Source organism: Myotis myotis, unplaced genomic scaffold (genome assembly GCF_014108235.1).
Source record: "Myotis myotis isolate mMyoMyo1 unplaced genomic scaffold, mMyoMyo1.p scaffold_m19_p_58, whole genome shotgun sequence".
Classification (NCBI taxonomy): domain Eukaryota; kingdom Metazoa; phylum Chordata; class Mammalia; order Chiroptera; family Vespertilionidae; genus Myotis; species Myotis myotis.
The window spans coordinates 442,264-583,861 of NW_023416366.1; the positions used below are offsets into that span (position 1 = coordinate 442,264).

The 141,598-nt window shown below is 51.5% G+C and overlaps 2 protein-coding genes and 1 long non-coding RNA gene across 5 annotated transcripts; 2 read left to right on the forward strand and 1 right to left on the reverse strand.

The window, feature by feature from the left end:
* Positions 1-33,386: 33,386 nt before the first annotated feature.
* RSPO4 (R-spondin 4) lies at positions 33,387-62,083 on the forward strand. 2 transcript variants are annotated; one of them, XM_036311600.1, is made up of 5 exons: positions 33,387-33,560; positions 56,079-56,267; positions 56,947-57,087; positions 59,668-59,853; positions 61,884-62,083. In XM_036311600.1, exons 1-5 carry the CDS (start codon positions 33,482-33,484, stop codon positions 61,985-61,987), a joined length of 699 nt encoding a protein of 232 aa, XP_036167493.1. In that variant the 5' UTR covers positions 33,387-33,481; the 3' UTR covers positions 61,988-62,083. The 2 variants fall into 2 exon arrangements, with proteins under 2 accessions (XP_036167493.1, XP_036167494.1); XM_036311601.1 differs by lacking the exon at positions 59,668-59,853.
* Positions 62,084-85,810: 23,727 nt separating this feature from the next.
* ANGPT4 (angiopoietin 4) lies at positions 85,811-114,574 on the forward strand. The gene is made up of 9 exons (XM_036311628.1): positions 85,811-86,135; positions 97,779-97,934; positions 99,335-99,456; positions 102,298-102,539; positions 104,737-104,843; positions 106,847-106,948; positions 108,400-108,566; positions 111,816-111,946; positions 112,618-114,574. Exons 1-9 carry the CDS (start codon positions 85,836-85,838, stop codon positions 112,776-112,778), a joined length of 1,488 nt encoding a protein of 495 aa, XP_036167521.1. The 5' UTR covers positions 85,811-85,835; the 3' UTR covers positions 112,779-114,574.
* Positions 114,575-121,188: 6,614 nt separating this feature from the next.
* On the reverse strand, positions 121,189-128,059 carry LOC118657534. 2 transcript variants are annotated; one of them, XR_004968034.1, is made up of 3 exons: positions 127,804-128,056; positions 126,488-126,660; positions 121,189-121,668 (listed from the first exon to the last, which is right to left on the reverse strand). It is a non-coding gene; the product is annotated as an uncharacterized LOC118657534 (long non-coding RNA). The 2 variants fall into 2 exon arrangements; XR_004968035.1 differs by lacking the exon at positions 121,189-121,668 and adding an exon at positions 123,139-124,048 and having other exon boundaries at positions 127,804-128,059.
* Positions 128,060-141,598: the final 13,539 nt, after the last annotated feature.

Below are 141,598 nucleotides of genomic sequence, written 5' to 3' on the forward strand. Positions count from 1 at the left end.
AGCTGGGAGGAGGTAGCCAGGAGGCCAGAGACACTCGCCTGTGCTTCTGTCAACAGCTTCCTGTCTGTCCTCCCATCTACTCTTCCACGTATCCATTCACTTAACCATCCCAGTATTCAAGCATCTAAGCATCTGCCCACCTATCCATACACCCATTTTTCTACCTAACCTCCCACCAATGTACCCTTTCACCCAGCCAATAATCCGTCATCCACCCGACAACCTTCCATCTATCCATCCATCTAGTCACCATCCATTCACTCCCCTGCCCATTCACCCCTTTATTCATCCTTTCATTCACCAGACACACACACACACACACACACACACACACACACACACACACACACACACACACTATCTGTCCTTCCTATACAGGGTTATCCAAGATCTATCTGGCACCAATTTTGAACCTTTAGGCTAAAATAAAGAGGAATAAATCATTCATTTCATTCCCTTCAGCCTTTGTTTTGTCATATAATGAAAAGTAACAGTGAAAAGTATTACTTTGCTGACTGTGAGATTTGGGGTTAATCTGAGCTCTGCCTTCATTAACTTTGTGACCTTGTGTTTAAGCACAGGATGCCCCCTTTCCGAACTCTGGCCTTTGTTTCTTTGAGGGGAGTCAGGGAAGAAAAGAAGAAAGAGAACAGAATGTGCTGGTTTCATGATGTGCTAGAAATTGAGTCTTTGAGGGATGGTAAGAGCTGTGAGTGGGGAAATTGAGTCCTGGAGAGACCCACAGAATCCAAGGCTTTAAGATCCTCTGATGGTAATGATGATAAACAGCAGGATGGACTCAGAGCACTTCCTCTGAGCTCAGGCCACATGGTGCCCCAGTTTGCACAACCCAGCAATGGGGATTAATAACAGCTCAAACCTCACAGCGATGCTGAAAAGATTAAAGAAGTTAAGACACGCAAAGGACCTATCACTATGCCCGCCATGAAGACAGTGCTCACTACATGTTACCATTATTCAGAATAAGCCCATGAAGCCCTGTGAGCGTGGAGCCTTTTCTTTCTCTAGGCTAGTCTGAGGTCAGACAAGCAGGCCATGGCTGCTGCCTCCCAGCTCTTGTGTCTCTCCAGATAGTCCCAGTCGAGTTTGCTCCGAGTGTGGTTTTACTTAAAGCCAGTGCTGCCAAGTGTCGCTGTCAGGCTGTCTGAGAGGGTGCCCAGGAAGGCCTCCTGGGAATGCCATCCTCGTCCTAATTACGCAGCAGCGAGCCCGAGTTCTAGCAGATGTTGCCTGGAAAGCGGGATGCCGGAGCACAGTCAGGGTTTGGGCTCTGCTGCCAGACAGAGATGGGTTCGAAGCCTGCCTTTGCCCCTTCAAAACTGTGAGCATGACCTTGCCCCGCTGAGGCCACTTCCTCGTCTGTAAATCAGCAACGTGGACAACAGCCCCCTAGTGCACAGTAGGCGCTTACAGTAAAAGTTGGATGCTTACCTCTCTGGAATCCATTCCCCCTTCTTCCAAAATTTCCCTTTGTCCCATTTCCTTCCTGCTCTTTGGTCAGTGTTATCACGCCTCCGCCAATCAAGGTGTGGCACTCCTCGGCCACAGTGACTGGTCCAGACAGATGCTGCTGCTGCCGCTACCATGCTGCTTCCACAGAGATCCCAGAGGCGAAGCCAACGCGGCGGGATGCTGAGTGGAAAAACGGAGAGAAACCCACTCCCATGACTACATTTGAGCCCTGGACCATGCCACACCTGAAGCTCCATCCTGAGCTTTTCAGTCCAGTAAATCCCCTTTGCTCATGAGCTGTTTTCCTGAAACCAAGAGTCAACTGATGCAGACACAGTGAATGTGGAGTAGAGGCAGGGGGCTCTGCCTGGAAACCCCACCAGCGACCCATTCCAGGTGATGGGAATACCAGCTGCTGACGGTTCCCAGTGGGGAATTGCCCTTGGAAGCAGGGAACTGCCCTGCCCAGGGATCATCCTTTCCTGGGCCCAGCCCTGACCTGATGTGCAATCAGTTGGGGACTTTTTGAAGGGCCATCTCAGCTCCAGAGCTCCTCGTGGGATCAGCTGAGAGCTGTGCTGCAGCTCCACGGTGTGTCAGCTTTTCTGTCATCCCAGGCCTGTCTTCCGCACTCCCTCACAGGTGTCACCCTGAGAGCCCTCCCTGGCAAACCCCTGAGCACCGATCTCCCCATGAGGAACCAATGGCAGATAACAGGCGTGGCAAGAATTCTAGTACTCCTACAGGGAAAAGGGCGCAGGAATCTGGGAGGGTGGGAGATGGAAAGAAAGCCCAGAGCAGAAAGGGTTAGACACTGGCCTGGGCAAAGGTGGGCAGTCCAGTCCTGGGTCTCTGGAATATTCCAGCCTAGCCTCGTTCCTTAGTGATGGGTGTTGGCTGTGGGGTCTGCCCTTGAGTTTGAATCCCAACCCTGTTTCTGACCCACTGTGGGGCTTTGGGCAAGTCCCTTCACCACTGGGGGGCCTCAGTGGTGCCAACTGTATAATGGGGCTGGGAAAAGTCAACAAGGGTGCCGCAGAGCTCCTACCGTAGAGCCCGAGGTCTCTGGGGTGCTCATAAATGCTCCCTCTTATGCAACCCCTCCTCAGGGATGAGGAAGGCAGTTTACAAATCATCCTGCAGGGACACCATTTTTACATTTTACTCCTAAGGCCCCCTTCTCTGCAACCTTGAAGTTTCCCAAGACTTTTCAGAAATCAGAGGAGGTTTGTCCACTTGGAAAGTTTTATTTCATGATGCCCTTTTATTTCATGATGGCTGACAGAGACCAAACAAGAATGAGCCACCTGAATTGAGAGGTTAATGTGTGCCGGGCAGAGCTCTTCCTAAGAGCTCGGTAGAAATGGAACTCTTGTAACCCTGTAACAGGAGTACTATTTTTAAAGAAGATAAACTGAGGCCCCGAGAGGTTAGGCAACCTGTGAACAATGACATCTAGGCTGTTGGGACATTCCTATAAGCTAATGTCTTCAAATTAGGTAATAGACAAGGGTTGTTGTCCTAATAAAAAGGACACAGAGCAAGAAATGACGCATTCTGACCCAAGGAGAGTCCAGGAAGAGCTCTAGAGCAGTGGTTCTCAACCTTCTGGCCCTTTAAATACAGTTCCTCATGTTGTGACCCAACCATAAAATTATTTTCGTTGCTACTTCATAACTGTAATGTTGCTACTGTGATGAATCGTAATGTAAATATCTGATATGCAGGATGGTCTTAGGCGACCCCTGTGAAAGGGTCGTTCGAACGCCAAAGGGGTCGCGACCCACAGGTTGAGAACCGCTGCTCTAGAGGCAGGGCTATGTGAGCTGAGCCTTGATAGTGAATAAAATATGAATCATCAGAGAAAGAATGGAAGGCATTCCAGGCAGTAGCAACTGCTTTAGCAAAGGCCTAGAGCAGTGGTTCTCAACCTTGGCTGCACATTAGAATCACCTGGGAATCTTTAAAATCATGATTTCTGGGCCTCATCCTCCGGAAATTCTGTTTCTTTGTTACTAATGTTGTGGCCCCACCCCATAACAAAGAAACAGAATTTCCGGAGGATGAGGCCCAGAAATCAGGATTTTAAAAAGATTCCCAGATGATTCTAATGTGCAGCCAAGGTTGAGAACCACTGGCCTAGAGGTTCGTAATCAAGCCCCCAACTCATCCAAGTTGCAGCTGATTTCTTTGGCCAGACCCATCTCTCTCTTCTCCCGCTTGATTAATGCTGATGGGTAGTGGGGCGAACACTTAACGCTTAATACATCCTCACATACCATCCCCCTTTGGTTACTGACATTGCCAGCACTCTGTGTTGCCTTGGGCTTCCTGATGAGTGCCTGAGCATCCGTGCACAGCAGGTTTAATCATTTATTCACTTACCTATTCAGTCATTCATAATGAATTTGTCTCTTTGCTGAACAAACATTTCTCCAGGGCCTCCTCCATGCCAGGTGCTATGTCAGCATCAAGACAGACAGGCTCCCTGCGCTGGAGGAGCTCATGGTCTCCTGGGGAGCAAGGATGAGAACTATCTCAGCCAAAAAAAAAATAAAGATAAAATAGCTGGTGATGAAGTCTGTGAAGGAAGCAAGCAAGAGGTTGAGAGATGGTGTCAGAGATATCCTGCTCTCTATAGGGTGGTCAGGGAAGGCCCCAGAAGAGATAACAATCAAGCAGAGGAAGGTAAAGGAACAGCCATGAGAAGAGCGAAGAGAAGGCCATTCCAGGCCACGGGAACATCGTGTGTGACAGCCCTGGTGTAGGAAAGGATGTGGCCTGTGGAGGACCTGGAACGAGGTCAGTGTGGTAAGACTGAAGCAAGGCAGAGGCTGTGAGTAAGAGGCGGGGCCAGGCCTTCAGGGCCTTGTAAGCCGTGGAGAAGAGCTGGGTTTTGTTCAGTGTGTTAGGAAGCCATTGGGAGGTTTCAAGTGGGAAAATGAGTAGATCTCTCAGTTGAAAAGATGGGGTAACAGGAGGTCCGAGGGGTAGATGCTGTAGGCATGTGGGCAAGAGGTGCTGGATGTTTGTCCCCTTTCCCTATTCATGATTTTTTTTTTCATCCCTCTGTTTGCACACCTTGGATTCTGTACCTTGGAATGTGATTCTTCCATAGTTGGGTAGTTTGAGCTGAAGGAACTTGGTCCCTTTGGTCAGTGATTCCTAAACATTTTAGTCTCAGGACCCCTTTACACCCTTAAAAATTATTGAGGAACCCAAAGAGTTTTTGTTCATGTGGATTATATCCAGAGCCAGGACTGGGGTGAGTTAAAAGAGCATAAAATTTAAGGGGTGCCCCAAATCTCAGTAATCAAGATAAACATTTTAATGATATTTTGAAAATGCATATTGGAGATTGAGGCAAAAATCAGTAATATAGGTCTTGTCTTTATTTAACATTTTTTATATTTTGTTCAACATAAAATTTTAAAAAATATTTTTAATTGATTTTAGAGAGAGAGAGGAAGGGAGAGGGACAGAGAGATAGTAACATTGATGAGAGAGGACCATTGATTGGCTGCCTCCTATACATTACCAACTGGATTTCAAACCCAAAACCAGGCATGTGCCCTGACTGGGAACCTAACAAGTAACCTCTTGGATTCTGGGTTGATGCTCAACCACTGAGCCACATTGGCTGGACATTAATTTTTTTTACATGACTTTTTTTCATTGATTTCAGAGTGATGGTGCTACCATATATATCAACTATGGACAATTCCACGGAGAGTGAAAGGGGCAAATGATGTCTTAGTGTTATTATGAAAGTAGTTTTGGCCTTGAGGACCCACATTCCCAGGGATTTCAGATTGTACCTTAAGAACCATTGCTTTTATTCATTTAAAAAAATTTAATGTTAACATCATTGCAGGAGTCCCCCTTCCCCACCCCCTTTGCCCACCTCCACCCTCCCCATCTACCCCTTCCTTGGCATTTGCCAAATTATTGCCCATGTCCATGGGGTATGCATATATGTCCTTTAGTTATTTCCTTCGCCTTCTTTAGAATCTCAAGACACAAATCAGAAAGAATATATGCACCCCTAGTTTCATAGCAGCATTATTTACAATAGCTAAGACCTGCAAACAGTCCAAGTGCCCATCAGCAGATGAGTGGATAAAAAAACCTGTAGTACACGGGGGAAGGTCAATGGGGGGAAAAGGGAGACATATGTACTACTATTTGTAATACTTTAAATAATACAATACAATACAATAAAAAACCCTGTGGTACATCTACACAGTGGAATACTACACAGCTATAATAAAGAAGGGAGTCTTACCCTATGGGACAGCATGGATGGACCTGAAGAATATGCCAAGTGAAATAACTCAGTCAGAGAAAGACAAATGTCATATGATCTCATTAATATGTGAAATCTAATGAACAAGAACCATTGCTTTTAATGCAATCGTTTTAAATTATTTAATTTTCATTGAATTTACTGAGGTGACATTGGTTAATAAAAGTATATAAGATTCAGGTGTATTATTCTATAATACATCATCTGTATATTGTATTGTGTGTTCACCACCCCAGGTCAAGTCTCTTTCCATCACCATTTATCCCCGCTATACCCTCTTCTACCTCCCCCCAGCCCTTCCCCTCTAGTCATCATCACCATGCTGTTGTCTGTGTCTATGACAGAACCATTGCTTTTAATGGAACCAAAACCTTTTCCAGGGAGTTTCCACCCTTTGGTCTTAGATCTGGCCCCAAGGACTCCCCCTGTCTTTCCACTGCCTTCAAGACGCTCAGCGCCTGAGAGGCTAAGCTTCAGAATTCATGCTGCTTTCCCATATGCTCCAGGCTCAGTCCTCACAGCGCTCAGGGTTCCCATCCACCTCTCCCCTGTCTCTCCTCTGGACAAGCCCCACTTGGTTGGTGTCTCTGAAAGGCTGAGAGCCCCCAAATAGGACCTGCAAGTCCAGGTGGCCTGAGTGGCATGGAGCCCCTGAGCTTATCATCTCACCCTTTAGATGCCCATCTCTGTTCCTGCCCCTGGGTCCGTCCATCCCCCCACCACATGTCCCACGGTTCCTGTCCTCCTCCCTCCTAGGCTGGTGATTGGAGTGTTCAGAACCTCTCTGGGCTTCCTCTGGGATCCTGGGGAGCAGGCACCGAAAACCTCCACCGTATTAAGCTGGCTGCTACGAGGCCAACTCCTGAAAATTCAATTTGTCAGTAATATAAACAGGATCTCAAGCCTGGCGAGGGCAGGCGTGGAGGACAGCAACTGAGGGGGAAGAAAGGAGGCAGCCACCTGCAGGGGTACCGGTAACGTGGCCACATTCCTAAGCGGCATTAAACCCCACCACTAATAACTAAAGGACATATATGCATACCCCATGGACATGGGCAATAATTTGGTAAATGCCAAAGAAGGGGTAGATGGGGAGGGTGGAGGTGGGCAAAGGGGGTGGGGAAGGGGGACTCCTGCAATGATGTTAACATTAAAATTTTTAAAATGAATGAAAGCAATGGTTCTTAAGGTACAATCCCGGCACGCCTAGGGTCTGCCTTTCTTTGTTCAGTAGAATCTCTCTCTCCAATCCCGCCGCCAAGTCCGCCAGGCTCTGCCTGTCTGTGGGCCTCGGTTTCCTTGTCTGCCGTGTGAGAGCTGCACTTGGGTCTAATATCCCAGAGCCCAAACTTCTCTTGTTTGAAGGCCCCCAAGAGTGTGGAATTCCAGGATTGTAAAATGCCTGGGTTTTATGATGCAGAATTTGACAGGTCAGTGACGGTGTGGGTGCTAACGTGCTTGATTTTAAGATTCAGTGGTTCTCAGAGTCTGAAACTTTCTATGACTCTGACATTCTGAGTCTCAGTGATTTTTAAGTGTCTGAGGCAGTGCAGTGTGCCCTCAAGCCAGACAGCCTCGGTTTGTCTACTGCCAGCCCCACCCCCACTAACTGGGTGACCTTAGGCAAATTACACATGACCTTCGGGTGCCTCGATTTCCACTTCTGTAAATTAAGGGCATAGCAGTAACTGTGTCATGAGTGGTTGTGAGGACCATCTGAGTTGATGTTTGTAAACAGTGTCTAGAGCAGTGGTAAGCAAACTGCGGCTCTCGAGCCACATGCGGCTCTTTGGCCCCTTGAGTGTGGCTCTTTCACAAAATACCACGTGCGGGCGCGCACGTACAGTGCAATTGAAACTTCGTGGCCCATGTGCAGAAGTCGGTATCTTGACCTTACCCCCACTCCATACCCCACCCCGTTAATATCATTGATGTTTCTATCTCTCTCTCCCTCTTCCTTCCTCTCTGAAAGCAAATAAAACTATATTAATTTATGTCCACTTCAAAAGTTGAGGTTATCTGCAATGGGGAAGGGGGAATTGGGATAGTTCCTTTGGAAGTTACTTCTAGGTCCATGTACCTTTGTTTAACCATTTCTTTACTCCACAGATACTTATTAAACATCTACTATATGCTAAGCTCTGTCCTAGGCTCTAGGGAGTGAATGAGGCAGCCCACACACTCATTTCAGGTCTCACTCACTGTCGAGCATGTGCTCAGAGGGTGAGAGCACAGGCCATTTCCTGACCGTGGAACTCTGGACCAGTGCTCTGAGCCTCATTTGTAAAATGGGCCAATAACACCACCTACTGCATGGGGTTGCTGTGAAGATTAGAAGAGAGAGTGAGGGTGAACACCTCAGCACAGCGTCTGGCACACGCACATCTGCAATCCGTGGAAGCTGCTACTGGTGGTGGTGCTGCTGTTGTAACTTGATTTCTACCCCAGCTCCCTCCAAAGCACTTAGTGTGCAGGTTAAAAGCCAGACAGACCTGAGCTCAAGTCCTGGGATGTAAAATGGGTATAATCATAGTGCCTGCTTCCCAGGGCTAGCTGCCTGGCATGTTGGGCACACCCAGCTGGAGCTCAGGATGTAACAAAACATATTCTCACTTCCCACTAGCTCTGTCTGAGAACTCATCCCAACCAACCCCACTGTCCATATCAGTTCTCACACAGTTCACAACCTGACACTTTCCTTTCCCCTCTGGGTCCCAGTGTCCACCACACAGGGCCGGGGGGAAATCAGCTCTAAGACATAGGCTGAGACCTTTAGGCATGATACAGAAGGCAGTAGGGAGCCAAGGCTGGCTCTGGAGAGAGGGGCTCTCCAGATGAAGAGCATCCTCTGTCTTCCAGTGGCTCCTCTGTACCCTCTGCATCTTGTCCTCATAGCTGCCAGGGCCTCCCGCCAACTGTTGGCCATGAGCCCCTGCTGTGTCTTGGGGTTAGGTTATTTTTTCATTAAGTTTGCAATTATTTTAAAAAATGTGACATGCTGAGCTGAGGGTAAAGCTTTTTCCCTGCCTGCGGCCCGCTGGATCCCCACCCTATTCTGAGTGAAGGGGAACATTTTCGGGGAAATGAACAAGGAGGCCTTGATCATTTGGGGACTTTATGAACTTGACCTTACCCCCACTCCATACCCACCCCGTTAACAGGCTTGGTCGCTCTCCCTGTTAATTAAAGGGGAGACTAGTTTCCAGGACATTTTCAGCCCCAGCCTGGCCTGTGCCCACATCCTTTAGAGGGAGGCCATGGTGATTGGGTGGCTGGTGGCCTCAAAGGTAACAATTTGTCCTGAGATGGAATCCACTCCCCCAAATAAAGGGACTTTGTATTCTTTTCCTTTCTCATAGACCCCTGGCCTCCAGGGAGGTAGTTATTAGAGGGGAAGCAGCTGTGGTTCCTCGAGAGAAGGGGCTGCCATAGGAGGCAGTGCAAGACCCACTACCTGGACCAGCCAGACTCTCTGACTGCCCCTGGGCCTCTGTCTGCGTCCTCAGAGCTCCTGCCTTCTCATGAAACCTGTGCGTCCATGCCGTCCCTCACTCCTGCACTCATTCACTTGACACCTCTTTATTGAGCATCTAATATACTAGGCACCGTGCTAGGCACGGGGCATAGAGCAGTGAAAAAGAAAGACTCCCTCCATCACATTCCAGTGGGCAGACAGACACTAAAGATGAGTAAGTCAGTATGGGACCCATTGCCAGGCAGTCAGGTGAGAGCAGAGGTAGGAGGGAGGACGTGGTGGGAGGGCAGGAGTCCTCTCTGAGGAGGTGATATCTGAGCACTGGCTACGGGGACAGTCGCTTCTGCTGTAGCAAAGTCAGACAGGCCACCCCCCTCTTACCCACTCTGTGCTCTGCCACGGCTTCCAGGGGGGCCTTCCCTCTGCTCTGCCTGGCAAGCAATGACTTGTCTGGATTTTCCGTAATATATAATTTGCTATGTTATCGACAGTGTCCAATGCATTTGTAAAAGCAGAACACAAGGCTGTCTGGGTTACATAATACGTGCTGTCCAGTGAGTTTCACGAAGCCCACATGGCTGATACACTTCTCCCACTATAACGGTGCTTTTACCATGGGAAATGCTAACAGAATGGTAATTCTAAGATGGCAGACTACAGGCATTTCCACCCCCTTCTTTATTAAAAATTCTCCACAAAACAAGAAGCCGGAACACAAACTCTGTCTTTGAGAAAACTTGGGAGACATTGTAACCCTGAATCATAATATACAAGGCAGAGAAGTGAGTCAAAAATAGCCAGTGACTTAACAGAGAGGAACAGAGTCACACCTAAATGCCTGGAGTGGGTGGTCCCCGAGTGAGTGGACTGCTGCAAAGAGAAATAAACTGATTTGCCTGAAAGGCACAAAAAATGGAGATGAGCTCCTCAGCTCCATTCATTTGTCTAGGTGCAGAATGTCGTTGGGTGGACTTATGCCCTCCCCTCACCCCCAGGCAGAAAATTATCTAGAGAACCATTTCTAAGACAAAGACCTACAGTTATGACAATTTGGGGGAGAATTTGGATGGTGAAGCAGGTGAGCAGGGGTGCCAGACCAAGGTGGGGCACCGGTTGCTGTCATCAGGGTGAGCCTCTGATGGTTACTGAAAATTCTTTGCTCCCACACACTTCAGTCTCACCCGGTGCTCACACCACTGCCAGCACCGGCCCCACTCGCACCCGCAGCTGTCGCCAGAGCCACCTCTTGCACCCGTTGCCAGTGCCTGGCTCCAGTCCTGATCACAGCGGTGGCTGCTGGCCCTGATTGCCCCTGAGGGCTTCTCCACCTCCCCTTGTTCCTGAGGAACGATTGGGGCAGCAGCTGCTGCTCACACCCGCTGATGGCGCCGGCCCCAATCACTGCATGCGGCCAGTGGGTGCGAGAGGGGCCGGCGCCATTAGCACATGGGAGCAGAAGCAGCGGGAGTGGGGCTGCTAGCAGACAGGGGATGGGGGCTGTGATGGGAGGGGCCAGGTGGGGGCGTGGAGGATGGGCCAAGACCCGCCCCTGTGCCTACCGCAGCCTAGAGGCCCACAGTCCCTTTCAAGGTGCATGAATTTGTGCACTGGGCCCCTAGCAGAGAATAAGAAAGTAGAATTGTAGATATATGTGGTAGATTGCACAAATGGCCGAAGTTCCTTCCATCCCAGAGTGCCTGCCCCTTTGCCCCTCAGGTGGAGTCTGGTTGTCTACTGCTGTGTAAGGAACTATCCCCAAAGTTAGTAGGTTAATTTCGTGGGTTAGAAACGCAGGGAGGGTTAGGCTGGGTGATTATTCTGATTGATGGAGATCACTCAGTGGTTTTCAGCTGGTGGATGGGCTGGGCTGGGGGTGTCCAAGATGGTGGTACTGTGGTCTGGTGCCTTTGGCAGGGAGGGCTGGAGGGCTGAGCTCATCTGGCACTGTGATCTGGTTACATGTGGCCTTTCCAGCATGGCCGTCTGAGGTGGTCAGACCTCCTGTGGTGGCTGCTTCCCCCAGAGTGAGCATCCCAAGAGAGCCAGGTGGAGGCCACATGCCCTGTTCTGACCTTGCTTCAGAGGTTATAGAGCATCACTTGGGTGGCATTTCTAAGGCTGGTCCAGACTCACGTGGGGGAGGGGTATATCCCAAACCCCACATCCTGATGGGACACATATCAAAGAATTTGTGGGCATGTTTTAAAACTGCCAGGCTCCCAGAGAATATACTCCATCAAAAAAAGGGACTAAACCAAGGAAGAGAAAAACATGTATCACTTAGCTCTCCGTGTAACAAACTCCCTAAAAACTTAGTGGCTTAGCCCGGCTAGCATGGCTCAGTAGTTGAGTGTCTACCTATGAACCAGGAGGTCACAGTTCGATTCCTGGCTGGGATATATGCCTGGGTTTCGGGCTCGATCCCCAGTGTGGGGCATGCAGGAGAGCCGATCAATGATTCTCCCTCATCATTGATGTTTCTATCTCTCCCTTCCCCTCTAATCAATAAAAAAAATATTTTAAAACAAACAAAAACACCACCAAAAAAAACCCTTAGTGGCTTAAAACAACCACTGTTGACTTGCTCATGAATGTATGGTTCCTCTCATGTGTCTGGTGGTCACTGGTGTCCCGTGGTTGATATCAGCTGACATCTGCTGGGTAATGAAGATGATTTGTCCACAGGTCTCTCACCTCCAGCAAACCAGCCTGGGTTCACCGCCAGCTGGTGCTGCTTGCAGGGTTCCCCAGAGCTGCAGAGGGCAAAGCCCCCAAGTGCACAAGCACTTTTCAGTCCTCTGCTTGTGTCATGTTTGCTATTATCTTATTGGTTAACGCAAGTCATGTGATTGTGCCCAGCATCTGAGGGCTTTGAAAAGGACTCGGAACAGGAGGAAACTGGGGGCTTTGGTATTTAGTAAATCTCCTACACCAGCGGTTCTCAACCTTCCTCATGCCGCGACCCTTTAATACAGTTCCTCATGTTGTGGTGACCCTCAACCATAAAATCATTTTCGTTGCTACTTCATAACTGTAATTTTGCTACTGTTATGAGTCATAATGGAAATATCTGATATGCAGGATGTATTTTCATTGTTACAAATTGAACATAATTAAAGCATAGTGAGTAATCACAAAAACAATATGTAATCATATATGTGTTTTCCGATAGTCTTAGGCGACCCCTCGGAAAGGGTCGTTCGACCCCCAAAGGGGTCGCGACCCATAGGTTGAGAACCGCTGTCCTACACAGTATGAGGTCCAGGAGCTGGTGGAGGGAGGCAAAAGAATTCCTCGTGGGTAGCTGCACCCTACGCCCAGAACCAAACAAGTCCAGGTGGACACTGAAGGCCAGAGAGCCCAGAGAAAAAGATGGCAGCATCACGTTAATTAAGAGATTCGTCTGCAGAAATCACAGGAGAGGTGTTTTACAGAGCTGTGCTCTGGGCGTGGGAAGCTTGAGTCAAATGTTCAAAGAAAACTAAGCAGTTAAAAATAGCCAATTACTAATTCAAGGAGAAAGTGCTGGGCGTCTAAGAGAAAGCAAATGTCATTACAGTACAGTACTTATGCAGCAAGAAACAATACTTGCATAGGCGCAAGCATGAAAACACTGAAAAGAAATGCACAAAAAATGGATATGATATTGGAAAGAGGAGAGAGGAGAAAAGGGTTTAATTGAGCTAAAATCCCTTCTCTTTCATAACAAGCAGTTATAACCCAGTGCAGTGGGAAGGACGCAGCATGGCTTCCAAGGCGAATATTCCCCCAAAAAAGGCATCGCCAGGGTCTAATCGTGGGGGAACATCACACACACCCGAACTGAAGGGCATGACATTTTATAAAACAACATAGTTACATTCTTCAAAAATAACAATGTCCTGAAAGACAAAGGAAGGGCAGGACTGCTCCAGATTAAAGGACACTGAAGAGGCGCAACGCCTAAAGCAATGCGATCCTGGGCTGCATCCTGCCCTGGAAGGAATTCTATGAAGGACATTATTGGAGCAGTTGAAAAATTGGCTTACAGACTGCGATAGATGAGAAGCAGTGAGCGGCTGGCCCGTGGGGGACCGGCCTCCTGCTGTGCTGCTGGGAGAGCCAGGCCATTGGCGACATCCACTGGTTACAAACACATCCCCTTTGCCCGCTGGTCCCACTCCCAGGAGTCTGTTCTGCACATACGCATATTTGCAAAATGGCATCTGCATAAGGACAGGCATTGCAGCCTCGCGGTGATAGCACAAGGCAGGGGACAACGTAAACATCCACCGATGGGGCACCCATTAGACAGATGATGGCGCAGCTACACCATGGGGCTCTGCAGCTGCGAAAGAGAAGGGGCAGCTCTCCAAACACTGGTGAAGACTCATGTCCACGTTGCGTTGCAGAAGTGAAGTGCGGAAGCTGTGCTGAGCTGTCATTTGGTAAAGAAGACAGGAAAGAGAGGCTGTGTGTGCAAAGGCTTATAAATGCATAAGCCACTTCTGAGTGAAAACACGGGCAAGAAACCAAACACAGTGGCTGCTTCCAGGAAGGGGCATTCGGTGGCTGGGGGACAGGTGGGAGGGAGAATTGCTGTCCCCGGTACACACGGTTGTACTGTTTGTGTTTGCACAACATGTATCTATTACCTATTCCAAAAAGAAGAAAGAAAGAATGAGAAAGAGGAGGAGGAAGAAGTAAGAAAGGGAGGAAGAGGACAAGGAGAACGAAGGAGAGAAAGGAGAAGGAGAAAAAGGAGGAAGAAAGAAGATGGGGGGAGAAAATGGAAAAGGAAGGGAGGGAGGGAAAGAAAAATGGAGGGTGGATGAAAGGAAGGAAGAAAGGTAGGAAGGAAGGAAGGAAGGAAGGAAGGAAGGAAGGAAGGAAGGAAGGAAGGAAGAAAGAAAGGGAATTCTATAAAAAAAATTTAAAATTATTATCAGCTTATACCTGTGGTCCTGGCGCACTGTTGGAAATGTATAAAAAGAATCATAGACAGCAGATAAAAGGGGCCGTTTAATCTGTCTTCCCAGGACCAGAGGCAGAGACCGAGCCCCTTCACCCCCAGAGGACTTTGGAAGTTTTGAGAGGAACATCCAGGCCTCCTGACGCCCCACTGCCCACCGAGCCACCACCACCTCGCTGTCCTATTCCCTCCCACACCATTCCTGTGCAGCCTCATGTGTCTTGGTTAGCACGTTTTCATCATTTTCTTGGCTTCCCATTTCACCACCAAACTGTAAAAGACGAGTCCAGATTCCGAAGCCAGACAGACCTGAGTGCAACCCCCGCTGCACCAAACCACCAAGAGGAGCCGATGCCTGCACAGGCTTGGCCAGGGACTCACACCATGGAAGCTGCATTATCATGGAAAACGGGCCCCATCTGCCAAACCCTCAACTCCCATAAAAGGCTCAGCCAAGGAGAGCAAAACCCCATCAAGCAGGTCCCAGGCCTCCAGCCGCCTGCTCGGGATGAGGGGGTGAAACAGCAGCCCGCGACCTGCTCAGCGATCCTCCTTCTCTCCTCTGACCTTGTGAAGCTCCCTGGTGTCCTAGGTGAAGGCAAGTTGCTGATCCACACACACTGTCTGTGAGCATTTAGCAAATGGTAAGCATCCAAGTCACATATGTAGAACAGAAGCAATACGTTCTCTTTGAAAATAATTGAAATGTGCAGAAATCTATCGATTAAAAAGTAAAAATAACGAAACATAAACAGCAGAACGATGCACAAAAACGGCCAAGCACAAGATTTGTATCCATCTTAGGATCCATTTATGTAAAGTTTGAAAATTGGGACGAGAGTCTTGGGCGATGAAGGTGACGGAGAATCGTGATAAGTGCCTTCGGGAGCATGATAAGCAGGGCTCTGGGGAGCCGGTATCCTCTTTCTCTTCATCTGAGTCCCAGGTTCAGAGGTGCATACAGTTTGTAAAAAAGAACCAATTTTTATACCTATCTGTGTGCATGTTAAACGTGCATTGCTGTTCTGTGACTGGCTATTTTCTTTTATAATGTGTTTTGGAGACCAAACACATCCGTGTCATAGATCTGTTCTTGTTCTTTTCCCAGAAGTGTACGTAGCATCCCACAGTGACGCGAGCCCACCACTTCCTCAGTGCAGAGCTGTTGGGCTTTTAGGTGATTTCCCACCGTTGCCATCGACACAATGCAGCAAGGAACAGTCTTCCACCCATTTCCTTGAGAGTTTGTTTCCATTGAGCAGATGGCTAAAGGAGGAATCTCTGAATCAGTGAATGTGCATTTAAACCGCTAATGGATGCTGCCAAATCGCCTACCAAAAAAATGTTACACCAATTTGCATGCTGTCTATCCATTCATTCCCTCACTCACGCACTTGGTAGATATTTATCCAGCACCTTATCTGTGCTGAGCATACTGTTCTAGGTGCTGGGGACTCAGCAGTGAGCAGGAGACAGTCCTTATCGTCATGGAACTCAGTCTGGTCATGAGAACAGCCCCAAGCAAATAAGCACATGAATATATCCTGTCGGGTGATGAGAGGTGCTAGAGGAGATTAAGGTGTCTGAGTGCGCTTAGTTGTCTATACCCTCACCAACATTGGCATTACCCATCCTTTTTATTTATTTATTTATTTATTTATTTATTTATTTATTTATTTATTTATTTATTTATGTTTACTGATATGACAGCTATTTCTTCTGAATGTGAATTGTGTCTTTATTCCCCGTTGCCCATTTTCTCATGACGTGGTTTTTTTCTTCTCATTGACTTGTATGAGCTCTCGATTTATTATGGATTTTAATCCTCTGATGTACATATGCTGCAACTATTTTCCGCAGCCTATTGTCTATTGTCTGCTCATGGTGTTCCATGGTGTCCTCTGATGGGGAACCACAGGAAATTTATTTCAGACTTTTATTCAAGAAGAAGTTGGGCTTCTTCTCAGAAACTGGTTTGGGGGTTCTCCCCACTATGAACCCATGTAATTGATTCTCTTTTCTTGTTTGGGCCACAAGGAAGCTCAGAACAAACTTTTCTATTCACCGCTAGCATTGGTCCAGAGCCCCCAGCAGGCATCCAGGAACTCGAGCCTCATCCTGGAGTTCACATTCTTTTCCTCTTGTACAATTTCATTGTCCATTTCTTTTTCTATTCTCTGGTTTTATAACATCTGTAAGTTACCTACAACCATTTTTGCAACAATGTGGGCATACATAAGTGATTTTATTTCCTGCTCATAACAGCCCATTTCACAGAGGATGAAACCGAGGCCCACAGAGGGGCAGTACCTTGGGCCAGGGCTGCAGTGAGTGAGTCAACAGAGAAGAGCAGACTCAGCCTGTTCATGTCTGCTGTGCTCCTTCCCTGCCCTGTTTCCAAAGAGGGAAGCCTGTCTGGTTTGCTGGCTGGATTAATCATAATTCTCTCAGTTGACTGTGACAAAATCCCGTTAAACAAGCAAAGGGAGGTTTTTTTTTACTCACATAAAGGGCACATCCAATGGGCTACAGGTATGGCTGGATCCAGGTACAGAGGCAGTATTGGCAGACCTCCCTCCATATTCAGCTTTATTTGTTTTTGTCTCTCTACTTGGTAGCATCATTTTTTCCTGCTTTTAGACAACTTCTCTCCCCCTGGCCTAAATATGGCACCAGTGCCCAAGACTGCATCCTGATAGCCTGAGAGAAACCCTCCTCTACAGCCCCAACAGGAAAAAAAGAGGGACCCCACCTGGAAAGCCTTCCGCTTGTAGCCAGGGTGACAGGCATCTTGATTGACAGCTCCATCCAGGCTCCTGGAGTCAGGGTGGAGTTCCCCAGAGACAGAGGGAAGGGGAAAAGCTAGTGTGGTGGGCAAACAAACTCTGTGCGGACCAATGGTAATTCCCCAGGAAAGCCAGTGGGGGAGGACCAGGGACAAATCAGCCAATGGATTGCTTTGGTCTTTCCTTAACGGAAACTCATCTCCTCCCCTCCTGCTCTTGAGCTCCTGGGGCTCTGGGGGCTGTTCTGCCATCATCACCTCCGACCACAGCATCTCTCAGGCCAGTCCTGACTGCACACACTGGCTCTTGCTATTCCTTCTGAATGCCCCCTCCTTATCACCTAACCAGTTCCTAGCCCTTCTTCTTTGAAGACCCTCACCCGGGGGATGTCTCCCTCCTCTGAACTCCCCAGCCCATCCAAAGACATCGTTTTTTACAGCAATGACTATGTACTTAGCTCAATGGGGAGAGAAAAAGGTGCCAGGGTAAGAAGGTGTCTCAGCTCTGACCTAAAATGCCATTTCAGGAGGTGGTTGAATGGCTCGTACACACTCTTTCCATGGTCCCCAAGGTTGCTTAGGAGACTAAGTTAGAAGAGAAATGGGAGGAGAGGGCAGTGAATGTGTGCTGTAGCTGGTATGTACGTGATCTAGTTGAGGTCCCCCACATATCTGCCAGGTCCGTGTGAATTTACAGACAAGGAAACTGGAGCTCAGAGGTCAAGTGCCTCACCCGAGATCACGCAGCCAGTAAATGACTGTGGAACTCAGATCTGAATTGTCCAACTGTCCTGCCCCATTCTCTCTACCAGTTCCCTAATAAACACCCCTCCCCCGTTATTAAATGATGATTCACACCACAAAAAAATGTCTCCTAATTAAATGTGAAAATAAGAAATGTATTTGGAATGAACTCTGAGGAGGCTAGCCTTAGGAGAATTACTTCCATACCAAGAATTTGTCCCCAGCTATGTAGCAGCTGGGTAATTTTTTTTTTTCCTTTCATTTCTTGATGTTCTCAATGAGTGGAATGTAAGAAGTGAAGATGACCGGTTTTCACCCCTCACTTCCTTCAGAAGCTGCCTCAGACCCTTCGTGCCGGGAGCCGGTCCATCCTTGCTGTTTCAAAGGACCTGGCATATATGGCATACTGTTCTTAATATGTTTGCTCACCTTCTTGGCACTATGTGTTTTAACCAAGGTCTCTGAGAAAGGTTGTTTCCCCAGGTAGGGATTTTCCCCTGAAGTTAGGGAGGGAATAAAACCCCTCAACTAAGTGCCAGGCCGGTAATTAATCACTTTAACTACGAACAATCATGCTTAAGCTACATAATCTTTACTCCCTGGAATGGAGATAAGAAACGCCCTAACCTTTGTAATAGAGATTGATAGGATTGAATCAACTGGTATAAATACAGATGTAACAAGACAGCAAGACTCAGAACTTAGAATACAGAGCTTAGAACACAGAACTAAGAAGACAGAACCTACACAGAACCTACAGACAGAAGAACTTCGCTGGAGAGAACATGGCAAAAGATCCTGGACTGAACCTGACTACAGAAATTGGCAAAAGAACCTGACTAGAACCTGGTGACTGAACCTGGCTGGAGAACCTGGACAGAACCTGGCTGGAGAACCTGGAGAACCTAGCAAGAGAACATGGACACAGAACCTGGCTGGAGATCCTAAGCAGAACTTCGCTGGAGATCCTGGCTGGAGATCCTGGCTAGGCTGCTGATCAACTGAACACTGTCTCCGTGTCCTTCCTTCTTCGCCGACTCCGTCCACGCCTTTGGGAACCCCTGGACCTGCTGGGGTTGGACCCCGGCACCTTCGTACAATACAGATATAGAACTCAATCGATCAATCAAGGAAGAAAACTATTCATGAATTAATACATTCCCACTTTTACCAGATATGTTTATTTGGGGCAGTTATTGACCCAAAATGGACCCAGTGGAGTCCTAGGCACCATCCCTCAAAACACAATGACAATCAGTGGAGAAGGTTGGTTTGTTTTATAGCCAACGGTCTGAGAACACATCTGTTGTCAAGCTTCATATCAAGCCACTGAAACTGTGACGTGAAATATGGGCTGTTTCCCTTCCCTACCAGGCAGAGTTGGCGTAAAATAAGCTGGGTTTGAATGTGCCAGCTCGCTACCCTCTAAGCAGTGTGACCTGGAGACTAACCTTCTCAGAGCCTCTGTGTACCCACCAGTAGAATGGTGGGTCGTGTCAGGTGGTTTCGAAGGTCATCTCCAGAACTGGCCATGAGTCTACAAGTGTCTCTCATTCTGAGTCCAGCACCCAACAGGAGGAACTCAAACAATTTTTTGGAAGATTTGAGTAGAGTGACAAAATAGAATACAGGCAAAATTGATGCCACCTCCTGACCTCTCTGAGCCCCCACTTCATCCTTTGTAAGATGGAGCTAATGATGCCAGCGCTAGGAAGTGGTGAAGATGGAAGGCGCTAAGTAAAGCGTGTGAACAGTGCTGGGTAGTGGCTGCGCCCTCCCATGCTTTACCCAACAAATGACAGACGTGTCTCTCATGGAAGCCAGTGCGCAGATCTCAGCCTCCTAAGCCCCATCCCTGGTACCAGCTTCCATTGCGGTTGTGAAAGCCACTGGCTGGGTGGCTGGAAAAGGATAGATCAGGCAGTTCTGATGCTCAGAGCTTGGCGGCTCCTTCCCTGGCAAATGAGAAATCACTCTACTTTTGGGAGAATGTTGACCAACTCACTTGAAGTAAAATTCCATTTAGCCCTGAATCAGTGGTTCTCAACCTTCTGGCCCTTTAAATACAGTTCCTCATGTTGTGACCCAACCATAAAATTATTTTCGTTGCTACTTCATAACTGTAATGTTGCTACTGTGATGAATCGTAATGTAAATATCTGATATGCAGGATGGCCTTAGGCGACCCCTGTGAAAGGGTCGTTCGACCGCCAAAGGGGTCGCGACCCACAGGTTGAAAACCGCTGCCCTAAATGGACTCTTCATCTTCTGTTGCTCCTTCTCTCTTTCTGCTTCAGCCACACCAGCCTCCTTGCTGCTCCTTGGAGCTTTTGCACAGCTGTTCCCTCTACCTGGAAGGCTCTTCTCCCACATTGTCCCAGGACGTGCTCCATTCCTTCAGGGTTCTGCTCACATGGCACCTGGCCAGAGAGGACTTCCCTATCACCTTGCCTCAGCTGCTCCTGGCATTGCTCCTCTGCTTTATTTTTCTTGTAGCATTTACGCCTCATGTAAATGCGTATTTATTTGTTTGTTGTCTGCCTCCCACAGCCAGAATGTGAACTCTATGAGGCAGGACTGTGTCTAGCTTAAAGTCACATCTCAGTCTCCTGGAATAGTAATTGGTAGATGGTAGGCTCTCAACTACTGAATATATGGGTAGGTGAGTGCTTGGGTGGACAGATGGGTGGGAGGATAGGAGCATAGATGGATCAGAACGGATGAACCGGAGTGTGGGAGGTTGGGTGATTATACTTGGTGGATGGAATGATGGGTCATTGGGTCAACAGGTTGATGGGTGGATGGTGGATAGAAGGATGACGGATGGGAAGATGATGGGTGGGTTGATGGGACAATAGATGGATGGGAGGATGGGTTCATGGGCTGATGAGCCAATGGGTTGATAGGTCAATGGGTAGAGTAGAAAGAGCACTGGATTTGGAATCAGACAGACCTAGGCTTTTGCTGGATGGACCTGAAGTCGAGCCCTAGTTCTGTCCCTGACTTGGGCAAGTTGCTTCCTTCTCTCTGAGATCTGGTTTCCTCAGTTGAGAAATGTAGATAATCATTTCTGTCCCTTAAGGGTGTTGTAAGGATTACACAAAGCTTTATATAAAGGGATTATCATGGTGCTCTCACGGAGGTGCCATGTTGTGAGGAGACTCAAGCAGCCCAGTGGAGAGGCACATGTGGAAAGGAACTGAGATCCCCAGCCAACAGCCAGCTCGAGCCTGCTGGCCGTGTGAGTGGAGACATATCTTCCAGTCCCAGACAAATCTTCGGATGTGTACAGTCCCTGACAGCTGACATCTGCATTGCCATGTTCAGAGAGACCCCAAGCCAGAAACACCCAGCTTCCTGGCCCTTAGAAACTGTGTGAACTAATAACTAATTAGTGGTGTTTTTAGTCTGAGGCCAGTGAACTTTTTCTGTAAAAGTTCAGAGAGTGAACACTGCTCTCTTTGCAAGTCATGTGGTCTCTGTCACAACTGCTCTGCCACTGTTGTGCAAACCAGCCAAAGACAGTGCATACGTAAAGGTGGCTGTGTTTCAGTAAAACTTTTTTTTAAAAAACAAATGGCAGGCCTGACTTGGTCTCTGGTCCGAAGTTTGCCAACCCAGTTTTAAGCCACTAGAATAAACGATTCATGCATGTCTCCCAGTGTATAAAAATGGCCCCTTTCTCCATGGACTCGATGGTCTTGCCTGGAATGCTAACTCCATCTCCTGTGCATCTCCCCCATTGAACTGCTTGGACCTCAGGGCAGGGTCTTTGTTGAGGCACCTCCATGTTTTAGCTCTCCCAGCTCTCAGAGCCATGCACAGAGAGAACGCTCACCTGACTGACTACGTGCTGGAGGAACAAACCAAGGAAAGCTCAAGATATTATTTGTGCCCCAAGTGGGGAGCAGATCCTTAGGGCTGTGGGGAAAACCGTCAAGGGTTAATATGATCTGGAAGGCTTCCTGGAGGCAATGAACTTGAGCTGAGTCTTGAAAGGTAAGTGCACTCAGGTGAGCATTCAGCAAAGGGACAATCATTCCAGACCAGAGGCAGCAACATGAGCAAAACGTGGAAGGGCAGATGCATGGTGATGGAGTCAGCGTGCTGAGAGCCTCAATGTCAGTCGAGGGGCTTGGACAGCTGGGCTTCTCAAACAGAGGCCAAGGGGCTTCCCAGGTGAGCTCTTGGGAATGCGGCTGTGACCGAGAGATAGTGAAGGCACTGGGGTAAGCAGGGCTGAATATCAAAGTCCATGGGCCTTCCAATGCCGCTCTCTGATGCTTCTAGTAACTGATGTTTGCTTTAGCCTCCGGCAGTGAGCCACTGATGCCACTCAAATTCGTGCTTTATTTTAAACAGAAGAAGAAAGTGTCTTGGTTCAGGTTCGCCACAAAGTAGACACTGAGATGAGGAATCAAGCAAATGGTTAATGTAGGAGGTGATTCCAGGAAAGAGGGGGAAGTGGGGTGTGGGAGGAAAGGCTGTCAGGTGATGTGTAATCAAGCTCTGGCCGTATTGCTCAGCAGTTAGAGTGTGGGCTGCACACTGAAGGGTCGCAAGTTCCATTTCCAATCAAGGACATGCACCTGGGTTATAGGTTTGATCCCAGGCCCCGGTTGGGGTGGGGGTGATGGTGCAGGAAGCAACCAATTGAGATGTGTCTCTCTCACATTGATGTCTCTCTCTCTCTTTTCTCCCTCCTCTCTCCCTCCCTCTGATCTCTCTAAGGATTAATGAAAAAAATATCCTCAGGTGAGGACTGAAAATAAAGGTGTGTAGTCAAGCAAACTGCTGAGGTGGAGAGAAGAGCTCCGTCCCAACTGGATCTCAACGGGCAACTTCTAGGTGACAGTGGAGACCACACCACAGAGGCCTCCCAGCTGCGGGCAAGGAGCTGGGACTCATCCACCAACTCCCATCAGTCATTGCAAAGGGCTGTTTACTTTGTAGTTCTCCAGCACCTCTGGCCTCAGGCAGAGAGTTGCAGGTGTTTGGGGGGAAGATGAGTGCAGAGGGGACTTAGGACAGTGACCATGTGTGCTACAGGTGGGGTGACACGTATAAGAGAGTAAGTTAGGAAGAGTAATTGATCAGCTGTGGGGCAGGATGGGCGTGGGCAGGAAGGTGAGAAGTCAGAGTCTAAGACCCAGGGAAGTGGCTGCTGCAGATCCTGAGGCCAGGCCGGCTGGGGCCAGGGCATAAAGAAGGGGTCCTGAGGGACAGCCTGGCTCCACAGACCCAGGGAGTCGGGGGCTGGGTCCTTCCCAAGGTCGGAAGCCAGGAGGAGAAGAGGCGGAGTTCAGTTCCAGTCACCCTGGGTTTGAGATGCCCGGCAGATGTCAAGCGGAGCTATGCAGCCCGGTAGATAGAGGATGAGTCAGGGCAGAGCTGGGAAATGGTCTGGAGAGCTGCAGAGATGAGGAGAAGAGAGCTGGGCTGAAACTGGCTCAGGAACGCAGCGAGGACTGAGACGGAGGAGCGAGAGGCGTTGGCGAAGGAGGAAAGAAGGCAGTGGAAGGGGCAGCATTTCTGAGCTGATGTGTGTGAAGAGCTTAGCACACTTGGTGGCAGTATTATTGGCTTGGTTATCAGCCTTTCAAACGCATTTATACGGGTTTATTTAAATGTTGGATATATCATGACTGCAAATAAAAATTTGTTTAATGAGTTCATGGATGCTCTTAAGCCCATTTTATAGATGAGGCCACTGAGGCTCAGAGAGGTGAAGCAACCTTGCTCCTGGTCTGCCTGACTGCAAAGCCCATGCTCTTGGTTTCCAGTGGGTGGGGAAGGGTCACAGCGGGCGTCAGGAAGGGTGTCCAGCAGGACAGAGGGCCACAGGGAGGCGGCAGAGGAAAAGTAGATCTCATGACAAGGCCTGTGCGCCCCATCCACACAACCCTGTTACTGCTCTGCTCCCCTTCTCACAACCCTCCCCGCTTCCTCCACTCTAGCCCCTCGACCTTGCCACGACCCCAAGTTCATTACTACCTCCAGGCCTTTGCATTTGCTGTGCCCTCTGCCTGACATGCTCGCCCCCGATCTCCACTCCACTTGCTCCCTCGGGTCTCTGTTCAGCGTCACCTTTCATAGAAGCCTTCCCTGACCACCCTCTTCATTCTCTGTCCCCTCACCCAACCCTCGTTCTCCTCATAGAACTCCCCATCACCAGTGTCATGGTCTACGGGCACGTGTCTCTCTTTGTTCCTTGTCTCCCCTGCTGGACCATACGCCCCAGGAGGACCAGACCGGAACCTGCTGTGTTGCTGGTTGAGGCCTCAGTGTGTAAACCAGAGCTTCATAAATATTTGTTGAATGAATGAATGAATGAATGAATGAATGTTTAGCTCCCATGAGCCCTTCAGGACTCAGCTCAGACATCAGCTCCTGTGGGCTTCTCTCCAGCACCTCCCCTCAGCTCCTACAAACCTCGCTAAAAGCCTGGATTTCATCATTTATCCGATTACGTTGTGATCTCCTGCTTTCCTTCTGTCTCCTCCAGGTCGTTAACTCTCACCACTCCCTGCCACGCAGCTGGTGATTGGTAATGAATGAATCAAAGGGACCAAGCAGTTAGTCAACTGCTAGTAGCCAGAATTGGGGAGGGCGGGCGGGGGGCAAGAAAATTTGGGGGCCTAGGGATCCTTACTGCACCTCAGGTGAAGTACTTTTTCTCTCCTGCAACCTGCACATAGTAGAGATGCATGAAATAGTTTTTTGAACAAATAAGAATAGCTAACACTTATTAGGGCCTACTATGAGCCAGGCACAGTTCTAAGTGCTTTGCATGTATTAACTCATTCAATCTTCACAATAACCTGATTCCCATTCCCATTTTACAGATGAGGAAATTGAGGCTCAGAGGGGTTCAGCAACTTGCCTGAGGTCACATAGTTAGTTAGTAAGTGGAAAAACCAGGGTAGTAGGTGGTAGAACCGGGGCTTGTACCCAGGCAGTCTGGCTCTGGCCTCCATGTACCAGCAAACTCTGCTGCCTCTCAGATGACAAACATGGATACAAAGAACAACAGTGGCAGCAACTACTAGTACTTGCACCTGCTCAGTGTCAGGCCTTGTGCTGGGTGCTTTGCAGCCCCTTTGTCTTTTGATCACCAGAGTCCTCCTTAGGCAGGTGCTGTTGTCTCCATTTGACAGATGAGAAAAGTGAGGCTCCGAGTTAAAGGCACACAGCAAGTAAGAGGCTCCAGGTCTCAGCTCCTTCCCGAGCAGAAACCTTTAGAGATCTTAACCTTGGCTTTTCTCCTCCACCTTCCGGCACTCAATTCTCCTCCATCTCCCCAATTCCATTGCCACCCAGAGCCCAGGCTGGTCCCCACCCCCACACCCCCAGCCACCTGGCGTCCTCTCACTATGGTAACCTCTTTTGGTCCTTCCCTTCTCTCCCCCCGGCCAATTACCGAGAGATCAACGCGATGGTGAACATATTTTGGAAATATTTTTACTGCTGTTTTTAAAATTTTCCCTTTGTTTGAAAGAATGTTACAAGTTCAGTCACATAGGGGGAAAAACCCTACACCAGTCAGTCGGGGCTGCGAATGTAAAACCAGAAACGACTCTATTACATTATCAAGGTCACGTTTCAGTGTGATGAAGGAGCAGGGCTCCATCTATGATGAGTTAGGGCTCAGTGTGTTACCAGGCTCAGGACTCATTCTGGATCTTCACAGGACTAAAAGGGAGTCGACCATTTCCTGAGAGAGACCCGTTCACCTTCGGGGCCTCAGTTTCTCTTCTGGGAGCTGGGGATGATCATAGTCCTTGTCCTGAGTCCTTCCATGGTTAAATGTCAGGCCAGAGAAATAACGATGTCAGCAAGCTTTGCAAACTGTAAAGCGTTAGACAGATGTTTATATAAACACTCCACGGAAAGCCCAAAGAAGGCTCACTGTGGAGAAGTCCAAATGTCACCAAGCTCCCACTCCATCTTCTACCCTAGTTTCTCCTCCGCTGTAAAGCTAGTAACAGCTGACAGTTACACAGCATGGCCTTGGGCCAGGCACTGTCTAAGAGCTTCATGTAAATTTAATTTAATCCCCAAACAACCTCATGAAGTAAGTGCTAATATTATCCCTGTTTTCAGAGGGGGAAACTGAGGCACAGGTTGGTTAGTAATTTGTTTCCAGTCACACTCGATGAGTAGGAAATCTCTGATTCAAATCCAGGCAGTTTGGCTCCCAAGTCTATGCTGAGTGTAGGACCTGGGCTGGGGGATTCTTCATGGAGCAGACAAATGGGGTGAGAGGAGCAAGCCAGCGATGGGCCCAGCAGCCTGCCTTGCCCAGGAGGCTGAGTCTCTCAGTGGACCCCACTCCCACCCGGGGATGGGCATAAAAGGCTGCGGGAGGAGTTGGCGGGTGGCATTAAGGCATCTCTTTAAGCTTGTTTGTTTATGGAAAGAAATCTCAGGCCAGCTGCTGAAAACCTGTATTTTATGGGTAATCTTTCAATTTATTTCACACTGGTATTAAAAACAATAATCCAACCCACCATGGAGGCTGTGATTCCACTGTGGTTGGCAAGGGAGGGGTGGCTGGCTTGAAGCAGCTTCTTTGTTTGCCTGAGCACCCCAGGGACAAGGCTGCTGGCCTTCCCTTGGGAAAAACCAGACCAAGCAAAGAGCAGCGAGGGTGGCAGAGGCTGTGATTTAAGAGGAGAGTAAGATGAAGCCCAGTGGAGAACGGTGGGGAGTTCAATTCCTCCCTTTTATAGATGCTGAAAATGTAGCACAGATGATGAAAACTACTCGTGAGAACTCACTCTGGCTTAAGCATTGTTTCTACCTGCCCAACCTCATAGGGGGTTATGAGAACTAACAAAATACTCCCTTTGTTTGAGGCTGCCAAGAAGCAGACTCTGAGACAAAGATTTAATTTCAAGAAGGTTATTTGAGAATTGATCCTGGGGGACATGGGGCTGAGAATATGGAGTGAAACGGGATGCGAAGGCAGCCATCGAGGGTGGGTCTTTGGGACAGTTACCACTGGGGACACTGAAGCTCACCCCTGCCGGGGAGGCCTGGGAGACAGAGTAGAACCTGCCTCCGACTCGCCCACTGGTTGAAGGAGGGAGTCGGGCTATTTGTCCATCACTGAATATCTTCACTCTACTGCTGAGTCCATCAGTAAGCTGTTTTCTTAATGATTGTATTATTCAGTTTTATAATTCTATTTGGGATTTTATAACTTGTATTTCTTTGCTGAGATGTTCTGTTTTCATTTGTTTTAAGAGAATTTATAATTTCTTGTCAAAGCATTTTTATGATGGCTGCTTTAAAAGCCTTGTCAGATCATTTCAACATCTGAATCACCTTGCTATTAACAGCAGCATTGGTTGAGTGTCTCTTCTCATCAAAATTATGGTTTTATGGTTCTTGGTATGACAGGTGATTTTCTATATATTCTCTACATTTGGGCCATTTTATTAGGAAACTCCAGATCCTATTTAAAGCTTTGTTTTAGCAGTAGTTTAGGTGTAGCATGTAGGTTCTCACCTACTTTGGGTGGCTATAGTTGCAATGACAGTTTAGTTTTCAGAGCCCTTACAATGCTAATTTGGTCTCCTTTGTTCTTCTAGTGCTATTAGGGGTCTTTTTATCATTATACCTAAACCAGACAAAGGCAGTACAAAAAACATAGGGAGCCCAATATATTTCATGAATTTAGATGCAAAACACTTAACAGAATATTAGCAAGTAAAATTCAAAATATACAAAAAGAATTATACACCATGGCAAAATGGCACTTATTCCATGGAGGGAACTCTAGCTCAATATTTGAAAATCAATCAATGGAATGCATTATATAAATAGGCTAAAGAAGAAAAATTGGCATGATTATATCAATAGATGTAGGTTGGGGGGGAGATATGACAAAACTCAACACTTGTTCATGATTTTAAAAAACCAACTCAGAAAAATCCAATAGAGAGGAACTTCTTCCACTTGATCAAGGGCAAGACACCGTCAGTTAACATTCTTCTTAATGACAAAAGAATGGATGCTTTCCCACTAAAACTGAGAACAAGGTAAGGGTATCTGCTTTCATCATCCTTATCCAGCAAAGTGCTGCAAGTTCTAACCAATGTAAAAGGGCAGGAAAAGGAAACAAAACACATACAAATCAGGAGAAAGAAACAAAACTGTCCCTATCTTCAGACATATGATTGGCTATATTGAAAAACCCTAGAAATCTATAAAAATACTCCTTGAACAAATAAGTTGATTCAGCAAGATGGCAGGATATAAAATCAATACAGAAAGTTAGTTATATCCCTACATATTAGGAATAAACATATGGACAGCAAAATTAAAAATACAATACAATTTACAATTGCTTAAGAAAATAATACTAGGTGTAAATATAGTAAGACATACACAGAACTTACATGCTGAAAATAACAAAACACTGATTTTAAAAAAAACAAACAAGATCTAAATAAATAGAGAGGCATACCATGTTTATGGATTGGAAGCTTTCAATATAGAGGGTACCCCCCAAAAAATGTATACACACTTTAACAGCTGATAGCTCAATTTTGAAAATGAAAAGTATTTTAATATGCACTGACTTTATAATTATTCAAAGTATGTGTATACATTTTTTAGGACATCCTATAGTTAATATGTAATTTTTCCCCAAATTGATAAGCACATTTAATGTAATTCTGATCAATTTCCCAGCACGATTTGTTTAGATATAGACAAAAGTATTATAAAATTTATATTAAAAGGCAAAGAAACTAGAATAGCTAAAACAATTCTGAAAAGAATAAATGAGTAGGATCACTCTACCCAATTTCAAGATTGATTATAAAGCTACAGTAATTAAGACCATGTGGTATTAGCAGACAGAACAGCACATAGTCTATGGAGCAGAATAGATAACCCAGAAATAGATGCACACAAATATGACCAATTAATATTTGACAAAAGAGCAAAATCTATTTCACAGAGGTAGGACAGCTTTTTCAACAAATCATAGGACATCCATAAGCAAAAAACAAACCTTGACCTAAACCAGGGCCTTTATATAAAATTAATACAAAAATAGATTATGGACTTGAATATAAAGCCATATTACTTCCAGAAAAAAAAATAAAAGAAAATCTTTGATACTTAGGTCTAGGCAAATGTTCTCAAACTTGACACCCAAAACATTATCCATAAAGGGAAAACGTATAAAGTGGACACCATGAAAATTAAAAACATTTGCTCTGTGAAAGATGCTGATAAGAGGCTGAAAGGACAAATTATGGACTAGGAGACAATATTAGAAAATAGCATATGCAATAAAAGACTTCTGTATAGAATAAACAACTCCTAAAATGCAACAATAAGACAAAAATATCCAATTAACAATGTGCAAAAGACATGGCAGACACTTTGCCAACCAGGATATATAGAATTTGTACACAAATGTCCATAGTAGTTTTATTCTTAATGGCTGAAAGCTAGAAGTTATCCAAATGTCTTTCAATGGATGAATGGCTAGACAAATTATTGTACATCCATACCATGGAATATTATTCAGCAGTAGAAAGCAACTGTTAATACATACAACAACTTGGACGAATCTTGAGGAAATTGTGCTGAGTAAAGAAAGATAATTTCAAAAGTATACATACTGCACGATTCCATTATATAATGTTTGTGTAACAACATAATTATGGATATGGAGAACAGATTAGCGCTTGCAGGGGTTAGGGTGGAGGAGAAGGTGTGGGTGAAATCATAAAGGGGCAGTATGAGGGAGTCTTGCGATGGTTCCGTTAGGTGTTTTCATGTAGCGTTGGTTACACAAAGTTATACATGAGATAAAAATTGCATCCCAGCCTGGCTGGTGTGGCTCAGTGGTTGAGCGTTGACCTACGCACCAGATGGTCACTGATTCAATTCCTGGTCAGGGCCAGTTGGGGCTTGATCCCCAGTAGGGGGCGTACAGGAGGCAGCCGATCAATGATTCACTCTCATCACTGATGTTTCTATCTCCTCCTTCCTCTCTCAAATCAATAAAAATATATATTTAAAAAACACTGCATCCCAGAAAACCCTTTAGTCCTTGGCAAATCAGGACAGTTGGTCACTCTAGCAGGGACCACCTTGCAACACTTAAAACTCTGAGGAGTTTGGGCTTCACCTAGAAAAGATGTAGGTCCTCAGCTGAGATTTTGTGTTCTCCCAGCGCCCTTAGGAAGAGCTGCTTAGAAAGAAGAGCTTGCAGGTGCCAGAGCCAACACAGGTAGGAGCTACTGCAAGAGAGCCCAATGTGGCAGGCTGGCCAGATGTTCACGAAACTCGTTGGTTTTCCTCTGGAGCACATGGCTAGACGATATTTCTCAGCAGCCCCTTTAGATGGGTGAGCCACGTGTCTGCGTTCTGACCAATGGGATGTGGAGGAACATGCTTCGCCCTTCTATTTGTAGGTGGTCCTCCATGCCCTGACCCATCCACAGTGAGCTTTTTTTTTTTTTAAGTTCAGAGAGGAAGGGAGAGGGAAAGGGAGATAGAAACATCAATGATGAGAGAGAATCATTAATCAGCTGCCTCCTGCATGCCCCCTACTGGGGATCGAGCCCACAACCTGGGCATGTATCCTTGACCAGGATTGAACCCAGGACCCTTCAGCCCACAGGCTGATGCTCTATCCACTGAGCCAAACTGGCTAGAGCCACAGTGAGCTTTAATCCATGTACTGAAGAACTCAGAGTATCCGCTGCAAGGGACCCAAGTCCCCCCTATCCCATTGAGAAGGATTTGCTGTCAGGAACACGAACTGTAACCATAATGTGTTTCAGCCATTATACCCATTTTCAACTATTTATAACCGTTTCCGATGGTTCCTTAACTGATGCCTCTGGTGTGTTCACACCCCCTGGGGATGTCAATAGCACCACTGGCCTCAATGTCTTTCCTTGGCGCCTATATTCAGGGAGGATGATCGGAACAAACTGGGATTCTCAGACAGTCCCCTAAAAGCTAGAGAACCCAAGATCCTCTGAGTAGCTCAGGGTGACTTGGGCCCTGAGTTTTGGGTATTAGAATCCTAGAAATATCAAGTTCTGAAAAGTCTGGAAAAGCTTTGAGAGAACACAAAATCTCAGCTGAGCTATTGAACACGTGGAGAAATTGAGCTCACGAAAGCAGGAGGTAGTTGAAGTGCCACAAAGAATTGAGGAATGAGTGAATGCTCATTTATTCATTCCACAAATATTTAAGCACTTTGTGTGTTGGCACAGGATAAAATAGAAGATTTCTGCAGTCGATCCCCAGTAGGGGGTGTGCAGGAGGCAGCCGATCATTTTATTTTATTTGGAGTGGTTTATTCTATTTTATCTGGAGTGGTCAGAGAGCCCTCTGAGAAGGTAGCCTTGAGCGAAGACAGGCCCTGAGGGTATCTGAAGAAGACTTTTCCAGATGGAGGGGTAAGAGGCTATAGCCTGCAGTCATGCTGAAGGGTATGACTCCTGTGCACACTGACCTCTGCTTACCTGGGGGCTGTTCTGTTCTGGACTTTGGAGACTTCAGGACTGGGAGTGGCTGGGTAGAAACTGACTTTCCAACTTTCTAACGCTTGATCTTCTAGGGTCACTTCATTTCTCCAGGTACCTGAATTTCATATATAAGCATGGAGACTTCTGCATCTGAAGAACTCATCCATTCATTCGTTCATTCTACAAACATGCCAAGCCCCTATGTCTGGCATGTGCTGGGCCCCAGGGACCCAGATATGACCTCATCTCTGATCTGAGGGAGTTGAGAATTTAGAGAACGGGATCCCACCTGGTGTGATCAAAGCTGTGATAAAGAGGCGCTGAGCCTGAACTGAGAATCAGGGAAGGCTTCCTGGATTAGGGCACGTCCAGGGCTGGGTCCCGAATGAGTCAGTGGAGCAGGGGGAGGGGATGCAGGCTAGCATTCCATGGAGAGGCCACACATGAAAGGCTCAGAGGTATGAGAGGCCTGGAGACGTCTGTGAAATACTAGAGTTGGGTTCTCTAGGATTAAAGGGGTGAGGGGTGGAGGTAGTGGGGAAAACTGAGATCAGAAAGGTCAGAACATGAGGGCCTTGGTGGGCATGGTGGAGGGGGACCTGCTGGGACACCTGGTTGCACGTCCCAGCTTTGTTCTAGCGTCACTGAGCTACTTAAGATAGGCCGCCCAGTCCAGAGGCCTCAGTGGCCCCATCTGTGAAATGGAGCCGTTTGGGTGGGATGACTTTGACAGTCCACCAAGATCCTTAGAATGTTGTCTGCCAGTGTTCATGGAATCCCACAGAAGGATGGTCAGGCCAGAGCTGCCTCACTCCCTGTGTGTTTCCCTTCCCCTGACATGTCTTCAAATGCCCTCACTGCCCTGGGGGACCCCCTAAGGAGGGGGAAAGGGGACTACAGAGGAGACATCAGCGTTTACCTTCCTTTTCTTTCAGATCAAACCACATACATAAGAAAAAGGAAGGACAATTGTTCAGCAAGAACATGTCAAAGGCAAGTGTCCCAAGTAGTTGCTAAGAAGACAGGCGCTGAGCTGTGTGGCTTTAGGCAACTCACTAGGCCTCTCTGAACTTCCCTTTCCTCCCTGTAACATGGGGCTAATCAGAATAGAGCCTTGCTGGTTTGTTTGGAAGATTATATTATGTGTAAAGTCCTTAGCACAACGACCTCAAAAATGATAGTTAGCATTATTATTGTTGTTATTGTTTTTAGTGGGTAAGGCAACAGGGGGCAAAAGTGTGCTGTTTGTTTGGGTAGGAGAAGGGATTTGGCCCTGAGAGGGTTAAAATTCAAACCAGCTGCTCCCAGTCCCACAGATAAGGGTGGAGAAACACAGTCCAGGTCCCCAGCCCCTTCACTGCAGAATTTATGAGGTGCTGGTTGCTTTGAGTCAAAGATTAGGGGCTTCCTCCAAGCGGGGCAGGAGAAATTCAGGGTCAGTGGCCAGAAAGGACTTAGGGCTCTTGTAAGAAACAGAGCAGGGAGAAACAGAGGCAGGCGGCAGGGCGTAGGCACGCACCCCACCTGCAGGCGGAGAGCAGAGAGGTGAGCGCCAAGAAAGAGAGAAAAGGCAGGGCCAGGGGCCAGCCAGGCGGGGACACAGAGACAGGGGCCCAGTGCGAAGGAGAAGATGGGCTGGCGAGAAATTAAGAAGCTGCAGTGGGGGTTGGGGGAAGAGACAGCAGAGGAGGACCACAGACAGACAGAGAGAATCAGAGGCAGGAGGCGGTAGCGGGAGGTGCTGGGAACCGCGGGATGGGGTCACTGGCGCGCGCGCGCGCGTGTGTGTGTGTGTGTGTGTGTGTGTGTGTGTGTGTGTGTACCTGCCCTGCGTCTGGCTGACAGTAGATATGCGAGTAGGACACTGTAGGGGGCGGAAACGACGCCAGACCCCGGGGAAGGCGGGGCCGTCGGGCCACTTGGTCCCTGGCCGGGCGACCCCCTCGCCCCACCTCCGACCTCGCGCACCGCCCAGAGTGGGTAACGCGCCGCCCCGCCGGCAGGCCGGCTCCTCCCCGCCGCGGGCAGTGTCCCCGCTCCGCCGACGCCCTCACTCGACCCTGTGGCGGGTCCTCTGGCGGACGGACGGCGGGTCCGGAGAGCCCGGAGCAACCCCCGCGCCCGCTGCGCCGCCCCGCCGTCGGGTTGCCGCCGGGCTATTGGGCCTCCCCGGAGTCCCCGCTGGCGCCGCCTGGGTGCCAGGAGACCGCACACCCGCCCGGACCAGGCTGCCCAGATGCGGGTGCCACTCTGCCTGTTGCTGCTCGTTGCCCACGCCACGGACATGCTCCCCCTGAACCGAAGGAGAAAGCAAGGTATGAGGGGCAACCGGGCAGGGTGGCCAGGCGGGCACAGCAGGGCCAACGGGGGTGGCCCCCGGGGGCATCTGCCCGGTGCCCTGGGCTATTGACTCCTCCAGGTAGGTGTCAATCCCACTTTACAGATGGAGAGACTGAAGCCCATGGAACCCGCTTCGCAAGCTGGACCCAGAAGGCTCTGGGAGGAGAGGAAGGGAAGGACAGGGCTCAGTGCCCCCGCTCCCTAGGGTAACATCAGCGCCAGGAGGAAGGAAGGTGGCTCTGCGCAGACAGGAAGCCTCGGGTGCAAGGCTGCAGGGCCCTGGGGCTAGGGCACGGAGTTGGTGGCCTAGAAGGCATCCTAAACATCCGTGATAGGCCAGGAGGTGACACAAGGAGCTGTGGGCTGCCCAATCCCGTCACCTACCTGACTTAAGGTGTCACTCCAAGAAGTCATCGATCTTCAGTGCCCCCCCCCCCCCCTTAGGGTGAGGGCATGAGCTGCAGGAGCTCAGGGAGACCTGAGACCTGCGTTTGGGTCTGTTTTTTCTGGGAATGACCTGGAATGTCCAGCCCGTCCAAGAGTCTCTGTTTTTTTCATCTTGACCTCCTGGGACCACTAGGAAGATGACCCAGGGTTCAGACTATAACCCGGGGCACCAAACCAGGGGCCCTTGCACCCTCACCTCAGAGTCCTATGCCACTGCCCCTGGCTGGGGGAGTCAGCATCCTCAAGAAGGGGGCGTGAGGCGGTCCCCACAGAACTGGAGTTGGCAGAGCCCGTGGGCGCAGGAGGAACAAGTTTCCACCTACGCCAGGCAGCCCTTCAACCTTTGGGTGCCAAGCTGGGAATCGACAGTCGAATGCCCGCCACTGTACCAAGGGGTTTTCACATACGGAGGGAATCCCCACTACATCCTCACGACATAGCCGGATGCCAAGTCTCAGACAGGTTAAGTGACTTTGCAAGTGGTCCAGCAGGTGCACGGAAGACTGGTTGGTGGCTTCTTTCTTCCCAGGTGTGGTGCCAGGGCTGAGCAAGGCTACATGGGAATGAGAACCAGAGTCTGCCTTCTGGGGACTTCTAGTTCATTTGAATGAACAGCCCTACATATGGGCACAGGAGTGGAGCAGGAAGCAGAAAGGGGCTGTGGGAGAGCCGGGAGGTAGGATCGGGTGGGGCAGGGAAAATGTGGCTCAAGGGCTCCAAGCCCTGGTGGGATGGGATAGAAGGACCCAGGGAATAGAGGTGGGTGGGCTTTCAGTAAGCCGGGGGGAGGGAGGGGGCACTCCTCGGTGAATGGCCCTGACATAGTGGTTAAGTGCGTAGGCTCTGGAATCAGCCTGCCTGGGCTCAAGCCCTCTCTTCCTCAGTTACTAGCTGAGTGACCTCGGGGAAGTCACTTTGCCTCTACGAGCCTTAGTTTACCCTTCTGGGGACCTTTTAGAGGATCTCTAAACTCTATCCGTTCTAGAAAAGAGCAAAAAAGCTTTCTCCTCATTGACTCCTCTATAAAATAAGAATAATCGTCTTAAGTGTGAATAAGTCTGAATGAGTTCATGGGTATGTCAAGTGAGTAGCCGAGAGCACCCGCTCCTAGTGGGCACTTGTATTAGTCACTCGTGTTTCCTGTCCATGGTGTTCTTGGCTGCTCTCAACAGCCGAGCCGGGCTGCTCATTATCCGCATGAGGAACCGGAATCTCAGGGAGGGGAACTGGTTGTCCAAGGTTGCACAGCCGGTAAGCAGCAAAGCAGGCTGGCATCCCCAGGCCTCCGACAGGACACAGGTGCCTCCCTCCATGCTGGGTTGGTCTTCCCTCTCAGAGCTTCCGTTTCCCCATCGGAAGAAGAGCTGTTTTAGAAGATGTTTAGGATGTTTGTTTCTAAGTTCTAAAAAGGCACACACAGAGACACACACACACACACAGACAGAAGAAAGCAGAAAAATCCCATTCCCAGTTGCTCAGTGAGGAGGCCAGGCATGGCTGCCCGGTTTGGTGGGGGCTCTCGGCACCCCTCGCCGTGGTAGTTGACCCGTTGCATTTGGACGCATGCATGTCCACCCAGCCAACATCTTCAGAGAAAGGTGTGGCTCCACTCATCAGCCAGGTGTGATAGAGACAGCTTTGGGCTTCGTCCCACTCCCGACACCTTTGTACGGGGTGACCTTGAGTAAGTGGATTGTCCCCTCTTCCCACCCACAGCCTTGGTTTCCCCATTGGTACTGGGGTGGGTGGGTGTTGGAGGTGGTGTAGGAAAACTCTTCCTACAGCATCTTCTGCAACGTAGTCATAGGATCCCTGGCCACATAGGTTTGGGAAATGCTGGGTTTAGTAGGTTTATTGACTGCATGACTTACCAGAGCATTCGTGGTGAAGAGGTGAGGATGGAGAGTGGGGCCTTTCCCAAACTAATTACACCTCAGAGACCATTTTTTCATAAGACAGCTGCTTGGAAAATTCCATGAGATTTCTGAAGGTCTTACTAGCTTTGACATTCTGGTCTAACTTTGGCAGGAGAATGTGTCCTGAAGGCACCTGGGTATTGGCAGTGCTTCATTCACTCATTCATTCATTCATTCATCCATCCATCCATCCATCCATCCATCCATTCATTCATTTGGGTGTTCATTCAGCAAATGTTACAGGGAAGTGTCTGTGCCAGGCTCTGTGTTTGGAACCTCGAGGATGCCAAGGTGAACAGACCTGGGGCCTGCCCTTGAGGAGCTGCCAGTATGGAGGCATGCCCCTCCTCTGACCTGCCCCAGCCTCCCCTCCATGCCCAGTCCTTGGCCCCAGCCTTCGGCCTACTCTGCGAGATTAGGAGGAATGACTCTGACCAGCAGCCGCCCCATCTGACCCATCACCCCCGGGGCCTGGCTCCCACAGACCTGGGCTTCCTCGGGCTTCAGCGTCACTGCTTCTTGATTAAACTTAATTTTTCTGTTTCTAAGACAAGAAAGAATGAAAGAACAAGCTTGAGAAAGGTTTTTGGATCTCGTGTCTATTACAAAACAGCATTTTGATTAATTAAATATAAATGAATCAGAACCAGATGGGGACATTTCTCTTAAAACACGCTGGGGCGTCCTGGCAGTGGGGCACTTGGACAAAGTGAGGGGGCTCTGGTCTGCACCCCCCACCCTGACACAGAGATTCATTAGGCAGCGAGGAGAAGACAGGCTGGGACCGACTCTCCCTGCTGTCCAAGGACGCTGGGGAGGGGGGACTCGGTGGAGGCCAGAGTCCCCCACATTCTTATGGTGCTTTTCCATCCTTCTAGACCTGAGGCAGTAAGGGGCCGAGGAAGGAGCTCTGGAATTCTGACAGCCCTGGGTTCAAACCCTAAGGCTTCTCCTGCTCTAATGTGACATCTTGGACAGGCCAGTGCCTTCTCTGATCCAGGGCTTCACATCTGTGAAATGGGAACAATTGTACCCACCACGTCCCAGAGGGAAGGTGCCCAAAGGCATACAGCAGGATGAATTCAACCACTTCCGCCTCCCACTTGACAGCAGAGTGGAATACTCCGGGATTGGGGGAGGTGAGACTCACATGGGTTGAATCTCACCTTTGCCTCCGCCCCTATGAGCCTCTTTTCCTTTGTTTGTAAAAGGACTGTGCCAGCGCCCCCTCCAAAGGCTTGTTAGGTGGACTGAATATAATAATAATTCTCTGTAAACAGGAAAGCCCTGTGGGCAGCCGGCAGGCAGCACTGCCCCTGTGCACAGACAGAGAAGCTGAGACCCACAAGCAGGTGCCCAAGGCCTGATGGGAGAGGACCCGGATTTCTCTTCTCCAGTTCAGGGCCTTGACTAGGCACAGAACAAGGTGCAGCCCCCTAAACGCTAGCGTCCAGGTGAAAGCAGGTGAAGATGCATGTCAGGGGCAGTGCTGAAGGGGAAACAGGACTCCTGAAGGGCAGAGCAGGGGCGGGGGGGGGGAGGGGGCCGGATGATACCTACATGGGGAGCCTTCGGGGAGTGGCCCTGTGGGTCAGTAGAATGTTATCTTGAGCAAGTCCTTCTGCCCCTCCAGATCATGGTTTTCCTCATAACACAGGGGCTGGTTGAGAAAAGGGAAGCAGGATCCTCAGCGTGGAGTAGGTGCTCAATAAAACAGGCCCTGCTCACCCGCCCTCCTCCTCTGAAGCCAGTTTTGAAGCCAAACTTGGGGCTCAAATGAGATGCTGTTTTCACCTCACATGGCTCTCATTCCCCAGGAAACCCACTTCCTCTTCAGTGGATGGGAGCCACCCAACCTCCACCCAGACTCAGAAGGAGGCCCTTGAGACTAAGTGAGGGCTGGCCACGTGCAGGAGCTGTGCATACGGGCCGTGAGTCCTCACTATGGCTCTGCCATCTCCTAGACAAGGGAGCTGAGGCTCAGAAAGGGACAGTGACCTGTCTAGGACCTTCCAACAGCTGAGCTGGGATGCGGAGCTTTGGAGGCTCCAAAGCCTGTGCATAGAAATAGAAGTGAATCCTGTTCGTGACTTGCCAAGGACTGCCCGGCAGAGGCACCTGAGAGGAGCCTCGTCAGAGGGGTAGGTTTAGGATTTTGTCAGGCGGGCATGGCAGCGGGGTAGGGGCTAGGGACTTTGGCAGGAGGAGAGAAGGTTGTATCTAGGTGGAAAGGGTCCGAGGAAGTGAAGGTCAGATTGCAGACAGGGCCAGACTCAGTCATGGATGGCCTCGGATGCCACTCGCCTGTCACCATAGTCACAAAGAAATGTTGATTGAGCCCTTCCTCGGGGCCAGGCCCTGGACTAGGTGTTGACAAGGACAGCAGAGATGCGCTCTACTGTCTCTGCTGTCAGAGGCCCAGCATCTCCTTGAGATGCTAGGAACAGGTCCCTCGGAAGGATGACATAGACAGGATCCCGCTGCTCCTCACCCCGCCTTGGGAGGGGAGGCAGGTCGGTGGTGGTCCCACACTCAGCTGAGGGGTCTGAGACTCTAAGATGGGACTTTGCTTGCTTTAGATGTCACATGGATTAGGTGACCCTGTTCATTGTATTCCCCTCCCTGTTCTTGTCTCTCAGTCCACTGTTTGTTCATCCATCTTTTTGTCCTTCCATCTAGTGAAAAAAAACTGAAGCTCACATTAATTAAAAGTTTTTCACACTGAGGTTTGCAACCCAACAGCAGGTCAGGCAAATGCATTTAGTAAAGCACAGCCAGCATTTTTAATGAAATGGAGTGGAACGGAATAGAATAAAATAAAATATGTGGGGTCGGCAAGTATGTCTGTAGAGGGCCAGATACTTAATATTGTCAGCTTTGCAGCCATATGTGATCTGCCGCATTCTCTCCTTTGTTGTTGCGGTGGGGTTTCCTTACATTGCTTTAAAAATATGAAACCATTCTTAGCTTACAGGCCCTACAGAAAACAAGCTGTAGGCCAGATTTGGCCCATGGGCTAGAGTTTGCCAACCTCCTTTTTAGAAAATATTGGAGTGCATTGTATGTGTTAACATGAATTATTATTTTGGAAATGTGTTAGAATTCTCATATACATGTGAATGTATGTGCAAGTGGTGAGTGTGCATGCACATGTATGGCAAGTGTGGGTGTGTGTGCGTGCACATGGGTGTTGGCATGTGTGAATGAATGTGTGTGTGTATTCTGTGCAGTGTGTGAATTTACATAAAAGTGCAATTTCACCATTGTCAAAAAGCATGGGTCAGCCCGGCTGGTGTGGCTTAGTGGTTGAGTGTCGACCCATGAACCAGGAGGTCACTGGTTCAGTTCCTGGTCAGGGCACATGCCTGGGCTTGATCCCCAGTAGGGGGCATGCAGGAGGCAGCTGATCAATGATTCTCTCTCATCATTGAGGCTTCTATCCCTCTCTCCTTCTCCCTTCCTCTCTGAAATCAATAAAAACATATTTATTAAACACACACACACACACACACACACACACACACACACACACAGGGGAACTGGCTTGTCCACTGTCATCTAGCACATGTGAGTGTGACCTGGGCTTTCCTGATTCCAGATCCACAGGAGCCAAGCCTGCCTTTTCCAGAAAACCCATTTAATGCTGCTGTTCACCACCCTCTCATTTAGACAGCACTTTACATTTAGCAGAACGGTTCAACCTTCATTTCCTCTCCGGAGTTCGGAGAAGGGTTATGAATAATGGAATGTTAGGGCTGAGAAGGCCAATTGAGACCTTTGAGACCAACACTTGGAAAAATGGAACCTCCAGTCAAGGTCCCCAAGACGGGGGTGAAAGTGGGGGTTCAGGAGAGATCGGGTGAGGGTGGCTTTGGTTAGGTAGAGGAAGGCAGCTTGTCCCAGAGTTGGAAAGTCTGACTTAGAGCTTCTCAGAGCCTCAGCTTCCCTCCGTGTGACTTGGGTGTGCCCTCTCTACTCTGCCTTTCTCCCTGGTCTAAGGATAAAGGTCAGATGAGCAGATGGACCCACGAGGCCGTTCACAGCTTGAGGGCTGCCTGCAGAGGTTTCTTAATAACCAGAGGCCAGTCTGGGGTCAGGAGCCGCATAAGGGCCTCTAGAGTTACCGAGTGCCGCATCGGGTCTGTGGCCGGAAAGGGACCTGGCGGAGGCCTGGGCCAGACGCAGAGCCACCGTGGCCTCAGAGCCTCGGGCTGTGGACATTGTCAGGGCACAGAGTGGCCCTGGGCTTGTTGGACACCCAGAAGCATGCTCCTCACCTGTAGATCTACACCCATATATGTTCCTTGAAACATATATTTTTTCTTTGAGAATACTTAATTTCCAGTGGCATGGAAGGTTTAGGAAAGTCTCTTTTGGATCTGGTTTTCTGGTTGAGCATTTACCAGATGTTACCCGTATGGTTTTATTCAACAACGTCAGGCACTGTTCTAAGTCCTTTATACATATGAACCGATTACATTCTCCTAATAAACCTTTGAGGTGGGTACTGTTATCCTTATTTTACAGATGACACTCAGAGGTTAAGGAACTTGCCCAACATCACACAGTCAAGTCCTGCCTGGTCCCAGACCCCAAGCTCCAACTCCTGAGCTCTGTAGCCTCCCAGCCTTAATTCATCCTCACAGCAACCTGTAAGAGGACTGTTATCCACATCTTACACAGAAGGAAACTGCCTTAAGAGAGAGGAGCATTACTTGGAGTCTATGAAATGGCCATTTTTTGTTGGTAGAATACAGCCACATATTAGCAATTTCATATGGTTGAGTCCAACAGCTTGGCAAGTACATTTGGCAAAGCCAGAATGTAAACCTAGATAATTGATTCCAAAGTTTGGGTGCCTAGCCACCCTGCCAGGCCTTCTCCCAGTTCATCCACATCATAGCCCATGAGTTCGTTTGATCTTGTTCTTCTACAGACGAGGCCCTCCACGCTCAGAGAGGGCAATCAACTGGCCAAGGGCACACCGCCAGGGTGGGGAGAGGTTGGGATGTGCCCTCAGCTCTCCACGGCCAGAGCCTCCTTTCTTAACCCCGTGCAACAGTCAGCACCACCTAGGACACACATGCCCTGGGCCCCATCCTGGGAGACTCCTCCAGATCCCACAGGGAAGGGTCCGATTGCCATGGATGGGCGAAGCTAACGCCTCTTGGGCACTGCTGCCTCAGGCGGGCCGCCACCGCCTGCAATGGAATGATTTCTTGCAGCAATGCCCCATGATTCATAGGGCCCGCTCTGTGGCCCGTGGTGGGGGCTCCATTGTGCCACTGTGGGTGGGGGGTTCTGTTTCACCAGCTCAAAAGAAAGGCATTCCCCAGCCTGGGGGACCCGACCGCATGGAGAAACCACTCCCTTTCGCCAGAAGCCTCCACTTTCCCTGAGTCCTGACAGCCGTGCCCACATCCGCAGGGTGGAGACCACGGAGGAGGAATGTCACAACTGCCCTTCCGGAGCCCGCGCCGGGTTTGGCACATGGGCACAGCTGTCTCCAGCAAGTCGCAGAGTGGAGGCTGGCAGGCTGGCACGAAGGCCGTGGGCTCTGCCGCTCAGACTGAGTGGCCTCGGGCAGGTCATCTCTCTCCTCTGTTCCTCTGTTGGCTACCATGACCATGGGGCATGAAGTGCATTCCTTGCACGTAAGGAGTGCTCAGTTAGTGACCACGACGAGTGTCCAGAGCAGTCGCGGGGGGTGGGATGTGGGCGTGGCAGGCCTGGGCTCCGCTCCCAGCTCTGCTACTGCCACGCTTGGGTGAAATACTTCCCTCCTGAGTCTCAGTGTCTCTACCAGTATAATGGAAACAATCGACATCACATGGTTGTCTCAAAGACCACGATTCCGCATGTAACCCCCCTGGCAGCCAGCAGGTGCGCAATAAATGGTGGAAACAGTCATGATTCCCGGGAGCTTGGCTCTTTCCAGTATTCAGAATGCTCCAGCCTGAGGTCAGATATGCCTCTGCCTCCATTTGAAAGTTCTCGGCAGACCCATTCATTGCAGGAAGGTTACTTTGAGGAGGCCAGATCCAGAGGACGGGGTGGTCCTCAGTGCTGTGTGTCTGCGGCAGAGTGACTCACCCTCCCTGAGTTTCTGTTCACTCCACTATGAAATCTGCCTCAGAGGACAGCAGCAAGGATGGAAGTGTGCGTGGGAGTGTGCGTGTGTGCATGTGTGTGTGTGTGCGCGCGTGTGTGTGTGCATTTGCGTGTGTGTGTGGTGCTGGCCCATTGCGAATGTTTGAGTAATGTGATGGCTATTTGTGGAGGAAGCATGGTGGGGCCTGTCAGCCTACCCCCTGCCCATGGCGGGCTGGAAAAACCCAGTCAGATGCTGCCTTGCAGACATGTTTTCTTCCTCCCCCTTCTTGCCCCGCTCTGGCAGGCATTGGAGTCCATCAGACTCCTTAATTCACAGCACATTATCAGCACCAGTCATGCAAGACCCTGCTTGCTTGCGTTTTCCTTTTTCTTTTTCAATTCTTACAAATTGCTGGTTTTCTATTTTACATTTAACATTTGTTTCATTTTTTAAAATGTTTTATTTTTATTTTAACATTCTAATTTTATTTTTAACGTTTTTAATTTTAATGTAATTTATTTAAATTTACACTTTTAACTTTTTCTCAGTTTATTTGTTTTTCATTTTCTATTTTATCATTTGTTTTAAAATGCTATTTTATTTTAAAATTTTTAATAATTTTATTCCGTTTTATTCCCCTTGTATTACATTTTTTTTTATTTTACTTTTTAGTATTTTTCATTTTAAAATCATTTTTGTATTTTTATTTTTCTCACTTTTTTATTGGGTTTCCTGGATTTTTTAAAATATGTTTCTTATTGTTGATAGCATTACAGATATCTCCCATTTTCCTCTCCTTTACCCTCTCCTCCCAGCCCCTACCTAATTTATAGGACTTCCTTTTATTACCTACATTAATGCCCGCAGTTGACTTGAACACGGGAGATATCTTTCTTCAGTCTGACACTGACCTCTTAACTGTGCGTGTCCTCTGGAGAATAGAAGTCACGTAGGATGATACTGTTTATGTGGTCACATCTCTTGAAGGAGGAGGGGTTTCTTCCGCCTCATGGTCTGGCCGTTTTGAGTTTACAAAACGTCCTATAGTATAGGACCTATGCGAAGGGCTCATAAGAGGAGCATGAGCCCTCAGTTCTCTATCCCGGAGCAGACACCTGACCCCACGTTCAGGGACCACCTTCCCGGGAGCGAGTCTTCGGTCACACGTGTGGATGGTCCTGATGCCGTAGCACTCGGCCTTCCCGAGGACACTGCTGGAAGTCCCGAGTGCAGTGACACTTCCCTGTTCACCGTCGCCCGGGATGTCCTGAGCCTCTGCATCGTGGTCAGCACACACCTGTCGAGCACTTGCTGTCAGCCGGACCCTGTCCTCGGGGCCCAGACTGGTGAGGAGGCAGTCCCAACCGTGGGAGTCTCAATGTAGAGAAGGAGAGCGGTCAGCGGGAGTCCTGCCCCCGGACAGGGGTGGTTGGCTTGAAGTCCTCCCCAGAGCTGGGCATCCCTGGCCAACGGCAGACATTTCCCAGGGCTGCTTTGGCTCAAGGGCTTCACTTTGTGGATCATCTTATTCTCCTGCATCAACAACACCCAAGAGAAAGAAAGAGGACGCTCAGGACGTTTGTGCATAAAGCAGACTTGACTGCAGGTCTGGGGAGAGCTGCTAAGGGCTCATCCCACAGGGTGGACGGTTCCAGATGGACAGGGACTGTGCTGGTCCTACAGCCTCCTCTCTCCTCCTGTCTTGGGTAACTCCTCTGCTTCTGTCTGTCCCCACAAATGGCTCAGGGCTCCTCTCTGACGGGCCTTGGGCCCTGAGAGATGTATGGCTTTCAATGGCATTTCCCTGCTTTTGGAGGGACACTGGGCAGGAGTCAGCAGGGAGGGGCTGACAGTGCACAAGGGGGTAGCTAGGAGCTTGGGCTCAGGTTTGCCTCCCCCCTGACTCCTCGCTGTGAGTTCTTAGGTCAACGCTTCACCTTTCAGCCTCAGTTTTCTCACCCATGAAATTGGGGGTCGGTGTACCCCAGCTTCGTAGGGTTGTGCTGGGTATGAGATGATTCCACACAAGGACCTGAGTAGCATAGAGTCCTGCAGGTGGCAGCTGCTCAGCCAGCATCCGCCTGGTGTTGCCCGTTTGCAGTCCTGGTCCCTTTGAGGATCTGCCAGAACTCAGAGACCCGTATGTCCAGCCGCAGCAGCCCATCTCGGCTCCAGCTCTCAGTCTTGGTTTTAACTGGGCCAGAAGGACATGGCTCCCATTTTGCAGATGAGACCCACTGACGCCTCTACGCTCTACATCTCGCTGCTGAGCGGGGCTGATTGGGAGCCTCGTCTGTGGTGGGGAAGGGATGACAACAGGAGAGTGTCACCTAGAACAGCAAGGCCCCAGCCACCCTGAGCCCCAGAGCAGATGCAGCAACAGTATCATGGGCCTCAGCTCCCCAGCAGGGGCCAAGGGCCAGGCTGTACACAAGGCCAGGTGGGAAGGACCAAAGGCACCCATTCCGAGACCAGGGTTCCGGTCTGCCCTCCAGTGGCCCACTGTGTGGCTCTAAACAAGTGCTGGCCCCTCTCTGAGCCTCAGGCAGGGCACCATCTCTCAAGTGGTATTACTGCCGATTTTAAACTTTAATAGACACTGCCCAAATTCCTTTCTCAACAGGGGCACTAGATGCTGTCTGTCTTCTATATTTGCCTGTCTTATAGGTCATAAGTAATAATTCATCTTTGTTTTAATCATCATTTTGAAAATTATTAGTGAGGTGGGACAGCTCTTCATGTGGTTACTGGCCCATTTGTCTTTTTTTCTTTGAATTAATATCGTTTCCCATTTTACCACCTTGGATTGTTCTTATTATTCTTATTTATTTCTGGGAGCTCTTTGTGTATGGAGGATGGTCATTCTTGGCCTAGTTTGTGTGTTATTGGCTTAATGATTAGATTGAGCACATAATAGACGATTATAAACATGACATGTGTACTTTTTTTTCTCAAATTCTCTATTACGTCTCTAAAACTCAATCCTTAATAAGTTTGGGCAGATCCCAGAGCTTCCTGGTACTAAAAAGCCCAGTCAAGTGCTACATTTTAAAATCATGTGTCTCATTCAAAGCCCTCTCCTTCCCCACCACTGACTCCAGGTATCTGCTCTGTGGGGAGATGTGTCCTGCTCCCTCTCTCTCTCCCTCCCTTGTGTGTTGGGAGCAGAAGAAAGGATGGGACAGGGACTGCTGTTTCTTACTTCTCCAATACTCCTGTGACCTCACAGCTCTGAGCACAGAGAAAACTCAGGGAGCATCAGGGGCAGGTCTAACTGTCCCTCTGCCTCCCCCCATGCCCTCCACGTGTGGCAGGTGCCCTACTGTGGCCTGGGGGTGACATGGGCAGGAGCATGGGCTTGACCTCTTCTGACCTTCCTAGCTCCCTCACTGTGGTCTCCCCCCCTTCTTTTGGGTTGGGGATCTTCAGTTTGTTCAAGCTCAACTGCCTCCTTCAGTGTCCACTTGACCCGGACAGAGAATTGACCAAATGGTGGCTGTGCAGGGTTCCCAGGACTGCCCCTGCCCCTCTGCATCTCTCATTATATTCTCCCCTCTCCCCCCATAGCCATGGGCAGGGTCAGCAGGTGTGTGTCCAGTCAGAGGATGAAATACCCACCTCCATGGCCATCAGGTCCCCTCCAAACTATGAGGATTCTCTTGCCACCGCATCAGGGTTTAGGGAGGCAGGGAAGTACTCTGTCTGCCCCAGCCCCTGGGGGTGGGGGCAGTCCTTGGATTTTCTTCAGACATCTGCTTACGTGGGCTGGGAGGCAGTGGTGGGCAGTGGAGGGCGCATAGACAGTTGGCCCCACTCACTAAGTCCCAGAGGGGGTGTCTGGCTCCAGTTCCACCCTCATGAGTCAGCTCTCTTAGAACATGGTGATTGGGGGTGGGGAGGACACAGGCTTTGTTCCACCCTTACTCACAAGTTTTGGAGCATTAAGAGAAGGCCTGTCCATTCAGTCAGTCAATAAACGTCTGCAGAGCACCCAGTGCACCTGGCGCTGGGCATGGCGCAAAGGCCTGGGGAACTGACCTTCACAATCCACTATCATTTTGCACGTATTTCTGAAATGTTTTCACCCTTATATTCCTGGAGTTTAGAAAAGGGCCTGGTATGTTGTAGGCATTCAAGAAATACCTGCCAGATGGATGGATGGGTGGATGGATGGATGGGTGGATGGATGGATGGATGGATGGGTGGGTGGATGGATGGGTGGATGGATGGATGGATGGGTGGATGGACTGCGGGCACCACCCCTGCCCCCGGGTGTGGCAGTGGGTCTCCAGATCGGCTGGATGTGTCCCTCCCTGGTCCTAACTGCGGCAGATGCCCTCCCACTCAGCCAAAGCTGAGGCATGTACAGCCTCCCAGAGAGCCACGAGAGGCAATGCAACCCTGATGAGGAATTATAACCTCCCTCCCCAGGGGAAGGAGGGACTAGCAGCCAGCGTTTATTGCCGCCCGGCCTTGCCAGGCACTTTATACACAGCTCTCAGGGCACTTTACAGCAACTACGGGAGGCTCAGAGATGACTGCCCGAGGTCACACAGTCAGACCATCCCACTGTGGAAAGAGCCGGAACTGGAAGGGTCAAGAACCTGAGTCCCTTCCCCAGCCCACAGGATCTCCCTGAGAACCTCCTACTGTGTACCAGACACTCACTTTACTCTACCAGGTACTGGGGGCGTAGCCACGAGCAAACAGAAACAGGCTGCCTCAGGGAGATTCCATTTTGGGGGGACGTAGGTAGCGAGTTCTCTTGAGCACCTACCATGCTCCCGGCACTGTTTTGAGCATGCTGCATTGATCCTCAGAACAGCCCTCTGAGCCAGGTACAGAAGAAGAAACTGAGGCACAGAGTATTTTAAGGCCACACACACACACACACACACACACACACTCACTCTCACACACACACTCACACACACACTCACACACACACACACACTCACTCTCACACACACACTCACACACACACTCACACACACACACTCACTCTCACACACACTCACACACACACTCACACACACACACACTCTCACACACACACACTCACACACTCACACACACACTCACACACACACTCACACACACACACTCACTCTCACACACACACTCACACACACACACACACACACACACTCTCACACACACACTCACACACACACTCACACACACACACACACACACACACACACAGCAAACGTATCCCTATCACATGAAAAGAAAAAACTGTCCTCTCACTATTTTTTCAAAAGAATGGCAACCTCACACACCCCACAGTTTCATGACAGTTTCACATACAGGGCAACTTTAAGGCAGTTTCTTATACAATTTCACACACTTGACAACCTTCTGACACTTTCACACACAAGACAGCTTTGTGACAATTTCCAAGACAGACTGACCTTTTTGACAGCTTCACACTCAGGGCAGCTTCATGACAATTCTGTGTTCACGGATAACAGGCGCTGAGCTCTGGGGAAATGGGTCCCGGGGAGGAAGTCCGCTGTGGGTATGACTGCCTGCCCTGGTCCTGGCCTCGGCCAGCTGCCCTGCCCCCAGCGTTAGCCTGCCCAAGGGCGGGGGATCCAGCAGCAATCCTTTCTAAAAAAATTACGATTTTCTGAAGGTCACTGGTGGCTGTTCTGGGCTGCTCAGGGCCCCAGAGCTCCCACCAGGAACACAGATGTGACTGCTCTTTAATGAGTGACTAATGGGGGGGGGGGGCAGAATGCATCTTGTGGGTCCAGGGTGGGGTGTTAAGAGACAACGGGGGAGCAAAGTGAAGTGGTCAGATCCTGGACGTATTTCGGAGGTAGAACTGACTGGTTTCTGATAGACTGCATGTAGGATATGAGGACGAGAAGAGGCGCGATGACGCGAAGGTTTTTGGCTGCGTGGAGTAGCCATTGACTAGGACAGATGGGAGATACAAGTGTGGAGGGCATTGTTGTTATATTCTGAGGGCCTTGGACCTTCACCCCTTGGGGTCATGTATTGACCCCTTAGCAGGCATTTGCTGTCTGCTCCTTGGCCAAGCTCTTTCCCTGCCACCACCTCACATACCATCCTGTGCTCACCTCTCTTAAAATCCTTTCCTCCTCCTACACAAACTAGTCCTGCTTCTGTCTCCACACCTGCCCCTCCAGAAACCATCCCTCCGGGCTGCAGTCTCTGAGCCCAGCCCTCGCTCGGCTCTGAGCTCCTGGGCGGGCAGCATCAGCTTTCTTTGCACTCTCTGACCCTGGTCCTCCCAACCAGACTGCAGGCTCCCTGAGAACAGTTTTTGAGAACATTTATTACGCCATCATTCATTCTTTCATTTAAGCAATAGTTAGTAGGTACTTACAATGTGCACGGCTATGGATATTGGAAGGACAGCACGCCAAGCTGGGCCCCAGCCCTCAAGGGAGCACCTTCGGATGCCTCCCATTTACCCCCATGAATCAAGCAATAAAACAGTGCTTATGCATCTGCCATGAGCTGCGCAGAGCACTCCGCATGGATGAGTTCACATCATCTTCACAAGAGCCTGGGAGGTGATTGCTACTACTGTTCCCATTTTGCAGAAGAGAAGACTGAGGTTCAGAGTAGTGAAGGCACTTGCCTTAGGTCTCCCAGCCTGGAAGTGGTGGTTTTCAGGCCCCAAAGTCAAGACCACCTAAACATGCTGCTGAACATGAGACCCTCTAGGTTCCTTCCTGAGGACTCAGAAGCGTCCGGGGGCTGGACACCTCTGGCCCCAGATGCCCTGGGAGTCTCAAAGCCAGGAGTAACTCCAGGACCATCCCTTACTGGGGATGATGCAATCTGCCCCCCAGGCAGGAAAGCCCCATTCTCCAGTGGTAGTGACTGCCTCCCATATGTGGCGGCTGAGGAGGCAGGAGGGAGCCCAGATGTTACTTATTTCCTCTGGTCATTGGTGACAGCATCCCCCAATGCCAGGCAGGGCTTAGGGAGTGCCCAGCACTCCCTGCATGTGGCCCCCCTACATGGTTCTGGATTCTTCCCAAGGACAGAGCAGGACCTGTCCCTTTGCAGGTTGCACAGCCTCGGGGCTGGGGGGCAGTGGTCTCTCTTTTCTCATCCTTCTCACTCCCAGGGGGTCCTTCAGGACAGCTGTGTTAAATCCTCAGTCCACCATGACACATGATGTTCTCATGCAAGACACACTTCTCTGGGCACACCCCAATTATGAAGAAACTCTATCCCCAAAAATGTTGACATCAAAATGAAGCGTTCTGCCCTGACTGCCAAAGCAAGTCCAGGATTGCAAACACCCACGGAGGCATGGCAGGTGGGGATGGTCATATCACGGAGACCTCGTGAGTGTCAGGCTCGCTCAGGTCCCCACAGCATTATCTGTTAGGTCAGCCAATGCGGTTCCTGTTTTACAAATGAGAACACTGAAGCACAAAGAGGTTAAGTTCAAGGTTACATGGGCCAGGAGAAGGGGCAGAGCTGGGATGTAAACCCAAGCAGTCTGGCTCTTAACCCGACTCCGCTCTGAAAGTGTGGCCCCAGGACCAGCAGCAGCAGCAGCATCTGGGAACCTGTTGGCAACAGACATCCTCACACGCTGCCCAGACTTACTGAGCCAGCAGCTCTCAGGGGAGGCCCAGCCTCTCTGTGCGAACAAGCCCTCCAGGTGAGTCTGCTGTGCGCCCTGGTGTGAGAACCCCTGCTCTACAGGGCCTTCTAATGTGAGGGAGTGAAGTGGGTGTAAGAGAAGCAGCAGCTCCAGGATGATAAACATAGCAGCTGACCTTTGCCCTCAGTGCCAGGTATAGTAGGGAGTGGTGGGGACTGCAGCAAACTGGAGTGCATACGCCCCATCTACGTAACTCCCATCAGTTATTGCCTTGCAACACTGGAGGCCCAGCATGGGCAGATATTTTGACTTTTTATAGAGAAGCCCAAATTCCAGGTGGTATTTTTTTTTATGTGAAATTTGATTTTTCAAGTGTTGGTAATCTATTCAAATTAGTGGGTGGGGGTTGTTTTCTGTTTTGTTTTGTTTTTAAGCGTGGGGCTGAAGTTCTTCACGTGGGTACTGAATTTTTTTCGGGGACACGTTCGCTGCGGGCTGCTGAGGAGGTGAACCTGTCTGGGGGAACATGTACTTTTCAGAGCCTCGAATGTCACCCTGTGCCTTTTGAACCATCCCCACGGGAAGCTCTCCGAGTAAAGGCAGGTGCATGATCCTGCAGAGATGACCCTGAACCCACTCCAGATCCCTAAATGGAAAAAATATGGAGCTCACTTGCAACCGCTGAGCCATTGATTCCAGTCGCTCAGGATGTGGGCCACCCTGAGGTTTGAAGGGTGCAGGTCATTCCAAGATCCCAGCGGAAAGAATGAACTACCTTTCACCTAAGAGCAAAGTTACCGCCTCATGTCCCTGCCTGAGCTCTTCACTAGCCCAAGGATGAGAGACCATCTCCCCGGAGATGGTAGTTGGCAGTTGCTGTGCTCTGTTTGCTCACCTATGAAAGGGGAAGAGGGTCTGAGGGTCCAAATGTGGGTGTACAATCCCACCGTGTGTGGTGACAGTGTGGGGACAGGGAGGGCACTCACATTTATGGAGAAATGCCAACTATGTGCCAGGCACCTGCCGGGTGATTTGCACACACCTTACACCAAGGCCCATGAAGGCAGCAGAGGGTACTTGTCCACGGTCACCCAGCGAGTGGAACTTGGATTGGAATCTAGGCACCTGAACCATAACACATGGCCTTAGATTTTTGAGGCCAGAAAGCATGTCATCTGCTTCAATATAATAACAGCAGCTCCGTTTATCAAGGGCCTGCTGAGTGCAGGGCTGTCAGCTAAAAGTTTTCCATGCATTATCTCCTTGAATCATAACAACCTAGAGGATATACATTATTACCTCTTTAACGACTAAAATAATTGAATCTCGGAAAGTGAAGGTACTTTGCCCATGATCACACAGCTGGCCCCTGGACCTGACACAGAGTAGAGGCTACTTGTTGGATGGATGGATAGACGGATGAATGGATGGATGGGTGGACGGATCAATCCTGGGCTAATGCATGCATTCAGAGCTGTCTTAAGCCTGCATCCCTTTGTAAACTGCCAAGCCTGACATGCTGAGTGCCACTGCCATTGTCCACAGCATGGACATCCAAGTCTCAACTAACCCAAGTAGCCGAAAAGGCAAAGTGACTCAAATGTCATCCCAAGACCCTGCCACCACCCGTTCTCCCGCCAGCTGCTAGAATAACACAAGGCCATACATTTTGGTCCATCTGGCATTTTGACTGGGGAAGGATGGTCTTGATTATGGAAGATGGTTGCTAAGGGAAATCACAGCGGGGCCATCCCCTCTGGTGCCCCAAGAAAACTCGGGGAGGTTGCCATTAGAACTACAACGCCTTCACTTAGAAACCTGCATCTGAGCTGGGAGAGGGCAGTGATGAGGCCAGGATCCAGGTGACGTGTAGAAGGACCCAGGTATTTTCAAAGTGTGGCCCTGGGATCCCAGATCCACTTGGGAGGCCATGGTGGTGGTGCTCCAGACCCCTTTATCCTGTGAAACCGTGATCTGTGTCCTGTCTGGCAAACTACACCGTTTGATTGTAAGTTGACAGGAGGAGAGCTGGCTCAAGTGAAAAAGTGACTTTTTGGGGGATTTATGTGGTGAACCAACCCTGGGGGGACCGGAACCTGGGCGTGGAAGATGGGCAGAAACTCGATCTTTTGGACCCCAGTAGGTTTCTAGTTGCTGCTCTCTCTCTGCACCTGATTATTTTCCTCTCTCTGCTTCTGTCTTGGTCAGGAGTCTTTTGGTTGAAAGTGAAAGAAAACCTAACTCAAAGTGGCTTGAGAAAAGAAGACCCCCCTCCACATCCCCACGGGTGGATCCAGGTGCATAGCCGATCCGTGGCTCGGCTGCTGCTCTGTGGCCTCCGTTCTTGGGACACTCGCCTCTCATGTGGTGCCCACCATCTCTGGTCTACACCTTTCCAAATCCAAATGGAGTGGAAAAGCACACACACACACACACACACACACACACACACAGTCATTGACTGGCTCTGGTTGAGATACATGCCTATGTCTGAACCCACCATGTAGTCAAGGGGACCTGAGCCCTGATTGGCCGTGCCCAGGTTGAGTGCTTCTGGGTGGAGATGGCTCTGCATGAACCTCAGGCTCAGAGGGTGCAGAGGCATGGGGCCTCTGTTAGCAGAGGGGGGCCACAGATGCGATTGCCCACCAGAGCTTGTCACACGTGCGCACCAGAATAGGGCACTCTGCCCTCCTACAAATATTCTTAGGTCAACAGGCCAGCCCAGACCATTGTCTATCAACCCAAAGTCAAAATTCTCAAGAGCTGCAGCCCAGCCTGCATGAGCTGTTTGTTCCTGGTTCAGCATCCACCAGGGAACAGGCTCATGCAGGACAAGTGTGGCTGCCAGGGTCAGTTCTGAGGGGTAGGAGGTTGTGAGCAAGGAGGACACTTCCAAAATGCCTAGCACTCTTATTCTTGACTTGTTAAAATGTACATTCCCAGGCTTCCAAGCCTCCCTGGGGGTTCTTATGCACGGTCAAACTTAAGAACCATCAATTTTGGATCTTTCTAAAGCAGCATTATACAAACTCTAGTTGTCATCACCTATCCTATATAATAAAAGGGTAATATGCAAATTGACCCTAATAGCAGAATGGCCAGAACAACCGCTGGACCAGTCACTATGAGGCGCACTGACCACTTCTTGGTCTGATCGCCTGATGGCCACCTGCGGCGGGGGCGGGGCAGGCAAGCAGGCAGGAACAGCTGACCTCTTGGTCCCTTCCCCTGGCCATCAGGCACGGATCACCCGATGGTGAACAGGGAACGGGGGGTGGGTGGCAACGAGGGATGGGGCCGGCTGCAGGCAGCTGGGGAAGGTGGCCCTGATCGCAGGCCAGACCTAAGGACCGTACCCGTGCACGAATTTCACGCGCCAGGCCTCTAGTTAGTCATAAAATTGGCATTCGACTCTCTGCAACTGTGACCTTGGGGATGGAGGAAAAGAGCATTGCTGTACTTAACTCAGATGTGATGAAAACCCTGAGTAAGACCATCAGAATTCACAGTCAGAGGGTGCTATTACAATATGGAGGCACTAGAGGGCACCCTAGCCAAACGACAGGACCAAGGCAGAGCCACCTCTCTTCAAAGACCTGGGGTTGAAAGATGCTAGTTGAGATCCATAGTGCGTTCTTGTACACACACACACACACACACACACACACACACACACACACACACACTCACAGAGACTGGCACTCTCTGAGGTCAAGGGGAGGGTCCTTGTGGGGTTCTTTTGTCTTCAGAAAGTTGAAATATCACCCTACACATATTAGTGCTGTCGCTCTAATCGGGGCATCTTTGCTGTTGGCTGCCTGACTTTGGGGAAGGTTCCACTCCTCTGGCCGCAGGGTCCTCGGTGAACCGGCAGCGGCCGGGCTGAGTCACCCTAAGCCCTCCCGAGAGACAGTGGTTATTTAGAGCGTTGCTTTGTCCCCATCTGTGTTGCTATCAGTCACCTCTGCAGGCTTCAGTTCTGCCATGAGGTCCTGTGATGGCAAGGCCATGTGTGGGTCACCGTTGAGGCCCCAGGCCCTGAACGAACGCTCCACGAGGGCAGTGGACGGCCTACTGACATGGTCCCTGCCCCAAGCGGTTCTATGAGACCCTGAGCAAGTCCTGGCACCTCTTTGCACCTCTGTTTTCTCAGCTGCAAAATGGGCAACAACACCCCTGTCAGAGCATGAGTCTCAGTTCACAAACTCAGTTTGCAGGAAATGCCATTTGTTTTTCTGCAATTGGACGTAATTTCTAATTTAAACTCCTTTCCTGCCAAATGGCAGAGATCGTCTCAAGCCAATTGAGGGTCCCTTTGCCCTTTGTGGGTGGGGCAGCATCTCAGGTCCAGGGGGCTTGTACAATGCCAAGGCACTGAGGAGAGGCACCTGGTGTCCCCTGGCATCACTCTGTGCCCACCAGTGTGGCTAAGACCTGACATCATCAGTCATTATCACGTAGTTCTCAGCATCTGACAGAACCGGAGGCCTCAACAGGAGGGACAGCACTTTCCTCCCTCTCCTATGAAAGAATCTGAGGTAGACAGTCCCGGGGCTGGTCTGGCTCAGCCACAGTGTCTCCCTGTCAGGTCCCTCTGTCACCTGCCTTTGCTGTGGTTCCAGCGACCTCGTTCTCAGCCTCGAGGGAGGAATGAAGAAGCACCTCTTTGGGGAAGGTTCCACTCTGCCCTTCCTTTAAAGGGCATTTCCTGGGTGTGGCACAAGACATTCCCACTTAAACTCCATTGGCCAGAATGTAGACAAATGACCACACGCAGCTGCAAAGAAGCCTGGGAAATGTAGTCTTTATTCTTGGAAGACATAAATTCTGCTAAAAATCAGGGTTCCGTTACTGAGGAGGAGGGGGAGAATGGACATGGGGAGACAGGTAGCCTAGTGCTCAGAGGCGCAGGTCTCCACTGCTCTCAGAATTTCTGTCACCTCCCCCTGCTCTGGATCTCAGCTTGAGGATGGGCCGGTGCTTGGGGGAAGGGAGACGGGAGGAGGAGGAATAGAAAGAATATAGTTCTTTGCCCCTCCCCACACCCCCAGGACAAAATAGAGGCTAAACTCTTCTTTTAAAAAAATATACTTTATGATGAAATATTTCCAACCTACAGTTGAGAATAAAACACAGTATGGTGAAGATTTGTGTACTGGGCAGCCACTTTTATCAAATCTTGCCATTTTCATAGTTGCTTTAGATTTTAGGATATTAAATATTACAGGTACGAGTAGAAGTCCCCCGTTTTCTTGCCAATCTCTTTTCCCACTTCTCACCTCAGAGGTGTTACATCCTGAGCTCAGTGTTTATCAGCCCCTTCTGTCTTTTACTCTTAATACAAATTTATGTATAATAAATGTTACAAAATATTGTTTTGCAGGTTTTGAACTTGATGTAAATAGCTCCTTACTGTATGATTCATTGTGCAACTTGCTTTTTTGCTCTCAGCACTGTCTTTGAGAAGTAGCCACGAAAAGACTGTAAATCTACCTCTGTCATTCATCATGGCTGGGCCAGATGTGTGGTTTATGGCTGTGGCATATGTCTATACCACAGTGTGCTTCTATATTTTGATAAATGGTTAGGTTTTTGCAATTTTTGCTATTAAATAATGTTGCAATAAACGTCTTTGTACATGTCTCTTTGTGCACACACACGAGTGTCTCTAAGTCAGTGGTTCTGAGAACGTGGTCCCTGGACCAGCAGTGTTAGCATCACCTGGGTGCCTGTTGGAAATGCAGACTCTCGGGCACCACCTCAGACCTACAGAGTCAGACCCTCCAGGGTGGAACCCCGTGCTCTGTGTTGCAACAAGCCCCCTACGAGGTGCTGAAGCCTGCTCGAGCTTGGGAACCACTGCTCTGGGTTTTATAGCAGAAGCATGTCCTCAAATTTACTAGATGCTGCTAGATTTTTCTCCAGAGGATGGAAGTTTCCTCTCATCCTTGCTAGCCCTTGCTGTCATCAGAACTTACGGTCTTTGCCAATTGGGTGGGAGGTCTGGGCACTGTTCACGTCTCAGTTGTCCCTTTCTGGCCCTGGAAGTTCCTCTTACAACATCACACCTTCTCTCTGCCCTCAGGTCCTGCCAGGTCTATCGTTTTGGAAACACGCAAACCTTTACTCGGCTCCTTGTGGCAGTTTCTCTTCTCAGGAGCATCAGTACTGTGCACCTCCATATGAGCCCGCTGGGTCAGTCAGGGGTCTCAGATGTAAGCAACAGCAATGGAGTTATCAGCAGGATGTGCGGGCTCCCAGAGTTCAAAGAGCTGCTTTTGGTCACATGACCATATCTAGTTGCAAGGGAAGCTGGGAAATGTAGTCATTTGACTGGTAGCTATGTGCTTAGTTCATATCCCAATGAGACAACATATATGGTTTGACCATCTCTCTCCCTTTCCCTCACCCTCCACCCTGGTCTGGATGGCAGTGGGCACTGGTCTGGGGGGCAACTGCACAGGCTGCGTCATCTGCTCAGAGGAGAACGGCTGCTCCACCTGCCAGCAGAGGCTCTTCCTGTTCATCCGCCGAGAAGGTATCCGCCAGTACGGCAAGTGTGTGCATGACTGTCCCCACGGCTATTTCGGCGTCCGTGGCCAGGAGGTGAACAGGTGCAGAAGTACGTGGCTCCTCCCTTGTCCTGTGCTAGTGTTGGGCTCCTGGGCACCTCTGGCTCCTGTCCTATCTGGTACCCCGACAGCCACAGGGGAAGTGGGTGTATGCCTGAACCCAGACTCAGATGCTTGCTTGGTTTCAGGTGGCTCGAAAGCCCTCGGCAAGTCAGTGCCTTCTCTGGTATAAGCAGGGGGCCTTCATCTCTACCCTAGTTTGCTGTGTGGCCTTGGGCATGTTACTTACCCTCTGAGCCTAGCTCACATGAGAAAAGGAGTCCTAGTTCCTAACTCTCTTTTTGCTGTGACCTGGGACAATCACGACCACCTCTGAGCCTTGACGGAAGTGGAGCAGGGAGTCCTCAGTCCTGGCCCAGATTTGCTGTGTCACTTGCCTTTTCTTTGCTCCAATGAGAAAGGGAAGCTTGAGCTTTAAACACAAATAACCATGCTACCTTGGACATGTTACCTGCCCCTGTTGAGCCTCAGTTCAAATGAGAGAGGGAGTTCCCCTTGAATGCAACCCAGTTTGACCTTGGACAAGTCTGGGCTTCAAAGGAGACACTGAATCCTGACCCAGGGCTGCAGGGCCTGGGGCTGCTCAGAGGCCCTCCCACCTCAGGCAGTCCCAGAATGCCCTCCTCCTGGGCAGCTGCCCTCACCAGGGTGGCCCTGGCTCTATTACAGAATGTGGGACCACGTGCGAGAGCTGCTTCAGCCAGGACTTCTGCATCCAGTGCAAGAGGCGGTTTTACCTGTACAAGGGAAAGTGTCTGCCCACCTGCCCACTGGGCACCGCAGCCCAGCAGAGCACGCGGGAGTGCCAGGGTGAGTGGGGGCCTCCTCATCCTGCCCATTGCCCTTCCGCCCCGCAGCAGAGGCTGGTGAGGGTGTCAGGAGACCTGGAAGAAGTGTCACGTGCATGGCAGGCCCCACACACCATGTCAGGTATACACAGGAGTCATTCAACATGCTAAAACCACCGTTACGATTATTATTGCGGCCATCATTATTATTACCAAGGGAGGCAGCTGAGTACAGAAGAGCACTGATTTTGGAATAAGACAGACCTGGGTTCAAATCCCAACTCTAAAATTTACCCATTTGTGACCTTGAACAAGTTACTTAAGTTCCCTATCCCTCAATTTCTTCAAACATTAAAAAAAAAAATTACCATAGGACATAGATCCTACTTTGTGGGAGAGGATTGTTATAAGGATTAAATTAATTAATAAAATTGGAAGCACTTAATAAAGTGACTAGTATACAGTAAGTGCTCAATACATGTCACTATTATTACTGCTGTTTTCCCCGCTGCTCCTTTTCAGACGCCTTTGTGAGCTCTTCTTCTGTGATCTGTCCTCACTTGAGACTGGTTGTTCCCAGTGCTCTCACCTGAATCGCATATCTCTGCCCACTCATTCCCTCTGGGCTCGTGTTCACGGTCGTTCTGAAAGCTGGTGGCACCTGACTCACTGTCCGTGGCCACATCCCTCCCTGGGCATCAGACCACAGCCGCTCCTGCCCTCTACGTGTTTCCGTCCCTCCGTCCCCATCCCCAGCCTGGTGCTTTCTCTGTCCTTAACCAGCTCCACGGCCCATGCTGGCCACGCTGGAGACATGGGCATCACTGGTGACTCTCCTCTCTCAGCCTACATCCAACCTGATCTGCTCATTCGTTTGCCAAGAAATATTTACTAGGGTATCTGCTATGTGCCAGGCACTTCCGAGGTGCTGGGGCCATATTAGTGAACAAAATAGATAATGCCTCCGCCCTTGTGGATGTAACATTGTGCTGGGAGACAGAAGAGTCACACAAGAATAAATACAGATGTCAAATGGCAAAACCCCCTCAACTTTGGGGAGAAATGAAGCAGAATAAAGGTCCCCAACTACGCTACCCCTCCCAACCCTCATCTCCCCACACTCTGCCCATGATGGGATCATGGCCACCACCTCCTGGCTGTCTCCCTGCCTCAGGTCTCCCTGCCTCCAGCCCATGCTGGCTCTCGTCCGGGCAGCCAGAGAGATTATTTCAAAATGGCAATATGATCAGGTTTCCCTTCTGCTCAAGGCCCGTCAGTGGCTCCCACTGTCCTCAGGGAGAGCCCTCCCAGGCCCTGTGCAATCTGGCCCCCATCTGCCAGCCTCTCTACCCATCACTGTTTTCTCTCCACTTGACTTTATACTCCAACTTCCCCAGTTCCCGGCTGGTGTCAAGCTGAGTCCTGCAGAAGATCTGCAGGGGTTATTCCTTCCACCTGGAGCACTTCATTTTCCTGTTCCTGGTTAACCTCTCCCTCCACTGTAAGCCCCGGGTCGGAGTCTCCTGCTTCAGGAAGCCTTCCCAGTCCCCCAGGATGGGACCTGCGCCCCCTCTGTCCTCCCACAGCTTCCTGGGTTCCTCCCTCTACTGCGCGAGCACCCTGTCCTTCCAGCCTGACTTCTCCAGAGGCAGACCCAGGGGTGCCTTGTCCCCGCTGCACCTCAGCACCAGCACCCCCCTGGCATGCAGTAGGTGCTCAGTCTTTGCCAGTCCAATGAATGCATCCAGCAGAAGGACATTGTTCTAAGGTCTGGAGACCCGGTTCTGGGCCCAACAGGATCTTAAACCTCCTGTGTTCTCTTGTGCGAGACTCTTCTCTCTTCCCTTAGCCAGTCCCTTCCCTGCTCTGAGCCTCAGTGCCCTAAGCTGCCAAATGGGGGTGTTAATAGCCCCCCATTCTCTGCTACCTCTCAAGGACTCTAAAAAGCATCAACTGTGAAAGAATAGATATATTGAAATTACTCCCTACTAAGACCTTTTATGTCCATGACTTCATTTTCCCTCCAACAGCTCTGCGTAGCTTCCACCTTCTACAGCTGATCAAAGCCATGTGATCAAGTTCAAAACCCATGTCCTGGCCCTGAGGGCTATTCAGCCAACCCTCTGGCCTCTCCTTCTGCCCCTCCCCTCCCAGACCCTCACTCAGCCCCCACCCCCCCTAGCTGCTCTGTCCCTCAAACATGGTTTTCCAGGCCCTGGGGCTGTGTGGGAGCCAGGCATGTGCTCGCTGCCATCGCCACCCAATGCACCACTGTCTCCCCTTAGCTTCTGTGTCACCTCCTCGGGGAAGCCTTCCCCTTTAAAGCCAGATAGTTGGCCCCTCTGGCATCTGGCCCACGATGGCCTGTGCATGCTCCAGAAGAGCCTTTGTCCCAGGCTCTTGTCCCAGGCTCTCGTCCCAGGCTCTCAGAAGTGCGATTTAGATGTCTCCCTCTACTCCTGTCCGGCCTGAGTCCCTGCATGGTGAGATGGGGCTGCAGGCAGTTGACCCGCCCTCACCCTGCCCTTGGATCTGAGGGACACTCCCTGCCAACTGACTCCATCAGTCTGTCTGTCTGTCTGTCTTTCCCTCCACCCCACAGAGGAGTGTGAGCTGGGCCCCTGGGGCAGCTGGGGCCCCTGCATGCATCACGGGAAGACCTGCGGCTCGGCCTGGGGCCTGGAAACCCGGGTACGAGAAGCCGGCCACGCGGAACACGAGGAAGCAGCAACCTGCCAGGTGCTGTCTGAGTCGAGGAAATGTGCCATCCGGAGGCCCTGCCCAGGAGGTGAGCTCCAGACCAGGCCCACAGGGCTGCAGCGGGAAGGGCCCAGAGGCACCCTGAGCAGCCTTGGGACACTGGTCTCCCAGAGAGTACATGTCAGGACCTGAGCGTCCACCATTAGCCGTGGCTTCTTGTGAGTGAGATTGCCCTCCCGGTGTCCCTTCAAAGGAGGGTCTGCCGTCTGCCCTCCTGGGGGTCAGGCCCAGATCGTTAGGAAGATCGAGCTTGTCCTTCACATCAAGGTTCTCAGCACTTTCAGACTGACCCCTCCCTTTCATCACAAGGGGTTTGGAACAGCCTCTTTAATATTCTGAAATGAAACTCATGGATATGTAACCCACTTGCATATGTCATTTTCAAAAGATCAGCATAGTGCCCTAACCACAACATAAAAGAAACAACAGAAACCTCATCATGGCAATGCTGGGCCCAACACGCCCGAGAACGCTCGGCGAAGTAGAATCATGGCCAAGTGATGGCCAAGCTCAGGGCTCAAGTGCGCGTTTGTGTTGCCATCAGGGATGCGACTTCCCTAATGGTGACCAGCTCTTAATAAAGTCAACAAAACTGGCTGGCCACTTGATGAACACCACCCTGGCCACCCGAGACCAGGCAGTGAATGGGGAAAGTGTTCACACACCCTTGGCAATCACACCAAGATGGAATTTGGCTCTGAGCAAGCAGATTGTTCAGCTACGGGAGAGCTGGGTGGGATGGGGACAACTCTTTTTTGTGAGGGACTGTCCCACCTCTGATCCCTGTCCACTGAATGCCTCTGGGGCCCCCTTTTTTGTGACAACCAAGATCACCACACAGATACCCAAAATATTCCCTGCGGGCACTTAAGAACCATTGATGTGGAAAAGAGGGACTGCAGAGTGTGGTCGGTAAGATGTGAATGGTGAATAGTAATAATATGGACTTGGCTAATGTTAACTGCGCTCTTACTATGTGCTGGGCACTATGCTAATTCTCTATACTCATTAAGTCATTTAATCTGCACAATGACACTATGAGGTAGGTATTAGTATTATACCCATTTTACAGATGAGAAGATTGAGGTCCAGAGAGGTTAACTCATTTGCCCAAGGCTCACACAGCTAGGGAAGTATGGACCTGGAATTCAAATGTAGGTCTGTGTGCAAAGAGGGATCCAAAGTTGTGTTTAAGCATGAGCTACCTGGAGCTAGGGCACCTGGGACATGGTGGAGCCAGGCCTTGAACCCAGGGACACCCCTGGCCAAGTGAGCTGGGAGCCACTTGAAAGTGACACCAGGAACTGCAGCCCAGGCTGTGCCACTGAGCAAGCAAGGCCTCTCACTGGGTCTCAGTCATCTCATCTGAGATGTGGGACTAATCAGATATTTGTGTTAGAAACTCACCCCAGCTCCACAGGGGTGGGGGCACAATGGGGTCAAGATTCTGAGTTAGACTGGGTTTTCGGCCCAGCCCAGCCCGCCCCCAGTGGGCACTGGGTGAGGTACAGACCCGGAGCTGCCTGTCAGCGCCTCCCCCACAGCTCCCTGAGTCTAACAGAGCATCTGGAGCAGGGCTGCCATGCGGGGCCCCTAGCTGAACGCGCCTGTGTAGTTGCTGTTCTTTTGATTGTTGTTGTTTCAAGTGGCATCACTGGGGCCCCGAGGTGAGGGGGAAGCTGCTGCGGGGACCTGGGTAAAATGTGTCCCCTCCAGCAAAGATCCCTGTGAGCCATGGAGTGCGTGTCCCTGGAAGGCTCACGGGCACCCCCACAAGGCCACCCTTCGTCCTGGGCTGGGGGGGCCTGTATGAATCCCCAGGCCTGGGGAGGGCCCAGCAAGTGAGCGCCCCTCCCGGCCCCCAAGGAACTGAGAGAAGTGTTCGGTCTGGGGTAAGTTTTCCCACAGTGCAGACTCCAACAGGAGTGGTTGCCAGGTCAGCGCCCAAATGTTACTCTGGGCCCTGCTGGGAGGTGGGGGGCACCCTCGTCTTTCAGATTGCGGGGTCTTCCCGGACCCAGCTGGCCTCAGAAACAGCAGCCTGTGCTCCCGCTGCAGAGAGAAACCCCAGCCCGAAGAAGGGCCGGAGAGAGCGGCGCCCGCGCAAGGACAGGAAGACGGACCGCCAGCTGGACGTGAGGCCCCGCCGGCCGCAGGCCTGAGAGCCCAGGTGGCTGCCGCCTGACCACCCTCCTCCAGGCCACGTGTTTCCCCTCACCCTCTTGCTTTCTTGCTGCTGCTGCTGCTGCTTTTTTTTCTTTTCCCTTTTATCTTTCGTCCCTGTTTTCTGTTTTCCATGTCAAGCTGCCTTTCTGCTTTCCTTCCCTTTATTTCCGGTATTTCTTCCATATCTACTTTCCTCTCCATCTCTTCTTCCTGTCCTCCCTCCCTCTTCCCCCTTTTCTTCTCTTTCCTTTTATCTGTCTGCCTTTCTTTTCCTTTCCTCCCATTTTTCTTCCTGTTTATCATTTCTCCATTGTGTCCTCTCTCTCTCTCTCTCTCTCTCTCTCTCTCTCTCTCTCTCTCTCTCTCTCTCTCATACTTTGAGAGACCAAATGCCTGTGCCTTGCCTCTGCCCCGCCCCCTCTCCCCCTCTTTCTATCTACTCCTTAAAGAAAGTAAATATCATTTTCTAGGCCTTTCCCTGACCCTGTCCTGACCCCGCCTTTTCAGAGAAGGGGTGGGGCAGGGACACAGCACAGACCTGCTCCCGAGTCCCGGGAGCCCTGCTTCTGCTCCAGTGGGGACCCCAGACCCCAGCTGCCCGTGCCTCCTGCTCTGGCCAACCTCTGGAGGCCTTTCCACAGCCCTGGGCCACGGCTCCCCCAGGAAGCCTCCGGAAGAGGCTCCTATGGAGGAGCCACAGTGCGGCCTCTGGCGGACAAGCAGCCCTGTGCCGCCTGTGGCAACCTGGCAGCTCCTTCAGCGCCCGCCCTCTTCCTATGGGACTGTGGTCCCCTGTCCTTCAGGGACCCAAGCACTCCATCAGGGGAGCTGGGAGCCGGCTCAGCCCACACGAGGCCGTCGAAGCTGAAAGGAACTTGGAGCAAATCCGGTTACTCTGGTCCCCAACCTGGAGCTTTCTGCCCATTGTACCGCTGGGGAAACCGAGGCCTGAGAAGAAAGGGACTTGCCTAAGGCCTCAGGGAACCCAGGGGCTGTGCCTCCCACCCGTTGGCTGCCCTGCTCAGCCCGCCCACGGCTGCGAGGACCTCGGGCCTTCGAGGGGCGAGGAAGAGCACTGTGGTCGGGAGCAGGAGACACCCCGTCACCCACACCACCATGAGCGCTGTGTCGCTGTGACCCCCACACGCCAGGCAGGAAAACCGGGGGAGTCTCAGGCTAGGCCCAGCTTAGAAGTAGCTTTGCTCGCACTGCTCGTCACTCCACCACCATGGCACCCCTTCCTGCTTTGTTCCCCGAAACCCCAGCAAGGGGCACTCCCGATGTGCAATGGCATTACTGGCTGGTCTGAACTCAGAGAGCTCAGCAGCTAAGAGAGGAAGACTCTGACCCTAGGGGCCTGGGGTGGGATGGGGCACCTGGGGAAGGGGGTGCCAGCAGGCTGGGGCAGGCTAAAGGTGATGAAATACCATCACTCCCCCACTCCAAGAGGGTGCTCAGCCTCGGCCTTCCTCCCCGTCCTCCGCTTGGCACAGGGGAACCCCTGACCCCTAAGGCCCACCCTCCCTCTCACCTCCCTAGGGACAGCTAGAGCCCCCCCCCCCCTCACCTGGCCAAACCACCAGCTTCTATTCTGCAAAAGTTTGTGCTTCTGAAATGCTCTTTGTTGTTTCAAGACCCCAACATTTTTTTTAATAAAGGGAAAAGAAAAAAGGAACTTGCGAATGCTTCTTGGGCTTGGGTAGCCGAAATGAAACCATATGGGTTGCTTGCACTGGAATGCTCAGGGCTGAGGGAGCCAGGTTGAGTCTGTGGCGGCTGGGGGCTGGGCTTTGGCCCTCAGACCCCCCAGGCCCCTCTCAAGAAGGGAGTCAGCCAGAAACAGAGGAGAGCACCGTGCTCCCTCCACTCCCAGTGCATTGTAGCCCCAGGAACCCCTCTGTGCTCTGAATGACATGTGCCAGGGGCCAGGAAGGTCTGACAATCCCACAGAGCCATCTAACACCTGCACTGTTGGTGAGGTGGCCTCAGCACTGGGAGGCACGGGTTCGAGTCCCAGCCTGTCTTCGGTCTGTGGGGCCAAGGCCAAATCATTTCCCTTTTCTGGGCCTGCTTCCCCATTGGAGAGACGAGTAGGTATGACTGGACTTAATCCAGTGCCCAAATCTGGTGGCCCGACAGCATCCTCTGTGCGCTTTGTAAACATTCCGGTTTCAGGGTCCCACCCAGACTTACTAAATGTGGACGAGTTCGGGAGCAGACAGCGAGAGCAAGCTCTGGATGGGTACTCCCGGACACGCTCACCGCGAGGACAGCTCTCCGGACCGCCAGCTGGGGTCTAAATACTGAGTTTTCTGTTAAGATTCAAATGCGAGGATGCTGGCGTTTCTAAAACCCACGATTTTAAGAGACCCAGCGAGGAGTAGAAGTTTCCCTTCCGGCAGTCCCCTGGCCGTGTTCTCTCCCTCCTGGGAACTGGTTTTCTGTCCCCAACTGGGGTCTCTGGTCAAGGTTGTTTCTTACGTTTCAAATTAGAAGATGGATTTTTCAGTGCCTAAGCCTCTCCTGTGCCCTTCGGAGCCCAGACATGGCCTCCCCTCCAGCTCTTAATCCTTTACAATCCCAGCCTCTCCCACATTCTTCTGAGGAGCGAAGCGTTTTGCTGGGAAGGAGAGCTTCCCACGTAACTGCCTCTCACAGGTGAGGCTCAGAGATAAACTCAGGAACTGGCCAGGCCGTGGGCACAGCCCAGCGGATGGAGCGGCCCCTCCAATGGGAGAGAACAAAGATTTGGCCGGAGCTGGTGGTTTCCTGCCCTTCCCCTCCCTCCCGGATCCAGAGGGGCTGCACCTGGGCCCTCCCTCAGCCCGATGCCTCCTCCCTGGGTCCCCATCCCTGCCTGATGCTGCACCGAGGCCCGGCCTCTCATCCCCACCTGCTGTCACTAGAGGGCGCAGCCCAACCAGAAATAGAGCAACAGCCCTAATTACATTTTTCTGAAATAGGAAGCATGTGCTGCTTTTCTCTCCTAGCTAGACCTGGGAAGGGGCAGGGAGGCTGCTTCCTGCTCAGGCCGGAGGACCAGAGTTGCCATGGTGACCTGAGTGACATTCAGAGGAAGACCCAGCCCAGTATCCCGCAGCCAGTAATCATGACTGGCAGTTCCTGGCCTCCTGCTAAGACATCCAGGGATGGGGAGCAGTGTTGTATGTCCTCATTTCCACCAATGGAAAAACTTCTAACTATCCTATGTGGTCTAACTTCTAACTATCCTATGTGGTCCTGTTGACTCGGGAAATATGCATTCTTATAATAACAAATAACAGTAATCACGACGCCCTGGCCAGTGTAGCTCAGTTGGTTGGGTGTCGTCCCATGCACCCAAAGGTTGCTGGTTCGATTCCTGGTCAGGACATTTGCCTGGGTTGTAGGCTTGGTCGCCAGAGGCAGCTGATCGATGTTTCTCTTTCTCTCTCGCTCTCTCCCTCACTTTTTCTCTAAAAATCAATAAAAATATTTGGGGAAAAATAGTAATCATGATTATAATGATTAATAATAGCAATGTCTTATATGTACTGAGCAATGTCTTCTATGTATGTGTCAGACAGTGAAGTGCTTTGGGAGCAGTATTTCATTTCCTTTGCTTTCCTCTCCTCAGTAAAGGTCACAGTAACTCCCATTCGACTCATTTGCTTTAATGTGCGGACATTTTCACACCCTCATCTCCTGCCACCCTCACAGAAACCCTGCAAGCTAACTTATCGAAGAGGAAACTGAGGCTCAAGTGAAAGTCATTCAAAATTCATCAATCTCCATTATCCATCCATTCAGTAAATATACCAAAGTGCCCGGCCCAGCACTGTGTGACCCAGGCCCGGTCGCTGTAGCGTTCAGTCTGTGGACAAGTCAGTTACAAAGGCCTACCTCGGAGGACAGGATCTAGGAGGAGGAACAGCACGTCCATCCGCAGCTTACAGGCTCAGGGCTCCTCCTCTAAGACCAGATAACCAGGCGGGGAGCTGAAGAATGAGGAGGCGTTGATGGGATCGGGGGAGGGGCCCCAGCTCAGGACACAGCACACGCCAAGGCCTGGAGAAGAAGCTCCTGAGGGGGTGCCAACCCCAGGATCCTCCTGGGCTGTCAGACTCTGGAACACCGGGACTCAGCCCTGGGGGCTGCTGGCTCCTCCGTACCCCACACCCACACCCCCTCCGTGGTTCCTAGACTCACCTATAGTCTTTCATGAAACCTGCCAGCCACCAGGTGGAACAGGTCCAGGCAGACCTGCAGCTGAAGAAGCCATCTCAGAAGGGAGCCTCTGGTCCCAGCGGCTCCAGCCCCAGGCAGTCTTCCCAGCTGGGCCCCAGCAGAGAGACCCTGGCCCCTCTCTGTCCTGTCTGAGCCCCTGATCCTCAGAACCCAGGAGCACAATAAAATGGTTGTTGCTTCATGCCTCTAAGGTTGGGGAGGTTTGTTTCCAACAGTGGACAAAGGAACAGGGGCTAATAGGGGTCAATAGCAGCACTGCTCTCCTAGGGTAGTGGGGCCGGAAAGCGCTAGACAGCCAGGCCACAAATCCCATCTCCACCTCTGGCCAGCTATGAGCCCTTAGGCAAGATCCTGTACTTATTTCTGCCTCAGTTTCCTCATCTGTGAAAGGGGATAGTGACTATGGTGTCACTGTGAGGTTTAAATAATAAAAGTTTTTATTACTACACATATTTCATTTATTCATTCAACAACCATTTCTTAAGCACTAAGTCTGACCAGGAACTGTACCAGGCACTTAACATTGAAAACTTAAATCCATCCTCCCCAGAGCCCTCTGAAGTGGATTTTATTATTATTCTTACTTTTTACAGAAGAATCTGAGGCTCAGAAATTAAGTAATGAATGAGAACTCAAAACCTTGTCCTCCACCAGGGGGCGCTCCATGCACAGGCGCCCAAGGGGCACATCCCACTCAGCCCAGGGAGGTGCGCAGCCCGTGGAGCAGCGGTTCTCAACCTGTGGGTCGCGACGCCTTTGGGAGTCGAACGACCCTTTCACAGGGGTCGCCTAAGAGCATCGGAAAACACATATATAATTACATATTGTTTTGTGATTAATCACCATGCTTTAATTATGTTCAATTTGTAACAATGAAAATACATCCTGCATATCAGATACTTACATGACAATTCATAACAGTAGCAAAGTTACAGTTATGGCTGAAACCGGTTTGGCTCAGTGGATAGAGCGTCGGCCTGCGGACTGAAGGGTCCCAGGTTCGATTCCGGTCAAGGGCATGTACCTGGGTTGCGGGCATATCCCCAGTAGGAGATGTGCAGGAGGCAGCTGATCGATGTTTCTCTCTCATCAATGTTTCTAACTCTCTATCTCTCTCCCTTCCTCTCTGTAAAAAATCAATAAAATATATTTTTTTAAAAAATTACAGTTATGAAGTAGCAACGAAAATAATTTTATGGTTGGGGGTCCCCACAACATGAGGCACTGTATTAGCGGGTCGCGGCTTCAGGAAGGTTGAGAACCGCTGCCGTGGAGGAAGTGCGTGCAGAGCTCCAGGGTCACCTTCCACTCAGCGTCTGGAAAAGGAACCCTAACTGGCTCTTGCACACACACCGGAAAAGATTGCCAACCTCACTCCAATTAAACAGCAATAAAGTCACACGGAAGTACCATTTTTCACCTATCTGACTGGCAAGGAGCCCAAATTTGAAACCACGAGGTCCTTGGGTGGGTTGTAGGTGAGCTGGTGTTTTCTCCTACCTTCCTAGGGGAAGGGGCATGGCCCAGCCTCTATGGACAGGAAATCGACATCTATCAACATAATAATGCACATGTCCCCCGACCCAGCAATTCGTTCTGGGGATTTATCCTCTAATTCGCCTCGCCCACATGCAAAATGACAGGTGTACTTTGTAAGGGCTGTTCTGTGCAGCCTACATGTGATCACAAAAGCCTGAAAACATCCTAAATGTCCAGGGGAGATGAGGTCGCCGTGGTCATTTTATTGGTTTCAGCTCTGACTCTATTTCCTTCTGGAAGCCTCCCCAGACACCCCCTAAGATAGGTTGGGTGCCTCTCTCATTAGCTCTGCACTGATATGCCTGTGTTGTCCCTGACTCGATGTGTCTGTCTTGCCCCTAGACTGGGAGCCCCATGAGGGTAAGGCCTGGGTCTGACTCATCTCTGGGTCCCTGTGCCCAGTCCCAATCTGGCACAAGGCTGGGACACAGTTGAATGAATGAATGACCCCAAAGTGGCTCTAGGCAGGAACGAGATATCCTGTTACCTGGCAAGCAGCAGCCACTGCCATGACATCCACAGGCTGCAGCGGATCAGAATCAGGCCCTCACCCCAAGGTCTCAGCAAACAGCCTCCAATCTGGTCATCAAACCCTCACTCTTCACTTCCTACTCACCCTTCACAGCCCTGCCCTCACTCTCACACTATGAGCATGAACAATAAATTGGTGCAACCTCTATCCCTGTTGGCATCTGGAAGTAGTTATCAAATTTATCAACATAGGTATGGCTTAAATATCAGGTTTATCCTATATAATAAAGAGGTGATATGCAAATTAACCCTCATGCCCTCACAAGATGGCTGCCTACGACCAGGCCAGCCGAGGGGTTAGTGAGAGACAACCAAATGACTGAACAGCAGGCTTCGTGGGGTGACCAGGCCAGCGGGGGGTGCGGGAGGGAGCTGTGAGGGGTGACCAGGCCGGCAGAAGGGGGCAGTTGGGGGCAACCAGGCCAGCGGGGGGGACAGTTAGGGGCAATCAGGCTGGCAGGGGAGGTGCAGTTGGGGGTGACCTGGTCAGCAGGGGGGGGGCAATAAGGGGTGACCAGGCTGACGAGGTGGAGGGGGGGAGTTAGGGGCAACCAGGCAGGCAGGCAGGTTAGCGATTAGGAGCCAGTGGTCCAGGATTGTGAGAGGGATGTCGGAGGGGTCCTGGATTGGAGAGGGTGCAGGCTGGGCTAAGGGAATCCACCCCCCCACCCTGCACAAATTTTGTGCACCAGGCCTCTAGCTGAAATATAATTTACTACAGTAAATAACATTCATCCCTTGGAAATGTGAAGTTCATTGCATTTTGACAAATAGGTACGGTCGTGTAACCACGGGCACAATCATGATCTGGAACAGTTCCATCACTCAAAACGTGTTCAGGCCCCTTAGCAGCTGATCTCCTCCCTTTCCCCGTCCACCCTGACAAACGCTGATCAGGTTGCTCTCTGACATGTGGCTCTGCCTCTTTCAGAAGGTCATGGACGGCACATGTCCCCGGGGGATCACATGGTAGGTCGCCTCTTGTGTCTGGTCATCATGCCTTCGAGTTTCCTCTGTATTTTTGTGTGTATAAATCAATAGTTCGTCCCTTTTAGTTGCTGAATAGTGGTCCATTGTTTACCCATTCACCTGTTGGAGGATGATTGTGTTTGCTGATTGCGATAAAAGCTGCCATAAACACTTGTGTACAGTTTTTTCCCCCCACCATTTCACTTCTCTTGGGCAAATACCTAGGCTCAGGATTGCCAGCTGGATCATATGGAAATCATATATTTAATTTTATAAAAATTGCCAAGCTGTTTGTTTGTTTGTTTTCAGTTCCAGTTGCTATGTCCCCTTGCCAGCTCTTGGTATTATCAGCCGTTCTAATAAGCATAGTGGTATCTCACTGTGGCTTTAACTTGTATTTGCACATAATATTGAGCATGTTTTTGTGTGCTAATTTGCCATCAATAGCTGTATTTTAGCAAAGTATCTTTTTCAATATTTTGCCCATTTTTATTGCATTATTTGTTTTCTTATTATTGAATTGTGAAAGTTCTTTAAATATATTCTGGGTACAAATTTTTTTAAATCAGATATTATTTTTGAAAATATTTTCTTCCAATCTGTGGTTTTCATTTTCTTAACAGTGACATTAGAAGAGAAATTTTAAATTTTGATTAAGTCAAATTTATTTATTTTTTCTCTTACGGTTCATTCGTTTTGTGTCTTATCTAGCACATCTTTGCCTGACCCAAGACCACAGAGATTTTCCCCCTGTGTTTCTGTCTGCATGTTTACAGGTTGAAGCTTGGCATTTAGATCTGTGGTCCATTTCAAGTTAATTTTTGTATGTGGTATGAGGTATGGGTTGAAATAATTTTTTTACATATTAATGTAGAACGTAATTTTACCTCTAGAAAATAACCCTCCTTCCGCCCTCCCACAGGGGTACGAAACGGGTCTTCACTGCAACCTGGACTGAAAAAGGGAGGCCTTGGAGCCTGCCTCGTGCCCTCACTTGAAGACAGTCCTGTTGGCACATCACCCAATGAAAGCACAGCTCAGACCAGAGCTGGCCTCGGCCCCCAGCACCGAACAGCTTCCGGGTCATGCACTGCTGGGACCCATTCTGGCTGGTCAGTGTCCCTGCTGAACACTTCCGTGACGCTTTGAATGTCACCTTACTCAGGCGTCAAAAAGACTCAGGAGCTCTCTGGAGTGATGTAGAAAGGCCTCTAGTGTCTTGTTAAATAGCAAAAGAACAGAGCCAAATAGTGGATGAAGTTGGACATTCCTGGGTAAAAAACTCCTATGTGGATTTCCTTGGGTGCTCATAAAATATCTCTGGGGAGATTTACGAGAAATGGGTGATGGGTTCCCTGCGGGAAGGGGCGTCTGAGTGACTGGAGGCGGAAGTGGGAGACTCCCTCTCACTATGTGCCCGTTCGCACCTTCGAGATTTTGTGCTATGGACATGTATGACCCATTCGGAAAATAAATGCAAATAGAAAATGAAAACCGAACAAAAAGGCTCCACTTCCGCAGGGCGCCTGCTCTGGGAGAATCTGTCCGGTGTGCACAGTCCTCCACAGTTTGGGAGATTCCCTCATGTTCCTCAGTTTCCCCACACAACCGCCCTGCCAGGCCAGCTCGGTGGGGAATGCCCATCTCTCAGATGGAGAAACCGAGGCTGGAGAAAGGCTGACATTCCTGAGGTCTCTCGGCAGGCTTCCTCAGGCATCTACCAGGCCAGGGGGGGCTGAGAGCAGGGAGGAGGCCTGCCGTCCCGCCCTGGGGGACCCAGACAGTCACTTAAGGTACAGCTCAGAGCCGAGCCCATCTGGAAGCTATCGCCACCCCCACCCAGGCTGCGGAGGAGAGATGGGTGGGAGCCCCGACTCTGTACATCTGTTCCTCATCAGCACTCCTGCTCTGGACCAGGCTCCAGCCCTGGAAATCCCATTTCCCGGCCAGGCCAGGCCACCCTCACACCGTCACCTTCCCACTGTGGCCTGAACAACGGCGCATGTGGGGGAGCAGCCCTGAGATCCAGGCTGTCCCTTTACCTCTCCGAGCTTCGGGGTCCCCTGGTTGTAAGGATTAAATAAGCCAGTTTGTGCAAAGCACTCAGCACAGTCAGCATTCAGTGTCAACAACGGCTGCTACTGCGGCTCCCCTGACGCCCCTCCCAGTCTCATCCCTGTACTGTAGGTGCCCACATAACGCCAACGGGGGGGGGGGGGGGGGGACAGGTGCCAGCACTGTTTGAAGCGCTGAGTGTGTCCTAACTCTTTCAAACTTCACAATGGCTGTCTGAGCTAGATGCTCCTACTAGATCAGCTCTTCTGGTGACCCAGCTGAGGCTCAGAGATGTTGAGTAACTTGCCCAAAGTCACACAGCCAGCAAGGGCACAGCCAGGATTCAAACCCGGGCCACCTGGCTCCAGAACCCCGAGTCCAAAGCTCTCCCGCACTGCCTTCATGGATCTGAACCTCCTCCCACGGATCCCTGACTCCTGCAGGTGCCTGTGACAGTGTCCCCTGAGACAGACGAACACTGCTCTCCACCAGTGTTGTGTGACTGAGAGACGACACCATCAGCGCGGCCATGAGACGATGCTCAACCTCCAGCCACGCTAGAGGCAGGGGACTGCCAGGATGGAAGCGCGGGGGTGAAAGGCGCCCTCACACATGGCCTGGGGGCAGCAAGTATGCGGGTCTAGGGCAGCCTTCCGGGGAGGTGGGGTTTGACGGTGCCCCCCACACAGAAGGAGCGTGCGCTGTCCATCAGCCTCACGTCCAGGGATCTGCTGAGAGAAACCGTGCCCTGTGGGCCAAGGGGCATGAATGAGGGCTCTCCCTGGGGCCCTGTTAGGAACAGAAGGAACCACAGCCCGGAGGTCCATCAAGCCTCTGGCTCCACCGACAGGGTGGCCCAGCCGCCTGGTGGCAAACTATGCAGCGATGAAAAAGCCTGACGCAGGCCCCGAGCTGACGCCCGGCCAGGCCCCAGAGCTGACGCCCGGCCAGGCCCCATTGTGCAGAGGACAAAGGGAGCTGCGAGGCCGTGTGTGCGGGTGCGTCCCCCTAGAGCTTTCTGTGCGTAAAGAGCCGGGGAGGGGAGTGAAGGCGACCCAGACACAATTTCAACTCGTCGCTTTACAGCCTTCTAGATCTTCTTTCACTGCCCTGATCACTGTTTTATTAGAACAGGGAGAGAGAGAGCATGGAGCGCAGTGTCTCGCTCTAGCACATGGAGGGGGCACACCCGCATTGACGAAGGCGTTTTGAGCCCCTGGGGCTGCTTGGTGCCGGGGTAGAGCTCTGAAGGGGCAGCCAGGGGTCCTTCCCTGGACTGTGGCAAAGTGCCCAAGTGAGAGCAGCTCATGGAGGGGACAGGGGAGGGGCCGGAAAGCCGAGATGAGGGGACAGTGGGAACCTGAGGGTTAAAGTCTGCAGGGGGATTTTTCTGGCGTGTACAATGGGCCGCGCACCCGTCTGAGCATGAAATCTTCCGCTATCGTCCCCAACGTGCAGATGAAGAAACTGGCGCCTGGGGAGTGAGCACGGGCTGCCCATCCCCCCGCTCACAGCGCCTCCTGCCGGCCTGAGCACTGCGCCAGGGGTCTGAAGCTGGCTTGTGATCCGCCCTGGCCTCTGCTCCCGCATCCCTGACTCCCTTCCAGGGTCGGATGAGGGCAGCCAGCAACCCTGGCCGCTCAGCCAAGAAGGCTGGGAGCGATTAGGGCCTCGCCACATTTTTTGGACAGAGGCGCCTCCTGCATTTTAATCACGCAGGGCAAGGACAGAGCAGCCCACGTTGCTGGTCTCCAGCGGAGCTGGGGCAGGATGGAGGAGAGGGGGCACACCCTCAGGACCCGGGAGGCGAGCGCTGCATGGACGAGCCGGGAGCCAGGGTGGCAGGGAAGCATGAAGAATGTGGGGAACCCTGTCTTTGGGACCTGATGGAGAACCCCCTTTAAAAGGCAGCAAATGCTTGAGACTCCACTTCCTCCCTCATTCCTTCCCGCTCGCTTCCTGCCCCCCCAGACTCTCAAAAACACAACAGCGATCTTCCTGGGTAGCCATTTAGGCCTCAGGGACGATTTCTGGTCCTGACTTCTCCTCCTGGTGGAGAGGACCTTTTTCAGGGGAGGAAAGCCTGGGTCCCCTCAGAGGGTGTGGGACAGGAGAGCTGCAAGGCTGGAGCAAGAAGGAGGGGTGGGGTCCATCTCCTGGAGGGGAGGGCAAGCCCCCCCTCCTCCCCTGGCCAAGGCAGAGCATCGGGTAGGTTAGGGGAACATGACCCCTCCACCCTGGCTGAGCGGTGGAGGTATAGGCAACAACCAGGCCAATCTGAAAGCTGGAAAGGGGCCTCAGAAAGGATCCCCATTAGAATGGAAAAATAATAGTATCAACAGTAATTCCAGCAGGTACTGAGCACTGAGCACCGTGCCTTTAATTCTCACCACAGCCCTGGGGACTGGGCCACCCCCATGGAAACTGAGGCGTGGGGAGGGTCCACGGCTTGCCCACAGACAGCAGCTGGAAAACAGTGCAGCCAGCCAGCCCACTTCTCAGGCGGCGGAGGAAAGGGAGGCCCAGAGGTGGGCAGTGAGGAGCACCAGGTCACACAGCAAGTTAGAGGCAGGGCAGGGCTGTGAGGCCTTGACTCTGGGGCTGTCTGTCCCTCTCCTTTGTTCTGCGCAGGCTCTCCGCACCCAGGAATGTGCCCAAGTCATTCCAAGGGCCTGTGGACTCAAGCTTGGCCTCATCTTCCCCAGGGATCTGGCCTCCACTTGTAGGAAGAGAGGGAGAGTGAGAGGAGGAGAGGGAGAGTGAGAGAGCGAGTCAGGTGGAGTGCGGAGGTCAATGTGGGCTGAGACCCCTGTCTTCTCTCCTCCTTTGGGTACCCCTGCCTGGACCCCCAGAGCGGGCACCCAGATGAGTCAGGCGTGCTCTCTACCCTTCCGCCCATTGCCCACCCACACTTGCCCCTTGTCCCATCCCTGCAGCCTCCGCTGCTCACTGCGCTCCAGCCACTGTGTCCTCCCTCCTGTTCCCTGATGCGCGGAACTCATTCAGCCTCAGGCCTTGCACCTGCCCTCTGATGCGCTGATTCCTCTGCCAGGGACCCTTCCCCAGAGCTTCATGCGGCTCATCCCTGCTCTCAGCTTAATGTGAGGGAGGTCTCCCCTGACGTGGAGATTCAGGACGCCGCCTCCTCCCATCGCAGACCGGCAGCTTCCTGACTTAGTGTGTTCATGTTACTCATCCTTATCTGACCCCTTCTTGTTGACGTGCCTATGTATTTATTGCCTGAATATCAGCTCCACCAGGTCCAGGATTGCCATCTACTAGTATTTTGTTCACGCCTGTGTCCTCAGCCCCATACACCTTGCCTGGCACCTGATGAAGTGAAGGCATGAGCCCCAGGGAAAGGCTGCACATTGGGAAGGTAGCTGATCTCAGGGGCATGCTGCTCATCTAAAGGTCCTGCCTTTTGGAAAGTATCCTCAGACGCCCCCTGTGCTCTCATCTGCAAAATGGGGCCGACACCAGCTGTGCCTTCCTCGCTGGGTCACCATGAGGATCAGAGGAGATTAGGCCTATGAAGCAATCAGCTCAGTGCCCAGTGACTGGTGAGTACTCTTGACTATTGGCAGTGGCTTCCATTATTATCATTATCACTAGAGGCCTAGTGCACAAAATTTGGGCACTGATAGGGTCCCTAGCGGCTGCCGGCTGCAGGCTGCCGGCTGCCAGCCGGGGCCTCCTTCCCTTCCCCCGGCCAGCCCTGCCCCCTGGTCGAACTTCTGGACAAACTCCCGGTTGAGAGGATAATTTGCATACTACCCTTTTATTATATAGGATTATTGTTATTGTTAGTCTCTTACCCTGGCTCCAGGCTTGACATCATGAGCTGCCATCTGGGGGCCAAGGAAGGAGGGCTCAAGCGGAGTCTGGCCTCAGCACCAAACAGTGTGGTCACTGCTGGCTCTCCAGTCCTCCTGGCTCCCACCTTCTGTCTTTGCTGACATGCACAGGGGTGTCCTCTCTGCCTGGCCATCCATCGTTTACCCTACAAGTCTTTTCAGGCCACCCTGTTCTCTCTGTGGGTATCCTCTTATCATTCTAGCTAGGCTTGAGGATCTGCGCTCAAAGAGGTCTTCCCTGGGCACCCTACAAAACACACTTTATCCCTTTCCCCACTGCGGTTTCTTCATGGCGTTTTTATTATCTGACATTGTGTTTTAAATTTATTTGCCTATTTGCTGTCCATCTCCCCCATTCGATTGTGAGCTCCTAAGGGCATGGACTGTATCTAAGGCATCACTTCTGAATCTCCACTGTGTACAATGTACCTGGCATACAGCAGGCGCTCAATAAATATTTGTTAAATGGATGAAGTATTGTGCCATCTAATCGAATTCAAGCATTTCTTGAGCACCTGTGGTCTATGGGTTGTGAATGTGGAAATAAATCACATTGCATTTGGTCTACAGGGAAAAGAGACATTTGGACAAATGCCACAGAAAAACGGAGCTGGGAAATTCGCCTCCAGCTCTGCAAACTTCAAGTAAGTGAGTGCAAGGAAGGAGGAGGGCAATGACTGTGTGTGAGGGCCTACTCTGTGATAGAACCTTGGACATATCATATCTGGCTCAATCCACACGGTAATTTTACAGATTAAGCAGCAGGAATTCAGAGAGATGAAAAGGTTCCGCCAAACTCAAACTCACAGCAGAATCAGAACTGGAACCCAGGTGGCCTGATTCCAAACTCTGAGTTAGAATCTACCGCGAGGCCTCTCTTGTCCAACAGAAAGAAGTTAATTAAGTCCAGCTTAAGGGGGCAAGCAACAAACAATGTGTGTATTGTTTTATATAAAATAAATTATATGTTTTTATATAGAAATACCTTAAAAGTATTTTATAAAATATATTTTTCTATCTTAAATATTATATGAAATAAAGAAATTAAATGTAATATATTATCATTTTCTCATGTAATGACCATTCTCTCCCCACCTCCCCAAAGAACCAAATCCTGAGGCAAAAAGAATGTCCCACCACAGGCCTTGGGGTTGGCCAATCCAGTGCCCACTCCCATCAGCTCCTCCCACTGTGGAGGCTGTGCAGCCAGGCTCCACCTTCCCAGCCTCCCCTGCAGCTGCGGGGCTCATGGCACAGTGACGGCCAGTGAGATGTCAGCCGCCATCAGCGGGCAGGAGGAGGACCTGCTCTGGTAATAGGGGCAGCAGCGGCCGGGACACAAGCACGACCAGGGAGCATGGACCATCGCAGCCCGAGGGAAAGGCCCAGTATCACCACCACGTCAGCCCTGACACTGCCACGCCGCTGAACACCACCCTTCAGACTGTTCCTCAGAGAGAAAAGTAAGACTGCTGTTGGAACCACAGCACTCGTTTCCTTGTTGCGTGTAGCTGAGGGCATCCCTGACGGCTACACCTCTCTGTCGAGTCCGCATGTAGTCCTTGGGAAGGCCTCATCTGATGGGGCCCTGTTCCCCCCGCTGGAACCAAGACTACTCTCTCCAGCAAGGCTATCCTTCAAAGATGGTGAAACGAAGAGCTTCCCGAACAAAGCCACGGTGGCCAGCAGAGGTGGGACGTGCCGACTGACCACTCCAGCTGCCACCCTTGCCTCATAGACTTGGAGTGGGCAGGGCTGGTTCTCCGGCGGAAAAGCAGGGGAGGGCAGCGGTGGTGGCTCTACTCCCTACGCCCCAGGATCCGTGGAGATGAGACAACTTGTTCTTGGCCTAAGCTTTCTCCCATCATTTCCTGGACCGCGGAGATATTGGCTCCGTTATCCTCCAGGCTTTTTATTGGAGAGGTGAAGAGGGGACAGCTCAGTGGAACTGTCCAGAGCGGGGTAAAGGTCAAGCCATAAAGCCCGCATTAAATGCAGTGTGCACAGGGTCCTGTGCCCGGGCCATCCCTCGCCTGAATCTGTCCTACGCATCTCATTCCTGGCTACCCTAAAAGAAGAAGACAAACCTCTCCCTCCTCAGACGCCCCCACCTTCCTTGTAAGACTTCTGAGCCAGTCCAGTTAGAGTTGAAACCCGCCTCCATCGCCCTGGTAGGTGGGTGGCTCGGGCTGTTATCTTTCCTCTCTGCACCTGTGTCTCTCTCTCGCCCCGGAGACAGAAGGACCCTCCATGGGGAGGATGGCATGAGAAAGAGTAAAGCGAGCGTGTGGCCCAAGGTGGCCCTGTGGCCAGCAGCAACACCGAGGCCCTTTCTCTGCAAACCCTTCTCGTCATTGATGTTTTTCTATCGCTCTCTCCCTCTCCCTTCCTCTCTGAAATCAATCAATAAATATATATATTAAAAATAATAATAATAATTTTTCTTGTTTTCTGAGGTAAGCCTGTAATGCTAGGAACTTCCCTCTCAGAACTACTTGGCTGTATCTCATAGATTTGGGGTTGTTGTGTGTTTACTTTCATTTGTTTCCAGGAAGTTTTTTATTTCTTTCTTGATCTCATTGGTAACCCATTCATTGTTTAATCCATTCAGCTACCCTATGTCTTTTGATTGGAACATTTAAGCCATTTACATTTAAGGGTATTAATGACAGGTACTTATTTATTGTCATTTTAATTCTTTATACCTATGTTTCTCTCTCTATTTCTTCTGATTATTACAGCAGTCCCTTTAACATTTCTTGTAATGCTGGTTTGGTGGTGATAAACTCCTTTAGCTTGATTTTTTTTGTTTGTTTGTTTGTTTGGGAAGCTCTTTATTTCACCAACTTTGAATGATAACCTTGCTGGATCGAGTAATTTTGGTTTCAGATCCTTGCTTTTCATTACCTTGACTACTTCATGCCATTCCCTTCTGGCCTGTAGAGTTTCTGATGAAAAATCATCTGACAGCCTTATGGGAGCTCCTTTGTAGGTAACAAACTGCTTTTCTCTTGCTGCCTTTAAGATCCTCTCTTTGTCTTTAATTTTTGGCATTTTGATTCTGATGTGTCTGGATGTGGGCCTGTTTGGGTTCTTCTTGCTTGGGACTCTCTGTGCCTCCTGAACTTGTGCTCTCAGTTCTGGTGCTCTGGGCTGGGGAGCGCAGCTTGGGGTTTAGACCCCAGAGTTCTCAGTGGGAACCCCAGGCCCCCAGCTGAGATATCTCTTCAGAACTTCAGCTGCTGTCTGTAGGAGCCCAGCCAGCCCTCTCGCACCTCCACACTTCCTACCTACCAGGCTCTATGTGGTCTCCACTTTCCATCCTTGGTTATAGGGTTCTCTCCAGCTGGTCTTCAGTAAGTAAGTATTCAAGATGGTTTTTTTTATATTTTAGTGGCAATCCCAGTTTGGTCCTGGGATAGTGTCAGTGTAGCTTCCATTTGAGGAGGGGAATACACCATTTTATGCACCAGTTCACAGCCATCAGATTGCCACAAATGTAAAGCCTGATAATACGAAGGGGTGGCAGGAATGCAGAGCAACGAAAATGCTCATGCGCAACCTGGCAGTGTCCTTAGGCTGGCACTGAATATACCCCACATCCCAGGAGAAGCGCTCCTCCACAAGTACCCTAGAGAAACCTCAGATCACGGGCACAGGGTGCAGGTATAAGACAGCCACAGCCGCCTCGTTAGGAATAACAGAACAACTGTCCACCCTTCCTGGGTTGAATAAAGAGTGGTACTGAGGCAATGCTCGGCAGTGACAAGAGCATGGCCCTGGTCACAGGATCTATATGTGGATTTGAGTAGATTGGAGAACATACTGCACAAGTGGGACATTGCTTACAGCTTAATAGCATATATAGGGTATCCCCGAAAAATGTATGTAAACTTTAACAGCTGGTATCTCAAGTTTAAAAATGAAATGTATTTTAATACACACTGCCTTTATAATTATTCAAAGTGTGTGTATGCATTTTTTGGGACACCCTATATTTAAGTTTTGAGTATATTTAATGTACATCATTTATGGATACATGTAAAAATGTACGTTATTTATGGATACATATGTACGGGCCAGTGGGCAAGGAGGGGGGAAAAATGAGACTGGGAAGGATGATGTGAGGGATACCAACCTTACCTGTAATCATATTTAATTTCTTTAAAAAATCTGGGACAACTTTGCAAAATGTTAACATGCAAAATGACATGTGCTCATGTGGAGTGATGGGTATAATGGGATTATATTATCCTATACAATTTTCTAATTCTTTTTTTTTTTAAAGGGTAAATCCAAAATAAGTAAAATTTTAAAAAGTTTAGAGAATGTTTCTTTGTGTTTTGTTTTATTTTGTTTATTGTTTTTTGTTTTTGTTTTTTTGTGGGGTTTTTTTTGCTAGAAAATCCATCCAAAAATATATGCATCTTTATGCAGACGGACGTGATTAGGAGGAAAATGCTCCAAACCGTTAGCTGTAGTTTTGCCTCGGGCTGGTGAGAGCACAGGCAACATCTATTTTTTCCCTCTTGCTAATATATTTTTTTCTGACTTTTCTATGAGGGACATGCTGTGCTTGTTTAATAAAAACAAACAAAATCCAGAGGGCCATGTTGGTTCTCTGGGTCACAGGCTCCTCTGAGCCTCCACGGGGTCCCAGGTTCCAAAATAGATCTGTGCTCTGACCTGGCAGGCTCATGCCTCACGTCCTGGAATGGGTGCCAGGCTCCGGCTCAGAGGCAGCCGAGCTCCCCAGGCCTGGGATAGAACTGGCGCGGCTGGTGGCCCAGGCCAAGCAACACTAGAGGGTACTTGCCCTCCACCCAGATCCCCTCAGCTTCTAGGGTGGCAGAGCTTCTGGGGCGGATAGGCCCATTATTCAGAGGGGAAACTGAGGCTAAGGTAGGTCCCCCCCCAGGAAAGAGCATCAAGTGTTGGCAACAGCAGGGGTAGCTGTGTCCGAGGCCGGCTTGGCTGATAATGGACTGGCTGCTGGTCTGCTGGGTGACTTTGGGCAAGCCCCAGAGGATCTCTGGGCCAATTGCTATGGCAGCATCAATGGAAACAACTCCGCTTTCTGCTTCACCTTTAGCTATCAGGGGGCCTGAAGGACATCTTTTACATAAAGAGATGCTTTCTCTTTCCAATAACACAGATGATGTAATGATAGCTACCCACTATTGAGCAGGTACTTACATGCTAAATACTTATATAGCATTTTCTCATTCTCCCCTCCTTTGGCGATTGTATTTTCCAACAATATCTCCCATCTCACATGCTCTTCCGAGACCTCACCAGTCTCCATCGACAAGAGGTCTATTCCTCCTCTCCCTGAACTTGGGTGGGACTCTGTGACCGCATCTGTGAGTAGAATGTAAGAGCTGACCCTGCATGATTTGTGAGGTGAGGTCACAAAAGGTCATGTGCCTTCTCCCCGACTCTGCAGATGCTTGCCCTGGGAATGTTGCCACTGTCCTAGGAGATGCTCTGGATGCTCTTACCCTGGCAATGCAGCCACCATGCTGTGAGGAAGCCTGGCCACAGAGGCTGTATGTAGTCATTCTGGCTGACAGCCCGAGCCCAGGTCTCGGATATGTGAACGGATGAGCTTTTGGATGGTTCTGGGCACTAGCCTTCAAGCTACACCAGCTGATGCCAAATGGAGCAGAGTCAAGCTGTCCCCGCTGAACCTGGCCAAAACAGGTGTCGCCATTGTTTTAAGCCACGAAGTGTTGGGGTACTTTTGTTAAAAAGCTCTGGTAACTGAAAGAACCTCGCCCACACCTTGCTCGTGAGAGACGGTTCTCTCCATTTTATAGACAAGAAAACCGAGTCTAACCTACTAGAGTGGAGTCAAGATTCAGTGCCAGAGGTCTGGGGTTCTTAATCATTAGGCCCGGGCCACAGGGCTGACCTCAGAACTCACCCTTGTGTCCCTTCTGACGTATCAGTTGTGCCGTGGCTTGGGTTTGAGGTGATGGAAATTAGAGGTGGGGACAGTTGACAGACTGTTGTGGGGGTGGGGGGGTTGGGGTGGGGACACAATGATTCTTGCTCCATAGATTCATCTCTTGACTCTTGGGGACACTGACAGATCATCCCCAGGGTTGTCAGCAGCCCAAGGGCTTCCTGCCAGGACCTCACCATTAGTGGCCTTAAGAGGTGCCCAGGTCATGTCCGCAGGGATGTGAACAGCACCGTACAAGAGGCTTTGGGTGCGCTTTAAGCTGCCAGGCTTGCAACCCTTGAGTATCACCCTGGGTGCTGAAATGCAGGGACCTGGAAAGGGAGGTGGGTCGGGACGTGCTGGGTTCTGGAGATGCAGCTAGGAGTGGGGGTGACTTCAAACTCTTCTTTGGACCCCAATACTTGAGGAGCCCCCAGCTAACAAGCGACTCTCCAGGAATGATCCGTGTTCCCTGCCTTTGTTCCCAGGAGCAGAAAGATCCGTTCTTCCAGGAAATAGATTCCAGTGTGTCGCCTCCTTCCCTGGGTGTGTTTCTCATGAGCTAAATGTGAGGTGAGGACTCTAGGCTCCACTGGGTCGGGGTGGGAAGCCAGCTCACCAGGTGAGGGGCCGGGATGGGGAAGCAGGTGGGCCGGTGTTTTATGCCCATCAATAACCCATCTCCCTTCTGGTCACTCTCCCCCAGGTTCCCATGACTCCCGTCCCCACAATCCCTTTGGGTCCCACAGGGCTGACCTCCTCCTGTTCCCAGGTGCCTGCCTCAGGTGCCTGGTGAAGGCTGTGCAGTGAGCAGAGCTGGACGAACCCAGGAGGGGCTTGTTTGGAGCATAGCAGGGGAGCAGGACATGGGGGCTGTGTCTGAGGCCTTGAGGGTTATGTCCAGGAAGCAGAGATGGCTCTGGGTGTGGGGCTCAGAATGAGGTGGGGATGATAAGTTCACCCACAGAGCACGCTGACTACCAAAGGCCCTTCCAGGCCCACCGTTGAATGTTGCCTTTGGGCACCGGCACAGGGGCTCCCTGAACTTGCCACCTGACCCCAGATGGCGTCTTTCCGGTCCCTTCTCTGGGCCCTCCCACCAGCTCCTCGTACCTGCTACCACCTTGACACATGCTGCTTCTCGTGGTGCTGGCTGGTCCCCATTTCCCTGAGAGCTGGAGGTCCCCCCCATAGCTCCTCTCCAGGCTGGACTTATGCCCAAACCCCCTGGGACACTGGCCGAGAGGCCTGTGTTTAAAGGTCCTCAGCAGCTGGACAATTTATGAACTTCCTCTAGAGCTCACCTCTGTGCGATCTCGGGGGGGATGGGGATAGAGCCTAGTCATGCTCCCCAATCCAGGAGGATGAAACTGGGCCCAAAGCGGCCGCAGCCTGCCCAGGGCCACTCAGGTCTGTGTCAGCCAGGCTTGCCCTGTTAGTGTAGCCCATAGTGACTGCACAGCACCCTTCCTGGTGCCCATCTCCAGGCAGGGAGAGCCTGGCTCAAGCATTGCATTGCATTCATTCATTCATTCATTCATTCATTCACACTTTTATTCATTCGTTCATCTGGCAGGTATTTACTGAGAACAAACTGCATATCACATGCTAGGGACAAACAGAGAGAGATGAGTCACCACACAAGTCGTTAACCTTGCGCCTTAAGAAGGGTTCACATAAAGGGAAAAGGCTTGGGCGGGGGAGGAGGGGGGGGTCTGTTTTAGAACTTGGACAGGCTAAGCGGCCTGTGTGAGCAAGTGTCAGCAATATTCACACTGAAACAATGAAAGATGGAAGAGCTTCTCCTGCCGGCACCACTTCCCAGAGGGGGTCACAGCGGCACGCGCCCCTCCAGCACGATCTTCTTGCGACAATGACGCCCTTCCACGGAGAGGTGGGTCTACAGCCCTGCCTTGGACCTGGGGAGACCCGGCCCAATGGAATGTGGTAGAAGCTCCACTGAATGGCTTGTGAGGCCAGGTCCTAAAAGGTGATATCGCGTCCACCTGGCGCCCTGGGGACGGCACCTTTGTAGCCCTGAGCGGCCACGGAAGAAGCCTGGCTGCCGGAAGCCCCTGAAGAACCCTGGGGGGAGGGGGGAGGGGTTGATGGGGGATGCCCAGGAGCTGGCAGGCGAGATGAAGAAGCTTCCAGATGACCCCAGCTCAGCCTGCGATCTCATGAGAGACCCGAGCAGACCGCCCAGCTGAGCTGCTCACAAATTCCTGATCTACAGAAACCCTGAGAGATAATAAATGGTGATTTTGGTTTTAAGCCACTAAGTTTTGGAGTCATTTGTTGGCAGCCACAGTAACGGGAAGCTGGTGAAAGGGGGCGGGGGGTAAGGGTGAGGGTGGGCAGACAATAGTGCTCTGAACAAGAGAACACAGCATATGCAAAGGCCCTGGGGTCAGAAGGGGTGCTGAAATGAAGGTGCAGAGGTCGGCAGGCCATCTCCCAGGCTTTCTAGAATTCTTCTGTTCATCCGATCTACATTTCTTCTGTGGATGGGTCATTCTGTTTCTTCTTTTGTACAAAGAGAGCCTAGTGTAATTTTAGGACTGGTGTCTATTTAAGTCTATGCAGGGAAGGAACTTACATTACATTCATTCATTCTTTCCATCAAGAGGAGTAAATGCATCACCTGTGCCGGTAGCTTCCCATCATCATCTTGACGTCCCACGAGGAGGTTTAATGCTCTCACTAGTGCACAGTGAGGAGACAGAGAATGAGGGGGCTGCTGTCCCTGCACACTGCACACTGCACACGCCCTGGGAGGGTGGGTGGGTGGGAGGGGATGGGTTAGGCTCTGGGACAAGCCCGGTGGCTACGCCTGTCCTTCTTCAGTCCAGGCCAAGCACTCCAGGCTGTGTAACCTTAGGCAAATCCCTCCTCTACTCTAGGGTTCCGTTTTTCTCTTCGTTAAAATGGGTAGATGATAACGCTGGCCTCCCTGGGAATATTGCGCAGCTCAACCTACTCAGTCCTAACGATAGGCTCTTGCTCTGGACTCCTGTGTGCCAGGCACCGTAGTAAACCCCCAACCGGTGTGAGCACGCCTCTGCCTTGCAAGGCCGGAGGTGGTGTGACTCTGCCGGTTGAGGGGGAGTGAGAACAGGGCTCTCAGCACGCGGGAAGCTCACGAATGCAGGTGCCCGATCACCAGCTGCCTTTCCTCTTCCTGCCACGGCCCAGCACACCTGGCTGAATGTTCTCCGTCCCCCGGATGAGCCCCCGGTTCGCCGCTGTCCCAAGCAGCTGCCCTGTTCAAAATTCCAACAGGATTTGGGAAAACAAAGGGGAAAAAACAATACCAAACAGCGGACCTGCCCCCGCTCTGGGAAAAGGATCAGAGAAAGCCGGAAGCAGCCACCCGGGAGAGCCCCAGCCGGCTCCTGGGCACCTCCTGCCCCACAATCGTCCGCCCGCCAAATCCTCAGCCTCATGGGGTTAACATTCCGGTGGGTTGGGGGAGGGGAGGTAGATAATGACCTTACACGGACCCTAATTTAAAATAATTATTTCTACTCACCCAGTGCCAGCACTGTTCTCACCGCCTAACGTTCACGCCCTGAGAAATGGGTGGTATTTTCCTCGGTTTATCGAGAGGAAACAGAGAAGTCGAGTGACTGGCCCGAAGTTGAACAGCGGGTAAGGCGTGGAGCCAGGATTTGAAGCGGGAGACAGATAAACAAGGACATCAACAGTCCCCCGTCCTCATGCTGAGGACTCACATGCATTCCTGGTGCGAGAGACGGGTTTACTCAGCTGATGGGTGGGGATATGGAAGCCCCCAAGGTCTCAGGGCCGGCAGCTGGGGAGCGGGTTTAGAGCCGCCGCCTCTGACTCCAGGGCTGCCTCCCAAGCTCTCCTCCCGACCCGCTACCCCCAGCTGCAGGACAGACGGCCTCTCCGGCTGTCACAGGACCTGAGCCAGGGCCACCTCAGGGCACAACGTCCCTGGCGGCCCGGCCCCGAGGGAGCCAGCTCCGTGGTGAAGCATGCACTCCCCTGGCCCCCCAAGGACGTCTGTCTCCTGAAACAGGTTGGACGGGCTGCCTCCTCCCCAGCCTCGCCCCTCTGCCCCTCCCTTGGCTCTATCCGGGTTCTTTCCCTGTGAGCCAAATGCTCCCCCGGAACTACAGCAGGAACGTGCTGGGGGGGGGGGGGGGGAGACAGCGGAGGCATGGGGTGCTGAAATTTGAGATTCCGGCCTTCGTGGGAGGAGGCGGGAAAGAGAGACAGACAGAGACAGGAAGAGACAGTTGGGTTGGGTTGGTTTTCTGCAGCAGGCGGCCTGGGGGGCGTGTGAGTCTGTGAGTGTGTGTGCACACGTCTGTGGGTTGTTTTCTTTCCTGCGCCCTCACAGGGAGGCCTGGTCCCCCTGGGTAATAAGGGCTCTGAGGCCCCTAGGCACAGCAAGGCTGGTGCACAGACAGGGTAGCAAGAGGGCCCGCGAGAGGAAGGGAGGGAAAGGGGGAGAATAGAGGTGAGGGAGAGCGGGAGCGAGCAGGGCGGTGGGCGGAGCTGAGCAGCTGTGGCATCTGGAACAAGTATAAATAGCTGTCTGGGTGGAGCTTGGCCAAACAGGGGTTTGCAGCTGCAGCGGTTCTAGGGCAGACCTGTCCACTGCTGGCCACAGCGGGGACACCCAGGCACGGAGCGGGGCCGGGGGGGTGGGCTCTGACCAGACACCCCTCACCATCACCACATCTCTGGATGCTCTCCTGGCCGGCCATGCTGCTGGGGGGCCTCCTCCTCACCGTGGCCACCCTGACTGTGGCCCAGCGGAGGGGGCAGGAGGTGAGAGAGCGCCGCCTGGCGCATCGCGTCCAGCATGGCCAGTGCAGCTACACCTTCCTGCTGCCCGAGCCGGAGGCCTGCGCTCCAGAGGCTGGGGGCACCTTCAGGGGCTCCAACAGCCTCCAGAGGGACTCGCTGAACCTAGTGGCCTGGCCTACCAAGCGGATGCAACACCTGGAGAAGATGCTGGAGAACAACACACAGCGGCTGCAGAAGGTACGGGTTGGGCCTGCGGGGGGGAGGGGGAATTGGGGGGCAGCAGTTGGCAGCTGGAGCATCCACCCCAGAGGCCTTCCCTGGGCACAGAGGGCCAGGCTGATGGGACCCTTGTCTCTGAATTACAGAGACTGAGATAATGAGGCCCAGAGAGGGGCAGGGATAAGCCTAAGGCCACACAGCAAGACTGGGCAGGGTCAGAACTGGAAACCTGACTGCCTAACTGCCCATCACTCATTCACCTGATAAAAGCTACCATGGGCCAGGCCCTTCCCGGGTGCTGGGGATTCACCAGCAAATAAACAGTATGTCCCCTTCTGGACTACTGGGGGCAGAGGCATAAAGAGATGAACAGTAAACATCTACCAGATGGTGAAGCAAAATGAAAGAGGGGGAAAGGCAAGAAGTGACCAGGGGTGGCTATTTGAGGTCAGAGAAGTCGAGAGAACCCTGAGAACAAGTGGAGTGAAGGAGCGGCCCGTGCAGGGACCTGGGAGGAGGGCCTTTACGGCAGAGGGGCCAGCGAGTGCGAAGGCTGGGAGGTGGGGACAGCAGGATGGCCAGTGCGGCTGGAGCAGAGGAGGAGGGGGACCAAGGGTGAGGGATGAGACCGAGAGGAGAGGGGAGGGCAGTCCATGTTGGGCCTTGGAGGCCTCTGGACGGACTTTGGCTCTTGCTCCGAGCACCCTGGGAGCCATTGCAGGATTCTGAGCAGGAAAAGACACACCTGAATCTGTTTGAACAGAACAGTCCGTAGGGCATAACAGGGACAGGGTGGAGGTTTGCAGCCCGAGGAGGAGGCTGCTGCAGCCACCAGGCAAGAGCGATGGAGGCCTGAAGCAGGATGGGGCTGGAAGTGGGCGTTGATGCCATTCATGTCGACAGTCAGATGCTGGTATATCCTGAAGAGGGAGCTGATGGGCTCTGCTGATGCATTGGATAGGGGGTGGCAGAGACAGGGAGCTGAGGACACCACTGCCATGTGCCCCAGGCCAGCGCCACTAGGAGCTCCTGCCCTCATTCTTTCAGCAAACACTCTGAGCTCCTACTGCGTGCCAGGCCCTAGGTCGGGCACTGAGGTGAATGAGGCAGGCTTGGCCCCGGGGCCGGCGTAGGGGCAGGAAAGGCACCCTGCAGGTCCCGAGATGGACCTGGCCAGCCCCCTGAGTAGGAGCTACCGAGGGAGAGAACAGGACCCAGGCACCAGAGACCGTCTGATCGATAGCAGGAGTGGAGAGGAGTGAACCGATTCCGGGGCCTTTTGAATGTATGAAACAGCAGACAGCAGCTTACAGACTAAGGTGAGAGCAAAGGAGGCAAGAATGTCCCCCGAGGTGCCTCTCCAAGGAGCGGGCCCTTCTTACCATGGTTTCCAGATTGTTCCAATCGTGTGCCCACACGGCAATGTTCACTCCCTAATACGTGCATATTTATTAGATAGCTATACACGTGTGCCCACATGAAGATCATAGGTGCAAGGGGTGACACAAACGGAAATGCACATCAAGTGAAAATGAACACAAATGAAAATGAACATTAAAAAGATGGCATAGGACCCTGGCCCGTGTGGCTCAGCAGGTTCGGCATCGTCCCATGCACCCAAAGATTGCCCATTCAGTTCCCAGTAGGGGTCATGCAGGAGGCAGCCAATCAATGTCTCACTTACATCAGTGTTTCTCTCTCCCTCCCTCTCCCTTCCTCTCTCTCTGAAAATCACTAAAAAAAAATCTTTTAAGAAAGATGCCATGTGAAATCATGCAAATTGAAGTTCTGGTATTTTCTCCCAGTTTCCCAAAGAACTGCCTTTTGCACACTCTGGGGGGCTCCATCCGCAAGGGAGAGGCTGCCCTGCACCTGCCTAACCAACGTGTGCCATGCACACACACACCTTTGTGCACACATGCACTTAATCTCCTGTTTCACTCCTGCCCAGACCACCCGTCTCCTCAGCCCTCACTCAGCATCTTCCCATAGTCCTCTGCCCACCTGCCCTCCCACTACCTGCTCTGCAACACCTCCAGCCTCCACCATCCCACCCTCAGGCCTCCACCCTCAGGCCCCCCTCCAGGGAGCTCTTGGCTTCACACTCTGGAGCCAACCCAGTGGGGGCTCCATGCTGCCCTGAAATCTGTGTCTTCAGGCACCTGTTTCCAGTCCCATAAAAGTTACTCCAAACCTCACCTTCCTTAGGCCTCCATCCTGAACCCCACCCATCTTCTCACCAGACCATGGGCCTCCTGCAACAAGAAATGGGGCCCAGGAGAGAGGTGCCCCTCAGCAGCCTGCCCCACACCTGCAGGCTCACCTGCGCAATCGCCAGTCCCCAGAGCCTTTCTCCAGGGGCCAAGGCCGCTTCTCCGTTCTAGGCTGTGAGCCCATCCTCTGCAGCCCCTCAGCCTTCTCAAATCAACATCCTTCCTGTGTCTCCATCCACTGCTTCCTCCCTGCTGGCCCTCCCCCTTTGTGTTTAATCGTATCCAGGCATCTTCCGTGTTTCAAAAGGAAGAGAAAGAGGAGGGAGAGAGGAAACAAGCCTTTTCATCCCACAGCCCCTCCGACTCTGGCCTGGCTTTCAGAAGCCCACATGCTCTACCTCTGCTGCCTCAAGGCCCACTTCCTCATTCCCATAAGGTCGCCTCCCACACCCCACTTCGCACATCCAATGGCCACGGCTCAGTTTTCATCATACATACTTGACCTCCTGACAAATCTAGTACCATCCTTCCAGAAGCTGTCTCCATCAGCGACCCTCATCTACAAGGCCTGCTGTTCCAGCCACTTTCCCTACCTCCACGGGCCCACCCTGACAGCCACCCCATCTCCTTCCTACCTAGACGGTCCTCACGGCCACCGTCCTGAGCTCCGTTTCCAGCCAGCCCCACAGGCTTTTATGCACAGCAGGCAGCGGGGTCCTGCTCAGCCCTAAGTCAGATCCTGCCCCTCCTCTGCCCAAACCCTTCCCAGGGCTCCCATAAGAGCAAATAGCCTTAACTCCTGGAACACCCCTCCCCCAGATACCCTCATGTCTCACCCCCGACCTCCCTCAGGTCTTTGGTTAAATGTCACCCCCTCAGAAAGGCCCTCCTTGTCCGTCCTATTGAAAACAGTCACGCTCCTGCTATCCCTCCACCTGGTTTTGGTTTTTCGCTTAGCACTTACTACTACCTGTTCTTACGAGCATTCTTTTGGTCTGTGAGCTGCCAGAGGGCAGGGACCATGTCTGTTCCGTTCACTTCTGTGTTCCCAGGGCCTGGAACGGTGCCTGGCACATGGCAGGTGCTCAATCCGAGTCTCCTGGATGCACGGTGTTCCTCCCATCTCGCAGGTTGCCCCTGCTTCTCCCCCATCCTGAAATGTTGGTGTTTCCCAGGACTTCATCTCATCTCTTGGTTTCCTCTCACCCATAGTGGCCCTGCCCTCCGGGCGGCCCCCCACCACCACTCCTGCTCACTGTCCCAACCTGCTCCTCCATGACACCAGATGGGCACCTGATGGGTTCCTGTGCCCCAAATCCATAACCCGGATGTCCCCCAGCCCCTGGAGCCCAACTGCTGGGATTCAAAACCAGTGTCTCAGCTCCAAAGTTGTCTGACACTCAGCTCTTCCCTCCCCTGCCCACTGCTCTCTCTGTTTAAGGTATCATCACCCAGCCAGCAGGCCTCTGCACCTGGGCTGTCCTTCACCTCCTCTCCCCCCCCCCACCCCCCAGGCAGCGTGTCCCATCCATCCTGCTGCTTCAGCTTCTCTCGTCAGCATCCATCCTCCCATCTACCTGGCGCTGCCCCGGCTGCTGCCCTGGTTCAGGCCTCATCAACTCCCACTTGGCTTCTCTACCCCGAGTCTCACTCTCTCATCCTCTTTGACTCCCCTGGATGCCTGGTGCTTAGGCAACACTGACTCAACCAAAGGATGGATTTAAACTGAAGGCTTTTGGGTCAGAAGGTCACCCAGCTCATCCCTTCAGCTCACAGTGGACTGTTCTCTCCCTGCGCCCATCGACCTAGCCCAGTGGTCGGCAAACTGTGACCCCTTGAGTGTGGCTCTTCCACAAAATACCACGTGCGGGTATTTTGAAACTTCGTGGACACACTCAAGGGGCCAAAGAGCAGCATGTGGCTCGCGAGCCACAGTTTGCCGACCACTGACCTAGCCTGATAATCCCGGAGTTCCCACAGGACACCGTGAGCCAGAGGTCACTGATGTAGGAGTCAGGCTGACCTGAGTTCGCATCCTGACCCTGAGCTCGCATGGCTATGGATGAGCGCATCTCTGTTTCCCCATCTGCAAAATGGAGAAGACGACAGCACGTCAGGGGGTGGCTGGGAAAACCGGCGAGGTCACTCCCATGCCACTCTCAGCCTGCCGCCGGCTACGGCCCTGCTTCGCGTAGCCCACCTGGGCAAGAATGCAGAGGACCAATGGGCCATCATTTAATCAACATAATCTCTGTTTTGAACTCCGTACCACGGGTTGGGGGAAGCTCAGTCCTGGTCAAGTCAGTCCAAGGGTGGCAGATCACCTCAGGGTTGGGAATGTCACTTGTCTACGCTGGTGTTCTCGAGGGGCCCCCCATCATGCTGGGTCTTTGGTGGGGTTCATGCAAGGGTTGGCCATGTCATCTCCTACGTGACTGACCCCTTGGGTTGAGTGCTCCCTCATGCCTTTCAGTGCTCAGGTCACTGCCAAGTCCCTCTGTGCCCGAGGAGCCGGCCACAGGTCGGGCTCATACGCCTAACCACACCTGGCAGTCGCTTTCCCCGGGTCCTGCACTTCCGGGGGTAGCATCAGAGCCTAGAAGGTGAGAGCCCAACACTGGAGCCCAACTGTTGGGATTCGAAACCAGTTCTGCCTCTTCTTTGCTGTGTGGCCCGGGGCAAGTTGCTTCACCTCTCTGAGCCTTGGTTTCCTTTCCTATAAAGTGGAGTGACAACTACCTACCTCTATGAGGTGAGGCACAGGCAGTTCTTGGTCCGGTGCCAGGTACCTAGTAAACTCTCAATACATGTTGCCCGTTTCCATTCGGCGCTCTCCCTGGAAATAGCAACATGAGTCCTGTGATTCCTGGGTCCCTCCTCCCCCCGGTTGAGACATATGACCCCTGGCTCAGTGATAGGCAGCATTTAGACAGTCACTCCTCTCCCTCCTACTCTCCCCGGCCGCGGTCAGGAAAGCTTGCTACCTTTGTGGCCATGGTCGTGACCTCCCTCTGGCTCTTCTCTGCCGTCCCCTGTACAGATAAAGAAACTGAGGCCAACCAAGAGAAGGGACTTAGCAGAGTCATGCAGCAGCAAATACCAACCTCCTTACTCTAGGTTCTTTCTCTGGCTGGAGGGTGTCAGGGAGGTGGAGGTGGCAAGATCTGAGAGACAGCTGGATGCCCCCTTCTGCCTCAGAATCCCAATTCCCAGATTCCCACTCTTCTCCCAGCATGCAACTGGCTGGTGTCCTGCCCTATGCTCAGATGTGCATAGGGTGGGGGTGCCCTGCCCTTGCTCCATCTCCCTGTTTCTTGCTCTGCTCCCCTGAGTCCCTCTCCCTTCCCCTCCTACTGTTCTTACCTTCCTTCCACCTCTCTCTTCTGCCCCAGTGACTCGTGTCCGTCAGGACTCTGGGTGGGCTCACAACAGCTCCAGCCAGGAATGTTGGGGGGCGGGGGCAGGGCTAGCTGGAGGGCAGGCTCCCCTAGCTGAGCCGAGTGGTACCGTGGTTAGTCACATGGCCTCGTGCATCCTCTGCCCTGGCCCATGCTCCCCACAGGCTCCTTCTGCAGAGGAGGAGAGTGAGGAAAACTGGGGCCACAGAGGCCGCCAGGCTCCTGCTCCCCCCGCCACCCCCCAGCACCAGAGGGCAGCACGCCTTCTTCCAGGTCTCTGGGACGCCCGGCCCGGCAGACTCTGGACTCGGAAACTGTAGGTCACTCCACTTTCTCCCTGTCCTGGTAGCAGCTGACCCTCTGTGCCTGCGTCACTGTCTGCCTCTCTCCTCTCACCTCTGTGTGCCTCTGCCTCTTGGGGTCTCTCCTGGGGCTCCCACGGTGGCCCTGTGGTTTCTGTGCATGTGTCTCTCTCACTCTCCAATTCTCTCTCTTGTCTGGCTGGTGTCTCCCTAAGTCTCTCCCTGTCATTCTCTCAGATTCTCCCCTAACCACTAGGCCATCTGCCCCCACCACCTCTACCTCCCCAGGCATCCACATGCACTGTCCACCCTGGAGGACACCCCGGCCCAATGGCCAGCGCCCACCCCTCCAGGGGGAGGCTGGAGGCTGCGCAGGAGCCTCTGACCGGGCACTGCCCCTTGCCTCTGCTGTTTGCTCCAGTTCCCTGACGTCAAACCTCAGAATAACTCAGCCCCTCGCCTGGCGGCCACCGGGCCCTGCCTGACTGGACATGGGTCAGAAGCAAGTGGGGCGGGAATGCAGTGTGGGGTCCTGGCGCAGCCTGAGACCCTCCCTCACTGGCCGGGATTTCCAGCTGCCCCGGCCTCCCCAGGCTGCCCGTAAATTCTTGGCATTTTCAGCCGTGGGTTATCCAAACAAGAAATGAATCTCGGTTGCTGAACCAAATCTCTTGGGGTTTGATTTCCTAACCTTCCCCTGGCTGCTTTCTGCTTGGGGCGGGGGGTGGGGTGGAGAAAACAGCATCTATGTCTTGGAGGAAGAGGCTGTCTTCCCGAGCAGGGAGCCTAGAAAGGCTGGCACTGATGCCCTCAGCTGAGGGATGGCCCGGCGCAGCGGCCACAGAGGCCCCGAGCACGGCTTCCCCCCGGAGCGGGTTTATTTGTTCAAGCGCCTGGCCCGGCCATCCCGTGGGGCAGGGCATGTGTTTCTGGCTCTTTCCTTCCAGCCCCAGAGCTCTGCGGGCTGGGTGTGCACAGACCCTCTCCCTCTTCTCTCCGTGGGCAGGAAATGTGAGAAAACAGCCCCTAGGTCTGTCCCCTGAGCCCGCACCTCTGGCCTCTGAGCGTTTGCTTAACCACAGCGCCGGCTCTGCAATGTCTGGAACGGACCCCGGGCAGCTCTGTGGGATCTGAGGAGGCCTGAGCGGAGGTCAAGTGGCCAGGCCCCAGTGGTACCACTGACCAGCTGTGGGGTCCTGGGGCAGCCACCACCTGCATCATTTGGTTGTCTAGGAAGTGGAACCAAAAATATTCCCTGCCTCCCAGAGAGAGCGCAGGACAAAGAAAGATGGCCAGCGTGTACTTACTGTGAGCTAGACACTGCTCTCTGTGCCTTGAGAATTATTCCATTTCATTCTCACAACAAGACTATGAAGCAAGGTTGTTTCCCATTAATGGATGGAGAAACTGAGGCACCAAGTGGAGCCATGACTTGCCCCAGGCCGCATGGCAAGGAAGGGTGAGGAGTCACACTCATACACGCCAGACACCCTCCCACCTCAGGCCTTTGCCCTTGTCTTCCCTCCTGACTGTCCACAGCGGGCCCGTCTCACCCTCTCAGCTCAGGTGAGGGCTCCCCTCCGCTCTGGCTAACCGTGCCCTCGAGCCCAACCATCACTCCCTCTTATTCTCGTCATATCACTCGTCACTCCTGGAATTTAACTGGTGGATTTAGTGGCAGTGCCCTGGAATCAGGTAACTTGCCGATTTTGTTCATTCCTGATTCCACAGCGCCTGGGAAAGCACCTAGCACGTAGTAGGTACTCAAGGAATAACTCCTGACAGAACACATGAATGAAACTCAGGGTGGGGATTACTTTGAGGAAACGTTTTTATTATTATAATATATATGGGATGTTTGAAAGAACTTTGTGTTGGTGGGTTTGTTTGTTTTTATTGTATTTTATTCCATATTCAATGAAATTCACCCTTTTAACATATAGTTTTATGAGGTGTTTTTTGTTTTGTTTTGTTTTTAATCCTTACCTGAGAATATTTTTCCATTGATTCTTAGAGAGAGTGGAAGAGAGAGGGGAAGTCAGAGAGAAATATCGATTGGTTGCCTCTTGCATGCACCCCGACCAGGGCCCAGGCTGGGAGAAGCCTGCAACCAAGGTACGTTCCCTTGACTGGAATTGAACTCGGGACCCTTTGGTCCGCAGGTCAACGCTCTATCTACTGAGCCAAACCGGCTAGGGCTGTTCTATGAGTTTTGACAAATGTGTACAGTCCTGTAACACCACCACAGTCATGATACAGACATTGCAAACTCCAAAGAGTTCTTATCACCCTTTATGGTCAGTCCTTGCCCCCAGGCCTGAGCCCCTGGCAACCACGGATTCTGACTTTTCCAGAAAGTCATATAAATAAGCCAGACAGTGTGTAGCCTTTGAGTATGCAGGCTTTGTTCACTCAGCAAAATACATCGGAGAGTCACTCAGGTTCCTGCAAGGCTTCCTTTACGTTGCTGAGCAGGGTCCATTGGATGGATGGACCCAGGTTGTTCATCTGTTCACCAGTTGAAGTCTTCTTTATTTAAATACTGAGGAGGAAAAGGTGTGAGAAGATTTCCTTGGCTCCCAACACTCATCCACAGACACTCATCCGTTCTCTTTCCGAAATCTGCTTCTTCTTCCTCAGCCCCAGCCCCTGCCTGTCAAGGCTCTTTCCCTTTCTTCCAAGGCCCTTTGCAAGTGCCCTCTCCTCAGTGAGGAGCAGGGTTTCCTGTCCCCATGTCCCAGGGTGGGGAGTGAGCTCAGAGCAGCAGAGGTCTAAATGACCAGAGGCCAACCGCTGGAGGGAGCAGAGCCAGAGCTCAAACCCAGGGCCAGCGGGGAAGGAGTAACCCAAGGGCCAAAGATCAGCCTCTTTGCAGACTGGAGGGATGCTGGGAGTCCAGGCCCTCTTTCCCCATCTTAGCCCTAAAAATGTGCCAGCATGAGGGTGAGAGAGCAGGGGGAGGTCTAATGGTGGGGTGGGAAGAAGCTGTGGCCGATCCCATCACCTGCGGGTACCTTCATTGGGATCCCTCCCCCACCCTTTCAGCCGGCTCCTGAGCCCTGGTATAAACCCAACCCCCACCACTCAGGCTGACATCAGTCACCAGACTCTCACCTTGGCCATACTGGGCCCATCTGGCCTGCATTACCCATCCCAGAACTCGCAATGGTGGGTGGGTGGGTGTGGCAAATGAGATAATGAGCCCCAGCTGTGGGTAGGCTTTGTCCCACTCAGCCACTTGCAGCCAAAGGACCAGTGAGAGACCAATGAGGGAGTTCCTGTCACTCAAGATGACCCTCAGCTACCCTGAGATCCTCCCCAGCTCTGTAGCCCGGGGGAAGCCCCTGAGCAAGGAGCCTTGGAACCTAGCCCACCAAGTAGTGACCTTGGGCAAGCCTTCTGGGCCTCGGTTTGTCCATCTGCAGTGAGAGGCTTGGGGGATGCCTGCAGAGGCCTTAGGGCAGGAATGGACTTGCTGCCTGAGAGTGTGGGGCAGAAGCTCAGGGCCTAGGAGTCCTGGGGGTGGGGGGGTGCACAGGATTCAACAGAATAGGTTATATTTTTTCTTGAGCGTGGAAAATACACTTTTTTGTATTATTTATTTTTTTATTGGATTATTCTTTATGCTTTTTTTTGTATGTGTGAAGTACACCATAATAATGTTGTTAAATTTTTTAAGGTGAGGGTAAGAATGGAGGTGAGAAAAGGGAGACAATTTGCTCAAGAAGTTATATTGTTGAGGGGACCAGAGAAATTGGAGGCATAGTTGAAGGGATCGGGGGGGTCCAAGATTTTTTTTCTTTACTTTTAATTTTTATTGATTTTTAGAGAGAAACAAAGGGAGAGAGAGAGAGAGAGAAACGTTGATCTGATCAGCTGCCTCCTGCACACCCCCTGCCAGGATGGAGAGCCCACAACCAGGGCATGGGCCCAGGGAATCGAACCGGTGACCTTTCGGTGCACAGGGCAATGCCCAACCAACTGAGCCACACCAGCCAGGGTTTTCTTCACCTTTCACATGGGAGCTGTTGAAGCATGTGTGTGTGCTGCAGGGGACCGTGGGCTGGGGGCTGAGGGTGCAGGGAAAGAAGGGGGCGCCGAGGGGACAGGGGCTTGAGGAGCTCAGAAGTGCTTGTCTCCCTGGTGCTCAGCCCACTTGGTGACCTCTGCACTCAGGGTCCTCCCACTTGAGTGTCAGACCCACCCGGAGGGCTGGTGCCACCCCAGAGTTCCTGGTTCGGTGGGTCTGGGGTGAGACCTAGAAATGTGCATTTCTAACGAACTCCCTGGGGATGCTGTTTCAAGGGCCACACTTTGAGAACCACTGTTGTAATCAATACCAGTGCGCCCAGATGCACCCTCTTCTGGATTTGACCTTGCACTACAATAGAAGATGCTCCTTCAAAAGCACGCTGGGGAGGGAATGGGAGCAGACAATTGAGATGGCAGAGGGGAGAAGAGATGAAGGAGGAAGCAGCCAGAGCCTGGGCCCCCAGCCAAGGTTACCACCTCTCTCTGGGGAGAACCAGTCTTCCCAGGCGCCCTGGGAGCTGCCCTGTGGGACCTCCGGGAAGACTGAGGGAGGAAAGAAGCTGGGAGTGTGTGTGTGGAGGGGGCGGGGGGCGTGGCAAGAGGCCAGCATGTGTGCAGAATGGAGAGGGAGTGCAGGAGGGGCCCTGGGCCCTGGGACACGCGTTCACCTTTGCAGCTTGATCCTGGTGTCTCTGCCAGCCCAGCTCCTCCTGCTCTTGGGGGAAAGGCAGTCCTGTCAGGAAATGAACATTACCTTGGGGGATCCCAGAACTGTCAAGCTGGGAGAACCCTTGGAGACAGGCCAGCTCAGCCCTGTGTGGCAGATGGAGAGGGCCAGGAAAATAAAAGTCCAGTTTGGCAGATGGACCTGCAAACTCTTATACGAGGAAAGATGTGTCCCACTCTCTGCTGCGGGCTCTCCCCTAGGAAGCTGGGTAATGGGCATGACGGTGGGGGCTGTGCTCTGACCCTGGCTGCTCCCCCTTTTCTATCAATTCATTGAACACTTATTTATTGAGCACCCAGCATGCGATAAGCATTCTGCTAGACATGGAGAGAAAGCGGTGAGCAGGACCAAATTTCTGGCTTCGTGGAATTGACATTCCAAGGGTAAAGCAGGCAATAGACAGAGAAATATGTAATATAAAGTCAGAGATTGATAAGTGGTAAGAAGAGACCTGAAACGACATGAGGGAGTGAGCCATGTGATGAGGATGGTGGGTAGAGACTTCTCCATGCAGAGGGAACAGCACATGCAAAGGCCCTGAGGTAGGCACACGCTTGCTGTGTTGGAGGGATGTCACAGAGGCCAGTGCCTTTGGAGCGAGGGAAGAAGTGAGGACTAAAGAGGAAATCAGAGTGGCGGCAGGAGGCCAGGTCATGCGGCAAGCTGCAGGCATAGCAGACTTTGCCTTTCCCTGTGAGTAAGGAAGGAACCTGGGAGAGGGTTGAGCGGAGGGAGCATGTGATCTGACTTAGTTTAACAGGATCCCTCTGGCTGCTGAGTGGAGGATGGACTAGGCAAAGAGGGACAAGAGTGGAGGCCGAGAAGCCAGGGAGAGAGCTGCTGGAATAGTCCAGGCGGGAGGTAATGGTGGCCTGGCATGGCAGGGAGGTCTCTGCTGGTTGTTCTATGTCCTTCGTGGAGACATATGAAGGGGCAGGAGCCTTCCCCCCGGCCCCTCGCCCATGACCCCGCCCATGGTCTCCCCACAGCTAGAAAGGTACATCCAGACGAACTTGAGGTCGCAGCTGGCGCAGGCAAGGCAGCACGTGGTCCAGAACCAGACGGCCGCCGTGCTGGAGCTAGGCACCAGCCTCTTGAACCAGACCACCGCCCAGGCCCACCGGCTGACTGACATGGAGGCTCAGGTACCAGGGGGTGAGCGGGTGGCATCAAGGGGCCTGCGGCCAGCCAGGCTGGCTCACAGCCCAGGTCATCTTGCCTTGACCTCTGTTCCTGGGTCATGTCAGGGCCTCCTCTGGGCCTGCATCCTCCTGGGGCCCCTCCTGATGACCCTGTCCCAAAATTGCCTCCCACCAGGCCACGAGTCCTAGGGGGGACACTGGCTCTGGCTCCTGGGCCTCTGTGACCCTAATGCTCAGGTCTGTGCTGGGCACTGGGCTGAAGGGGACAGCACACTCCGCTGCCCTCAGGGGGCTCACAGTGCTCCGGGGGAGATGGGAAATAAACAATTTATTAGACCTCAGGGGGCCACTGACTGATTGAGGAGAGAGCTGTATAAATGGGAGGGTGAGTACAGAAATGGATGAAAAGGTGACTGACAAATGGGCATGGTTTGTTGAAGCCCTACTATGTGCCAGGCACGGCTGGAGGGGCCCGGTACTAGTTTATAGCATTAAATAAAACAGGTATGCGTTCCTACCCTCATGGAGCTTCCTTTCTAAGGAGGTTCATGAACATAAACAGGATAAACAACATATATGTGTCAGGTGGTGATAGTGCTAAGGAGACAACAGCATGGGTGAGAGCAATGGGAGTGTGTGGTGGCAGAGGCCAGCGGGGTGAGTTGCAGGTTTAGACCGTGAGGCCAGGAAAGCACCACTGAGCAGGTAGGATTGGAGCCTTTACTAGGAATGCAGCCCAGACTGGGAAAACAGCATGTGCAAAGGCCCAGAGAGGGGACCAGGCTGACAAGCTCCAGGAACATCAAGAAGGCTAGTGTGACTGGAGTGGCAAGGGAGCAAGTGGTGGGCCAGGGGTCAGAGAGGCGAGAGGGGCAGATGGATCACAGGCCCCCTCCAGAGGGTGAGAGCTGGGCTTTCTCAGTCAGGATGTGGGAGCCACGGAAAGACTTTGAGCAGAGAGTGGACTGTAGGGGACAAGGACAGGAACAGGGAGCCCAGGGAATAAGCTGGCACAGGACACAGGGTGAGAGATGACGAAGACCAAGCCAGAGTGGGGTCCATGGACAGGGAGGAGAGTGGTCAGTAGCCATGTGGAAGATGGAGCTGATGGGACTCGCTGATGGATGAGATGTGGGGGTCAAGCCTGAGCAGGGGGAATGGAGCTGCCATGTGCAGTGATGGGAAGAGCAAATTTAGAATGAAGATCATAAGCTCAGTTAGGGCCTGTGAGTGAGTGAATGAGTGAATGAATGAATGAACAACCACGGGAACTAACTACAGGGAGGGTGAAAACAGATCAGCAAGTTTTAGGGATGGCAGAGCCCGTGGGCAGGTGGGCAGTTGCTGGGAAGGCCTCCTGCAGGGCTTACGTGGCCCCCGCCCCTTCCTGCTCGCCGAGGCAGGTACTGAACCAGACATCAAGAATGGAGATCCAGATGCAGGAGACCTCACTGTCCACCAACAAGCTGGAGAAGCAGCTGTTTCTACAGGGCCTTGAGCTCCACCGGCTACAGGACTACAACAGGTGGGCGCTGCCCCCGGGCCAGCAGAGGGGCTGGGGCCCAAGCTGAGGGCCAGGGCTGGGCTGGAGCCAGGGCCAGGGTTGGAAGCTGGATGTGGGCTAGTGCCTGGGACAGGGGCTGGGACAGAGCTAGAGGCCTAGATTAGAACTGGAGTGAGGCATCATTTGGGGGCTAGGGCTGGAGCTAGAGCTGGGGCTAGGCCAGGGCAGTGATATGGACTAAAATGAGGGTTGGAAACCCATCTGACCTTGGAGGGAAGGTGGACACGGGGCTGGACTGAAGCTGGAGCTGGGGGCCAGGCAGGTACAGGGCCTGGGTGGGGACAGGCATTTTCCTGGAGCTCAGAGCACCCTGACTCTTTCTTTCTCCCTCCTTCCTTCCTTCCTTCTTTGCTTCCTCCCTTTCTTCCTTTCTCCATTTATATTTTGTAAATTTTTAACAGCTTTATTGAGCTACAATTTATGTACCATACAACTTACCCTATAAATCTTCACTTGATTTATTTATTTGTAAAAAAAGATAATAATAAATCTGATCCCATTCACCAATTTCCCTTCCCAGAAGCAAGCACAGTTAGTTACCAATTTCCTGTCTGCATGGTAGAGAGTCTCTGCATTTATCAGCAAATACGTATGAGGGAACACCCTTCAAATTACAAAGAAAAAAGAGTCATGGGGTACAGCTGAGGCAGACATCCAAGGCTGATTTCATCTCAGTTTCGAGCTGAGTAGAGAAAAAACTGCCAGGGCCAGGGTGCTGGAGGAGGCAAAACGCACACACAGAGGCCGCCACAGGCCTGTGTACACGGCGAGGTGTTATTGTTGCTCATGTGATGGGTCAAGATAAGGCCGCGAGGACCGCCCAGCCCCCTCTGATCTGGGTGCAGTTAATGACAGTTTGTCACCTTCTTATTCTTACCCTCCCACCCCCAGGTGGGGCAGGGCAAAGACTGGGATGCTTTCCATCACTCTGAATTGGCACCAGGTGCCTAGAAGTCAGTGCAGATGGATGGCGTCAGTTAGCTCTTGGCCCTTGGAGATAGCTAAAAGTCTAGAATCTGAGTGAGCCCAAATTCCCTCTCTTCCTGCAACAGAGGTCCTCAAACTTTTTAAACACGGGGCCAGTTCCCTGTCCCTCAGACATTCCACACATGCTCACTGTGGGCCCGGGACGAGTCGGCTGCTAAACAGGACAGGCAGCAGCAGCAAAAACACCCGGGGGGCCGGATAAATGTTTTCGGCGGGCCGCATGTGGCCCGCGGGCCGTAGTTTGAGGACCCCTGTCCTGCAACATAATTAGGGACCCAGGGGAAATTCCCTCTGCCCTGGCTGGGCTTAGTGTTTTAGCCTGGAGAATGGGTCAGCATGACCTCACATATAAGAAAATCTCTCCCTTTCCCTTTCCCTCAGCCACCCACCCACCTGCAGCAGAGGGCACCACTGTTCCTAGTTTTTTGTGTGTCCTCCCGTCATTCAACCAACAATATTTGGGGGAGAGGGGAAGGCATTATTTTTTGAGCTCTTACCATGTGTCAGGCACTATTTATAGACCCAGGGGTTAGAGAAGTGAACAAATAAACAAAAATCCTAGTCCTGGTAGAACGGACATTCTAGAAGCTGGTGTAAGAAGGTTTCTTATAGATGAATATTTAATGTGTGGATATAAATATGTATGAATTTTGCCCTACTGAAACCCAAACGTGGCCGCCTACTCTTTTGTACCTTGGTTTGGGGATTGGCTGGTTTTCCCAGTGACCCTGGAAATGGTTCTATAAGTGCATGACACCCCTGCTCATTCTCTTCTCCTGTCCCTGCATTTATTTCCACGTCCCCAGTTAATGGGTGTTGAGGTTGTTTCCAATTTCTGGCAGTTGAGCCAGTGATGCGATGAACAGCATTCCATGTCTCAGATCTGTGGGATAGCATGCCAAACCTGGAAGGGATGCGTCAAAAGCCTCTTTCTTTCAAAAAATTTTTTTTCCAACTCATGACAAAAAGGCCTCATGCTTGTATCACCAGACAATAGAGACCTGTGTAAAATGAAAGGGAACGCCGGCCCCCTCCCCCAGCCCCTCTCCCTCCCCCTCCCCCATCTCCATCCACTCAAGCCCACTCTGCAGCAGGAACGGCGCTTAGTGGATTCTTTCGCTTTTTCTTTCGCTTTTTCTACCACGCAGGCAGGCACCACCGCGTCCTGCCACGTTTTTCCGCGCCTTTTCCTATAAGTTCACCTGCAACCCTCCACATTTACACTAATGCTTTTCTTCTTTCTCTCTCTTTTATTCTCCCGCGTGTGGGGTTACACTAGAGGCATTGGTGTGCCTGGGGCATTCCTGGCCAAGTCCTGGGCATCCTTCCATCCTGTGCAGGTGATTCTGCCTCCTCCTCTTCGTGGCTCCCGAACATTTCCAGGAACAGCAGACAGAACAGACTCAGCCAGCCTTGGCTGCTGGGCACTTGGGCTATTTCGTTTTACTGTCACCACAACGCCCCCGACGGCCTCTGCTCCTGGACGGTCCTTCCTGAGCGGGGACTGCCGGGCCAAAGGCCAGCAGATGGGGATTTGATCGTGGCTACTGGTTCCTGGCATGTTCCTCCCAGCCCCACCTTTCCCTCTGCTGGACCCAGCTCTCTCTCACAGGACTGAGTCTCTCTCTCCTCCATTTCTCACTCTGGGCCACGGGCCTCTGAGCTTTGCAACTCTGGCTGGATGCTCTGCCTCTCTGAGCCTCAGCGCGGGTCTGTCCTGCTGAGTCACCGGGGCCCAGGGGAAAGCGTCCAAGTGTGGCTGCCCGTGGGGAAGGCGGGCTCACCCCTGTGCCCCCGCCCCGGCCCGCCCCGCAGCGCGCTGGAGACCCGGCTGCGAGCCCTGGAGACACAGCAGCAAGCGCAGCTGGCCAGCCTGCGCCAGGAGAAGGAGCGGCTGGGGAGCCTGCTGAGCCGCCAGAACGGCGCCCTCGCCGGCCTCGCGCGCAGCCTGCGCGCTGCCAGAAGCAACTCCAGCCTCCTGCTGAGGCAGCAGGACCGACTGCTGGAGTCCATGAAGCGCCTGCTGCGCACGGTGGCCCAGGGCCCGCGTGAGCAGGGTATGCCCGGTGCGAGAGGGCGGGGGTGGGGGTGGGGGGGATGGGTCAGATCCTGCTTACCCTCCCTGTTCATTCCCCAGCCTTGGCCTCGAAGCCACCGAGGGAAAGGCCTCACCCCTCTCCCACCACCTGTGAAATAGAAATAACAGCAACGAATAATAATACTGGTGACCACAGTCCTAACAGGAACCAATCCAGACTCTTCTCCCTGGCTCCACGAGGACCCCTGGGCATGCCCCTGTCCCTCTCTTGTCCTCAGTTTCCCCGTCTGTTTAATGGAAATGGTGATAATAACAAGGGCACCACCAGCTTAGATGAACAACTTTGGATTTCAGGATTCCCACTTGCTGGGTCTCAGTTTCCCTACCTGTAGAATGGGGAGGTTAGACTCAATGTTCCCCCAAAGGCTTCTCTCATCCTAACACCCTTGCCCGTGAGCCAACGAGGGCCAAAGAGAAGTAAGGTGGCACCTCTGGCCCTGACTTCTGAGAAGGAGAACAGTGCCTGGGCCTGCGCCTCAGTCCTCACCGGCTCCTTCTGACGGGTCCACCGGGGAGGCCAAGGCGCTCCTGGTTCCAGTCCAATCACTCAGTCAACAAACACTTCCTGGGCGCCAGGCCCAGTGCTGGGTGCTGGGCAGACAGCAGTGAACAAGGTAGCCATGGCCTGTGCCTCGTGTCAAAGTGCCCACCCCACCCCGCACCCGTCTGTGTGTCTCTGAGGAAAGGAGAAGGAAATGCCTGTTTGTTGAGTGCCTACTCTGTGCCAGATGCTCTGCGAGTCGTGTTCCTGAGCTTTGCAGACCATGGAAGGCCTAAAAGGCTGTGCTAGGAAAGGGAACTTTACCGCGAGGGCAGCTTGAACAGCTAGGACTGTTTCAGGAAGCTTGATTAGGGCCATGGAGTGGAGGATGGCTTGGTGAGAAAGACCCAGGAAAGGGTTCCTACTGCCTCCGGGTCTCCATGGGGGAGGCTGAAAGCCTGAGAGCACAAGGAATCTAGCTATAGTGTTGGGCGCCAGGCACTGCGGCTGGCAGCTATTTGGGGACAGGATGGCATCATGGCTCCATCTAGGTCGGGCAGACCCTGCGGGGTGGGGGGTAGAGACCTGAGGAAGCCATGGCAGAAGAGGCGGATGCCTTCCAAACCTTGAGATGCAAGGTGACCCGAACCCATCACCAACCAGCTGGTGCGTCGCCCGGCATCTGCCCAAGGAATGTCCATGCTGGTGGATGCAGGGCCTTACTCATTTCATCTGTGATCTAGGGAAAACTGCTTCTTTCTCATACCTGCCCCAGCTCCAGGACCAGGGATCCAGGTCAAGTAGGAGGCCAAAACAGGAAGTCCTGCCCCCTGGTAGCCTCCTGGTTCCTCATGGGTGAGGATACCTGTCTATCTGGAATTTTAGCCCATCCTTGGATAACCACCTACCTAGAGATTGGATTCTGAAGGACTGGTAGATCAAGCCTATAATTGGATCCCTCTCTAAAAGGAGGCAGAGAGGGGGATTTTAATACCTTTCTATTGGTCAACAGTCACTTTTTTTTTTCAGGTCAGGCTTGAGGCCCCCAGGGTGCTAGTGGGATTCAGTCACTGATGTTCTCCTGAGGGAAAAAGTATGGGCTTCTAAGACCAGTGGTCAGCTCACAGTGGGGGCATGATGGGGTGCCCACCTCCAGGCTGCAGGGATATCCAGGGGGAAGGGGTAGCCTGTGGAGGGGACTCTGAGCCTCCCACCCAAGGGAGTGCCAAGGACAAATCCCTCCTCATGTGTCCGTCCTTGGTGACTCTCTCGGAGCCAGCCTTGCCCTACTCCTCTCAGGTTGATCAGACAACCAGAGCTTTCTCTGGCCTCAGACCCGTTCGCACGGTGTGAGTCATTTCCCCTCCCAGCCTCACTCAGTTCCCCTCACTGTGCCCTGTTCCCTGCACACACCAGGACTGTCCCCACCTTGGAGCCTTTGCATATGCTGTTCCCTTTGCCTGGAACACCCTCTCCTGTGCCACTTGGGCAACGCCTGCTCCTTACCCAGGTCCCAGCTCACTGTCACTTCCTCCAGGAAACCTTCCCAGGTCCGATTCATCTCCCTGTCCCCAGCCCCTCCCAACCAGGAACCTGGCACCGAGCAGGCAGGAGTGCCCACCTGGCCTCTTCTCTCTCTCCTTCGCTCACCTGCACTTGTTTTTGCTTTGTCCAGTTGCAGCTGAGCGGGTGTTCCAGGACTGCGCGGAGATCCAGAGCTTCGGGGCCAATACCAGTGGCGTCTACACCATCCATGTGGCCAATGTGACAGAGCCCAGAAAGGTTAGGGGGCTCTCGGGGGGCTGGGGCTATCAGAGGCACTGAGCCAAGGGCTTCGCAGACAAATCCTCCTCCCTCATCAACTGCAGGCCTGTCCAACATCTTAGATTCCAAAGAAGGTGAGGTGGCCCTTCCTTCTGGAAAAGAAGGGGTTCACACAGAAGTTCCCAAGTTGGAAGTGCATCCTTCTCCTGCATCTTCTCCAGAGATGCCTTTAAGTCGGAATCACAGGAAATAGTTCTATGTTGGTTAAGGTACTGCTAGCTGATGTAACAAACAACCCCTGGAATTCCAGGATCTTAACACAAAGAGGTTTATTTCTAGTTGACATATAGTCAGTGGAAGGCAGGAGTGGGGGCTCTCTGCTCCACTGGGAAGTTAGGGACTGTCTTCAATGAGTGGCTCCCAAGGTTGCCCTGAGCTTTGGGACCCAGTTATCAGAAGGGATGGAGCGGGGGGGGAGGGGAAATCAAGGGAAAGTGTGGAGGTCAGGAGGGAAGGCTTGGGGCCAGGCCCAGTAGGGGAAGGGTATGAGGAACAGTTTGCCAGTCTTCACACTTCATACTTCCCTCTTCCATTTCCTTTCAGCCCTTCTGAGTATATCGAGGAGAGTGGCTCAGTTTGTTTCCAGATTGTCTTTAACACACCTGCCAGAGTCCCCTTTTAGCAAAGAAAGACCAGGCTCTCCATTTCTAGCTAGAATTTCATAACACATTTTTTTCATTATATTTATTTGAAATGAATCTGAACAAAGACAAGTGTTATTAGTTTTCTACTTATGGTCCTGATAAGAAGTCCTTTTAAAGTAAACCTTCTATATGAAATTAAATAAATTGAGCTTTGGTGGAATTTGGGAAGGTGTGAATGGCTGAAATTTGGGCAGAGGGAAGAGCTGGCCTGGGAGGCAAGAGATCTGTGCTCAAATCTCAGCTTTACCTTAGACTCACTTGCTTCGAGCAAATCCCTTCCCCTCTCTGGGCCTCAGTTTTCCTCCCTGCACCCTCTGTTATCCTCACAACGATGCCACTGTCTTCTCTCACTGAGCAGGCCTTTACCATCTCAGAGCCTCTACTCCTGCTGCTCCTTCCACTGAAAATGCCAGGCTCATCTCTACCTGACAGGCACATTATCAACCAAGGCCCTGTTCCAATGCCACCTCCTCTGGGAAGCCTTCCAGGATTTTCCAGTGACTCCCTTTTGAGGGCTCTCCTTGTAGCTGCCCAAATGTTTGTCATCAATAGTCTGCCTGCACTATCCTAGCCTCCTCCAAACCAAGTCAGATGACAAACTGAGGGTCAGTGTACATCTGATCTGTCTCTGACTCTTCTGACCCAGGGCCAGGCACCAAGTTTATCTTCATTGAACAATTAACATGTAATGAACTGGAAAAAAATAATATGTGAACAAAGTTTAGACTGAACGGTGTGATTGTCATAGATGGTAAGCATTTTGAGAGACAGAACTCTTTCTGTCTTACCCATATTGGCATCCAGTGCTTTGAATGGAGTCCGGCCCATAGGACGTGTTCAGAAAACATTTGTCCACTGAATGGAATAGCATTTCTTGAGTCTATACAGTGTGCCAAGCACTTTACACTCATCAGCATTACCTTACAGCAGCTCAGCAACAATAGCGAGTGAAAAGCCTGCATTTATTTAGTTCCTAGTGCATGCGAGGCTCTGTTCTGTAGATGATTCATCTCATTTAATTCTCACAACTACCCCAGTTTGCAGACGAGAAACTGAGTTGCCAGGAGGTTAAGGTATTGATACCCCATTTTACAAATGAGGAAAGAAAGGCTCTGAGAGGGCATCACTTGCCCTCTAGAAAAATAATGACAATGGGAGGGGAATTTGAACCTGGGTCATTCTGATGCCCTTGACCACCAGGCTCACCTGTTGTTATGTGAGGTTCTGTTGGCCAGATCACGCTTGAGCTGGCCCACACACCTGGCATCTGGCTGCCTCTGCGGACTCCCAACCCCCTCTCCCCACCAATTCCCTCAGGTTTTCTGTGACATGGAAGCCAATGGAGGTGGGTGGACCCTCATTCAGCGCCGTGCGAATGGCAGCGTGAATTTTCAGCGGAACTGGAAAGATTATAAGCAGGTAACGTTGCTGCCTTGAGGAGGGGCTTTTCAGCCCTGAAACCTGGGGTGGCAGGCGGGTGTGGACAGGGGAATGGTTTGTCCTTAACCTTCCAAAAAAAAAAAATAGCCCACCCCAAACCAAACAACTTCAAACAAACTTTCCCCTGCACATTCACTTTCAGGGACTCTATGCTCTAAATTTAGACCTTCTTTCTGCAATAATGAAACTTTGACTCCTTTTTGTTTTAAATTTTAGAAAAGATGACGTATATATAGTGCTAAAAAAATTTGAATACTACAAAGAAAGGGAACATGAAAACAGCAATCTCTCTCTCCCACTACTGGCTGCATTGCTTAAGTGAATTTCCTTGTCTTTGTACGCATAGGTAACCACATCTGCAGGAGAGAACCTGTAATGTGGAATTGCTGGCTCAAAAACCAGGTGCATTTTACAAGATAAGAAGTAGAGCTCAATTGTCTTCCAATTTTTAAAATTAAATTATGAATAAAGGATTTCTGGCAAGCTGGCTGAAAAGCTCTTCTAGTTTTCAAAAGCAAAAGAAATGGACAAAGATACCCACAAGGAAACACAACAGTATTATTTTTTGTGCCTGCTTGCTGTCCGTTGGATAAATGCTTAAATACCAAATTAAGCTATGAGTATTCTTGAGTCTATTTGATTTGAAACAGTCATTAAAATAGCAAAGATATACAGGGTGCTCAGATCCAGAAATACAGAAAAGAGTGCTGCAGATTAACCATTACACGAATCAGCTGCACAGCAAGGCTAAAGTGGGGAGTGGGGCTTAGGTGCGCCTTGTCCTTGGTGCTGAATTAGTGTTCTAGCTGAGGACATTGATTTCTTGTCACCCTAGAAACCCGTGACTCCCTTTTCTTTACATGTCTATGTTGCTGGAATTTTGTAGTTGCTGCCATGTCACTGAACAGAGTTTGCTCTATCATTTTTGCAGTTGTTTAAAATCTTTAATTTTTAAATTGAAACTTAACCTAGATGCACTAAGTGCACAAACCTTAAGTGTAAAAGTCAGTGCATGCTTACATAGGTGCTCGTCCATGTGACCACCATTCAGATATAGATATAGGACACCTCCAGCACCCCGGAAGCCCTCCGTGGGCTCCCCTCTCCGCCCCAGTCAGTACTCGCCCAAAGGAAGTTGCTATTCTGACTTCTATTAACACAGATTAGTTTGACCTGTTCTTAAACTTAATAGAACGTGATTCAATTATTTTAACAGACTTTTGTAATTGCAAAAGTCTTCGTTTTTTTGCTCTAGAAGTTGGGGAGCTCCCCTCTCTCCAGTTCTGCCACACTGTACTTTATGAACTTGAGCATTAGGCCAAGTGGTTTTGGATAAGTGACCCCAGGCCCTGGCTCAGCCCAGCCCCTCAGCCTGGGGCATAGCCTCCCTCCTTGGCATACAGCCCACCCTGACCTTCATCTTCTCCTAGGGCTTCGGTGATCTGGCTGGGGAGCACTGGCTGGGCAACGAGTTGGTGCACCATCTCACCAGCAGGGCAGCCTACTCTCTGCGTGTGGAGCTGCAAGACTGGGAAGGCAACGAGGCCTATGCCCAATATGAGCGTTTCCAGCTGGGCAGTGAGGGGCAGCTGTACAGGTGGGCTCAGGGCCCAGGCTGGTGGGTGGACTGAGGACCCTGGGCTAGTGGCTGCAGAGTCTGCACCAAGGGTCAGTCCCTGGGCGTTTCCTGTTCCTACCATCTGTCCCCCATTTGGGCGCACGTCACGGGATGTGGAGGCGGCTGGTTAGCACTCAGCACATCCCAGCCACTGGGTGGGGTGGAGACTGTTGCTGATGCTGTCATCTCGTGAGCAGGAAGGGCCTTCCAAGGTCAATCACCCTAAGGCAGTCACTTTACAGAGGCTCAGACTTCCCAGCGTGCCCTGTGCTACAGGATGAGACGGAAAGGTCCCTGGGCTGGGAATCGGGGACCTGGGCTCATTCTGCCTCCAACTCACTTTGAGAGCTTGGATGAGTCAAGGTTCTGGCTTCTCTGCACCTCTGCTTTTTAACAGGATGGGCTTGAATATGAGCATATTTTAAAACTATCGAGGCCTCCCTCCATCAGCCTGGTTCTTGGCTCTGTTTAGGAAAATGAATGAGCATTTATTGGGCACCTACCATGTTCCAAGCACATTACTCTAGTTAACCTCCCACAACACTCTGAGCTAAGCATGGCTGTACCTCTTTGAGTGATGTGGAAACTGAGGCACTGAGGTGATGCCTGTAATGGGTGGGCATTCTCCAAGAGAGAACAGGAAGGACATCCCAGGCAGTGGGATGTTTGAAAAAGACAAAGAGAGAGTTGCCATTTGTTGGCCACAGACACCTGAAGCCTGAGCAAGGCTCTTTCCAAGTCTGCTGAGATGACCAGGGAGCGTCCCCACTCATTCAGGAAAAGCTTAGGAGACCGGGGTGGAGATCCTGGAAAGCACAGTGGGGCCTGAAACTGCCAAAGGAGGGCCAGGAGGAAAGTGACAGGGCAGACACTAGTCCCTGTGCAACCACCAGACAGGATCAGCCAGCTGGTAAGGTTAGGAGGATGCCCATAGGAAAGTCCAGAGGCAGCAATGCGTTGGCAGTCAGCAGCTGGGGCATGGGCATCAGGGGCAGGAGAGACACCCTTATTTGTCAGCCACAATAATGGGGGCTTCTGGAGTCCAACCCTAAGGAGAAAGTGGCCATGGGGAGGGGAGGGAAGAGGCACAGACAAGACACCAGGCGCGCACACACAGACACTGGGCACACGCCTCCTAGAGGCACTCACCGCCCAGGCCTGACTACAAGAAAGACAGCCATTCACACGTGCAGGACTCACCACACCCCTGGGGTACATGCAGAGCGCAATATCACACAAGTGCATAGCTACACAAACAGGACAGACACACCCGGACACGCGTGCAAATGTCCCTCCACAGAAGCCCTCGCAGGTAAACATGCACAACCCCAGGCACAAAGGCAAATTTCCAAGCACACCCTGGACCCACAATAGATATTCTAGCACAAACTCAACACACACACACACACACACACACACACACACACACACATACACGCACACACGCATGCATGCACACGCTAGACTGGAAGAAGGTATCACACTACAGACACATAGACCGGTATGCAGATCCACAGACACATGGAAGACACACCTGATGTTTCTAACTTGGGGATCCCCAGAGACTCGTGTCTTTGTTTGGGTTCCCCAGGACTGAGCTATGAACATATTCAAAGTGCATCTGAATAGCAGGTCAAGTGGGGTTTCCTGGTCCATGACTGGGGTCCCGCAGAGATCACAGAACCCTAGGCTGGCTCCCAAAGGGGAGAGGAAGCGAGGCAGAGCTGAGCGGAGGACTTGGAGACAGGAGAGAGGCCAGTCCAGTGTGGACAGCCCCAGACTGAGTAGCCTGTGCCCAGAGCCTGGCTTGGAGCTGACATCACTGAGCCCTCAGTGGCCACAAGGAACCGCCAGGACCATATTAGCAGGTAGATCAGCCTGCTTGTCCCCAGCCTGGGAGCCCCTAGCCAGACAGGCCTCTTGCCAGGGCCAGTTTGCAACACCAGTTGATTGAGCCCCAGGTGGCATGTTTAAGGGCACAGAGCCCCATGGCTGGCCACAGTGATCTAGACTCTAAGGGCCATGTGCCTGCCTCGCCACAGACAGTGCCTGTGGGTGGGAGGTTCAGGGACTGAGCCAGGCTGTATGCTCTGGCCCCGAGTTCCTTCTGGGCCCCACGGGGAAAAGCTCCAGTCTCTGCCCTGCAGAGCCAGAGTCCCTGAGCTGCCCTGGCCACATCTGGCATCCACCTGCCTTCACCTGGAGGGCCTTCTTTATTGCTCCCAAACTGGGTCCTTGTCTCCATGGCCAGTGCAGCCCCTTCCCTGCTACCAGAACCCAACACTCCAACCAGGCCTAGTGGGAGCCTGTGCCAGCTGCGTGCCAAGGGCCAGGAGCACAGGGGCAAACAGCAAGCAGCGTCACCTTGCTGAGCATTTATCACGGGCCAGCACCGCTCTGCACCCATCACACCCTGAAGTCATCAAATCACAATAGCCGATCGGCACCTTGAACACTATCATTACCACCTTAACAGATCATTACCACCTTAACAGATGAGGAACCGGAAGCTGAGAGGTGCAGCAGTCTGCCCAGGGTCATGCAACTGGCCAGTGGTGGAGCTGAGACTCGCAGCCTGGCAGAGAAATAGAGACCCTCCCCAGCCGGCTGCAGAGGTGGAAGTCATAGGGATAGGGGTTCACCAGGCACAGGTCCAGGTGGGCAGGTGTGGTCAGGGAAGGCCTCCTGGAGGAGGTGGGTGGGTGTGACGGGCTGGGGTTGCACATGGTCAGTGGGGGAGGAAAATGCACAAAGCTCCAAGCCAGGCCCCCCTGGGCTGGGATCTGGCTCCCACCCTCCTTCATTCTGAAACCTTAGGCCGGCTCCTCTGGTTCTTGGGACCTTTGTTTCCTTGTCTGTAGAATGGAAATAATTGAGTTTTGTGAGGATGAAACGGATGAGTTAAACCATGTAAAGTGTTTTAAACAATGCCTGGCACATGGTAGATTTTTTTTAAAACGTTAGCCATTGCCCTTACTGTTATTGTTGTCATGATCATGCTACTCCTGTGTAAGACTCAGGTTCATCAAGACGAGGGAGGCCTGGCAAAGGGTGGCTGCTCGGTCCCTGAGAGGCAGCAGGCAGGGAGTGCGAATCCAGGAGGGAGGTGGCCCACGCACTCCAGGCTGGGACTCCCCGCCCCCAGAACAACCAGCTCAGAGCCCCTTCCTCGACCAGCCCCAACCTGACTGCGCCCTTCTCCCACCACCACCTCCGGGTGGCTTCCAGGCTTTCTCTGAGCGGGTACAGTGGCTCGGCGGGGCCCCAGAGCAGCCTGGCCCTGGAGGGCACCAACTTCAGCACCCGAGACGCAGACAACGACAACTGCCTGTGCAAGTGCGCCCAGATGCTGTCTGGAGGTGGGTGCGGGGTTCGGGGAAGCCCATCCACCCACCAGTGGGAGACAGGAGACCCCCTGAGGCACAGAGCCAGGGACAGGTGGAGATGGAGGGAAGCTCCGGAACTGCAGAGACAGAGCGGCGGCAACAGAGAGCTACACGGGGGCAGAAGGACAAAGGAGAGATGAAGGGAGAAATGCAAGTCAGGGCAAGAGAAAGGAACACAGTGTGTGAGAGACAGAGAGCCGGAAAGGCAGAGAGGGTGGCCATCAGAGAGAGGAGTCCAGCTTGAGAGAGACCCACAGAGTGACAGACAAGCACAGAGACCATCAGAGAGAGAGACAACCCCAGGGTGTTGGAAACTAAGGTAACAGAGAGCATTGTCCCCACAGAGAGAGGGAGGCGAGAGGAGGCGAGGGAGGGAGACAGGAACACAGAGGGATTAGGGACAAGGTGAAGGGATGGAGGGGCCGAGAGGGGCAACTGGAGCCCAATGCCACCCTCCTGGGGCCCCAGGCTGGGCAGAAGGTCTGGGAGTCGCCCTCCCACCCCCATAGCCATTCCCACCAGCCCCATCCGGGGAGCTGACTTCCTGGAGGAGGCAAAGGCCTGCTTAGTCTTTGAGGTAGGGGGCTGTCCTCACCCCACTGGTGGGCCCCCAGCTCCCAAAGCCTCTTCCTCCCCTCCCCCAGGGTGGTGGTTTGACGCCTGTGGCCTCTCAAACCTGAACGGCATCTACTACCCAGCTGGCCGCCACCTGCGCAAGCTCAACGGCATCCGCTGGCACTACTTCCAGGGCCCCAGCTACTCGCTGCGGGCCACTCGCATGATGGTGCGTCCCATCGGCACCTAACAGCAGCCTCGCACGAAGGCTGGGCCACAGGAGGAGACGGACTTGCTATGCCCTGGGCAAGCTGGGCCCCAGCACAGGACACAGTGCCAGGGCCTGGACACCTGGATCTCCCAAGCCAGCCCTCCTCGCCCTACGAGTCCCCAAGAGTCAGCTGCCTTGCTTCCCTGTCGTCCTCAAGTTGTGACATGGGGGGCGTTTGGGGGTTCCTGTCTCTGCAGGACCCCTCTTTTCTCCAGTCTTCTGCAGGGGCCCCTGCCAACTTGAGGGTCACAGTACCCTGAATGAGCTGAGAACAGACACCTTGGCTCCTCCAAGGAATGCCTGGCTAGGGGGGGAATTTCAGGCAGGTGGGAGGGTAGTTGCAGGCAGGAAAGTGCTCAGATGGAGCCCCACATTCTAGCCCCAGGGTTGGTGGGAAGGCCAGCGCCTGTTCCAAGCCTTCTCAGCCTTGAGCTGTCCTTGAACTGTCCCAGGCTGAAAGGCCTGCATCTACCCCATAACAGGAATCATTATTTCCAACCCACACTGTCCATCACTCCCAGGCCCCAGCATCTGGAACTCAACCCTGGTCTCTCAAGGGCTCCAGGAGATCTAACAGAGACTTCCTTACCCCCAGCAGGTTCCAGAATATGTTCCACAGAGAATAACTCACACTTCCCCCTCAAAGTACCTCTGGTCAAGTGAGAGAGGAGAGCGCCAGGTTAAATCAATGTTGACAGGCATTCTTAGCTGCAGGACTTGTCAGAGCCTATAATGTGGTCATGTACTTTGTGACTGCCCGTGAACAGGCTAGAGTGGGCAGCTTTCTCCAAATTTGCTTATTTGAAAATGGGCTCTGCTTCTCCCAGAGCATCTCTCGGTGCGGTGGATGCCTCTGGAAAAAGCTAGTCCTCAAGTGTCATGAGGAGGAGCCCCAGGGCGCCACCTCCCACCCCCAGCGACTCATCCTTTCTGGCTGCAAACGCCACAGTGAAGGCCTCACGTAGTCTCTAAAACAACTGGAAAGAAATGTTGGATTAAAGCAGACACACACCATCCCTGAGTTTCCTGTCTGCTATGGGCCAGTGATCTCCCAGGCTCCTTCTGGCCCCAGGAAGCCAGCTCTCTGCCTAGGGCTGCCCTCAGCACTCCCTGTCAGCCCAGCTCACCCTCGCTCAAGTACAGGCACTACCAGGGAATGTCCACACTGCCGTGGGCAGGACACCCATCTGCAGGTCCAGATCCTCCCACGTCTAAGCCAGAACCCCTAGCCCTCTCCTCCTGCCCCATCCAACATGATGTTACAGCTGGGGGCCTGGGAGACCAAGGACTCCTCATGAGCTTCTGTCAGAGGACAAGGTCAGAGAGGAGCCTCTGCCACTCCCCCTTCACTGTGTCACCCTCTTCAGTCCCAATGAGGCCTACTGTGTGCAGTGTGGTACCGTGGGCAGGGCTTGGAGTTGGACAGACCTGCTCCAGCTCTTTGGACTTGAGGCCTGTGGCTCAGCCTCTCGCGGCCTCAATTATCTTGTCTGTGAAATGGAGGTGATGGCCCTCACTCCTGTCTGGGCTGGGGCAAGGTGGCGATGAGACCCTGTATGTCAACTTCTGACCAGAGCCTGGTATGAAGCAGGTGCCTAATAAATATTAGTTCCCAAAGAGGTGAATGGGGTGAGAAATTGCCTCTAGTGTATGTCATCCCTTCTGCTGGACCCAGTAGGGTGAGCATGTATTACTGTATCCACAGCATTTATTTGTGTACTGCTATGTGCTGGAGAGGAGTGGAGGGGGGAGCTGGGAGCCTCAGGGACAGACTCCTCTGTGTGGGGTGAAGGCCCAAATTCCTGTCTGCACCCCCGTTCTCTTAAAGGTCAAAAAGCTGGTTTGGTTACCCTCAGACACTTGTTTTTTGTTTGTTTGTTGTTTTGTTTTTTAAATATATTTTTATTGATTTCAGAGAGGAAAGGAGAGAGAGAGAGAGATAGAAACATCAATGATGAGAGAGAATCATTAATTGGCTGCCTCCTGCACGCCCCCCACTGGGGATGGAACACACAACCCAGGCAGGTGCCCTTGACCGGAATTGAACCTGGGACCCTTCAGTCTGCAGGCTGACACTCTATCCATTGATCCAGACCGGCTAGGGCCAGACACTTGTTTTTAAATAGTCACCCTTCCCTCTCACCTTCCTTCCCCCTCCAAGCCAGGACTCTCCAGTGCAGGGCATAGAAACCTTATCCCAAGGAATGGATTGGCTCACATAACAAGTCTAGAAGTGGATTCAGGTGTGGTTAGATCCAGGCGCTCAAATGATGTCCCTCTTCATCTCCCGGTTCTGCCATCTGCCATGTTGACTTCATTCCCATGTTCGGTCCTGACAAGAGGGCCCCACCAGCTGGCTCACGTCCTCCCAGCTCGGCATCTCTGAGACAGAGAGCTGCCCTGTCCCAGCGAGGGCATGATTCTCTCACGCCAGGACTGGCCCTGTGCCCATTCCTGCACTTACACTGTGATTCTAATTGACCAGACCTGGGTCACATGATCTTGCCTGGAACCAGGGGGTGCGGTCTGTCCCACCTAAGTCACATGGCAGGTGGACAAGCAGTGGGGAAACAGACATTGTTTCAGGAAGCAGCGATGCTGGGAAGGCAAGACCAGTGGCCACTTTTTCTCCATCTGTCTCTGACGTCCATCTCTTTTCTCTCCATCTCTGCCTCCCCTCCCATTCTCTCTGACTCCAAGGCCTGGCCCCAGGCTCCAGCTCATGCCCAGGTTGCCCCAGATTATCAAGGACACAGCTGTGTCCTGCTCAGGCAATGTCAGACCCTGGCCCTCTCTGAGCCTCCGTTTCCATCTGTGCAGTAAGAATGGAAGACGTACAGACCTCTAAGAGCCCTCTGACAATGATGCTCATGATGGCTGCACACAAGACCAGCTGAAGGACTCTGGGCAGCACAAAGCCTGTGGGGGACATGGCTGGTGTGGCCTTGGCCCTGCCAGGTCTCCTGGGGGCCACTGCTCTTAGGAACTGGCTTCTGGGATCCCTGCATCTGCAGGCTCCTATGAAGAATCCTTGTCACCTCTCCCTACATCAGACCAGTGTTCTCCTCATTTTCGTGATGAAGAAATTAGAGCTCAGAGAGGGAAAGGATTTCATTAAGGCAGCACAGGCATCTATAAGCTGCCTCCCTCGTCCAGAGTTCTCTGGAGGCATCTTGGCACTGAACATAGAAATGCTGGAGTGGTGTCCCCTCCACCAATATCAAGGACTGAAGGAACTTTCTGGAAAGCTCACCAAGACCTGTCTGTATTTCCCACTGGCACCTGGTAGGTCCTGGTGGAGCCAGGCAGACAGAGCACACTGTTCCTGAGATCTCTGCATGTTCCCAGCCACGGCTGAGGGAGGGCTCACTGTGCACACCCCAGAGATGGCAGCCATGGGCGGGGCAGAAGGTGGCCCTTTGCAGGGGGTATGGGAGCAGCCAGCATAAGGATAGATTGTCACTTGGGGGATTTGACCCCTTTTTCCGGATTGTCCAGCCCTTGATGTCTGTGTGAGCCTTTACCTCTCCTATTTAAAAATGTTTCAGAAGGCGATCAGTGTTGCCTTGGTGACCCTGGCAACAGCATAGTTTGATGGAGCAGCCCTTCAGAGAACGCAGTCTGGTCCAGGCCATGTCCAGCTTAAATGTGTTACTTTCTTGTGTTCGACTAATGTGGGAATACACAGCTGATGTTCTCTTGTGGCTTGAGGACAGGGAAGTCCAAAGGCCTTTAGTTTCTAACACATTCCAGCCCTACCTGGCGAGAACTCTCTGAGCCTCTCTGTCTGTGTTTGCACAATAAGGAGACTAGGATCTAGCTCACAGGGAAGTCAGGCAAGTTCAATGTATATCCATTCATGCACACATTCATCTATTCACATAGCAGCAATGTACTGAGGATCCGCCTGGGTCCAGGCCTGGATAGGTGATGGGGATGGAGCAGCAAACGAGATACACGTCCACAGTTCTATACACATAGAGCTTAACAGGCTTGAGGGACCGACGTCAAAACCAACTGTTTTTAATTTAAAAACTAAATTAACAAGTTAATATATTGCAAATGAAGACAATAAACAGGAGACAGGGTAAAAGATTACAGAGGGCCCAACTTAGGGTGATCAGGGAAAGCCTCTCTGAAGAGATGACACTGAAGTTGAGGACTAATAAGGTGAGGAAGAGGCAGCCAGGGGAAGAGCTATGGAAAGAATAGGCCCACTAGACTCTAGTGCAGCCGTGGGCAAACTACGGCCCGCGGGCCAGATCCGGCCCGTTTGAAATGAATAAAACTAAAAAAAAAAAAGACCGTACCCTTTTATGTAATGATGTTTACTTTGAATTTATATTAGTTCACACAAACACTCCATCCATGCTTTTGTTCCGGCCCTCCGGTCCAGTTTAAGAACCCATTGTGGCCCTTGGGTCAAAAGGTTGCCCACCCCTGCTCTAGTGACTAAAGGAGCAGCAAGTGCAAAGGCCCTGGGGTGGCCATGAGGAACTACAGGGAGGCCAGCGTGGCGGGAGCAGAGTGAGCAAGGGGGAAGTGGTGGGAGAATGTGCCCTCTGAGCACCTACATCAGAGACCACCTCCCACCCAAACACCTGCCCAGGCCTGGATGCAGCCACCACTCTGCCTGAGTCGCACTGAGGCAGAAGCAGCCACAGCTCTGGTAGGGGCTGGGTGGGCAGGGCCTTGGGTGCCAGGCTGAGAAGAGGACACAAGAAGATGCAGCCTTAACAGCAGGAAGCCAGTGCCCGAGGGTCACTCAGAACCCACAGGCTTTCTCCTCCTCCAATATGAGTGTGCAAACTTTCTCCCTCCAATATGAGTGTGCAAACTTTCTCCCTCCAATATGAGTGTGCAAACTTTCTCCCTCCAATGTGAGTGTGTGAACTTTCTCCCTCCAATGTGAGTGTGTGAACTTTCTCCTCCTCCAATATGAGTGTGTGAACTTTCTCCCTCCAATATGAGTGTGTAAACTTTCTCCCTCCAATGTGAGTGTGTGAACTTTCTCCCTCCAATGTGAGTGTGTGAACTTTCTCCCTCCAATATGAGTGTGTGAACTTTCTCCCTCCAATGTGAGTGTGTGAACTTTCTCCCTCCAATGTGAGTGTGTGAACTTTCTCCCTCCAATATGAGTGTCTAAACTTTCTCCCTCCAATGTGAGTGTGTGAACTTTCTCCTTCCAATATGAGTGTGTGAACTTTCTCCCTCCAATATGTGTGTGTGAACTTTCTCCCTCCAATATGAGTGTGTGAACTTTCTCCCTCCAATATGAGTGTGTGAACTTTCTCCCTCCAATGTGAGTGTGTGAACTTTCTCCCTCCAATGTGAGTATGTGAACTTTCTCCCTCCAATGTGAGTGTGCAAACTTTCTCCCTCCAATATGAGTGTGCGAACTTTCTCCCTCCAATGTGAGTGTGTGAACTTTCTCCCTCCAATGTGAGTGTGTGAACTTTCTCCTCCTCCAATATGAGTGTGTGAACTTTCTCCTTCCAATATGAGTGTGTGAACTTTCTCCCTCCAATATGAGTGTGTAAACTTTCTCCCTCCAATGTGAGTGTGTGAACTTTCTCCCTCCAATATGAGTGTGTGAACTTTCTCCCTCCAATATGAGTGTCTAAACTTTCTCCCTCCAATGTGAGTGTGTGAACTTTCTCCTTCCAATATGAGTGTGTGAACTTTCTCCCTCCAATATGTGTGTGTGAACTTTCTCCCTCCAATGTGAGTGTGTGAACTTTCTCCCTCCAATATGAGTGTGTGAACTTTCTCCCTCCAATGTGAGTGTGTTAACTTTCTCCCTCCAATGTGAGTGTGTGAACTTTCTCCCTCCAATGTGAGTGTGCAAACTTTCTCCCTCCAATATGAGTGTGCAAACTTTCTCCCTCCAATGTGAGTGTGTGAACTTTCTCCCTCCAATGTGAGTGTGTAAACTTTCTCCTCCTCCAATATGAGTGTGTGAACTTTCTCCTTCCAATATGAGTGTGTTAACTTTCTCCCTCCAATGTGAGTGTGTGAACTTTCTCCTCCTCCAATATGAGTGTGTGAACTTTCTCCTTCCAATATGAGTGTGTGAACTTTCTCCCTCCAATGTGAGTGTGTGAACTTTCTCCCTCCAATGTGAGTGTGCAAACTTTCTCCCTCCAATATGAGTGTGTGAACTTTCTCCCTCCAATGTGAGTGTGTGAACTTTCTCCCTCCAATATGAGTGTGTAAACTTTCTCCTCCTCCAATGTGAGTGTGTGAACTTTCTCCTCCTCCAATATGAGTGTGTGAACTTTCTCCTTCCAATATGAGTGTGTGAACTTTCTCCCTCCAATGTGAGTGTGCAAACATTCTCCCTCCAATATGAGTGTGCAAACTTTCTCCCTCCAATGTGAGTGTGTGAACTTTCTCCCTCCAATGTGAGTGTGCAAACTTTCTCCCTCCAATGTGAGTGTGTGAACTTTCTCCCTCCAATGTGAGTGTGTGAACTTTCTCCCTCCAATATGAGTGTGTGAACTTTCTCCCTCCAATATGAGTGTGTGAACTTTCTCCCTCCAATGTGAGTGTGCAAACTTTCTCCCTCCAATGTGAGTGTGTGAACTTTCTCCCTCCAATGTGAGTGTGTAAACTTTCTCCCTCCAATGTGAGTGTGTAAACTTTCTCCCTCCAATGTGAGTGTGTAAACTTTCTCCCTCCAATGTGAGTGTGCGAACTTTCTCCCTCCAATATGAGTGTGCAAACTTTCTCCCTCCAATATGAGTGTGCAAACTTTCTCCCTCCAATATGAGTGTGTGAACTTTCTCCTCCAACATGTGTGTAAATTTTCTCCCTCCAATATGAGTGTGTAAACTGTCTCCCTCCAATGTGAGTGTGTGAACTTGCACAAGTTACTTCCTCTTTCGGAACCTGGGTTTTCAGTGCCAATGAAGAAGGAATCTCGATACCTGTTTTGGCAAGGCTTTAGAGAAAATCTATCCATCATCATGAAAGACCTTCTCCAACATGGAAGACCTCTCCAAAAATGATGACCACAGCTATTTTCAATGCAGCCTCTGCATTTCCGGTCCTCCCTCCCCCAATTATTTCCTGTTTCCTGAACATTTGTCATTACTGAAACTTGGTAGCAGACACCTGGGAGTGGAACCCAAAATTTTTAGGGAAAATTTTAAACAGAGAGAAGCCAAGCCATGCATTTATTCTCTTCCTGCTGTTTGGAAAAGGACTCCAGGGTTCCACAGGAACCTAGTTTGAGAACGATAATCCACAGAAAGGTAAAGGAGGATGCTCCAAGCCTGACATCTGTGCAACGGGTCCTGTGGACTATACAGCAGCCGAGGAGTATAGCTCACATGAGCCCCTACCTGGGACCTTCAAGAGGAAAATGGATAAATAGTGATACATTCACACCACGGACGTGAGTATTCCCTGGGAAGGGAGACTAGGGCAGCCCGTGAGGTGCTAGGAGTGTTTGTTTCTTGACACACTTGAGGGTGACACACACGAGTTCTGTTTGCAAGAATTCAGCAAGTTGTGCCTTTATTTGTCCATGTTTCTCTATGTATGTTTCTCTGTATGTGGGCAGCAAGGATTATCTATCTTATCTAATAATAGACAAAGATTGAAATTGACCGTACCTTTGCTATGCCTCCCATTGGCTAATCAGCAAGATATGCAAATTAACCACCAACAAAGATGGCGGTTAATTTGCATACATAGGCGCGAGGTGGCGGAGCAAAGACTGAAGGCGGCTCCAGCCAGAGCAGCGAGGGCTGTGAAGGCGGCTCCAGCCGGAGTGGCACCAGTTTTCCTCCGGCACCCGGGACCCAGGCCTATTGCACGAATATTTTCGTGCAACAGGCCTCTAGTCTATATGTAAAAGCCCAGAGACCTTTATGGTAGAACGACCAGAACGACCTGTTGTTATGATACGCACTGACCACCAGGGGGCAGACACTCAATGCAGGAGCTGCCCCCTGGTGGTCAGTGTGTTCCCATAGGGGGAGAGCTGCTTAGCCAGAAGCCGGGCTCATGGCTGGCAAGCCCAGCAGCAGTGGCGGGAGACTCTGAGGCAGTGCTAAGGAGCAGAGAGCCCAGCTTCTCAGGGATCGAGCCTAAGCCAGCAGGTGGACATCCCCCAAGGGGTCCCAGACTGTGAGAGGGTGCAGGCTGGGCTGAGGGACCCCCTGAGTGCATGATTTTCATGCACCGGACCTCTAGTACAAATATAAATATACTATAAACACAAAGAAAGCTATGTGAAGAAAAATAAAGTTTACAGAGAAATTTGGCAATAGCTAATAAAGAATTCATATGAATTTACCCTTGCACACAGTAATCCTTATTTCTAGGAATCTGCCTTAAATATATATAATACCTGCACAGAGTTATTTATTGCAACTTCGTTTGTATTAACAAAAGATGAGGATCAGCCCAAATGAATAAAGTATGGTACATGTATTTCTCCATATCAAACTACCCCATCTTAGGGGTAGGGTTAATCCTGTAGCGAAAAACAAGAACATATTTTATTTTGCTCATGGATGCTGCAGGTCAGGAACTCAGACAGGACACTGAGGGGATGGCTTGTCTCTACTCCGCGAGGGCTGGGCTCAGCGGGAGGGCCTGATGGAGGGAGGTGTTGGGAAGCTGGGAGCTGTGGGATGGGATCAGCTGGAGGCGTTATTCCTGTGCCTGGGCTGGGCTGACTCACGGGCTGGGCTGGGGTAGACTGTTGCCTGGAGCACCTACACATGCCCTCTCCATGCGGCTCGGGCTTCCTCACAGCGTGACGACTGGGTTCTAGGACGCCTCCTGACTGCAAGCATTCCCAACGGGGCCAGCAGCATAATCTTCAGGGCCCAGCGCAAGATGAAAAGGGGGGGCCCTTTGTGCAAAAAGTAGGAAGAAAGTGCTAGTGGCGGTGCTGAAATATAAAGCTTTTCCCCTTCTTCTAGTCTCCCTCTCCCAACCAGTCGTGTGCTGTTTTATTTGCTGCTAAATGTTATTCTAAGTAAAGAAAACATTTTAATACAACTTATGTGCATGAGCTCTACCGTTCATCTTTACATAGTGCAACGATGGTGTTAAATGCAAACATAAGAGCACTGAACTCACACGCAGAATCACTGACGTGCCACCGGTGGTGTTTCATAACTCATGCATGTGTATGTCTATTTCATTCTCACCAGAACATGGAAATGCTGCGCCAGACTAATTGAATTGCTTTTCTTTCACTTCCGGATACACACACATTCTATCAACACTCTCTACTTCCTACCTGCTGGTGAGTAGGAAGACTGAAAGGAAAGGGAACAATGGGATGCCCTGTTTCCCTCTCTATGGCATCATTTTGAGTGTAAGTGGTTGGCCAACACAGGAAAGTCACATGAATAAGAAAGGATATGATAAGTTTCCGTGGTTGTCTGTGTTTCTTAGAATCCCACTGCCTTTTTCTCTGGCCAAAGGAACTGCTAGTTCGCACAAAAAGCATAGCCTCTGTGGGCGGTGCCCCAACTTAATCGTAGCCATCACAGGCTTCCCTTGTTCACACTGGGAGTCTCTCTGAGTGTCCAGGTGCTGCGGGTGCACCACGAGCCTGTGCTCAGGGGGCACTGTGAACACTGTATGTGAACGGTGGACATCCATCCGTGTGCATCTCTTCTGCCCATAGGCATGAGCCCTTGCCCCCCTGGACTTCACTTCTAATACACTTGTGTTCAAGGGTAAAATTAAGAATTTCAAGATGGTGACAGCAAGCAGCCAAGACAGGAGCCCTTCTGAGCATGGGGCCCTCCGTGCAAGGTAAGTGGTAATGGGAGCCGGTATCGAAAGGGCAGATGCTAGTAGGGTGGCAAGGAACTAGCGTACACAGCCCTTCACAGAGGCACATCACCATGGTCCCATCAGACTTCTCTTACAAAACACTAGTTCACAGATAAAGTCATTAAAAATGTCAAGACCACAGCAGAGCATTAAAACAAGTGAATAACGCTTCTGGCTCCTGTGCAACTAAATAGGTCACACGCCCAAGAAGCTGGTCCTGGCTCCCTGCCAAACAGGCAGACGCTGCATGGCCTCCTCTGACCTGGCCTGGAAAGTCAGTGTAGAAGCAACACTTCCACCCTATTATACGGTCAAAGCCGTCACAGAGCCCCAGCCAGATTCAGGGGGTTTGTGGTCATAGACCCCACCTCTGGGTGGAAAGAGTATCAAAGCACGTACAGCCTCTTTCGAACACACACACACACACACACACACACACACACACACCATTTTGGGTGGCACTGTGGCCACATAAAGATCCCATTTCCCAGGCTCCCTCGGTACTAAGGTGTGGCGTGTGGCCAGGTTCTGGGGATGATCTGTAAGAAGAAATGTCGTGTCAGGAAAATGGGAAAAATGGGAAAGCTGGCCAGACCAGGAGGTGAACCCCTATCCCCCCCTTTCCTGTGTCTGGGGTGCAGGTGTGAGGGTTGAAGCCTGGACCACAGGTGAGTGAGGACTGGGCAGGTGCGGCAGGACAATACAAGGAGGTCACATTTCTCTCCATCGCTTAGCTGCTCCCCAGCCCTCGACCACCTTTCACAAAAGAGAAGCAAACTTTTCTCTTACTTAAGCCGCTGTTGTTTGGGACATAAAATCTTAACTGAGACGCATTTTTCTCAGGGACTTGTGGGAAGACATGAGATCCTTAAAAAGGAGCCCAGAATGCTGCCTCGTGCCAACTCTGTTTAAAAGAAAGGGCTTTTTCGAGCAAGATTTTATTTTTTTTTAATTATCTCTCTGGCTCCGCACCATGGCTGGCATGATCATCTCAGAACCCAGATCTAATCAGGCCATTCTCATGCTCGCAGTTCCTCCCAAGGCTGCCCCGGCCACTGACCCCAGAGTAAAGAGTGATGCCCGGGGGCCTGCCCCCTCCCTGCCTGCCCAGCCCCCCGCACATGCACATGCCGTTGCCATCCTGTTTTCCGGGGGAGAGCCTGCCTGCGGACGAGGACAAAGGGAAAAGCAGTCCTGAGTCAAGCTGCACTTGCCCTGGCTCGCTGTGGACTTTTCAGCTCCTTGGGCCGATAAAAGTTCCGTTTTGCTCAAGCAACTTTGAGTTGGGACTCTGTCGCCTGCAGCTTAAAGAAGCCTGGATGGCACACGAGTGTGGCTGTGAGGGTTTCAGACGTCAGCAGCGGGTGCACAGGTGTCTTTCTTGGGCTTGGCCACTGAGCCGCGATGTGGTGACATGTACTGGACAACTGGTCTCGTCTTTTCTGAAAATCACAGACAGACAAAAGCTCCCAGAGCCCGGTTCTGAGACAATGCCTTCCCCTAAATTACGCATTGGACACATTCATGGGTGATGACTATGTTCATCATCTTGACTGAGGTGAGGGCTTCAGGATATATACATGTTAACACTCATCAAATGGTTCCCCGTAAGCATGTGCCATCTGTGGTGTGTCAATTTTACTTCAATGGAGCTGTGTGTTTTTTAAAGTTACTACATGAGACGTTAGACAAGATACAAGTCATATTTTGTCTTCATGCCTGGATTTCCTCAGACATAGCATGGACTGGACATAGAGGGTTGGCCCCTCGGTCCTCCCCCGGCCCAGCCTTTAGGGACAGAGCCCATGTGATCCCAGAAGTGGGGCTGAGGCCCAGAGAGAACAAGGGGTTTGGGTTCCCTTTTCTACAATATGCACTACACACCCCAACCCAGAAACAGATCCACACATCCACGTGCCTGGCGCCCGCCTCAGGATATTCACATGCATGTACACAACACCGAGAACGAGCCCACAGCAGCCCACAGGCTGCAAAGACAGCTGACAGGGTTTATAACGCAATCCACTCAATAGCTGTGTGACCGGAAGCTAGCTCCACACCCTCTCTGTGCCTCGTGTCCCCTTCTGCAACAAGACCTCAACTGAGAAAGGAAAGCAGCGCTGCCACTGAGGAGCTGGCCTGGGTGGTGGCCAGCAGGCCTGGGCGTTGCTAGGAATTGCCCAGCACAGGTAATAGCTGATGTCCTGTGAGCACGAACATTTTACAGATCACCCACATCAAACAAGGCACTCTGTGACTCATGAATCAAGACAAAAACAAGATCACTCTGTAATGATGTCTGAACACTAACCATGAATATTTCCAAGCCACAAAAATAACCAAACTGATGAACAAAATAGAGGCAGAGTCATGGAAGCATCGAACAGATCGCCCAACCTAAGAGGGAAGGCGGGGGGGGGGGGGGCAGGTAAGAGATCAACCAAAGGACTTGTATGCATGCATATGAGCATAGCCAATGGACCCAGACAGTAGGGGGGTGAGGACATGTGCTGGGGGGTGGGAGCGGCTGGGGAGAGGCCAGTGGGGTGGGTGGGAAGGAGATTCACGTAATACTCTAAACAATAAAGAATTTTTAAAAATAACCAAACACCTCCCCCCACCCCCTGTCCTGGCTCACAGTGACTGCACTGCTTTCCCACCTAACACTTAGCCTGGCTCTGCCTCCTCCATAGAGAAGACTTATCAAGACCCCAACCATATAATCACTCCCACTGCCTCACAGCATCCAATCTAGAAAAACCCACTTCTGTGAACTCAGAATCACCCGACACAAATCCTATAGGAAGCCCTTTCTATTGCCCTCTTACGGAGACACCCAGGGTTCCCAAGTGTGCAGTCCCTCTCTGCAGTCAGGGGTGGATCCCGCCTGGTTAGCTGCAGGTGAGCTCCTGGTGGTCGCAGGCCCGCAGGTATAGACAGAAAATCACTGACTTGTAGACGCTCATAAACCGAGGTCTCAGGTCCTGAAGCTTCTATTTCCCAAACAACTAAAATCTGAAACAAAATGACTGACTGTTGTCCATTTAGGATGAGGTTAGACTTCTTGTAACAGGAAACTCAAATCACAGACTTGCAAAAAGGAAGTGGTTTGGGCAGCAGGTAGTTTTTGCTACACAACAAACTGCCTCACAACTTAGCGGCTTAAACTAACCACTGATTTGCTCAGGACTCTGTGGGTGAGAAGTTGGACTGGGCTTAGTGGGGAGGGCGTGTCCCTGGGCCCATCACCCATCTGCAACCAGTTGCAGTCAAAGCCTCGCGCACGGGGCTGTGGTCTGTTTTAGGCGGCGGCAGCTGAGGTAACTGGGCCACAAGCAGCATCCTCTGGCAGGCAGCCTGCCTGGCTCACGTCCTGGTCTCAGGGTCCTACGTGCAGCAAGCCCCACACACCAGCCTTTTCGAGCTTTGGTCTTTTCCCATTGGCCAAAGCATGTCAAATGGCCCTGCCCAGATTCCAGGGATGGAGAAAGAGATTTAATTTAGGTCTTGATGAGAGAAGCTGCAAAGTCATGTTGCAAAGGGGTGAGCTCATAGGAATGGGAGGAATTTAAGACCTTAGTTGCAAAATAACTACCTCAGTTTTTCTCTTGTGTTAAGACATCTGGGGAGCCAACTGGAAAGAGCTCCCAATGACCAAAGGTGGAACAATTTGAGGGGGAAATTAAGTTGTACTGGATTGTAACCCAAAGAATAAAATAAATACCCATGTGTTCATACTGATATTAGAAAATAAATGAGATAAGATGAGTAGAAAAGACTGACCTCCCGTGCAGAAGAATTCCATGTAATTTATGTAGAGACTCCACCCTCAAGAAGGGAACAGAACTCCCAGCCCTCCCGTGTGGACCATGCACAATCACCTGATTCCCAAGAACACAGCACGGAAAGGCGGGAGGAACTTTATGGTGGAGAAACGGATAGTGATCGAAGTTTACATCCATCCTGATAAGTCGTGTTGATAGCATCTGCCCTTCGTGGAACAGGAGAAGAATGCCACTTTACCTGTGTAGCCGTCTCCCCAGAGCACAGTGTCCTGGTAGGATCATAAGAAAATCGTCAAAGCCCAGTTGAAGGACATTTTACAAATACTTACCAAGGTCATCCAAAGCCAGAAACGTCTGAAATGTCACAGCCGAGAGGGGCCCAAGGAGATAAGATCACTAAGTGCAATGTGGTGTCCTGGGTGGAATTCCAGAACAGAAAAGGGACACCTCAGGGAACAGGTCATCTGGCTGAGGTACGGACTTCCTCCTTAATAACAGCATAACAATGTTGGCTCATGAATTGTGATAAATGTACCATACTAACATAAGATGTCAATAATGGGTTTGGGGCATCTAGGAACTTTCTGTACTATCTTGGCAATAATTCTGTAAATCTAGAACTGTTCCAAGATTAAAAGTTTTGTGGGGGGGGTTTTAATTCTGAAAAAATCAGTCCAGGCCAGGGCTGATGCCATCTCCATGGGGTCATCAATGTCAAGGTCCCCTCTAGTTTCATGTTGTTTCGTCTTCCTACCTGGCTTCATCGTCAAGGTCACTTCTAGTTCCAAGATAGCTGGTGGGGCTCCAACCGCAAGGAGTGAGTCCCATGTAGGAAGAAAAATAGCCCGGCCAGCATGGCTCAGAGGTACATTCCATGTACCAGGAGGTCACAGTTCGATCTCCGGTCAGGGCATGTGCCTGGGTTGCAGGCTCGATCCCTTGTGTGGGGCACGCAGGAGGCAGCTGATCTCATCATTGATGTTTCTCTCTCACTCTCCTTCTCCCTTCCTCTCTAAAATCAATAAAAATATTTTTTTAAAAAAGACAGGTACATCGGCTTTCCTCCCAGCTGCATCAGCATCTTCCAAGGATACTTCCCAGAGACCTCACCTCACCACCTCCGCTCCCTGGCCACCAGCAGCTACAAGAGAGGCTGAGAATGTTTGTTGTTTGCCTGGGTACATCATAACCCAGGAATAAAATGAGGATTCGCTCCAAAACAGTGAAAGGAGAAAAGGAAAATGCAAAGGCAACTAGCAGTCTTTCAAGAGCTCTTCTAATTCCATTTGAGAGTTGAGAAAAACTGAGGCTGAGAGAGATTGGGTGACTTGCCCATAGTCTGAGGACTAGGCAAGAAGGAAGATGAATTTGAACCCAGAAATCATGACTCTTAAGCCCATGGCCCTACCTACCAAAGTATGGTGCCATGGCATCAAGGTAACCACTTTAAGTTAGTGACGAACACGATGTCGCTTTGCTGAAGCTGAATAGTCACCGGCAGTGTGAATACGGGACATTCAGCTGTGTTGCCGTTCCTTTCGGGTCACACTCCCTCCCAACTCTGCGTCTCTGTGTTCTGATGACTGTTTCTCCCACCATTTGGTTCTATTTCACCCACAGTGAAAGCTGCTTCCCACCCTCTACTTCTGCACTGATTGGACCTTACTTAGCAGGAATTTATCTTTACACGTCAGCCACCTCTGCCCTTTCCTCACCACCCAGAGATGTTACCGTGATAAAGCATAGTGATCAAGATCACAGGCTCTGGAATCAGCCTGGCTTCAGATTTTGCCTACACCCCTTAATCGTTGTGCGGGTTGATGCAAGTTACTCAATCTCTCTGTGCCTCAACTTCTTGATCTGTGAAATGGGAAGATAATAGCACCTCCTATATGCTTATAGAATTGTTGTGAGGTTTAATGAATAATACACCAAAAAAGCCCATAGTTAGTTCTCAATAAACGTTATTTTTGGTGCCAGTGTATTCTTTGACCCCAAGTTCAAATACAAGCTCAGGTAAGATTCACCGTGGGTCATGCAGATGATTCATGATATGTTTGAGTTCCTTTTTTGTGGTATCATCAAAATGAAAGCAAACAATTTTAAAATTCTTATGCAAAATTCATGAGCCACCATCCCTGACTCATCCCCACATACAGGCTTAAGAAGCCCTGACTTCCAGCCAAAAGCACAGGCGTTTCAGTCTGGCTCAGAATCCAGTTCTGCCATGACATTGTAGTGTGACCTTGAACAAGTCCCTGGCCCTCTCAGGGCTCAATCTGCTCAGCCCCCAAACGTGACTTCGATGTTATTACTGGGCCAAACGCTACAAGTGGTTGGGAACGGAATCTGTGGTCCATGAAGTGCGTGGGGACCTGGGTTTCATCTGAGGCAACAGGACCTGCTACTAATTAGAGATGAGCTTCCTGCTCCAAGAACTGCCCCCTCGGGGCTGGGATTTGGAGGACCTGGAGCGCTCCAGAGTCTGCCTTAAACCTGCTGTGTGGCTTTAAGGAAAGCCCTTCCTCTCTGGTCCTCAGTTTCCCCATCTGCTCATTGAGGGGCCCCTGGTTCCCTTCAATCAGATCACACAGAGAGGCTCAGTAACTTGCTCAAGGTCACACAGCCGATAGGTCATAGAGAACCAGATTCCAGTCCAATGCTCCTTCTGCACAGAAGCACCCCACAGTTACCTACACAGACCTGAGGGGTCACTGCTCCACCCCACAGACTGCCCTCAGCCCCCAGCAATGCTGTGTCCTCCCAGTCACCACATCGACCAGGGGGTGCGGGGTGGCAGACACCAGAGAGTTACCCACCAAGGAGCCCATCGGTGGTTAGAGGAAGTGGCTCCTGGGATGGGAGAAGAGCAAGCCCTCAGCGTGCGTCCCCCTCGGGGGCCTCCGGGGCTCAGAGGCAGAGCCTGTGGCTGTCCTCTCCGGGGCACTGGCCGGGGATGATGCATCTCCAGCCTCCCCCTGCCTCTGTGCCCTCAAGTTTCAAATTCCCCGGAGAGACTCTTGCCTGCCCAGCCTGCAGCCGGGTGTCTGTCAACACCAGGGAATCGGCTGTGGGCAGAGGACAGCATGCAATCATCAAGCATGGCCAGTGGGGACGCGGCAGTGATGCCCACCCAGTTTGTGTCTGACTCACATTCCCACCTCCGGCCATTTGCACGAGCTGTTGCCGTCCGGTAGAGAAAAACAGGAAGCAGTTCCTCGACCTGGGAACAGAAATAAATGCACATTTTTGTTTTACAAAACCTGCCTGCAGCTTTACTGCTTACAAGCCCAGTGCTGCTCGGGGCAGGGGCTTAGATGGGTGCAGGCCAGAGAGTTGAGGGAAAAGAACTAATGTTGTTTTCCCAGAAATGTATGCAGAAACAAAAATGTTCCCAGCCCACAAACATTTGTCTCCAAGGAAACCAAACTTCCCTCACCCCGGGAGGCTCTGCCCTGCTGCCCTTTCCAGTAGGCATGACCAAACTCACACGCTCCAACGATGATCATGAGGGTGATAAAGCTGACATTTTTGGAGGCACTCAGCTGGGTATCTGACCTGCATCTCCCACGTAATGGTAGGTATGATCAGTAGCCCTGTTTTGCAAGTGAGAAAACCGAGGCTCAGAGAGCTTAAGTGATTTATCCGAGGTCACACGGCTAGTACGAAGCGGAGCAGAATTTGAACCCTAAAATGGTCGATTGTGAGGGTCCCCAACACAGATCTAGGGTACAAAATCATTTAACAAACAGGGGAAGAAAAGGCCCACAAGAAGGACGCGGTTGGAGACATGCATTTGCACATTGACGGAGCTTCTGTCCAGAGTTTCCTGTGCGGCCGGGAGGAACGCATCCCTGCTCCCGGTTCACAGATGTGGAGCTCAGCATGGGAAGTCCCTAAACCAGGGTCCTACGGCTGACGACGGCCGGGCTGGGATGCGGGCCAGGATCCCTCTGACCTCTCCCCTGAGTTCCCAGACTCCGTCAGACCTGGCTCCTGCACACTTGGGCCACGCTCTCTGTGGGGGTGGGGGCGCTACCTCCTGGCCACCTGAGGAGCCAGATGGGGAGCCTGCCCGAGCTTGCTCCCCAGGAGATGAGGCTATTCAGTGGGTGGCCGGAAACCAGCTCTCTGGGGGGCCAGTGCCCCCACAGAGGAAGAGTTAGCAGAGCGGCTGGTACCGCAGCCTCTGAGGGGATGAGAGGCTGGGCCTGGCAGAGCCTCCAGGGCGGGGGCAGCTTCTGCCTGACATCACCTCCCTGCAGGGACAGGTTCACGTCCCCTCTGTTCTCTGGGCTATAGTTCCCCATCTGCACAGGTGGAGGTTGGACTCACGGCTGCTAAGGACCCTCTTAGCTCTGACATGGTGGCATCCTAGGAAGCCCGAATTATCATCTACTGCTGAGTTAAAAATGATCACAAACGTGGGGACTGAAAGCAACACTCTCACAGTTTCTATAGGTCAGAAGTCTGGGTGCAGCATCTCTGGGTTCTCTGCTCAGGGTCTTACCCGCTGAGATCAAGCTGTGGCCGGGGCTGTGCTCCTCTGTGGAGGCTCAAGGTCATGCGGGTGGTCAGCAAAGTTCGGTTCCTGGTGGCTACCCGTCTGAGGGACCCATTTCCCCCTGGCAGTTCGCTGGAGGTCACTCTCAACTCCTAGAAGCCACCTCAGGTCCCTGTGTCCCTCACCTCCTGCAGCAATACTTCCCTTGTAGGAGATTCAGAAACTGACACTCCTCACCCTCCGCCCCCTGCCCCCCATCCAGCTCTTGCCTCTCCTGCTAGGACTGTTGCAGTAGCCTCCTCGCTGACCTCCCTGCTCCCTCCCTTGCTGCCCTGCAGCCCATTCTCCATTGGCAGCCTGGGATAGGCCTGGGATGGGGGAAGGGTATTAAAATACAAGTCTGATCCTGTCCCACCTCTGCTCAGAACCCTCCATGGGCTCTCAGCATAAAAGCCAATGTCCTCACCATGGCCTACACTGTCCAGCACTGACCCCACCTTGTGACTCACTCCACTCCCGCCACACTGATCTCCACGCTGCTCTCAAACACACCAGGCACAGCCCCTTAGCTCAGTTCACCCTGCAGACCAAAGCTCTACGAGGCCCCTCTCCTCCTTCCAGCCTCTGCTGACGTGTCCCCTGGTCAGTGAAAGCTGCCTTGACTGCCCTCCTTAACAGCAGCACGATCCCCACTTCTAGCTAAGTTACCACTAGGCCCAGCCAGTCCACTCCTGGCACTTACCCAAGAGAAATGAAAACATGCGCACACAAGATGTACACAAATGTTCAGAGTGGCTTTATTTGCAACAGCCCAAAATGGGAACAGCCCAGATGTCCATTCAACAGGCTGATGAATAAACCGGAATGGGCCATCCATAACATGGAATACTACTCAGCAATACAAATGAACACACACACAACATGGATGAACCGTCAAGGTATGGTGCTGGAAGAAAGAAGCAAGATTCCACCTGCATCAACCTCAGACGAAGACAAACCCAATCGACAGTGAAGGAAAACTGACCAGCAGTTTCTGTGTGTGTGTGTGTGTGTGTGTGTGTGTGTGTGTGTGTGTGTGTATTGATTTTAGAGAGGAAGGGAGAGGGAGAGAGATATAAACATCAATGGTAAGAGAGAATCATTGACCGCTGCCTCCTGCACACCCCACATTGGAGATCAAGCCCCAACCTGGGCATGTGCCTTTGACTGGAATCAAACCCGAGACTCTTCAGTCCGCAGGCCAATGGTCTATCCACTGAGCCAAACAGGCCAGGGCCTGTCCAGCAGTTTTTAGACGGGAAGTGGGTAGGAGGCAGGGAATGGCTGCCAGGGGGGCCTGAAGGAACTTTACAGGTCGATAGGAATAGGCTATAACTTGTCTGAAGTGGTGGATACACAGATACATACAACTGTCAAAACTCACTAAACTGTATATCTAACATGGGTCAACTTCATTGTTTATCAATTATACCCCAATAAGAAGGGGGGAGCCTAGAGTCCCCCACCTCTCTTCCTTGCTTCATTTCTCTCCACAGAATTTCCAGTCTCTGGTGGGTATTGCCTATCTCTCCACCTGAATGTCAATTCCACAAGAGCAGGATATTCTATTTATTTTGTTATCTGCTGTACCTTCAGTGCCTAGAAGAGAATTGGCACATAGCAGGTCTTAATGAATATTGGATGGATGGATGGATGGGTGGATGGGTGGATGGGTGGATGGGTGGATGGGTGGATGGATGGGTGGATGGGTGGATGGGAGGATGGGAGGATGGGTGGATGAGTGGATGAGTGGATGGATGAATGTGTGGATGGATGAATGGGTGGATGGGTGGATTCAGCTCTGAGCCCAAAGGTTCAGAGCTCGTTGATGTGCCCACACACCCACCTGGAGGTTGCAAGACAAACCCCAGCCCAGCAGGGCCTGTGAGACTGTGGGAAGTGTCAGCCTTCCATGTGGCTGCGTCATCACTCAGGCATTTAGACACCATTCCTGGAGCTGTGTCATGCCCACCACCAACCTTGGCAGGAGGCCCAGCCTGGAACCTGATGCCCATTGGCTGGGGTTTCCTGTGGGTGCTGTATGTGTGGAAACCAAAATATTACCGTAGAGGGTGGAGCCACAAAACCAAGTTGGGCAGAGCCTAGAATGCGGTTCGTGGTTGCCCGACGGTGGGGGCAGGGGAGGGAGCCAACTGGGCCAGCTGGCCTGGTATCTATCTTTCTGTCTGAGATGTTTTGTTGTCTACTTTATTTCACTTTTTTTTTTTCCTGCATAGATAATACATTCATGTGGTTCAAAATTCAAAAGGTACAAAAAGTGAAAAGTGAGACCCTCTCCCACCCCTGGCTCCAGACAGCCAGCTCCCTCCCAGGCACCCAGGGTGTAAGGTTCCCTGTGGGACTCTCCTAGGAGGGTCTATGCCAGCACAAGAGTGTGTGGACACGCATTCTGGTTTCCGCAAACACAGCACCCCGCGCATGCCATTCCACACCTTGCTTTGCTCACTGACCCAGGTGTGTCGCCAGGTAGTCCACGTCCGGCGCACGCAGGGCGGCTTCTCCATGGCTGCATGGCATTCCACTGCTTGGCTGGGCCCCCGTTCTTTTAACCACTTCTCCCGGATGGACATTTACAGCTGTTTGCTATTGCAAACAATCGTGTAATAAATAATAGTATACCCTCTGAATGGGGATATTTTACACTTACACAGTTACTTTCCCACATTTAAACAGTGAGAGAATAACCTACTAAATGTTTTTGAGATTTCTTTAAATACGTTTTTATTGATTTTAGAGAGAGGAAGGGAGAGGGAGAGAGAAACATCAATGACAGAGAAACATCGATCGATTGGCTGCCTCCCACTCGCTCCTCACTGAGGACAGAGCCACAACCCAGCCATGTGCACCGAGCAGGAGTCCCGCCAGTGACCTCTTGTCACACCCAACCAACTGAGCCACACCGGCCAGGGCACGTTTTTGAGATCTTGATTTTCATGAAAACTTGAAACTTTGGCCCCACTGAGCCCACATTCCTGGAAGGTGGCAGTGGCTGGACAGGCCCTCTCCATTTACCACTGCCCCGCCCCACTTTGCCAAGAAAAACACAGACAGGGAGTGAGGCACTTGCCTGAATAAACGCCAAGGGTCTCAAGGAGCCCAGAGGGGTGAGTGCTGGAGTCTCCACCACCGCACACTCATCCCCTCCCTGCTGCTGCCTCCCCGTGGTGTGGCCTCAGGCACGTGGCTTCACCTCTCTGAGTCTCTGTTGGTACCCACTTCACAATGCACCCGCTCCCGGGAATGAACGCCCCTAGAGCACTTTGCTCTGTGCTGGGCACACAGTAGGCAACTAATTAAATGTTTAAAACTTGGTCCATCCTAAGGTTAGTCCTGATCACGTCCAGGATTCGGTGATTTGTCCTATTGGCAGAAACTGAGGTGGGAGCACGATGGGGACCCAACATGCCACCCAGTGAGGAAGTAGCAAAGGTGGGATTTGAACCCAGGCAGCCTGGATGTAGGTGCTATTAACCGCCACACTGTGTCAGGGACCAGACATCCAGGGACCAGTGGTGAAGGGAGGGCATTGGTAGTGAGGCTCAACTGCGGTCATGCCACCACACACACACACACACACACACACAGGCAGAGAAGGGCTGGGCCAGATGTGGGTACCAATAGTGACTGCACTCTGTCCTAGCTGTGTAACCTCCAATGAGGCAGCTGTCTCCGAGCCTCAGTGTCCCCACTAGTAAAGCAGCTACCCTGCAGGGTGAAATTAGACACGGACTGAGAAAGAGCTTTGCAAGCTGCAAAGGCTGCAGGCATGTAGGGGATTAAGGGATTTATATGGCCAGGGAGAAGGGATAGGAGGGGAGGGAGGTTGGGGACACCCAAGAGGCCCAGTTTGCCCTTAAGAACTCCCAGGTCTACAGGGCTCAGCTGTCAGGCAGCCTGGATCCCAGCCCAGCGCCAGGCTGGCAGGCTCCAGACAGAGCCCTCTGGCTCCAGCTGGATGCCACAGTGAGGGTAAGGGGCCAACCTAGGGCCTGGGATCGGCTATTTTCATCCCCAGGAGGGCCAGGGAGAGCGAGCCAGCTCCCTTCCCCCCCCCCCCCCCCCCCCCCCCCCCCGCCACGGGTCCTGTCCCACTGCCTAGAGCTGTGGTCGGCAAACTGCGATTCTTGAACCAAATGCGACTCTTTGGCCCCTTGAGTGTGGCTCTTCCTAAGCCTTAGTAGTACCCTAATTAAGTTAATAACAATGTACCTACCTATATAGTTTAAGTTTAAAAACTTTGGCTCTCAAAAGAAATTTCAATCGTTGTACTGTTGATATTTGGTTCTGTTGACTAATGAGTTTGCCGACCACTGGCCTAGAGACTTCCTTTCAAACCCAGAACCAACCTGGAGACCACAGATGCCTCGTAGCACAGCTGGGGAACCAAGGAACAGAAAGACAAACAATTGATTTACATCACAGAAGGGCTTGAACCCAGACTTCCTCATTTCCAGGAGCCGGTTACTCCCAGCATGCCTTACACTCACTGGTTTTCCCTCATTCCTTCATCCAACAAATGTTAGGGAATACCTACTGCTCCCCCAGGGAATGCGGCAGAGCCTAAAGCATAGAAAGGCCCTGTCTCCTGGAGCTGCACTGCTAGTAAGAGACACCGACAGGAAACAGATCATGTGGCCTCTGTTTGCTGTAAGTTAGGGGGTGATGTGTACTTCTCTAGCAAAAAAATAATTAATAAACCAGGGTAGGGAACTAGTGACTGTTGGATGCTGATGGTTTAGCTGGAGAGGGCAGTGAGAGGGTGGGTCAGGAAGCTCTCTCTAAGGAGGTGACGTGTGGGCAGAGACCTGAATGAAGTGAGAGAATGAGTCATGTGGACATGTGGGGCAGGATAGGTACTGGCAATGAAAACAGCCAATGCAGAGGGCCTGAAGTAGGAATGTGTCTGGTGTGTTCCTGGAACATCAAGCAAGCAGCGTGCTGTGCGGCGTGGGTAAAGGGAGGGAGGGAGGAGTAACAGGAATCCAGGTCATGAGGGCCTCCTGGAGCAGTTAGACCTCGGGGGTTTTTATTTCAGGCTGCCTGGCAAGACAGGCCTTTGAATTGTTCAGAGACTCTCAGAACCCCATACGGCCCGGCTCTTATGCTCCAAGTGTCTGTTCCTAGAATGTCCTGCTCCCACCACGGAGACTTTGCACACGCTCTTTTTCGATCTGGTATCTTTTCCCATTCCTACTCCCTCTTCTCCTGGTGGACTCCTACTTATCCTTCACGTCTTAGCTCAGCTATCTCAGGCTTCCAGACCTCCCTGGACAGGTCAGCAGTCCTCCCTTCCTCCCAGGACCTAATCACAGTGACCACGAAATTCTTGGGATGGGTTTGTGTCTGTTCGAAACCTAGACTGAGCTTCCGAAGGGCAAGTGTTGGGTTCATTTTGTTCACTGCCATATCCTCAGGGTGCGGCTAGTGCTTGGCACATGGTAGGCCCTAAGAAATATGCATTGCACTAATGAACAATTGAATTGCATAGGCACTTCATAAAGACCTCATTTCATGCTATTGTATCCAGGTTACAAAGCTCAGAGCGCTGGGGCACCTTGACTGAGGTCAGACAGCAAGTAAGTGGGTAGCACCAGGAAATCCAGGTCTTTCTGATTCTCAAACTGGGAATTTCCCCCCATACTTTTACTGGCACACATAAGCTGTTGTCCACTGGGAACTGGCTGTAATCATTCCTCTATGCCTGGACTCCTGCCCTTTTGCAATATGGCTGAGAGAGGGAGACTATTTCTCCATCCCTTGGATCTGACCTGGCCACGTCATGTTGTCTGGGACATTTGTAATCACCATCAAAGGCAATGGAGCTGGTCCTCTCTTGCTGAACATGGAACTCGGAGATTACCATGTGAATGAGCCCAAGCTAGCCTCCTCGAGAGGGGAACTGAACCTCAGCGAACGGCCTGCCAACTGCCAGGCATGTGGGGGAGGCCCTCCGAGACCACCCAGCCCCCACTGACTGCAACTACACGAGTAAGCCTAGGTAAGACCAGAAGAGCTACCCAGCTGAGCCTAGATTGCCAATTCATAGAATAAATTACCTTAGGCCACTGGGTTTAGGGTGGTATTTTAAGCAGCAAAAACTAACTGATCCATATACCTTGTGAATACACACTATGCAGACACCACCTGTACGTACACATATGCATATGCACATAAATGTACACAGATGGCCTTCCATTGAAACTCTAGCAGCACCCACACAGACGTTCCCACACCCCTCACGGGTCACATACACACACACCTCTTCCGAACATTCTCCTGCCTGCTCACATGTCAATGTAAATGTCAACCTGGGAGTGGGAGGGTGGACATTGCCCAAGCTCTGTGTCCCTAGCACTGGCCGACACCGTGCAGAGCATAGAGAAGGACCCGGCAAACTTTTGTTGAATGAACAGATGAATAAAGCCAAGGGCAGTGAATGAGCCATAGGATGGCACCAGTGAGCAGACCAGTGAGGTGCTGAGGGGTTCCCCTGGGTAAATGGGGAGGCCTGGCAGCAGGGCCACAGCTTCAGCGCTCAGCCCTCGTAGGACCCGTGTGGGCAGGAACACACAGTGGTGCTCACAGACACTTACCTTACAAGTTGTCCCTGTGCTTGAGACTCTATTTGTTAACTTGGTTCCACTGTTTTTATTAAAAAGTGAAGGTTGTTAAAAAGCCCTGGAAGGGTTACCGGAAAGAAATTAGATTCAATAATTTGTCTTCTGTGTGTAAATTGAGGATGTCTGAGAATTAAGGATGAGTTAAGAGGAAACTAAGGGAAGAAAAGCAAAGCAGGTAGTAGTAACTCCAGGAAAAAGCAACAACAAAGAGCTGCACAGGAAAGGAATGTAACCATAACATGTGATTTGGCTTAGCAGGAAACCATTCTTATACAGGTACAATAAAAAAAGCACTTAGTATTCATCTAATGAAAAATGTGACAACTATAGATTCCAAGGAGAGGAGGGTGAGAACGGTTCAATCTTCCTTGACAATAATAATGATAAAAAGGAACAGTTTTGACCACTCGCTGGGTAATGTTCATTATTCTTGACACTTTACATGTTGAATCCTCACAACAACCCAGCATCTTAAATATTCATATTACTCTCATTTTACAAATGTGGAAACTGAGGCACAAGAAGGTTAAGTCATTTGCCCAAAGTCATGGCGAGCCAGACAGTCAGGCTGCAGAAGGCATATATGAAGACATCAGACCAGAAAGGAGGTCAACACTTGCCTAAAATTAATTTTAAAAAAAAGGGGGGGGGAGTATGTCACTTAGAAATACGGAGGCAAGTACCAGGAGAAATTGTTAAAAGAGTTGAATGTGGTTGCTTGGAAGAGGTGGGCTGGGGGTGAGAAGGACAGGGCAAGAGAATGGTTTTTATTAGTAATATTCAACTTATACAGACATGTTGATATACCCATGAGGTGGGGACAGAGGTTAGCAGGGAAGGAACACAGGGGAACTTTCCACATTGATAGCGTTGCTCTGTATCCTGATTGGGGATTGGGATACAGCATGTTTTTATCTGAACTCAGCAAAGGGAACCTTTAAGATCTATGCATTTCACTGTATGTAAATCTTACCTCCCCCCACAAAGACAAAAGAACTGTAAACAAATACTTTTGAACTATAGCTAATGGTATGCATGCTGAAGTGCCTTTAAGGGGAAACATACTAGTGTTTGCAACTTACTTTGAAAAGCTTCAAAAAGATAAGCTGTCTTAATAGATGGATAGAATGATAGATGCCTGATAAAGCAACTCTAGCAAAGTATCAAGAATTGAGCCTCTGTAGGTAGGCATATGTGTTCATTGTATAATTCTTGCAAATGTTCTTTTTTTTTAAATCCTCACCTGAGGATATTTTTTCCATTGTTGTTTTTTTTTTTAAAAAAAAAAAAAAAAAAAAAGAGAATGGAGGAGAGGGAGAAGGGAGAAAGAGGAAGTGAGAGAGAGGAACATCAATGTGAGAGACACACATCCACTGAGGTATGTGTCCTTGACCGAGTATCGAACCCAGGACCCTTCAGTCTGAGGGCCGACACTCTAACCACTGAGCCAAACCAGCCAGGGCACAAATTTTCTTTTAGCTTGAAATTTTTCTTAATAAAATGTTGGAGGAAATATATGAATATGTTATCTGAAAAATAATATTAAACTTTTAAAAACCTGAATGGGGTCTTCTGTCTTGGGCCTGGATGGACCCACACAACTCTAAGCCCTCCGATGTGTATGTATGACAGCTGTTACCATGTCCCCACCTTACCTGGGATCCTATAGCCTGATCCTCCAGTCCCTCCATACTCCCTCTGTTGTCAGGCAGGATGCAGTCATCATTCCCCTGGTCCCCTCGAAGGCCTCAGTAGCAGAACCAGAACCATTTCACCAGGGACGGTCACAAGGCCCTCTAGCTACACCCCATCCCTTGCCAGGTGGGGAAACTGAAGTCTGGCAGGTAGCCTTGGGTGCCTTTCCCAGAGGCCCATCACACCTTCCTGACAGAAGTGAGCAGCCAAGTTGCCAGTCTCCCAAGCCCACGTGTATATAATTAGCTGGTGGGAAATAGAGCAGGGGGCAGATCTCATCTCTACCTAATTAGGGGCTAGGCAGCTGGGCCAATCTGGCCTGGGGGAGCTGCGATGGGGGAGCTGCGATGGGGGTCAGGCAGCCCCAGGGGATGGACGGGGCAGCAGCTGCAGGCCCTCGGAGGGGCTGAAAGGCTGAAAGGCAGCCGCTGCTGCTCCTTGCCCCTCACACTCCAACTGGAGGCAGAACAATAGAGGGGCTGTTTCCGCAGACCCTGAGGCAGGCAGGCTGGCAAGGCTGGTGGGCTGGTTGGGGGAAGTAGGGGGAGCCACAGCTGTGTCTCCACAGAGCCCTACATGAGAGGGTAGTAGGCTCCAAACTCCTGGCAGAGGGAAGCCCTCCACAGCTAGGAAACCTCTGCTGCAGAAGTCCAGGCTCAAACAGGCACCTTCCCCACTTTCCAAGAATCCCTCCTGCTCTCTTCCCAACAGACTCTCCCAATGCCCTTCAAGGCTACCACCCGCCCAGCTCCTGGGAACAGCTCTGGTCTTCAGGCAAAAGTTCCTAAACATACCTGCTCCACATTGTATGACTGTGTGCTTACTGTTTAGCTGCCCTTCCTTCTCCACCCCAAGATTAAGGGGGGACCAAGGCTCTCTTACCCACTGCTTGGCACCCAGTAGGTGCTCACTAAAGTAACCAGAAGGAAAAGCTGCCAGGATGGGGAAGAAGTGAGGCAGGTGTCAAAAGCACCAGAGTGCCACTGACTGTGGGGTGTCCACAGGCCAGAGTGCAGACCTGGTCTGAGGCAGCCCACCAGCCACCATCCCTCCTGCTCTAAGACAAGAGATGACCTTCTAAGGTGACCCTTGAAGGGCCATCTTGAGGATTTAGTGACAGGACGAGTGTAAAGGGTCTGAGCCTAGCACTTAAGCCTCTTCCAGGAACAAGGGCCCTCCCAGCCTCAATTTCTTCACATGTAAAATGCTGCCAACATACTCACCTTCTTGTGTTTCTGAGGGCTGGCAGGTCACAGAAAAGGCAACTATTCGCACAAAATTCTGGCCAGGTTGCCCAGAGGTGCTCGCCTTTGACCCCTCAAAGGATACCACCTCTGCAAAGCCTGCCCAGATTATCCATCTGCTCTCATCACTCCTTTAACATAGGGACCAGGAGGCCCAGCCCCTCCATAATCACACCTGCTGGGCACCTGTGGGCAGGTCGCCTTCCCTGCCTCAGTTCTTCACCTGTATCATGCAGGGAAAGACTTCATTCTCATGGGCTCTAACAACATCCTCTTCCATACCAATTTCCCCTTGTTTCCTTGAACTGCTGGGCCTAGCCTAATCCCCCAGGGGCTGGTAGACTGTCAGAGAGACAGACAGACAGCTGGGCTGACCTGGAAGTTTGTCAATAGCCCAACGGAAATCTCCTCTTTATGCCTAAAATAAAACCGACATCAAACCTGTCACTAGGGCCCCCATTAGCGCTTCCTGTTTCTGAGTGGTGCAGCCCAGGCAGCCCGAGTGAAAGGAAGCACCACCCAGCCCCTCCCCTCTCCCACCCAAAAGATGGCAGAGGCCACCCATGCTTTCATCCTGTGTCCTCAGCTCTAGCTCTGGCTGCTCCACCAGCCAAAGTGTGGTCTCCTAACAGGTAACTAACCTGGAGAGACAGGAAGGAGCTGGGACCTCAAAGCCAAGTGCCAGCTGCTTCCTTCCCCTTCCCCCTCAACTCAAAGAAGACTGGGCTTGTCCAGGGTCACTCAGAGTTGGAGGTAAGTCCATTCATTTTGTGCTGTCCACACAAGTCCCTCTTCCTCTAAGAACTCCCACTTCCAACCCCCAAATCTATGGCCTATGTGACCTCAAGTTCAGGGTTTGCCCTCTCTGAGCTTCCTTCCCCCTTTGGAACTGGGCAGGGAGTGGGGGAAGTCAGAACACCCGTGATGGGGAGGGTCCGTCACCATGTTAGCCTTTCCCCGGCAGTTCCCCTTCCTGCTCCAGGGGAAGGCCCCTGTCCCAGTCCCAGCTCGCTCCCAACTCACTGGGTGCCTGGACCCAGCTTCTTCTCTGAGGGAAGTGCACCAGCCTCCCTGATGCCCCACT

What these genes read in the sequence shown, in the direction of transcription:
- RSPO4 (XM_036311600.1), top strand. Translation starts at nt 33,482, where the DNA reads ATGCGGGTGCCACTCTGCCTGTTGCTGCTCGTTGCCCACGCCACGGAC. An exon ending in GAGCACGCGGGAGTGCCAGG is followed by an intron (nt 57,088 to 59,667) that starts GTGAGTGGGGGC and finishes TCCACCCCACAG; the next exon opens with AGGAGTGTGAGCTGGGCCCC. An exon ending in CCGGAGGCCCTGCCCAGGAG is followed by an intron (nt 59,854 to 61,883) that starts GTGAGCTCCAGA and finishes CTCCCGCTGCAG; the next exon opens with AGAGAAACCCCAGCCCGAAG.
- ANGPT4 (XM_036311628.1), top strand. Translation starts at nt 85,836, where the DNA reads ATGCTCTCCTGGCCGGCCATGCTGCTGGGGGGCCTCCTCCTCACCGTG. An exon ending in TGACTGACATGGAGGCTCAG is followed by an intron (nt 97,935 to 99,334) that starts GTACCAGGGGGT and finishes TCGCCGAGGCAG; the next exon opens with GTACTGAACCAGACATCAAG. An exon ending in AGTGAGGGGCAGCTGTACAG is followed by an intron (nt 108,567 to 111,815) that starts GTGGGCTCAGGG and finishes GGTGGCTTCCAG; the next exon opens with GCTTTCTCTGAGCGGGTACA.